A 139287-nucleotide genomic window follows, 5' to 3' on the forward strand; every position below is an offset into this window, starting at 1 on the left:
AGTGGGAAATATGGAAATAACCCCCGGCTGACCGCCCGGAGGAGGGCTCCTCAGCACGCGCGGACCGCCAGGAAGACAGCGTTCAGAATCCACAGCACAGAAAGCAATGTTCCGGCGAGACCAGCAAACGCAGGGCGGGGGCGGCTCCCGGGGCCGGCACGCCCCGCCCACCAGGCCCCGCCCCGCCCCTAGACCACGCCCCCAGCAGAGGCCCCCGCCCCGCAGGCCCCGCCTTCCCCGCGTCTCCGGCCGTCCCGCGGCTCCCGCGTGCGTTGAAGATGGCGGCTGCTGTGGCAAGGTTGCTCCGGGCCCCGGTGAGTGCTGCAGAGCGGGCCGGCGGGGGTACGCCGCGGTGGCTCCGGGAGCTGCTCCCCGCAGAGGATCGCGCGGCCCCGCGCCCGCGGGGTGTTCGCCAGCCCTGGGAGGAGTGGACAGGGGCTGACCCGCAGGCCGCCCCGGGGAGGCTCCGCGCGCCGGCGCAGGCCGCCCTTGCGCGGCGCCCCCAGCTCGGAGCGGCCGTCCGCGGTCCAGTGGCCACGGCGCTCGCGGCGGACGGCCTCGCGTCTGCGACCCGCCTTCCTCTCGGCCTGGATGGGCAGGCGCGGGAGCAGGGTGACGGCCGGCCTTCGTCCGTGGCGGGGTCCGCGCTCCCGGGGACCGGCCTGCTCGCCGCGGGCCCCGCAGGTGCTGCGGGGAGGCCTGCGCCCCGGCCCGGGCCTGCCCTCTGGTCTTAGTTGTTGAGGGGGGCAGAGGGACAGCTGTCCATGCCCTTAGAGTGTGGGGTGGGGTGGGGGTGGGCGCTGGCCTGGTTCAAGGTCGCTGGCCCTGGTCACCGTGCCTGGAACACTCACGCCCCGCGTTTCTCTGCAGCTCGCCCGGCACGTGGGCGCCATTCCTCGGGGCAGGCCTGCTGCTTCCGGAACAGCGTGCTTGCCGCACATCTTGCGGTCTGGAGCAAAACTCGCCTTCAGCACCAGTAAGTGCTGTGCCTTGCGTGGCCCCAGGCGGAGGCAGCCATACTCCTGGGCCCTGCCTCAGGCTCCCCGGGCAGCTCTGGACCACAGCACTGCCCCGGTCCCACCCGGGACAAGGGAAGGCAGTCTGGGGGTGACACCAGGCTGCAGTGGCTTTTAAAGGCTGGTTAGGTGATTGCCAGGCGCTGTCAGCGTAGAGAATCGGGGGGGGGTGGGGTGAACTGCCCTTGTTAATCCCGTGTTGAGTGGCATGGCGGGCACCCTTCTGGGCTTGCTGTGTGTGGCGGGAGTGAGACCTGGGGAAGCAGATGCCGGATGCGAGCTGAGCGACTCCGAGCTCTTCCTGGGATATGCAGGCACCCAGGCTGTGGCTTTGCCAAGGTCGGCCTCAGATAAAATTCCTGCCCTGGATTTGTCTCATTTATGATGCAATCAGGGGGGAGGTGGACTTCAGCAGTCTTCGTGAAAGGTTCCAAGAAGTTTCACAGTTTTACTAACTTCCATGTTTCTTACACTGTCGAGCACCCCTAATCCGAAAGTCAGAAGCTGTTTGGGTGAGAACATGACAGCACAGGGGAACATCTCACTCCGTGAAACTAGTTTGTTCATGCACGAAATTGTTAAGACTGTCATCTGGGGCCAGGCATGTAGTGACTGATCAAGCCACGGCTTGGATGCCCACGTTCCATGCTGGAGATCTGGGTTCGAGTCCCGGCTCTGCTCCCAAGTCCAGGTTCCTGTCATTGTGCATGCCTGGAGGCAGCAAGCAATGGCTCAAGTGACAAGACCTCCATCCACGTGGGAGCCCCACGCTGTTCCTGGCTCATGGCTGGAGCCCAGCCCAGTCCCAGATGTTGTGGGCATTTGGGGAGTGAACCAGCTGATGGGAGATAGCTCTTTCTCTTCTTGTGTCTCTGTCTCTTTCTCTCTGTGCCTTCTAGATAAATAAAAATGGAAAAAAAAAAATACAAAAACCCTATTGCATAACAGTAACTTCAGGCTAGTGTGTGTAAGATACATATGAAAAGTAAATGGATTGTGTGTTTGGACCTGGGTCCCACCCCCAACATGGCCTATTTTGTCTGTGCAGATATTTTGAGCCACAACCACTTCTTCCAAGCAGATGTAATAAAGGGTACTTGTCTGTACGGGCCACAGGACAGCGCTGTGGCAGAGAGGATAAAGCAGCCATCTCCAATGCCGGCATGTGTCCCCGCTGCCCCACTTGCAATCCAGCTCCCTGCTAATGGCCTGGGAAAGCAGTGGAAGATGGCCCAAGTGCTTGGGTCCCTGCCATACCCACGTGGGAGACCTGGAAGAAGCTCCTGGCTTTGGCCTGGCCCAGCCCTGGCCGCTGTGGCCATCTGGGGAGTGAGCCAGCAGATGAAAGTTCTCTCTCTCCCTCTCCATCTCTCTCTGTAACTCTTTCAAATAAATGAATAAAAGAAGAAAAGCGCTGACCACCCATGGGTCCTCCACGGGCCCTGAACCCCTGCCCTGACCCGCGCCATCGGTTTCTGTTCCTGGCCGTGCCACGCACCCTTCCTTCCTTTCTGTTCTCTCTGCCCCCCCCCCCCATACCGCTTCTCAGTGATAACGGAAATCACCTGGCAGCCTTGCCGCCCCCCTGTTCCTCCCTCCCTCCTCCCTCCCTCCCCGGTCTAATCTTCCTGGAAACAGCTGGCTGCTATCTCCTGCTCCTGCGTCAGACCCCCCCTCGGGGCCTTGTGATCTCAGCCTGGCCTTGGCCCAGCACGCCCGCCTCGTCTCCCCCCTTCGCCTTCCTGGCGGGCACCTTTCCTCTGTGCCATCTCACCCAGACTTGACAAGATCTGAAGCACAGTCAAGTTCTTCAAAGTTAATTATTTGAGGAGTTAGAGAGACGTGCCAAGAGAGCTCCAGTTCGCTGGTCACTCCGGATACCGGCAGCAGCTGGGACTGGGCCGGCTCAAGCTGGGAGCCAGGAACTCGGTGCCAGTCTTCGTGTGCTTGGTGGGAACTCAGCCACTTGAACCATCTCTGCTGCCTGGAGTCGGGACCAGGGAGGGTGGAATCCAGGCGTTCCCATGCGGGACACAAAGTGCAACAGAGTATCTTTTTTTTTTTTGAAGATTTATGTTATGTTATTTGAAAGGCACAGTTACAGGGAGAGAGAAGGCGCTCTTCCATCTGCTGGTTCACTTGCCAAATGGCTGCAACAGCCAGGGCTGGGCCAGGCCAAAACTGGGAGCCTGGAACTCTATCCAGGTCTCCAGTGTGGGTGGCAGGGGCCCAAGTACTTGGGCCACCTTCCACTGCTTTCCCAGGAGCATTGGCAGGGAGCAGGATTGGAAGTGGAGCAGTCAGGACTCGAACCAGTGTTCCTATAGGATGCCAGCCTCGCAGGCGGCAGTTTAACCCTCTGTGCCTCAACCTGGCTGAGGAACGAGAGTATCTGTAAGAGTTTGGTTTTTTGTTTGTTTGTTTTTTAAAAGATTTATTTATTTATTTGAAAGACTTAAACCTCCCATCTACTGCTTCACTCCCCAGATGGCTGCAATGACCAGCACTGGGCCAGGCTGAAGCCAGGAGCTTCTTCCAGGTCTCCCATGTGGGTGGCAGGGGCCCAAGCACTTGGGCCATCTTCGCTGCTTTCCCAGGCCATTAGCAGGGAGCTGGGTTGGAAGTGGAGCAGCCAGGACACAGACAGGCAACCATGTAGGATTCCGGTGTTACATGCAGCAACTTTACCCGCTGCGCCACAGCGCCAGCCCCTGCAAGAGCATCTTAGCAGCTAGGCCACACGTCTGCCCCTGGGGAACCAGAGCTGGATGGAATCTCCAGCCTCGTGTCTTAATTCCATCTTTATTATCTTTGTCCTCGTTTGAAAAAAAGATTTATTTTTATTTATTTGAAAGGTAGAGTTAGAGAGAGGAGGAGAAACAGAAATTTTCCATCTGCTGGTTCACTCCCCAAATGGCCACAAAGCCCCAAAGCCAGAAGCCGGGACCTCCATCCTGATCTCCCACATGGGTGGCAGGAACTTCCTGCTGCTCTCCCCGGGTGTGCATTGGTGGGCAGGTGCATTAGAAGCAGAGCCGAGACTCCCACTGGGCACTCTGAGCTGGGATGCCTATGTCCCAAGGGGCCTTCACTGCTGAGCCCAGCACCCACCCTGTACCTGAGTCCCTTTACTGATTTATGCTAGTAGACAGTTAATTATCAGGACAGGTTAAATGCAGTCACAAAGGTGCTTGGTGTAGCGAAGGATAACGTGCACGGGTGGGTCTCTGTCTTCCAGGTCCCGCGCACTGTGCTCCTGCAGTCACCCAGCCCGCGCCCTATTTCAAGGGCACAGCCGTCGTCAATGGCGAGTTCAAAGACCTAAGCCTCGATGACTTCAAGGGGAAGTACTTGGTGCTGTTCTTCTACCCCCTGGATTTGTGAGTGTCCTCTCACCTTGCTGCACGCGCAGCGCCGCTGCCCGCCTGGCTCCGTCACTCTGCCTGTCCAGGGAGGGGTTCCTGACTCTCACTGCTGGCGGCCTGCTTGCTCAGCTGCTGCCTGGGACATCTGCCTGCCATATCAGAGTACCTGTCCGTTTGAGTCCAGGCTACTCCACTTCTGATCCAGCTTCCTGTTAATGAGCCTGGGAAGGCAGCAGAAGATGGCCCAAGTGCTTGGGTTCCTGCCACCCATATGGAGGACCCGAATAGGGTTTCTGGCTCCTGGCTTAATCCTTGGCCAGCCTTGGCTATTGCAGCCATTTGGGGAATAAACCAGCAGACAGAAGGGCCTGTTTCTCTGTCTCTGTCTCTGTGTGTCCATCTCTCTGCCTTTCAAATCTTAAAAAAGAAAAAAAAGGATAATGAATTTTTTCCATAAAGCTGCTTTACTTTTCTACGTGTTTATCTAGAAGGCAGAGGGAAAACAGAACGAAATCTCCTATCTCTTGGTTCACTCCCCAAATGCCTGCAATGGGCTGGGTTGGTGCTGGGAGCTGGGAACTCAGTTCAGGTCTCCCATGTGGGTGACAGGGTCTCAACTACTTGAGCCATCACCAGCTGTCCCGTGGGGTCTGCACTTGGAGTGGAACGGGACTCGAACCCGGTGCTCTGATTCGGGGTGCAGGCATCTCCAGGTGGTGTCTTAACTGCTGTGCCACACCCACTCCGAGCTACTTTAGTTAAATAGAATGTGTTTTGTTCTTAGGATGCGTCCTAACTTTTGTTTTTTTTTTGACAGGCAGAGTGGATAGTGAGAGAGAGACAGAGAGAAAGGTCTTCCTTTGCCGTTGGTTCACCCTCCAATGGCCGCTGCGGCTGGCTCATCGCACCGATCTGAAGGCAGGAGCCAGGTGCTTCTCCTGGTCTCCCATGCAGGTGCAGGGCCCAAGGACTTGGGCCATCCTCCACTGCACTCCCGGGCCACAGCAGAGAGCTGGCCTGGAAGAGGGGCAACCGGGATAGAATCCGGCGCCCCGACCGGGACTAGAACCTGGTGTGCCGGCGCCGCAGGTGGAGGATCAGCCTGCTGAGCCACGGCACCGGCCGCGTCCTAATGTTTGATGCAGTTCCTTAGACAGGTGATAAGACAGTGGTGCGACTAGAGTGCAGTGAGGCCGGTAGCCACTGTGCCTTTCTCACTCCTGGCCTTAGACGACTTCTTGTTCACGTCTTACATCTGACTCTGAACCTCTGCTGAGAATTACTCTCCTCTCTCCCCAGCACCTTTGTGTGTCCTACAGAAATTGTCGCTTTTAGTGACAAAGCCAATGAGTTTCACGATGTGAACTGTGAAGTTGTCGCCGTCTCCGTGGATTCCCACTTTAGCCATCTCGCCTGGATCAACACACCACGGAAGGTATGGCGTCGCGCACGGGCCTTTGCCCTTGGGATCAGAGAAACAGGAGAGAGCACTGTTGGTTGAAAGGCAGAGAGACCTAGAGGGAGAGTCAGGGGTCTTCTATCCGCTGGTTCACTCCCCAGATAACTGTAACAGCCAGGGCTGGGCCAGGCGGAAGCCAGGGGCTCCATCTGGGCCTCGCACATGGGTGGCAGGAGCCCAAGCACTTAGGCTGTCCTCCACTGCCTCCCAGCAGCGTTAGCAGGGAGCTGGCTTCGAAGCACAGGCAGGACTATGAACCTCCTGTGTCCTGCCAACTACACTTGCACTTCCTACTGGACAACAGCAGTAGAGGCAGGCTCAGCAGGGCAGCGAGACGGCTGGGCCATCCCCTCTGCAGACCCTGGGTGGCTCAGAGGATCAAAGTGATTTCTTGTTATCGCTCTTCCACGTCTGTGTTTGAGAAATAAGCTCACTTTAGGAATTATATTAGCCGCTTTCATTCCTGCCTCTGCCCGTACTTGACCTTGGGGGGCCTCAGTTGCCTCATCTATAAATTGGGGGTGGTTATGTGGTCTACTTCAGGACGGCTGCAGGGAGGAAGTGAGCTAAACAGAGTGGAGAGCGGAGCCCGCCCGCTGTCCGTGCCCACATCCCGTCACTCGCCGCCCTGACCGTGGGCCTGGAGCACCCACCGTGTGGGAGTGTGACAGCCCCTGTTTGCATTTCTCTCAGAACGGCGGCTTGGGCCACATGAACATCGCGCTCTTGTCGGACTTAACCAAGCAGATAGCCCGGGACTACGGCGTGCTGTTGGAGGGCCCCGGGCTCGCTCTGAGGTGAGACCCCCTTCCCTGAGAGCTGCTCAGGTGCTTCCTGGAGACCCCAGAAAGTCCGTCTTCTGAGGCATTGTTGGTGAACTTGTAATACGCTCTTTATGGGGTCAGGGCAGCATTTGGGCGCAGTATTTGGGCACATGCACAGAGCCTCTCCTTCGCTCTCCTGTGTGCAGCCTACTGGCCCCTCTCTCCCAGGTCTTTACACACAGCATGCTAGGTTGTTGTGCGCTGTAGTTACCCCACTGTGCCGTGCAACACAGCAACGTGTGACTCCTGAGTGTTTGGTGCCTGTTACCCAGCCCCCGCCCGCCCCCCGGCCTCGTCCTCACTGTTCAGAGTCACCTGCTCTCCTCTTGGGTCCTACCTGGAGTTTCAGCACGAGGCGTGGAGCTTTTTGCCTGAGAGGGGATTGCCCTGCAGAGTTGGCGATGGTGGGGGAAGAGTCGCTGTTCGCCCCCGGGGTGCTCTTCTCTGCGGGTCCTGGCCGATCCTGCAGTGACACCCCTGCCAGTTGCAATATTGGGGCTAACACGGGAGAGAAACCGTGGTGGCTAACACTGGGCCTCTGGAAGCCAAGGAACTGTTCCGTCCCAGCTCTCCTCTGCCCTGCAGACTCCAGCTGGCTCCGCCCTCCAGGCCCAGGTGCCAGGACCAGTGAAGCCTCAGAGTCTAGCCCCACTTCCCCAGGTGCCAGGCCGGAGAGGGAGGTTTTCTCTAACTTGCCTTTTCCCTGAGTGATGAATGCCTGGAATTCTGCACTTTTAAATGGACTATTAAACCCTCTGGGTCCAACATCCTGCATGTATCATGGTAACACGGACACAATGACCTCTGACCCTGTGGCCCAGTGGGCCACTACCTTGCTAGGTGATGGGCTTGGCTTCCTGCTGCAGATCTTCCCATGGGATTTTTCCTCTTCGTTGCCCGAGAACTCACTCACTTGTGAAATATTTCTGGACCACAGGTAGTGCACCATCTCTGTCCCTTCGCCCTTGCTTGTGGCTTCTTGCCAGGATTTGACCCCGTAGCCCAAAGCGCGCATCCCACCACGGAGAGGCAGAGCAGCCTTGCCCCCTGCGGTTTTCGTAGACTTGACCATACTGTATGTTTCCCCGGTGACCCGGTCCAGTCCTGCCTTTGTTAAAGCGTCCGCCGGCAGTGAGACGCAGAGCCACCTCCTGTACAGACGAGGGAGTCCCGTGTTGAGCACTGGGGCGGCTTGATCTCCGCCCTGGTTCCGGTGCTGCCGGGGTTCTCACGGGTCCGTTCTGCTGCAGAGGCCTCTTCATAATTGACCCCAATGGGATCATCAAGCACCTGAGCGTCAACGACCTCCCAGTGGGCCGGAGCGTGGAGGAGACCCTGCGCCTGGTGAAGGCCTTCCAGTATGTGGAGACCCACGGGGAAGTCTGCCCAGCGAACTGGACACCAGATTCTCCTACGGTGAGGTTTCGCTCTTGTTTCCCAGAAGCAGCAGGACCCCGCAGAGGGCCCAGGTCCTCTGTGCCTTGGGGGCTGTTGGCCTGGGGTGTCTGCAGCAGGGGGCCTCCCTTAGCAGGAGGGTGCAGGCCAGGTGCAGGTGGGTGTAGCCATGGGGGTTGAGGGGTGTGGGGGGGCCACCAGGGACCAAGCAGGCTGTTAATGTAACTTTCATCCCTGTGTTTGAAAAGAAACAAAATCTTAGAAACTTGAAAGAACTTCAGGTTACAACTTGGGAGCTTTCAGCTTAACTTTTGAGACTACTTTATCCTAAAGTCATTGTTACCACGCAGCTAATGTCTTTTCATATTTTCAGATCAAGCCACATCCAACCGCATCCAAGGAGTACTTTGAGAAGGTCAATCAGTAGCTCCTCCCACGTGCACCTGCACCCTCTCAGCCCAGAAGACACCCACAGCCAGAGTCCACTTGTAGCATTTCAAAGGTGATTGTAGAAGGCAAAAGAACAGTTAGGCTTATTGTGATGAATAATTATCCTGAATGTTTTGCTTCTATAACGCTGGCTAAGGCAGGGGTGGTTAGCTGCTGACACAAGGAGCCGCACCGGAACCCTGGAGGGCCGGCCTGTGCCTGCAGAACCCTCATTTGCCTGCTTCTTAGCATCTTCCGTTAGGGAGAGCACTGTTCGTAGCCTGGCTCCTAGCTTCCTGTGCGTCAGAGCCCTGGGAGCTTCTGACCAAGGGTCCTGGAATTTTCTTCTTGAATTTCTTTGCAGTAAGCTGATTTTTTTTTTAAGATATCAAAGATTCTTTTCAGCAGCAAGAGTCTAATGAATCTTGCAATGCTGTGCTCCTGAAGGTGATGGAAACACGTGAATCATGTTAAAAGCCGTGGCAGCAGAGTGGCCTAACCGATCACGCGTGGTCCCCAGCCCTGAGACTTGTGGTTTATGGAGCTGTTTTACCGGCTTTGTTCTTTAGCTGACTTATTTACCTGCATTTCTAGATACTGATGAAGTGTAATTATAAAAAGATATTTATTGAATCCAGGGATGGCATTTTGAAATCATGGTAATTCTCTCGAAGTATTCAACATAAAATACATAATAAACATATTTTAAAATATTTGTGTTTTTAGTACCTTTAACTGTTGGGACAGCTTATTCTGAGGCTGTACTTCTCCTGGGATGATGGGTGCTTCCCACGGGAGCCACAAAGGCCCACACATGCTGGCTGCATACTCCAGGCACACAGACAGACGCGGGCACACGGTTCAGCTATTTCAGGAAGTCCCTGCGTGCCTGCCGAGTGCCGGGCCGGTGCTGTTTTGGAGGTCCTGTCTTACATGTGCACGTCTTGAGGGGACCACACCCTGCTAGCACAGTGTGGGTGGGGCACAGGGTAGTGAGGGTTCCAGGGACTTCTCCCCGGTCCATTTTCTCATCTTACTGGGGAGTGAACCAGCACGTGGAAGATACTTCTCCCTTGCTCTGCCTTTCAAATAAGTTAAACAACACTTGATTTCTGCCACCTTTCCTGTACATTTACAATCAATGAAGACACAAAGGGTTTTGATGAGGCTCATGAGAGAACAGGCAGAAAGGGAGGGAGATGGGAGTTTAAAAGACTTCAGGCAGAGGGCATGGCCAGTGCAAAGGTCCTGAGGCGAGAGTAAGCTTGAGGGGCTGGGGCTGTGCCATTGTAGGTTAAGCTGCTCCCTGCAGTGGCAGATCCCACATAGCACGGGTTTATGTCCCAGCTGCTCCTCTTCCAATCCAGCTCCCTGCTGGTGGCCTGGGAAAGCAGCAGAAGATGGCCCAAGTGCTTGGACCTCTACCACCCATGTGCGAGACCCAGAAGGAGCTCCTTGCTTTGACCTGGCTCAGCCCTGGCTGTTGTGGCCACCTGAGGAGTGAACCAGCAAATGGACCATGTCTCTGTAACTCTGAGTTTCAAATAAATAAACCTTAAAAAAAAAAAAAAAGAGCCCAAGGGTCCCAAGTGGGGAAGCAGAGAGGCCAGCTGAGCTGGATTTGAGACAAACTTGAGGGCAGAGGCAACAGAGCAAGCCAGTGTGCTAAATCCCAGAGTGAGGGGAACCCTGAGAAGGGGGTGGGTGACCCAGCTGTGGGGGAGGAGCTGAGCTCTGGAAGCCTGGAGAACGGTGAGAGCGAATGTAGGAGCAGGAGGTCAGTGGAGATGACCCTGAGCTGGCTGCAGGTTCCTGGAGGGGCCGGCTGTTGGTGTCCAGCACTGTCAGGCCCTCCCCCCACCACCACCATGTTCTGTCTGCTTTGATCCTCAGCAAGATCCCGGATGTGTGCAGCTACTGTCTGCATTTTACAGATGCGAAGACAGACCTGGAGATGTAGACTTGCCAGGGTCACATGCTAAGCGGTGCGCTAGTCCCCAGCCCAGGGCTCCAGAGGCCCCTGGGACACCCTAAGCACCCTTTGCCTTCGGTGAATTCAAATGCACACAGACATCCGTTCGGGGGAGGGGGCGAGGGGAGGAGGGAAGGCTCATTTTCCTCTACCACAGCCCTCACTTGGGGTCAGGCATTTAGCCTAGCCGTTAAGCTGCCATTGGATGCCCACCGGCCGTATCAGGTGGCCTGGGTTGGAGTTCTACCCGTGCTCAGGATTCCAGCTTCCTGCTAATGTCCACGGGAGGCACAGGTGATGGTTTTAGTAGTCAGGTCCCTGCCATCCATGTGGAGACCTAGGTCCCCAACAGCCTGGCCCAGCCACGCCAGGGACTAGAGCTCCCTCCGGGTCACCAGTCAGTCTTACCTGACCTGGTCCTCAACAAAGCACAGAGCTTGCTCCAACACCGGAGAAACCGTGGGGCTGAGGGACGGCACTGGCAGCCGGGCCCCACACGTGGTTTCATGTTCTGCCGCTGCGTTTTTAAAATTCTCAATAATTTTTATAAGCAGCACTTATAAAAATTTTTCACCGGGATGCGCCGCTAACGTAAGCAGCCCTGATTGTACCCAATACCGTGCACACTGAACTTGATGGGCAACCGAAGCTGTTTTCAGGGAAATTCTAAAGGCGTGGGCTCTCCCACCCGCGTGCAGGGGAGGGGAGCAGGGGGCGGGGCCCCACGTGCCCTATCCAGGATCCTGGCAGGGGTGGCAAGGCGAACCTTCTGGCAAGGCTCAGCAGGGTTGGGGGATCTCGCCCTGCGGGAGACGTGGGCTCGCCCGGCCCTTGGAACCCGGGGCGCGATCGCGCGGGGACGCGGAGCAGCGGGCGCGCGCGGGGCGGGGCGGGGCGCGCCGCCGGCTCCTCCTCCGCGCCCGGCCTAGCGGCGGCGGCCACCACAACCACCGCAGCCACCGCGCAGGTTCCCGGAAGAGGAGGAGGAAGTGCGGCGCCGCAGGCTGCATGGAGCCCAACGTGCGCTTCTGGATCGCCGAACACCAAGTACGGCCCGGGGCGTGCGGGCTGGGGCGGGCCCGGCGACCTTGGGCAGGCCACGGGGTCGCCCCGCGCGCGCTCCCCGGCGCAGAGCTGGCTTTGGGGCGCGCACCGCCCGGCCCCTGGAGGGGGCGAAGGGACTTGCAGCAGCTGCTCCGGGCGAGTCGCCGCAAGGTCACCCTGCTTGTGGCCCGGGCGGAGAGATCCAGGCCTCAGGTGTCGGCCCCAGCTGCGGGTCCCGCCTCGAGCCGCAGCCCCCGCCCTGGGGGCCGAGCAAGACGCCAGTCCTTGGGCAGCCGCCTGCGGAGCGGAAGTAGCCCCGGCCGCACCTGTCGGCCTGGGTGGTAACAGTGCGGGAGCCCAGCAGGCGGGAGCGTGAGAGCTTCAGCGTGCAATGGGGAGACGTTCCCGAGATCCTTCGCGTCCCTTTTTTTGGGTGCAGAGGCTCGGAAATGTTGGGTGCAGCTCAGTTCCGGCCCAGAACCCCGCCCTGGGCATTCCCTGACTGGCCTTTCTGCCCCTGGGTTTCTTCTGCAGTTGAGGACGGAGGGGAGCCCAGGGTGCCGGGTAGAGCCAGGGCTTCCAGCGTGGAACCAACCGTGCGCCTTAGAGTGAGCCCAGGTGCATTTTTAAAATTTGTTTTTGTTTATTTGAAAGGCAGAGTGATAGAGATCTTCCATCCCTGGTTTATTCCCCAGATGGCCACAGCAGCCAGGAGCTTGAACTCCATCCCCGTCTCCCACACGGCTGCAGCGGCCCCAGCCCTTGGGCCATCCTTTCCCAGGTGCACTAGCAGGGAGCTGGATCAGACGCTGAGCAGCCAGGACTCGAACCGGCACTCTGAGTGGGATGAGGGTGTCACATGCTGATACTTAACCCGCTGTGCCACGACACAGGTCCCAGCAGTTTTATCTTGGGCGGTGGAGAGCACACAGACTGCTCAGCCCCTGCTGTGTGGCCTGAGTCTGTACCTCAGCTTTCTCACCTGGGAAATGGGCGTGTCGTACGGGTTCCAGGAGGTGATTCTGGCAAAAGGCCAATCCTAAGACCGGGCATTAGCAGGTTCTCAAAGCATGGGGACTGTATTGTTACTGTGTGACTTTGTCTTCCTGCTGCCTTTAACCTCTCTGATGCTCTCCTCTGCAGTCTTTTGTTCGAAGATTTCTCCAGTGGACAGAAATATTAGACCCTACAAATCTGGTCATTTCCGTTGTGAGTATCGTCTTCTGAGATAACGAGCCTCACGTTTTATTTTATTTTTTTAAACAAATATTCTTTGTTTTCTTTTAAATATTTATTTTATTTACTTGAGAGGCAGTTAGAGAGAGAGAGAGGTCTTCCATCCGCTGGTTCACTCCCCAAATGGCTGCAACAGCTGAGCCAGGCCAGGCCAAAGCCAGGAGCCAGGAGCTGCTTCTAGGCCTTCCACACACGTGCAGGGGCCCAAGCACTTGAGCCCCCTTCCCCTGCTTTCCCAGGCCATCAGCAGGGAGCTGGATCAAAGAGGAGCAGCCAGGCCGGGAGTCGAATTGGTGCCCATGTGGGATGCTGGCGCCACAGGCAGATGCTTACCTACTATGCCACAGAGCTGGCCTGTCTCATTTATTTTGAAATTTGAAGAGTGTGGCCCTTTTGAAAGCTTTTGAAATTGCAGAATATGTGTTTGTTCCTTTCGAATGAGTGGGTTAGATTGGAAGGGTGACAAATGAATGGGTACATCTGTTTAACAGGTAATACCAAGCCCAGGCCAGGGCCCGGTGATTAACAGCGAATCTGCACAGATCTTCTGAACACTGGGAGATGCACTGGTCGCAAAGCTTGCTGGGGCGCTAAGGGGACTGGGGGGACTCTGGGTGGGGGCTGAGCCAGGAGGAGCAGGGCAGGCACATCAGGGAGACGGGACCACAAGCAGAGCACGGGGTGGGAGAGCTTGTGCCCCAGACAAGGGGCTTTGAATGCAGGGGGCCGAGGCGGATCCTGAAGGGCCTTGTCTGACCCTGGTATCTGTGGGGCAGCAGGCTTGTGCCACAGAGGGTCCCTCTGGTAGCCGCGTGGGGAGTGATCAGACCGTCATTCTTTCAACTGGCTGTGGCTCGGGGCTGGAGAGGAGCTGCCCCTTAGGGCAAAGCATTCTGGACTTGTTTCAATAAGTTTCTCATTGCCTTGTACCGTGGGGAAAAGCAAAGAACAACCCATCTGCCCATCTGTGGGGAACAGCGAACAGTACGTGGAAGATTCTTACGGTGGAATGCTCACCAGCTGTTCAAAGCGATGAACTAGCTATCAATGTAATATTCAACAGAAGCGTGTGATATTCACAATGTTAAATGGAAAAACAAGTCTGTGATATATAGTGGGAAAAGCACGATATATAAAGTATAGCACATGGCTGGCGCTGCGGCTCACTAGGCTAATCCTCCGCCTGCAGCGCTGGCACACCGGGTTCTAGTCCCGGTTGGGGTGCCGGATTCTGTCCCGGTTGCTCCTCTTCCAGTCCAGCTCTCTGCTGTGGCCCGGGAAGGCAGTGGAGGATGGCCCGGGTTCTTGGGCCCTGCACCCGCATGGGAGACCAGGAGAAGCACCTGGCTGCTGGCTTCGGATCAGCGCGGTGCGCCAGCCGCAGCGCACTGGCCGCAGCGGCCATTGGAGGGTGAACCAACGGTAAAAGGAAGACCTTTCTCTCTCTCTCTCTCTCACTGTCCACTCTGCCTGTCAAAAAAAAAAAAAAATGATAGCACCTATATAAATTATCACAAAACCACTTTGTTTATGGGTACGTGTGTTCAGGTATGAGGGTACTCTAAGCAGTTGGTGGAAAATGGAGTTAAAGGTATTGGGGGGGGTTTGGTACGACAGCTAAGATGCTGCCATATTGGAGTGTCTGCTTTGAGTCTGGGCTCTGCTTCCAGTTCTAGCTTCCTGCTGATGCACACCCTGGGAGCGTTGGGGTCCCTGCCTCTCACCTGGGAGACCTGGATGGAGTCCCTGGCTCCTGGGCGTTTGGAGAACGAGCCAGTAGATGAGAACTCATGTGCCCTCCGTGCCTCTCAAAATACAGAATTTTTTTTTTAAGTTTATTTTGATACCAAAAAACCCTTGTAATCCATACATAGATTTCTTTTCTTTTTTTAAAAAAGTTTATTTATTTGAAAGTCAGAGTTACACAGAGAAGGAGAGGCAGAAAGAGAGGTCTTCCATCCACTGGTTCAAGCCCCAGCTGGCCACAGTGGCTGAAGCTGGGCTGGTCTGAAGCCAGGAGCTTCCTCTGGGTCTCCCACGTGGGTGCAGGGGCCCAAGGACTTGGGCCATCTTCTACTGCTTTCCCAGGCCATAGCAGAGAGCTGGATCAGAAGTGGAGCAGCTGGGACTCGAACTGGCACCCATATGGGATGCCAGCGCTACAGGCGGCAGCTTTACCTGCTATACCACAGAGCCAGCTCCATAGATTTTCATAATACACCTTTTCCACAAACGTTTGGCAGTGTCCACACGTGTGTGTATATGGAGTGTGCAGACATGGACTGATACCTCATGGTGTTGGTGGCCACCTCTGAGGGCCGGGGAAGGGGTGAGACTAGGGTATGAGGGTCTGGGTGGGAGGATTAGGGTGTGTACTCATTCTTTGATTTTTTTTTTTCTTTGACTTTTTTTTAAAGATTTATTTATGGGGCCGGCACTGTGGCATAGCGGGTTAAACTTCCGCCTGTGGTGCCGACATCTCTTATGGTCACTGGTTCAAGTCCCAGCTACTCTACTTTTGACCCAGTTCCCTGCTGATGGCCTGGGAAAGCAGTAGAAGATGGCCCAAGCTTAGCCTACTATGCCACAGCACTGGCCCCAATTTTTTTTTTTTTTTTTTTTTTAGCTATTTTTTTTGTCAAGAGAAGAGAGAAAAGGGAATTGGTTGTGGTGCTGAGTAAGGGAGAAGGGATTACAGATTTGTGCTTTACACAACCGAGGGGTGGAGGTGCCTGCTGCTTCCGAGGCAGTGAGATCAGAGAGGGGGGAGAGGCAGCAGCAGAGGGGATCCTGCAGCAGCTGCTGAGGACGCTGGGAGCTCTGAGTCTCAGCAGTACGGGGACCCTGCTCCGGGGACCCCAGAGGAGGGAGCCCCAGGCTGGGGGTCGCCTTGATGTCTGGTGTGCAGCTCCAATACGGCGCATGCGGGTGAATGAGCTTGTGGATCTGTCTGAACTGTGGTAACATCGCTGCTTGATTTCTCCATTCTGTGATTGCAGGAAAAGATAGAGAAGTCAAGGCAGCTGCTGTTCACCAGTGACGATGCCTCCAGGCCTGATTCAGGAGACCACAGGGTACGTGTTGTGTGCCTGGTGCCCGGTCACGGCGGGGCGTGGCCGTCCCCAGAGTTCTGCCTGCCCCTGCCAAAGCCAGGTGGAGCTTGGCTGTTAATCTGGCTGTTGTCAACGTGGCCCAGGCGACAGCTTTTCAAACCGGGGTCAGATTTTACAGTGGAGTTAGAATTCTGTTCCATAGACCGGGTGCAGCAGGCGTCCTTCCCTGCGGTGGATGTTAGTGGGGCTTTTCCACAGCTGATTCCTGCAGCCCGTGGCAGACTCCAGAACTCAGGCAGGCCTCTGCAGTCGCAGCCTGTCCTGCACTCCAGGCAGTGTCGTGTGTGTGCCCAGCTGCTCACAGCAAGTACCAAGTACACTTGTCCCCTGAATGCCATGGGGGATTGGCTCCAGCTACCAACTCCCCCCGCCAAAACTCCCATGCAGATTTCAAAACCCACTGATGCTCATTCAAGTCCCTTATATAAGATGGCATAGTGGGGCCTGTGTTTGTGGTGCAGTGGGTTAACCTGCCACTTATGACGCTAGCATCCCGTATCAGAGGGCTGGTTCCAGTCCTGGCTGCTCTGCTCCTGATCCAGCTCCCTGCTGATGCACTTAGGAAGGCCGCAGAGGATGTCTCGAGTCCTTGGGTCCCTGCCACCCATGTGGGAGACCCAGATGAAGCTCCTGGCTTCTAGCTTTGGCCTGGCCAGGCCCTGGCTTTGTGTGGCCATCTGGGGAGTGAACCAGTGCATGGAAGATCTCCCTCTCCCCCTCTCCCTTCCTGTCTCTGTCTCTGCTTTTCAAATAAATAAATTTTGGGGGAGAAGGGGAGTCATAGTATTTCATATAACATGCACACACTCATTTCTGGGTTACTCACATACCTAACGCAGAGTAGATTCTGTGTAGATCGGTGTTGCGTTGTTTAGGGAATAATGACAAGGAAAGCAAGTCGGTGCACGCTCAGCACGCAGTGTGTTTTCAGATATCTTCCATCCGCCGTTGACAGACTTGGTGGGTGCAGAACCGGTGGACATGGAGGCGGCTTTCCCAGCTTGGTGGAGCTCACAAGCACCAGGCCCTCGGGGCAGCCTGGGGCAGGCTCGCAGGTTTCACTTGGTTTTTCTCAGAACTCACCTGGGCTTCCATGCCAACGACGTGGCTCTCTTGCAAGTGACGTGGCTCGTGGTGTCTTTGTCGGCACCCAGCCCTCTCTGAGCCAGGTGCAGGCTCCTCTGAGGGGCCTGCTAGGGGCTGGTCCTCTCCAGGGCTGCAGATGGCACTGTTGGATGTCCTGCTCAGTTTCTTTATGCGGAGCATCTGTTTGCTTATTGTTAGTTCATTAATTCATTTTATTGATCCACTTTTTGTAAAAGATTTTGTTTATTGGAACGGTAGAGCAGCCGAGAGAGGGGGAGACAGAGATCTTCCGTCTGTTGGTTCATTCCCCAGATGGCCCTAACAGCCAGGGCTGGGCCAGGTCTACACCAGGAGCCAGGAGCTCCATGCTGGTCTCCCACGTGGCTGGCAGGGACCCAAGGACTGAAGGCCATTTTTCACTTTCTTCCCAGGCGCATTAGCAGGAAACTGGGCTAGAAGCGGAGTAGCCATCGGGGCTGCACCACGGGCTACTGTTGTCGCCGTTGGCGGCTTAACCTGCTCCTCCGCGATGCCAGCCCTGCACGTTGGCTTGTAGTTGTTCCACCCACGTGGTAGGGAAGAGCTCCTGCCTTCCTGCTGTGGGAGGTGGAGCTGGGCTACCCGCAGGCGCTTCCTGCCCAGCCGCCTTTCAAAGCTGCTCTTCGGTTTTCCTCTCTGTAGGTACAAGAAGCGTGGAAGCGGAGTCTGGTAAGTCTCAACCTTCCTGCGTTTTAGCTTTCTCGAAAGCAGCAGAGCCGCACGGCCGCTGACCTTGCATCTGCCCTCTTGCAGTCAACAGTGCATCCCGACAGCAGCAAGCTGATCCCCGCGCTCTTCCGGCCTGCGGGTGAGTTGCCTCTGATTTTCAGAAGTGGGTAGGGAGGGTGTGGAAACCGCGAAGGAGAGGCAGAGAGAGAGAGAGAGAGAGAGAGAGGTCTTCCATCCACTGGTTCACTCCCCAATTGGCCACAGTGGGCGGACTTGCACCGACCCAGTGCCAGGAACCAGGAACTTCCTCCAGGTCTCCCATGCAGGTACAGGAGCCCAAGGACTTGGGCCATCTTCCACTGCTTTCCCTGGCCATAGCAGAGAGCTGGATCAGAAGTGGAGCAGCCAGGACTTGAAACAGTGCCCATGTGTGATGCCAGTGCTACAGGTGGCGGCTTTACCCACTATGTCGCAGCGCCGGCCCCCCCCCCCCACCCAGGGGGATTTCTGATGATGAATTAGGAAAAGCTCAGCTTAGAAAGTGGGTGTTTCGTGCAATGGTTATGACACCTTTTGAGTCACCAGCACCCCCTATCGAGTGCCTGGATTTAAGTCCCAGCTCTGCTCCTGAGATTTCAGCTTCTTGCTAATGTCCTGGGAGGCAGCAGGTGATAGCTCAGCTGGTTAGGTCCCTGCCAGCCACATGGGAGACCTGGGTTCAGTTCCCAGCTCCCAGCTTCTGTCTGGCCCAGCCAGAGAGTGAACCAGTGAGTGCAAGATCTCTGTCTGTCTCTGACTCTCTGCCTTTCAAATAAAATAAAATAAATAAATGAATAATTTAAAAAGATATACTGGCTAAGGGGAGTGGAGTTGACAGTGGAGAGCAGCATGGGAGCTCAGAGCCCAGTGCTGTGCTGCGGTAAGATCTGGGCTCTGCAAAGGAGGAGCCAGGCCCGGGGTGAGTCCCGCCCTGCTCCGTCAGGACCCCTGAACACAGCGATTACTTCCATGATGGGTGCTATGGAATTGGTGTTACCAGAAACAAGCAGAGCACAGAGTGGTGTATGGTGATCTCGCCTGTGCCATTAGGGCCATGTGTGTGTGAGAAAATCTGTGTGTATCCTGGTCGTGGGTTTGAAGGTTCTCCTGGAAGGGTGAGCAAGTGCGGGTTAACTGCGCCTACTTCCCAGGAGAGGCCTCGGGGGAGGTCTTTCTCACTGTGCTGCTTTAGCCTTGCCACGTGCATCAGACAATAAAGGGATGAGTAGAGTGTCCCTGGAGGCGCGTGCCCCCCGAGGCTGGGGTGGGGGCTGTGGCTGGGCAGTGCCCAGTGCTGTAGTAGCCACCGTCGCTGACGGCTCCTCTCTTCCCTGCCAGCTTTCCTGCCTTTCACGGCGCCCATGGTGAGTGAGCTGCCTGGCAGCTGCCCGTGTGCCCCTCCTGTGTCCTTGTCTGCTGCTCCTGTGTCCACCCTGCCCCCACCCCTCGGCCCTAGCCAGGTCACCAGGTCACCCTTTGTTTTGAAGGCCTACTACGTGCAAAGCACCATAGAGGGGGTCAGTGAGCTCAGAGGTGCTGCCGGCCTCAAGCCCACGTACTGTCCAATACCTGCTCTCCCCAAGTCCCCTCACCTGGGCCCTGGTGGGGCCCCTGGGTGGCCACAGGGCCCCGACAGCACTCACTCGGCCCCGGCTTCGCCACTGCTGCCCCCCGGGCCTTTCTCTCCTGGCCAGCGGCTCTCTCCCACCCCCCAAGCGTCTGTAACTCCTCCCCCTCTGTCTTCTTCAGGTGTTCTGGTCGATGATGCCAGCGAGGGGACTGAAGTCCCTGATTTTACCGCAGGTACGCAGTGGTACCCGGGTCGCGATTTCTGTTCTGTTGTGTGTGGCACCAGGATGTGACGCGTGTGCCTGTGTCTCTGCAGGTATCCTTGTACGCCTACACCTCAGCCTTCAACTTCATCAACGGAAACGCCAGTTACGTGCGTATCATCACGGCCAGAGTGGTGCTCTCTCGTTTTCTTCCTTTTCAAAATTTTCTTTTTACTTTTAAAATTTTTGAGATAACAAGTTTCCCATTGATGTTATTGTCAAAGGCTTGATGCTCTACTAAATAGAAGTTCAACAAATCAGGGCCAGCACTGTGGCGTAGTTGGTTAAGCCTCTGCCTGTGGTGCCGGCATCTTATATGGGCACTGGTTTGAGTCCCAGCTGCTCCTCTTCCAATCCAGCTCTCTGCTAAGGCCTGGGAAAACAGAGGAAGATGGCTCAAGTCCTTGGGCCCCTGCACCCACGTGGGAGACTTGGAGGAAGCTCCTGGCTCCTGGCTTTGGATTGGCCCAGCTTCAGCTGTTGTGGCCATTTGAGGAGTGAACCAGCAGATGGAAGACCTCTCTCTCTCTGCCTCTGCCTCTCTGTAACTGTGTCTTTCAAATAAATTAAAAAAAAAATTTTTTTTTTTTAATTTTTGACAGGCAGAGTGGACAGTGAGAGAGAGAGACAGGGAGAAAGGTCTTCCTTTGCCGTTGGTTCACCCTCCAATGGCTGCCGCGGCCGGCGCGCTGCGGCCGGCGCACCATGCTGATCCGAAGGCAGGAGCCAGGTGCTTCTCCTGGTCTCCCATGCGGGTGCAGGGCCCAAGGACTTGGGCCATCCTCCACTGCACTCCCGGGCCACAGCAGAGAGCTGGCCTGGAAGAGGGGCAACCGGGATAGAATCTGGCGCCCCGACCGGGACTAGAACCTGGTGTACCGGCGCCGCAAGGCGGAGGATTAGCCTGTTGAGCCACGGCGCTGGCCCTAAATAAATAAATAATTAAAAAGAGAAAAGGAGTTCAAGAAGTAGAAAGTAAAAGACCCTGGTGTGTAAGGGAGATAGACAAGGACTGTAAACAATGATCAAAGGATCTGACCATTCGATACAGAACTGTGTGAATCGTGTGCTGCTTGTTAGAAGTAACCATTACCTCATTACCTCAATTTATAATTGTTTTTCTGAATAAAAATTATTTAAGAAAATCTTTACTCAAATGGGAAATGTCTCATTCACATTTTGTATTTCTTTTGGAGTTTTTGTTGTTTTTTCTTTTTGCATTTTAAAAAAAAGTATTCTTGCTGGACAAAATTGTGGCCTATGCTAAATAGTTTTTTTTATTTATTTATTCATTTATTTGAAAGGCAGAGTTATAGAGAGAGGGGAAGAGAGAAAGAGGTCTTCCATCTGTTGGTTCACAACCCGATGGCCATAATGGCTGGAACTGGGCCATAATGAAGCCAGGAGCCAGGAATTCCTTCTGGGTCTCCCACATGGGTCCAGGGGCCTAAGGACTTGGACCATCTTCCTCTGCTTTCCCAGGTGCATTAGCAGGGAGCTGGATCAAAAGTGGAGCCGCTGGGACTTGAACCAGTGCCCATCTGGGCTGCCGGCACATGTGGCCACTTGACCTGCCACACCACAGCGCCAGCCCCGATGGTTACCTTTCTTCCTCCTTAGAGTCGCCATCCGGTGGAGAGCCTTTTCCTCGGGACGGGAGCCTTTGCTTCTTCAGCCTTCTTTGGGGTAGGTGTTTTAAGCTCTGATGGATCTTTTTAATTCCTCAGCATCAAAAAGCTGTATTCTGATTGCAAGTCTACCTTACGTCCTAGAATGTATGAATAGGAAGTACATGAAGATCACCTGTCACCGTGTCACCCCAGATAACCAGGTTAATACTCCAGGTTTCTAGGCGCATACAGCCAGTCTTCCATATCCACGGTTATGCCTCAGACTGTACCGAACAGGCACAGGCTTCTTTTCCTAATAATTTTCCCTTAAACCACACAATATAAAAGCTACTTGCATTGTAAAAGCATCACAACGTGTAAGGTATTATCAGTCATCCAGAGATGTTTTAAAGTAGATGGGGATGTATGCAGTTTCTATGCAAACACTATGCCATTCTTTAAAATTTATTGGGAAGGCACAGTTAGAAGGAGAGACAGAGATCTTCCACCAGCTGGTTCACTCTCCAAATGGCATTGCTGGGGCTGGGCCAGGCTGAAGCCAGGAGTCAGGAAATCCACTCTGGTCTCCCACATGGGTGCAGGGGCCCAAGTACTCAGGCCGTCTGCTGCTTCCCAGGCACATTAGCAGGGAGCTGGATCAGAAGCAGAGCAACCAGGACTCGAACCAGTGTGCATATGGGATGGGGGTGTGGCAGGCGGCAGCCTAGCTCACTGGGCCACAGTGCCAGCCTCCACTATGCCGTTTTGTCCAAGGGACTTGAACGTCCTGGGATCGAGGCATTCTCGGGTACCCAGTGACAACTGTATGCAGTACTGTTATCTGTGTAAAAGTTAGCTTATGCTACATGACGATGATATGCAGATTGTATGTGGCTTTGGACACAGGAAGCTGTAATGGCTAAAATGCAGGCCAGCCTGAGTCCGCATCGTGGCTCAAACCCATCCCCACTGTCACTCTGGGCGACTTTCACCACCGCACTGAGCCCCTGTTCCCCCCTCGGATGAACGGGGAGAGTGCCTCCTGTGGCAAGAATTGGGCATGACCGGAGAGCCCTGGCCCGTCCCAGGAGCCAGGTCGGGGTTGGCGCTGTGCTGTTGAGTGTGTTCAGCTGGACTTTTGTCCCAGGCATTAATGCTCGTTCTCTCTTGTTTTCTAGTTAATCCCTCATTTGGCCCAAATGAAGTACCCCCTGGATAACCTGTTCATCAGAAGAGCCTTGCCTATCATCTTTATCGGTGAGTGCAAGGGCTGGGGCTCACGCCCTGGGCTTGTCTTTGGGTTCTTGAGCTTCCCCCATCCTCAGGGACACTTGGGTCCTCTGGCCACCTTGTCACCAATGACAACCAACATTCGCAGCCTGCCAGGGCCTCCAGGCCCGGATTAGAGCTCTGGTTTGAGAGGTGACACTTTGTGTCCCCTTTGTCCAGGGGTCACCAGGCACCTGGAAATGCAAGTGACATTGAAAGATCCCCCGGCCCAGTCGTCCGCATACCTTGTCTCACTGAATCCTGCCAGCCGCTTACAGGCAGGGCGTGTTCTCAGTCCTTGTAGAAATGAGAAGACCGAGACACAGGCAAGGGAAGCCCCTGGCCCAGGGTCACATGGCAAGCACGTGGTGCTGTGGGGCTCCCAGCCTGGTGGCCAGACGCCACAGGAAGTGACGTAGGTATCTGCCGAGGATTCTGAGTGTGCTCCAGGCCTGGGTGTGGGAATCGTAGCCGTCTGAAGAGCGGGCTGAGGGACGTCAGTGGTGCAGCTGGGGAAGCTGGGGTGCGGGACGTGGGCACGGGAGCTTGCGCCAAGACGAGGTTGTATTTCAAGGGCTCTGGGGTTTCACTTGGAAGCCGTCGAGGAGCCAGGCTGGGCTTTGGGCCACAGTCAGAACCAAGGGCCAGCATTTCTAATCAGGAGGCAGCCTGTGGTGGGTGACCCTCAGATCAGGGGAAGGTGGCTACAAGTGACAGGCCCCTCAAAAGATGTCCCTTTGCTGGGCCCAAACGCATCCTGCTCATCTCTTTACGTCTGCAGCCCAAGTGAGTGGAATAAACGTGTTTGCATCCCGAAGTTTTGAGCCCGCTCGAGGGATTGAGGTCATGGACAAGGAAGGCAATGTCATAGGCCTGTCCCGAAGAGCCGGGAGAAAGGTAGGGGACTGGGCGGAGCTGCAGCTGCTGGCCCTGTGGGCCAAGGATGGCCTCTCCTGTTGGTGAGCTGGTGGCAGCCTTGTGTGTGCCCTTGACCCTTCCTCATTGTCCTCCCCCGTGTGGGAGGAGAGCCTGGGTCTTGCACCTGACATTTCAAAGATGGCGCTGGAGTCTGCGTTCCCCAGGGGAGCAGAGCGGCTGGGATGTAGGCGCACCCTTGCTCAGGGCTTTACCTTGAGGGTGGGCTCACTCCTTCTGGGCCCAGCCAGCTGGGAGTACTTAGGGCCGGGCGCTCTGGGAAACCTGCTATGTACTCCGGGGTGGGATCCGTGGCTCCTGGGGAGTCACCCCCAGCAACACGTAGACCAGTGTTTGATGAAAACACTGTGCACGTGCGCTAAGCTGCCCTATGAAACCATTATGGGAGGGAGTTGTTTTTTTGTTTTTTGTTTGTTTGTTTTTTAGGATTTTATTTATTGATTTGAAAGACAGAGTTACAGAGAGAGAGATCTTCCATCTGTTGGTTCACTTCCCAAAAGGCTACAGCAGCTAGGGCTGGGCCAGGCTGAAGCTGGGAGACCGGAATTCCATCCGGGTCTCCCACATGGATGCAGGGGCCCAAGCACTTGGGGCATCTTCTGCTGCTTACCCAGGTGCATTAGCAGGGAGCTGGATGGAAAGTGGAGCAGCTGGGACAGGAACCAGCATTCATATGGCATGTGGGCGGCACAGGCGCTGGCTTACCTGACCCCGCTCACCACAGCGCTGACCCGAGTGGGAGATCTTGTTCATCGGCTTCAGCCAGGTCTGTCCCCAGGTCTGTCCCCAGGTCCGTCCCCAGGTCCGTCCCTCTCGGTCACCCCCACTCCCAGCCTGCGCTGCAACCCCCCGCCCTCCCTTCCACCCAACAGCAAATTCTCTTAGACTCATCATTAGGGGCCAGTTTGTTACTGAGGATTGAGGACTCTACTCTTCTGCTTCTGTGTGCATTCAGCTGTAAGAAGCTGGTATAGACTGGTCGTTTCCTTTTGGGTGTAGACTTCAGTCATGTTTTCCGCAAGTGAGCTCTCTGCTCTCGCTGTAGCTGCAGAATTACGTGTGAGGCAGCCTGCTGCAAATGGCACGAAGCAGCGTGGCACAGCCCCACCGGGGCAGAGGGAGCCCGGCCTCCCCCAGGGTCGGCACACCGGGCAGAGGGAGCCCGGCTTCCCCCAGGGTCGGCACACCGGGCAGAGGGAGCCCGGCCTCCCCCGGGGTCGGCACACCGGGCAGAGGGAGCCCGGCCTCCCCCGGGGTCGGCACACCGGGCAGAGGGAGCCCGGCCTCCCCCGGGGTCGGCACACCGGGGCAGAGGGAGCCCGGCCTCCCCGGGGTCAGCACACCGGGGCAGAGGGAGCCCGGCCTCCCCCGGGGTCGGCACACCGGGGCAGAGGGAGCCCGGCCTCCCCCGGGGTCGGCACACCGGGCAGAGGGAGCCCGGCCTCCCCCGGGGTCGGCACACCGGGCAGAGGGAGCCCGGCCTCCCCCGGGGTCGGCACACCGGGCAGAGGGAGCCCGGCTTCCCCCGGGGTCGGCACACCGGGCAGAGGGAGCCCGGCTTCCCCCGGGGTCGGCACACCGGGCAGAGGGAGCCCGGCTTCCCCCGGGGTCGGCACACCGGGCAGAGGGAGCCCGGCTTCCCCCGGGGTCGGCACACCGGGCAGAGGTAGCCCAGCTTCCCCCAGGGTCGGCACACCGGGCAGAGGGAGCCAGGCCTCCCCAAGGGTCGGCACACCGGGGCAGAGGGAGCCCGGCCTCCCCCGGGGTCGGCACACCGGGGCAGAGGGAGCCCGGCCTCCCCCGGGGTCGGCACACCGGGGCAGAGGGAGCCCGGCCTCCCCCGGGGTCGGCACACCGGGCAGAGGGAGCCCGGCCTCCCCCGGGGTCGGCACACCGGGCAGAGGGAGCCCGGCCTCCCCCGGGGTCGGCACACCGGGCAGAGGGAGCCTGGCTTCCCCCAGGGTCAGCACACCGGGGCAGAGGGAGCCCGGCCTCCCCCGGGGTCAGCACACCGGGCAGAGGGAGCCCGGCTTCCCCTGGGGTCGGCACACCGGGCAATGTCCATAGCCACCTGGCGTCCTCCTGCGTGGCGTGTGGTGCAGGAGGAGGTCAGGAAAGACCTCATTTCTTTTCTTTTTTTTTTTTTTTAAAGATTTATTTTATTGATTTGAAAGGCAGAACTACAGAGAGAGGTAGAGCCAGAGAGAGAAAGAGGTCCTTCATCCACTGGTTCACTCCCCAAATGACTGCAATGGCCGGAGCTTAGCTGATCTGAAGCCAGGAGCCAGGAGCTTCTTCCAGGTCTCCCACGTGGGTGCAGGGGCCCGAGGACTTGGGCCATCTTCTACTGCTTTCCCAGGCCATAGCAGAGAGCTGGACAGGAAGTGGAGCAGCTGGGGCTTGAACTGGCGCCCATGTGGGATGCTGGCACTGCAGGCCGGGAGTTTAACCCGCTGCGCCACAGCACTGGCCCCAAGACCTCATTTCACCTGCTCACTCCATGCCTGTACACTCCTTATTCACCTCAGAATCTGGTAGACAGAGCCGAATGATGAACCATCGGTGCAGGCCGCGGTGTTTCTGCTGCACCATCTATAGTCGCATGGCTCCATTTTCTCAATTAATTACAACAGGGATGCAATAATTATAAGTGACAAGAGAGACATTGCACCAGAGAGAAAATATGTTTCAGTTTGAAATGATGGTTCTAGGCCTAAAGAATCACCCTAAAGAGACACATAATTTTAAAGTATTTATTACTTATTTTCATCTACTTGACAAGCAGAGAAAGAGAAAGAGAGATCTTGCACCTGCTGGTTCATTCCCCAAATGCCTGCAGCAGCTGGGGCTGGAAAGCCAGGAGCCCGGCACTGCCTCTGGCTCTCCCACCGGTGGTAGGGAGCCAGGTGCTTGGCCATCATCTGCTGCCTCTCCGGAGCATTAGCAGGAAGACGGGTCAGAAGCAGAGCAGTCGGAACTTAGACAGGCATTCTGATACAGGCTTACCCATACGCCACAAGAGAGACTGTTTTTCAAGTTTTATAGAGGTGTAATTCACATACTGTCAGATCCACCTACTGTAAGAGTACAGTTTGGTGAACTTTAGCCAAAATAAACTGTGCGGCCATCACCACAGTGCAATTTTAGGACGCTGTCATCCCCTAAACCTTCCCCTCTTCCTGTTCAGTCAGCCCCAGGGAGGCCTCAGTCTGCTGTGTCGCCCTAGTTTGGCCTTTTCTAGAAATTTCATCTGAGAGCATTGTGCAGTAGTTGTCTGGGGCCGGCAGCGCTCTCTGCGGCTCCCCGTCTTGTGCTGCCAGGCAGCCGTGTGTTCCTCTCACGGCCGAGTCACACCCCGTGGCGTGGACATGCTGCATTTTGCTTGTCCGTTCCCCAGGAGGTGGACACCTGCTCTGAGTGTGGACTGGCCACTCTCCAGGTGGACACTGTGTATGTGTGTGTGTTCGTGCGCATTTTGCATCATCTCCGTCTTGACCTCGGGCTGTGAGTATGGCCATGAACTTGCAGGAAGCCCAAGAGCAGAGAGTGCAGACGCTGGGTCCACATGGGCTCCCCAGCCCCACCAACCTGCCCGTCTGCTGGGCGCTGTGCTGGTCCCTGTGGGAATCCCTTCCCCCCCGGGTGCCTGGCGCTGGTGGGCCAATGGCTCTGGAGTCCGTCTCCCCCGCAGGAATATCCCAAGCAGGAGGCCCGGTTTAAAGAGTTGACAGTTGCCCTTAAAAAAAAAGAAAAAGGGGGCTGGCGCTGTGGCACAGTGGGTTAATGCCCTGGCCATCCCATATGGGCGCCAGTTCGAGACCCGGCTGCTCCACTTCCTGTCCAGTTCTCTGCTCTGGCCTGGGGTAGCATAGAAGATGGTCCAAGTCCTTGGGCCCCTACACCCATGTGGGAGACCTGGAAGAGGCTCCTGGCTCCTGGCTCTGGATCGGCGAAGCTCCGGACGTTGCGGTCATCTGGGGAGTGAACCATCAGATCAAAGACCTCTCTCTCTCTCTGCCTCTCCTCTCTCTGTGTAGCTCTTTCAAATAAATAAATAAATCTTTTTTTAAAAGCAAAAGTAAAAGCAAAGTTTATCTTTCTCTTCAGAATAAAGTGTCTCCAGCCGTGCACAAGCACACGCGTCCCTTTATCGTTTCCCTGTCATCGAAGCTTTATTTTTTTTGGCTAGAATTTCAGAAAGTGCGTTTAGCCAGCAATATCTGATTGTAACAGGGCACCTTTGACCTGGTTTCAAGAAGCCAGCTGATGTGGTTTTCCCACCGAGTTGCATGCTGGGATGCGTCTGACGGTGTCTCCTGCAGACGGATATCCCCTGGGGATGTCGCCCCTGCACATGGGACACAGCCTGGAGGAAACACGCCCGCTAGGCCGCTCTTTGCATTCCTGAAGCCGCCTGGGAAAACCGCGCTCCCTGGCTCCAGCTGTCTTTACGGGTGAAAGGCACCCACTGCCGAGGGAAGAGCACAGGGGTGGCGTCTGGCTCCAGTCTGCTGGCCATGCTGTGAGCAGAGCTGGGTACCGGGTGGTGGGCAGGCCGTGGCCAAGTCGCCAAGGCTGGCATGGAAGGACTGGAGCTTGGGGCAGGCCAGGGAGTGGTGCCTGTTGGCCGTGAGCAGAGCACTGTGCTGTGTGTGGAGCCGTGCCTTCCCCGGGGCTGGCTTCTGAGGTTAACACGGGAGCCCCTCGATAGCCACAATGGCCCTTACGTGGCCCTCAAGGGTGCACAGTTCTGTGCACGGGACTCCTACCGTGAGTTCCACGTCTGAATGCCTGGGGTCCCGGGGCGGGTGTGTGGCGTGGCGGGTAAGATGCCCACGTCCCACACTGGAGTACCCGAGTTCAGGTCCTGGCTCTGTTTCCAGTTCCGGCTTCCTGCTAACTGGCTGGGTCCCTGCCCCCATGCGGGACACCCAGATGGAGTTCCTGACCGCTGGCTGCAGCTCTGGTCGTCATGGGCGTTTGGAGAGTGAACCAGTGGATGGGAGTTCTCTCTCTCTGTCTGCCCATCTCTGCCTCTCAGAGTTAAAGCAGTGTTTAGAGTTTAATGTTTACATATGGATTCACGCACAGCAGAGGTGCTGTAAGTACAGATGGGTACAAACAGCATTTGGTGGCACTTCAGTTTCATTACCCCTGTGAAGGTTAGGACAGACAGGTAGACCCTCGTGGGCCAGACGCCCCACCAGGGTGCTCAGGGCTGGGCTCCACTAGGCTGGGGATTGCTGGGGAGCCATTCTGCATAGGAGGCCGGTGGCAGAGCCCTGGGCTGAGAGAAAATGACCCAGGGGTGCCACCAGTGTGTCTGCCAAGGAGACCACCGTGTGGTTCTGCACCGGGATTCGTGGGGAGACTGCCTTGGCTTGTGCTTTGTGGGTACACGGGGAGCTTATTTGGGGTGCTTGGCGGCCTGGTGGAGCCTGCTGCAGGGTGAGGTGGGGGTACCTCCTCCCCTACCGCTCTCGCAGGTTGTACGCTGGGAAGGCTGTGTGTGATTCCCCTGCAGGAGGAGGGTGAGCTGGTGTGTGTGTCTCGGGTGTGAGCTGCCGGATCCTTGGACGTTGGCTCACTGAACCTCTTCGTTTGTTTCCACTAGGCCGTTAGAGAAACAGCGCTATCCAGGGCAGTGCTGTTTGGGACGTCGGCGCTTATTCCTGAAGTCTTCACGTACTTTTTCAAGCGGTAAGAGGTACACGCAGCTCCCTGGGGAAGGGTTCAGTGTTTGCTAGATTCTGAGCCCGGCAGGCGGCACGGAAGAGCTCACCGCAGTAAGCTTGGTGGTTACTCCTCCAAGGGAGGGGACAGACAAGGACGCCAGATGTGCACAGCCCAGTGGCCCCGGGCTCCGGCACCGCTGGAGCGTGCGTGATAACGATGCAGACCTCATAAGGCTTGGGGACCCACTGGACAGATGTGTGTGAAGTGCTCAGCGCCGTGCCTGACCCACCTTGAGCAAAACTCGGCCTGCGCAGCTCTCTTCTGCCTGGCTGGGGGTTGAGTGGGAGCCGAGGCTCAGGCCTGCACGTGCGTGCGAGTGGGATTGGGTACCGCTGGCGCCAAAGGCCAGCCAGGGACGGTCCAGAGATGTTCATCCTCATCCATTGTGAGCTCTACCTTGTCTCTTACAGGACCCAGTTCTTCCTGAAACACCCGTCGTCGCTGTGGTCCTTGAAGCTGTCTTGTACCATCCTGACCATGGGGCTGATGGTGCCGGTTTCTTTCAGCATGTTTCCCCAGGTCGGCCGGGTATGTGCCCCCATCAGGGCGTGACAGAAAAGTCTGACAGATATTTTATTGGAGAAATTTTAGATGTCCCATGAAGTTCTGTAGCAGCACCCTATCTGGTGGAAATTCCTGCAGTGAGGCGAACATTCTCTGTGCTGACCAGATGTCTGCTAGCTACATGTGGCTTCCGAGCCCTTGAAATGCAGCTAGTGGGACTGGGGAACTGAATTTTCAACTAACTGCAATTTAAGGACACGCGTGGGGCTGGTAGCTGCGAGCCTGGACAGCACTGCACTGCGGGTAATTGATATGATTTACGATGAGTCAGACAGCCGGGGTTCCCGCTCAGCACGGCTCATGTGCTGTTTCCTTATCAGACAGCTGAAGCCAGCGGTGGTCCTGCTGCCTGGAGGTACCAGGGCCAGGACGGCGCTGATGCTGCCGTATTAGCCATCTCGGGCACTTCTTCGCTGAAAATTCCAGTGCCTTTTTTTCTCACTACTGTTAGAAGTAGGAATGCCCTCAGAAGCGTTTACACCAATGGAATGATCTTGTTCAGAACGTAAATTCTGGAGGCTTAGGTTTGTAGAATCATTAATTCGGGTGACTTTGCCAGCATATAGTGTAGAAGCCTTGGATTATTTTAGACAATCGTTGTCCGTGCCGTGGGGGTGGCAGGGTGGGGCTGCATCTCCTTGAGATTTTAGAACAAGACCTCAAGCCTGCTCTTTGAGCATGGCTTGTTGCAATGAAAGTGCAACACGAATCCGTCTTCCCATAAAACACTGTGAATGCATCAGCACCCCGCTGTGTGAGGCGAGGCTAGCCCTTTCACAAGAAGGCTTCAAAGCTTGGGCGATGCCCAGCTGCTGGGATCCAGTCTCCTCTCTTTTTTAAAACATTTAAGACACTCAAGAAAACACCTGGTTCCTCTGTGGGAGGCGCTTGCTGAAAGATCGGCAGGTTGTTCATGGTCACGGCAGCCGTGAACACATGGGGCTTTGTTGTTTCTGCTCTGCCTCTGTTTGCATTTGAAGTTTTCCACTGGAAGTCAGATGAGAGTTTGGCGCTGTGGCGTGGCAGGTAAAGCCGTTTGTGATGCTGGCATCCCCGGCTAGAGCACCAGTTCCAGTCCTGGCTGCTCTGCTTCCGATCGAGCTCCCTGGAAGCACCTAGGAAGGCGACCGCAGATGGCCCAAGTACTTGGGTGCCTACCACCCACATGGGAGACCAGATGGAGTTCCAGGCTCCTGGCTTCTGCCTGGCCCAGATCAGCTGTTTGGGGAGTGAACCAGCAGATGGAAGATTTCTCTGTGTGTGTTTCCTCTGTCACTGTGCCTTTCAAATAAGTAAATAAACTTTTTAAAAAATTTGTTTATTTGAAAGAATTAGAGAGAGAGGTAGAGAGAGAGAGAGAGAGAACAAGAGCGGTCTTCCAACTGCTGGTTCATCCCAAATGGCTGCAACAGCTGGAGCTGAGCTGATCCAAAGCCAGGAGCCAGGAGCTTCCTCCAGGTCTCCCACATGGATGCAGGGGCCCAAGCTCCTAGGCCATCTTCTGCTGCCCTCCCAGGCCATTAGCAAGGAGCTGGATTGAAAATGGAACAGCCAGGACTCGAACCAGTGCCCATATGGGATACTGGCACTGCAGGCTGGGGTAACCCACTACACCACAGTGCCGGCCCCTAAATAAATACATTTTTTTTAAAGGTGATCTGTTTGTCATAGTTTAGACATCCTTGAGAAAGACTGTGAGGTGGTTGCTCTCAGGAGGGGAGTTTATTCCTGTGACTCTGAGGACTCTGATTGGGTTTCAGATCCAGAGCGCCAAGCTGGAGGAGGACATCCGGTCGTCAACTGAAGAAACGGAAGTCTTCTATCACAGGGGCGTGTAGGGGCGCTGGGCCTTGCTCGTCCAGCTGCCAGCAGACTCCCGGAGACCCCACAGGTGCCCGTGACAGGTGCTCGACCATGCCACGCTGAGACAGCAGCCTGGCCGGCTGTGTCTGGGGTTTTGAGGCTGCCGGAAGAGTGACAGGCAGGTGGCCTGACACCCTCCAGGGACGAAGGAAGAATTGGCCTGGGAAAAGATACTATGAAATTCCTAATAAACTTCTGCAAGTTGAGAATTGGAAAAACCAAGCGAAGGGCCCAGCGTGCGCAGGACACACGCGTTAAATTGATCGCTCATCCCCAGAGGGACATGGTGAACCCCAGCGGGCACCTCCAGCCCACACGCTCCTACTTGCCCACTCAGCTACTTGATTCTGGACAGCTCCAAAAATCTTGTGCCACCTGCCCCCAGCTCCTCCTCTCTCCTCACTGACAGATAACCCTGGTTCCTCCCACCGTGAAAGCCAAGGCAAACGAGCAGTAGTGTCCTTGTACCCCATCGGCAAACCCCCTGCACCCACAGCCAGCCCGTCCCCTGCAAGGTCAGCGCTCCCCCAGGCTCTGGGCCTTCTCTCCTCAGGGCCTTGCTCTGCTCTGCCCTCCTGTCTGGTCCCAGCCTCCTTCTGCCTCCTTCCCAGTGTCATATAAACCGCTACAATTTTTTAAATTAAAAAAAAAAAAAAAAAGGTGCACACTGGGAGGCAGCAAGTCACGGCTCCAGTTCTCGGGTCCCCGCACCCACATTGGAGACTTGGTGAATTCCTGGCTCCTGTGTTTGGCCTGGCTCAGCCCATGCTGTTGAGGGCACTTGGGGAATGACCCAGCAGGTGAAAGATCTTGCTCTGTCTCTGCCTTTCAAGTAAAAATAATAATAAAAAATATTAAATAAATTGCTGTCGTCACCTGCCCTATCGAAGGAGCCCAGAGTAAGTACTTAGCCTGGTGGTTACGGTGCCCGCGTCCCATACCTGAGTGTTTGGGGTCAGACCCCGGGGAGGGGGGGGGGCCAGCAGTGGTGAGTGGTGATCAGGCCGCTGCCACCCACGCTGGCGTCCTGAATGCATTCCTGGCCCTGGCTGTTGACGTTGGGGAACGAACCAGCACATGGGAGCTGTCTGCCTCTCAAGTCAGTCAGAAAAAACCCCCCTCGCAGCCAGACTAGAGCTGTCTGTCGCTGGCTGTTTTGGCCCATCTCCCATTCTGCTGGCCTGCTGTTACCCCTGACCATGGTGTTACACTGCCACCCTCAGCCTGCTCCCTGGGCTTTTGCTGTGGCATCCACAATACCTCCAGCTGCACGCAGCCAAGGTGATCAGCTCTCCCCCACCTCCGGAGAGCACCACTAGCCAGGTGCGTCAGGATCCTTGGCCTCACCTGAACCCATCCCTCCCCCACGCTCTAGCTCAGGCCTGATGTAGTCAAGTCGGGGAATTCACTCCGGGTGGCCGCTGCGGCCATGTGGCTCAGTGCAACAGCACCCCCTGCTGGTATGACTCCCTCCTGTCGTGTGTGGGTCCCTCAGTCCGCACCAACCTGCTCTTCCAAGGCACACCTGCTAGAGGCCTTCAGTGGCGTTCCTTGTCAGGAGTGAGGCCAGATCCCTCCCCCGGCAGACCAGGGCCTTGGCCTCTGCCACTGCTCTCCTCACCCTGGGTCTGTACCCAGTTCCTCACAGGGGCTGTGGTTTCTCTGGGCCTTCATACAAGCTGTTCGGCTTACCTTCAGGTTCTCCTTGGACGCGGACTGCTGCCTCCAGGAGGCCTTCCAAGATTCACGGTACTGAATGAGGGGTTCCTGCTATGTGCTCTCACCCTATTTCCCATACTGGGTCTAGTCCTGACCACACTATTGCAAAAGCCTGCCAGCCAAGCCTCCACAGCAGGGCCTGGTGCTGCCCATCACGACTGCCCTTGGATGTTACGCACCCAAACGTCAAGTACTGAGGAATGTTTTCAAAGTACCCTAGTCCCAGTCACCAACACCCGCACCCGTGCCTTTCCCTTGTCCCTGGCCAGAATGATGGCTGTTCCCAGACTGGGTCAAAGGAGTTGCAGAGCCATCTAAAGAGACAAAATCGGTAAGGAGGAGCTGCCAGGTGGCTTGGTGCAGCCACAGGCTCGGACCAAACAAAACGCAGAGAGCCAGATGGAGGTGACAGAGTCCGGCTTCCAGGCGCTCTTCCAGGGAGTTCCAGGGAGCGAAGGCTCAAAGCCGCAGAGGCAGCTCTGGGAGGGCGGAGCAGGGGAGAGAAGGGGCGAAGTCGAGTGGCCACAGGGGCGGCCAAAAGTCTGTGCACTTGGTAAAAAGATTTTTCCTTTTGATTGGGGTCAGATTTGGAGGAAATGGGCACAATTCTTCACCTAAGACTAAAATTTAGTGAAGTATCAAAATATTTTCCATTTTATTTCTACAACATGAATTTATAATTTTAACAACTTTGTTCGCTAATGTGTCAAAAAATGAGGGTGAAAATGTTAGTATTCGTTTCCATAAAGTGCAGGTTCAATATCCCACTGTCGGCCTCAGTCAGCGTCTCACTTCAGGTCCTCCCCTGTTCCCACCCAAAGAGGGATGGAGAAAAGGCTATTATTTTTTTTAACCAATGCCCAACACTCTCAATTAAAGTGACAGATCCAATAAAGACATTTTTGCACGCGTGTTTCCCGGTAAGATTTCGAAGGACACAGTCCTGAGTGAAAGTCACCTTTCCTCATTAACGACACAGGGACGGAAATGACGCGTGGGGAATCACACCTCTGCTCCCTTGGCAAGTTTAAGGTCTCCGACTATGAGAAGGAACCCGACAGAACAGGAGCGGTTAGCTTGCTATGTGGTGGCTTCGAGACATTCTCTGGTGTGGCCTGAAAATGTGGATCCTCCCACTCTCTACCGATGGCAGGAAAACACTGCTCACTGCTGCTTCTGCTACCATGGAGGACCCCAGTCTTCAGAGAATACAGGGTTAGAGCAGTAACACCTTACGCTGTCAGAGGCTTCCGTGGCCATGAAAATACGGATTACGGAAGTTGGCTACCCGAGAATAAACCCGATGCAAAACCCTCACAAGCTGAAGTGTTCAGAGGCCAAGAACAGGAAGGTGCACCTGCAGGGGGCTCCGCTGACCTTCGCTCGCAACAGTGCTGGTAGCGGGGCTCACGCGACAGCAGAGGCTTCCGCCCGCGTCTGCGGCACGGGGCCGCTTTTGGATGTCAGGTGTAGTAGTTACGGCACCTCGTCCGCCTCTGACAGCAGGCAGGGAGCGGATCGGCGGGGAACAATCACAAACACATTCATGAGTTTCAGTGTTTTCAGGTCAAATCTCAAACTTGCAAGTAAATCATTAAAAATAGATCATTTGCTCTGTTATTTCCCATAGTTCCTGGTGATGAGAGTGGACGCGGGCAGTGGTCCGGCCGCAGGGACGCTGTCTGCGTCAGGTTTGCAGCATCCGTTCGGCCGCTGCCAGGTGGTACAGAAAGTTCTCTGTGGCCGGCGGGAACCGCTTCTGCTTCAGCGCCTCGACGCGGAGGACCAGCTTCCCTCCGGCACCCGAAACCTCGGAGAGCGGGGCCAGGCTGCTCAAGACTTCTTTTGTCTTTAGGGCGATATCCTTTAATAGAACAAGAAAACACGCATCACGTTCCTATCCTCAAACCGGACCCAGTTCTCTAGAATTATTTCTGCTATTTTTTTTTAAACTCTGGTGGCCTATTTTTTTTTTTTTTAAGATTTTATTTATTTATTTGAGAGGTAGAGGTCCAGACAGTGAGAGGAAGAGACAGAGAGAAAGGTCTTCCTTCCGCTGGTTTGCTCCCCAAATGGCCGCAGCCAAGCCGATCCAAAGCCAGGAGTCAGGAGCTCCCTCCAGGTCTCCCAAGCAGGTGCAGGGGCCAAGCACCTGGGCCATCCTCCACTGCCCTCCCAGGCCATAGCAGAGAGGTGGATCGGAAGCAGCTGGACCTCGAACCAGCACCCACATGAGATGCCAGCACTGCAGGTGGAGGATTAACCCTGTACCATAGTGCCGCCCATCTATTTTTCATTTTATCAGACTAATTTGATAAATTAGGAGGCTAACTTAAAAATAACAGAAAAATCAGTGTCACGGACTTTTTTAACACTTTAGCCTTTCCAAGTACATCATCCAACATCATTAAATACAGGCACGTTATGCAGCCATCATTTCCAGAAGCTTTTTACCATCCCAAACAGGAACTCTGGAACAAGTGCCTCCTGGGACAGGCGGTTGGCCTGGCAGTCGGGATGCCCGGCAGCACCGCCTGCAGTGCCACGTCAGACTGCTGGGATGTGGTCCCGGCTCCAGCTCCAATCCCAGCCTCTAGCTCATGTGGGCCCTGGGAGGCAGCAGTCATGGCAAGTATTGGGCTCCTGCCACCTGCAGATCTGGACTGTGTTCCCACGTCTGGGGTTGGCCCAGGCTAGCCCTAGCTGTCGTGGACATCTGAGGAATGGGCCCAGCAGATAACAGCTCTCTGTGCCTCAACCAAATAAATAGATCATGTCTTTAAACACACCCACCCCACCTCCCCCAAAAAAACCTAAAACGCAAATAACCCCCCATATTCCCTCTCAGCCCCTGGGACCTTCTACATGCACCCACGTGAGGCCCCTCACGTTAGCGGAACCCGGAAAACCTGCCCTTCGGCATCTGGCTGAAGTCAGCAGCCTGTGTTGGGGGGCATCTTGTCATGTTCCACGGTGCAGACACCACATTGTGTTTACCCATTCACCCGTCCGGAAGGGCACCTGGGCTGCTCCTGCTTTTCGACTATGTGACTAATGCTCCCGACATCACCTGTTCATTCGGACATTTCTGAACCCCTACACCTTGCTGGGCGCCGTCACTCTCCTCCCCAGGTCTCAGACATTACACTGAGTTATCTATGCATCACCTGCAGTCCATGCGCAACACAAGCACTCCCATGTTTCATCTACACTGTGAAGAGGACGTGCCTTCATGCTGGTGACGCGAGGATGGGGGCAGTGATGACTCCCGTCTCAGACAAGACCTCGCCCCTCTTCCTGGCCACGATGCACAGGCCATACAGCCAAGCCCTGCAGAACGCCCTCCACCCTCACTCAGAGCTTTCTTATCCCCGCCCCGATCATCCCTTCCTCCACCCCTAGTTTCTGTCATGGCTCCCAAGTATCTTGTCATTTCTTATTTTCCATTCATCCACTGCACTCACACCCATGACTGATGGGCCACGGTAATACCATGCTTGCTCAGCCATCACCGCTGTGGCCGCCCTGCAAACCGTCCTCGGAGCACCTGCCCTTCACCGTGCGCATGTGCACGGCAGCAGCTCTGCCAGCACTGACCACCCCACCCCCCCCAGCCCTCCCCCGGGCCCCTGCAGGACTCTGGCTAAGTGGGAGGACTGGGGCCGTACCTGTATAACCTGACTGTCGGACTTCTCTGGATCTTCTGCAGACTGGACAATTAGCTGACCAATTTCTTTGTGCAGTTTTCCCATTGCCATGGCCTCTGGTGAGATCAAGAGATTATGGGACTATGTAGAAGTCTACTAACAAAAAGAATCATTCCATCTACCTGAAAACACGGCTGATGACCCCCCCTTTCCATTTTACTACTGAACACAAACATGATCCCTTGGCAAAGAGGGAAGGCATGGTCACAATTTATATACTTCTTGGCCCGAAGGAAAACGTATCCATCCCAAACCAAACCTCCCCCTCACGCCCACCTGACAAGCAATTTTACTTTTCTTTTCAAACAAAACCTAGGGAAAAATTGATGAGTGAGTTGTGACTTCAAGTCAAGAGCCCGACTTCTTGCCAGGTCTTCAGGTAAGAATGTAAATGCGTGCAGCAATGCTGTGGCGGCAGCACTTCCTGTCAGTTTTGCAGAAGCCGGCTGAGCAGTCACGGCCTTAGGGCCCTCGGAAATGAGCCGAGGAAACAGCTGCTTCGTGCTAGTTACAGACAGGCCACTGTCTGCAGGAGATGAACAGGAACTGTCGTTTGTGACCGCAACGCCTGTTTGTGACCACAACGGACAAACTGCAATGGGATGGTGCTGACTGTGGGGAGTCCGTGGTACAGACCCAGAGCGAGAGGAGGCGGCAGGCACTGGCCACCTTTCCAGTCCTTTGAAGGAGCAAGGCAAGTGACAACACAAAGCTATTATCAGCCATCCCATCTAAAACCAGTACCGAATCTGAGGAGTGCCCCGGGTGCAGCAGCCGTTAACCCCATCCTTGCCGCTCTATCACTGATTTAGACAACTGAAACCTGTCTGTGGTACAGAAGACGTGTTCTTGATCTTTAGCTCCAAGAACACTTCCATTCCACCTTGCTGTCTGCGACATCCTTCAGAGATTCCCCCCAGGAGTCACACGCAACACCATATCGTAGTGGATGTCCCCACAGTCCTGCCGCACCTCCCTGCAGGAGGGGAAGGGGCCTCCTCCCCCTCCTCTCCAGTGTGCACTGACGCCCCTCCTTCCTGACAAGCCACTTATGCAGGAGGTAACTGACTTCCCAGGCCAGGTCTTGAGAGGCACTGTGGCCTCCTGCCCCCTCTCTCGGGGAAGCAGCTGTCATGTCATCACACCATTCAAGATGCCCTAGGGAGGGGCCCATACAGCAGGGAACCGAAGGCGGCTGCTGCCAACAGCCACGCACACTGGCCTGGACACAGATCCTCCAGCCTCAGCGGAGCCTTCGGACAACCCCAGCCCTGGTGATATTGCGACCGAAACCTTGTGTGCCGGTCACTCAGCCGTCGCTCCTGATTCACCAGCCCTGTGAGGACATACATGCTGGCTGTTTGAAGACCACTGCGGTCTAAGGGGACGTGTTATGCAGCCATCGATGATACATGCAGTTTCAACACAAAGGTGGAGGAACAAGATGAACAGACCGCGGAGCCCGCTGCGGCGCAGCCAACATGTCCACATCGCTAAGTTCCAGACACTGAAGAGGCCCAGCTTTGCAGGCCCCCAAACCCCGGGTTTGGAGGATCAGCCTGGAGAACATCCCCACTGGCCTGTACCTCGATGGCAGGACAGAGAACTGACCTTTCGCGGGCGGGGCAATGGTGATCTCACTCTCGGCCAGATTCACAAACACGTCGTAGAGGCCCACTCTGTGGCTCACCTCCACGTCCACAAACCCAGCCACGTAGCCTGCATTACAAACACAGCCAACGTCACCGCAGCAATGAAGAATGGAGTCTGGAGGTTCAGCTGCTTTTCTGCTCTTTGCAGTTTTATTTCCTCACACAACACTAACTGTACCTCGCGGCATTTATTATTACATTAATGGGGCCGGCGCTATGGCACAGCAGGTTAAAGCCCCGGCCTGCAGCACTGGCATCCCATATGGGTGCTGGTTCAAGTCCTGGCTGCTCTACTCCCAATCCAGCTTCCTGCTAATGTGCCTAGGGAAGCATTGAAGGATGGCCCAAGTCCTTGGGTCCCTGCATCCCTGTGGGAGGCTCGGAGGCTTCTGGCTCTGGATAGGCTCAGCTCCAGCTGTTGCGGCCATTTGGGGATTGAACCAGAGGATGGACGACCTCTCTCTCTTTTCTCTGTCTCTACCTCTCTCTGTAATCTGTATTTCAAATAAATAAAAAGTCAATGAATGAAAAGATGTTTATCAAAAAAATACATTAGTGTCAGTTGCCTGAAGAAATTCACACAATTAAAATTTTCCAAAATTAGACCCCAGCACCAAGGAACAAGGCTGAAATAAACCATTTACTTTTCAGTCATTCCAATCTGTGTCAAGAACACCAGACAAGGCAGAAGGTGGCAAGGCTCACAAACATAGCCAGTGCTCCTCCTTCAGGTCTCTACCCCACGAGCCACTGCATGCCTGGGCTCTCAGAGAAATCACGGGGAAATGGCAGACTCTTTCCCTCCTTTCAGATCTGACTGGTACTACAGATGCTAACGAATACAGGGTCACTCAGGAATTCGTAGGTTTCTGCAACTGATCTTAAGACAATGAATGGTTGCCAGTCATTTTTTATTTCGTAGAGCAATATATTACAATTTTTAAAAAAGATTTATTTTAAAGGCAGAGTTATAGAGAGAGGTAAGACAGAGAGAGAGAGAAGTCTTCCACCTGCGGTTCGCTCCCCAAATGTCCCCAAAGGCCAGAGTTGAGCCAATCTGAAGCCAGGAGCCAAGAGCTTCTTCCGGGTCTCCCACATGGGTGCAGGGGCCCAAGCTCTTGAGCCACCCTTCAGTGCTTTCCCAGGAGCCTTAGCAGGGAGCTGGATTGGATGTGGAGCTGCTGTGACTCAAACCAGCACCATATGGGATGCCAGCGCTGCAGGCAAGGGCTTTAACTGGCTGCGCCACAGCACCAGCCCCATATTACAATTTTTTTAAACACTAATTTGACAAAGAGAGACAGAGAGAATAAGAGACAGAGAGAGCTCCCATCCACTGATTTACTCCCAAATACAAGTAGTGGTCCGGGGCTGAGCCACACCAATGCGTGGCCATCTGGGGAGTGAACCAGCAGGAGGAGGCCTCTGTGTGTGTGTGTGTGTGTGTGTTTTTCTCTCTATATAACTCTACCTTTCAAAGAAATAAATAAAATCTTGGATAAAAATTAAAAGATACCATGAAAACAATGAACACCACCAACAACAAAAAACCTAGAAACTTGCAAATCTTTGAGGAACATATGACCAACAATGGAGTCATATCATGAATATATAATGAACTTCTATGAATCAATAGAAAAAAAATGGAAAAATAAATTTTAAAAAAGCAGTCATTTTACAGAAGAGGAAATACAAATGGCAGAAACATAGAAATATACTCATTAGGAATAAGAGAAATACAAATTAAAACCACAATGAAATACCAGGATACATCCACCAAGCTGGAAAACTATTTACTTTTCATTTTAAATATTTTAAAAGACTTATTTACTTACTTGAAAGGCAGAATTGCAGAGAGAGAGAGAGAAAGAGAAAGATCTTCCATCTGCTGGGTCACTTCCCAAATGGATATAACAGAGAAATGAAGAGGTGGATAGACTCTGGGCAGGGAAAAAGGCAGGATGCGATGGGCAGGCACAGCATGTACCTCAATACTCCACTTTCCATCTGTCTTTGGATCCGTGAGGATTTATTATTTTTTAAAGGCTTATTTATCTGAGAAGCAGAGGGACAGAGAAAGAGAGAGAAGGGAGAGAGTAAGCTCCCACCCACTGGTTCACTCCTCAAATGCCTGCAACGGGGGCTGGTGCTGTGGCTTGGAGGGCTAAGCCTCTGCCTGCAGCACCGGCATCCCGTTTGGGCCAGTTTGTGTCCCAGATGCTCCTTTTCCAATACAGCTCTCTGTGTATGGCCCAGGGAAAGTAGTGCAAGATGGCCCAAGTGCTTGGGCCCCTGCACCCGCATGGGAGACCCAGAGGAAGCTCCTGGCTTCTGGCTTTGGACAGGCTCAGCTCCAGCTGTTGTGGCCATTTTGGGGAGTGAATCAGCAGATGGAAGACCTTTCTCTCTGTCTCTCCCTCTGTCTGTAGCTACCTCTCAAATAAATAAAAATCTTTAACAACAACTATGAATTGGGGCCCACAATGTGGCATGAAAGCCCTATAGGCCGTAGTTCACATCCTGGCTGCTCCACTTCCAATCCAGCTCTCTGCTAATGACCTGGGAAAAGCAGAGGAGGATGGCCCAAATGCCTGGGCCCCTTCCACCCACGTGGGAAACCGGATGAAGCTCCTGACTTTGGTCCGGCTCTGCCCTCTCCATTGTGACCAACTGGGGAGTGAAACCAGCTGATGGAAGATCTCTCTCTCCCTCTGTCTCTCTCTCTCTCTGCAACTAACTTTCAAAATAAATAAATCTTTTGAAAAAAAATATTTTGGGAATATTGAAAAAAAATATTTTGGATTAAAAAAAATTTCCACACCAAAATAACATCTTTTAACTTCATTTCTGTGAAATTTATGAAGTTCTCTTGTATAATAGTACCTAAAAATAACTGTAGCTTTTCTTTGAGAAAAATATGTGGGAAGACTCACAATGAAGACTAACTATTCAAAATCAAATCACTGAAATCACTGATAGGGACACTTGTGAGGTCGGAACGTTACAGGTTAAAAATAGGCTGCATGGGCTGGCGCCGTGGCTCAGTTGGTTAATCCTCCGCCTGCGGTGCTGGCATCCCATATGGGCACTGGGTTCTAGTCCCGATTGCTCCTCTTCCAGTCCAGCTCTCTGCTGTGGCCTGGGAGGGCAGTGGAGGATGGCCCGAGAGCTTGGACCCCTGCACCTGCACAGGAGACCAGGAAGAAGCACCTGGTTCCTGGCTTCAGACTGGTGCAGCGACGGCCGTAGCAGCCATTTGGGGAGTGAACCAACGGAAGGAAGACCTTTCTGTATCTCTATCTCACTGTCTATAACTCTTTCAAATAAATTAAAAAAAAAAAAAAAAGAATAGGCTGCATTTTGGTGATGGCTGCATAACAAAGTGTGTACTTAACACCACTGAACTGTATACTTAAGATGGCTAAGATGGGGCAGGGGCTGGCGCTGTGCTGCAGCAGGTAAGCTTCCACCTGCAGTGCTGGTAGCTGTTCCAGTTCTGATCCAGCTCCCTGCTGATGTCCCTGGAAAGGCACCAGAAGATGCCCAAGTTCTTGGCCCCTGCATCCATATGAGAGATGATGAGGAAGCTCCTGGCTCCTTGGCTCCTGACCCGCTCAGCTATGGCTATTGTAGCCATTTGAGGAGTGAAATAGCAGACAGAGTTTTCTCTCTCTCTCTCTCTCTCTCTGTAACTCTTTCAAATAACTAAATAAATCTTAAAAAAAAAAAAAAGATGGGGCAGCGGGTAGACATTTGGTGCAGCAATTAGGGCACCGTTTGGGACCCTTGTCCACACCCCACAGTGGAGGTCCATCAGTGCATGCCCGGGGGGCAGCAGGTTTGCCTCGAATGGGACCCCCGTCCACGCCCCACAGTGGAGTGTCCATCAGTGCATGCCCGGGGGGCAGCAGGTTTGCCTCCAGTACTTGGATCCCTGCCACCCACATGGGAGACCTAGGTTGAGTCCACAGCTCCAGGCTTCAGCCTTGCCCAACACCAGCTGTTGTAGGTATTTGAGCTATGAACCAGCAGACAGAAGATCTCACTCCATCTTTTGCTCTCTCTGCCTTTCAAATAAATAAAACAATCTAAAAATTTATTTATGAACAGCATTTTTTAAAGAAATAATAAATGATCAGTAGTTCCCTTAGGAATGCATAAAAACAATGAAGCAACAACAACAAAAATAACCCTCCTTAAATCAGATTACTTCCTCCCCTGGGCTCCTCTGGTCTACCTGTGCATGTCTGCAAGGCGTCCAGTTCATCGGCATTGAGGTGTACGTAGGAATGGAGGATGGACCAGTCCTGGCGATGCCACACCAGGGCAGGCAGAGTCCTGGGAAATCAAAGCAAGAACTCAAATGGCCGCTGGCCCACACCTGGGATACTCAGCCTTCTTCTCCTCTTCTCCAGGAGGTAGAGACCTTGACCGCACCCCAGAAATGCTGACAAGCACCTCCCAGAGGCAAGTCAAAGTAATGTCATGCTTCAGATCCCACTTTTCGTGTCAGATTAGCTACAAAGGGTTCGAGGTGAACTTCCCAGAGCTCTGCACAGAGGCAAGCAGTGACACAAAGCTTCCCTGCAAACATCCCACTCTGCGGGCTGCCGCGGCCAGTGGATGTGCGGGTGAAGTCCAAAGCGGCCTCCCGGAGCACAAACCTCTCAGGAAGTCTCTCATCTATATTTAAAACTCCAGGCAAACTTGCAAAACGTGTTGTGTCTGTCTTCATACAACATAAGTTTCCTAACTAAAAACACTCGTGGTAAAACAACTGCTTCCAGATGTGCCAAATTCACCTGGGCTTTGTGTCACCCACCTCAGATTAATAAGCATAAACCCTTGGGAAAGGCTGATGGGGCTCGGAGCCAGAGAGAGCCGGGAGAACGTTCTGGCACTCTGAGGATCTGAAGCAGTCATGAGCATCACAACGATTCCTAAAGTGTGCAGTACCGGCAGGCATGGCCTAGGCGCTGTTTCCCATCTTGTGCCCTCCCAGGATTTTCTTCTTTCAGTACCTTAGCACCTAGCTTCCTCAAACCTATCTTCTCATTCCTAAAACAGAGTAATAGTACCGCCTTGTAGGGTTCTTGTCATGAGTAAATCTGATAATTTAGATGTCTTATGTAATGCCTTGTACACGGTATACCCAGCACAAATGCCAACTCCTCCCTTCCTTTTTTTTTAAACATCCAAAACAAGTTAGGCTTAGTAAATCAAGCCTGATGTATATATAGTCTTTGGTAAAAGTGAACAGAAGGAATAACACCTCAAACAAGGGACAGCGAGCGATGGCCTGTGGGCCAGCTGCCTGTCTTTATAAATAAAGTTTTACTGAACAAGCCATACCCATTAATTTACACGTGGATTGTCTATGGTTGCTTTTGTGCTACCCAGGCAGTTGAGTGGCTGGGACAGGGATCAAATGGCTGACAGGCCTAACATATTTATTCTCTGACAAGGAAAAGTTTGCTAACCCCTTACCCTCAAATAGTCACATTTCTAAAGTTCAAATTCAGTGACCTTGAACTACTAGATCTTAACTGAAACATTAGACCAAAATGGTTACACATGCTATTTATACCTAATTTACAGCAGAACAGTGACATCTCCTGCCCCAAACTGCCAACAAAGCTCCCACTCCCGAGTGACAGAGACAGCACCTGGTGAACTCCTGGACAGCTTCTACTTTGGGATGATAGGCGACGATTCTCTTCTTGAGCATCAGCGCAGTGTGTAAGATTATAGTTTCCATTCCAAACTGAGATACAATGTCTTTAAAAAAAAAAAAAGTTAATATATGAAATAGTATGTATGAACATAAACATCTAAACATTTTTAAATTTAATTTGTATTTATTTGAAAGGGAGAAAGAGACAGAGACAGAAGGACAGACAGATGTTTTCCATCCATTGGTTTACTCCCCAAATGACTGCAACAGCTGAAGCTGGACCAGGCTGAAACCAGCAGCTGGAACTCAATTCAGGTTTCCCGTGTGGGTGGCAGGGACCCCAGGACTTGGGCATCACCTGCTGTCTCCCAGGGTATGTACTGCAGGAAGCTGGAATTGGAAGTGGAGCCAGGACTCCAACCCAGGCCCTCTGGTATGAGATGCGGGCCTCCCAAATGGAATCTTAACTGCTGTAGCAGTCCAGGACATAAACTTTCTATCAGAAAGAATTCATAAGTGAAAAATTCTTTATCAAATGTATTTTTATCACTTGAGAGACAGAGTTCACACATCTACTGTTCACTCCCCAAATGCCCTCAGTGATGGGGGTTGAGCCAAGCTGAAGCCAGGGGTCAGATAACTCAAACCAGATTTTCTATGTGGTGGCAGGAACTGAGTGCCCTGAGCCACCATCACTGCTCCCCAGGGCTGGCATTAGCAGGAAGCCACAGTTAGGTATTGAACCCAGGTATTCTAATGAGGGGTGGGTGCAGATGTCCTAACTGGTATCAACTAGGCCAAAAATCCCCCCACCCAAAATTATTTCTTACAGAGATTTATGTATGTATGTAAGTATTTGAAAGACAGAGTGAGAGAAAGAGAGAGGGAGAGACAGAGATCTCCCATCCATTGGTTCAATGCCCAGATGGTCACAATGGCCAGGGCAGGTACAGCCCAAAGCCAACTCCATCCATGTCTCCCATGTGAGTGGTAGCAGCCCAAGTACTCAGGCCATCTTCCACTGTTTCCCCAGGCACATTAGCAGGAAGTTAGATTGGAAGCAGAGCAGCCAGGACTTGAACTGCCATTCCAATACAGGATATTGCTGCAGCAAACAGTGGTTTATCCTGCTGTGCCACAATGTCAGCCCCTACAAATTATTTTTAATACAGAGAATAAGTTTAGGCCAATGCCATAAGCACAGCTGCTCCTTATTTGGTGGATGGATCTGGCTAGCTGCTTACCAGGATGGGTTACGGCTGCCTCTGGGGGACCAGCATCTTTCTGTTTCATAAAAACTTCTGATTTAAAAAAGATTCCAGGAATGGGCATTTCACCTAGTGGTTAAGATGCCTGTTTCCCATTTGGATCACCTCAGTTACATTCCTGCTCCACTTCCTGACTCCAACTCCTTACCAACGTGAACCCTGGGAGGAAGTGGTGATGGCTCAAGCAGTTGGGTTTCTGCCACCCATTTGGGAAACACAAATTGAGCTCCTAGCTTTGGCCCTACCCCAGCCCCAGTCATTGCAAGCATTTGGGAAGTGAATCAACAGGTGGGAGCCCTTTCTCTCTCTCTGCTTCTCAAAAACATAAAGTTTTTAAAAACAGGGTGCACACGGTGGTGCAGTGGGTTAAGCTACCACTTGGAATGCCTGCATCCCATACTGTGGTGCTGGTTCCAGTCCGTTATTCTGCTTCTGATCCAGCTTCCTGCTAATAAATCCTGGGAGACAGCAGGTGATGGCTCAAGTGCTCGGGCCTCTGCCACCCATACAGAAAGACCCAGATGGACATCTGTACAGTGGCAGGCATGGGGACAATGGTTAAGAAGTCACTCGGGATACCCACATCTAATACTGGAGTGCCTGGGTCAGTCCCAGCCCCCCTCTTGACTCGTTTCCTATTAATGCAGACAGTGAGAGGCAGCAGGTGATGGCTCAAGTCCTGGTCCCTCCACCCTAGAGGGAGACCTGGATGCAGTTCTAGGCTCCTGGTGTAGGCCTGGCCCAGCTCTAGCTATAGTGGGCATTTGCAGAGTGAACCAGTGGATGGGAAATCCTTCCCTTCCTGTCTTTGCAATAAATAAATACTCTTTTTTTTTTTTTTTTTTTTAAAGAACATTTCTACAACAACAGAATAATGTGGGTAGGAACACCACAAAAATCTGTTTTCCTCTGAGAATTCTGACTGAGTGAGGAGAACCAGAGTTGAAGTTCTCTGTGTGGGAAATAAGTGTTACAGAGGTGAGAGCAATGGATGGAAAAATGGTGCAATTGAGCCAAAGGAGAGGTTAATCTTGGCTCAGGGATTCTGGTGTTGCTATGGGTTTTTCTTTTTTTCTTCTTTTTTTACCTTTGATGGAGCCTGCAAGGTAGGCCTTTCGGGCATCAAAGTCCTTACTGAGGAAGGAGCCGTTTTCCTCACTCTGGCACACCCCCTTTGTGAGAACTGCGATGTAGCTCTCCATCATCTTCACTGGGCTCCCATGCTTCAGGTACATTCTGCAAGAAAGGACACAAAGCAACCGCGCGTCGGTTTGAGAGGAGTCACGTGGAGAAACGCCCCAGGGCCGGGCACGGGTCACTTGTAAAGACTCTAAAGCCCACTTGCTGCTGTACTTCCGAATGCCTGGGTCTTTTCGTGACACAAGAGTACATTTGACTGCCCTAATTCGGTTAGAAAAAGTCTGAGTAAAAACCATTTGCCAGCTCTCCATTCTTTGAAGTCAGCTCTCTCCTTTACCGGGGAAGGCCTGCTGTGGTGCCCTGAGGCAGGAGGGTGGACCGGGCGCTGGGGGCCCCACTCCTCTCAAGAATGTTGCAGACTCATCCCCTTTCATGTCTAATGCTCACAACCGGCGTTCTTAGACACCCAACTGTGTTTTATTGCCGGGATTCCCACTGACAAGAAAGCAGTTTTATGCATTGTTCACAGAGAAAGCAGTAATTAGCTGTAGAACTCATACTTATTATCAGAGTTCCCAGAGGTAGCTATTTTTAGATAATTGAGAAATAAAAACTCTTAAGTTTCCAGCGATAAATGTGCTACTAGAGACATTTGCCATCAAGTCAAAACTTCCAGAAACTGCTGACAGGAAACTGTCTGGGCTTATAGCTCACATGTGGAGCCAGCCTCTTCCCCTTGAAATCCCTTCCCATGAGCAACTAAAAATAAATTCTGCTTGAGAAACACGACTGGGTCTACTGGGTCTTTCATCAGCTCATGGGACAGAAAATCAGGACGAAAACAAAACTGATGTTTAAAAAAGATCATCTGAAAATTATGTATCTAGATGAAGTTAAAAAAACAAGTGTTTTAACTGCTTCATAAATCCTGGCAATCATGAGGGCTTGGATTTTTGTTCTTTGTTTTTTCCATTTTAATCTAAATACTGAGAAACAGGTAGAGGGTAATGAATATTGTAAGCTCTCCTGTATAGAAAATACATTCAAACCCAAGAACTCATACACATGGGTAGGGAGAAAAAAGTCTCTGGTAGGCTACAGAGAGGTCACAGGGGTTATGTGATGGTGAGCTGTGGGTCAGTGTGCCATATTGGGTAAAGCCCCTGCCTGAGACACCAGCATCCCACATGGGCGCCAGTTCGAGTCCCGGCTGCTCCACTTCCAATCCAGCTCTCTGCTGATGGCCTGGGAAAGCAGTGAAGGAAGACCCAAGTGCTTGTACCCCTGCACCCATGTGGGAGACCAAGAAGAAGTTCCTGGCTCCTGGCCCCAGCCTGGCCCAGCCCTTGCAGTTGCAGCCATCTGGGGAGTGAACCAGCAGATGGAAGCTTGCTCACTTGCTTTCTCTCTTTCTTTCTGTAACTCTTTCAAATAAATTAAAAAAAAAAAAAAGGTGAGCTGAAGGGTGTAGAGGGTGAAGGGGGGAACTTCCCACATAGCTTCCACTGCCACTGTGAGCACACTGGCCAGCTCCTCTCACCAGAACTGGAAGGGAGCAAGTCCACATGAACCTCACCAGCATGAACACTGTCTATCTAGGAGTGTGTACGTGGGCATGCAGTCACGTGTGGGTGGGACGTGTGCATCTGCAGCAGCACGCGGGTGTACATGCACACAAGGATGAGCCTCAGGTGTCTAAGGGGCCGGAGGCTGAGGAGGTGCCTTGCAGTAGCCTTCAGCCCTCACTTCTCTTGGAGAGCAGGCTCAGAATGCAATGATGCTGTGGCTGGGGTAACTCTGCCTTCTGCATTCCAAGCTATTTCCCCACGAGTTCAGCTCAGTATCCTAACCCTGACTCAGTCAAACGAAACGCGAGTCCAGAGGTCCAAAAACACCTCTGCAGTGTTTTGAATTCATGGCTTCTGGACAGCGTCTCCTCTGGTGACAGTAATCTCCCTCTGTGTCAGGGCCACATTAACTGGACGTTGTTTACATTCCACAGTGGGCCACAGACTTGGAGTTTATCTCACCACAGCAAGTTTTTATCAAAGCTGGCTGTAAAAACAGTAAAACCTCATTTAGTCACAATGCATTTTTAACTGAAACCCTTAAGCAACAAGAAGATAGTCCTACAAGTTTTGTTTGTTTGTTTTGTTTTGTTGGTGTTGGTGTGTGTGCCTGCACATGCATAAAAATGGCAAATTTATAACCATGTACTTTACTTATTGTGAGAAAAACACAAACAATTGCTTTCACTCCCTAAGCTACTTACTGGGCAAGCGCCGGAAAGCTGACAGTAATACATAACATCCAGAATTGCAATTCTAACTAGTGACACACACACAAACATCCCCAAAAACTAAAACTTTGCAAAGCCTTTCAGAATGCCCCAATGTTCTAACCCAAAAGCATGATTTCATTAGGTCCACAAATGTATATACCAAGGCAGGAGAGCGGACTGGTGCATTTTAGATAAATATTTTCAACATGTGGGATAAAACTAAAGTGACCCACTTGAATCACAATTAATCAATTAACTAGACTTTCTCAGACCTGCAGCAGGCCAGTAGGAAATGGTTTCCTGTGCTTCAGCATAATTAAAAATATCCACTAACTTTCTCCAGAATGACTCCAGAACACACAGGCCTCGACGTGTATGAGCCATGGTAAGGCATTTAACTTATCCATCCTGCTAGGCAAAGTTCCAGATTAGAAGTGAGCAGAAATGAAAGACCAAACTAACAAGTGACCCAGATAACCAGGAACTGCAAGAGCTCTGCAAACTTCTTTCCCTCTTCACTGAGACAGTTTTCCCAAGTAAGAGGAGCAGGATGGGTAAGGCAGGAGAGGAAGTTCCTCCTCACAAAACAGTCCCGAGGGGCCGTCCGGCGCAGATTAGGCTGGGCAGACAGAGGACTGAAATGCGCCCTCAGCGTAGACATCTGCTGTGGCTGCTGGGTAAGGTCTTCATTTTGGTAAATCACATTTAATACAGTTTTCATACAGACCTACACAATATCCTAGTGAAGGCGGCATATTTCTCTGGGTTAAAATCTTTGGCGGTCAGAACAATAGAAAAATGAGTCACCTGTCCAAAAGAAACAAAAAAAAGTAAAGCCACTCAATATGATCAGTTCTTATTACTATATTCTAACAAACCTCTTGAACAAGACAAACCATCATTAAAAAGACAATTGTAAAAAAAAAAAGTCCTCACTTGCTTCTTTATAGTTTTTATGTTTGCAAATATATCTATGCATGTATTTATTTACATATATATTTAATTTCCTATGTAAGAAGGCAATACTCTTAAAAATTTTTTTCCAAAGAGGTCAGCGCTGTGATGTAGTGGATTAAGCTGCTGCCTGCAGTGCCAGCATCCCATATGTGCACTGGTTCAAGTCCTGGCTGCTTCACTTCTGATCCAGTCCCCTGTTAATGGCCTGGGAAAGTAGCAGAGAATGGCCCAAGTGCTTGGGCCCCTGCACCCACATGGGAGACCTGGACAAAGCTCCTGGCTTTGGCCTGGCCAGCCATTGCAGCCATTTGTAGAGTGAACCAGCAAATGGAAGATCTCTCTGTCTCTCCCTCTGTCTCTCTGTAAGTCTGATTTTCAAGTAAATAAATAACTTTTTTTTTTCAAAAACATGAAACTATTTCACTAAAATATAAAAAAAATGAGTTTCTATTTAATTCCCCCAATCTCATCAAAGCAGAACAAGGATTACTAAATCATACCCCTCAATTTAGCAACTGGTGGTCATTAATGGGAAAAAGCAAAATTCATCCTAGTGGCAATCACCCCGTTCCTGAAATAACCGGCTCTCTCAAGAGCTGCCACTCCACCAGTGTTCCTGTCATAACAAGTGTCCCCCGGATAAATGCCTCAACTATCACCACAGAAATGCCTCATCACACACATCATGTTCCCATCCACGAGACAAAATTCAGAACTTTAAAAAAAAAAAAAGCGCCAGCACCACGGCTCAGTAGGCTAATCCTCCACCTTGCGACGCCGGCACACCGGGTTCTAGTCCCAGTCGGGGTGCCGGATTCTGTCCCGATTGCCCCTCTTCCAGGCCAGCTCTCTGCTGTGGCCAGGGAGTGCAGTGGAGGATGGCCCAAGTGCTTGGGCCCTGCACCCCATGGGAGACCAGGAGAAGCACCTGGCTCCTGCCATCGGAATGGCACGGTGCAGCGGCCGCAGCGCGGCTACCGCGGCGGCCATTGGAGGGTGAACCAACGGCAAAAAGGAAGACCTTTCTCTCTGTCTCCCTCTACTGTCCACTCTGCCTGTCAAAAAAAAAAAGAAAAGAAAAAAAAAGAAAGAAACAAAAAAAAAAATTAAAAAAAAAAAAAAAGCAAAGCACTGAAGAAATATACTTTAGCAATCTGGAACACACAGGTGCGGCATCAGCACTGCTGAACCTGGCGATCTGGCACGCAGAGCCTGCGGCAAAGCCAAGGCAGCAGCGAGGCCTCTCCGCAAGAGCTCAACAGGAGCCCGACAGCAGCCAGAGATCGGACAGATTATCTGGATGCCTGTCTCCTCCAAATTTACAGCTCCTACCTACGACTCCCTGTTCTGTCTTAACCTTCCAACAGTCCCAAATTGTTACTTTAAATGTAATTCTCTATGCTCGATTAAATGTAATTCTTTATGCTCGATTGGTATTCTGCTCACGTTTCAGAGTTTCATTATTGGCTACAAAATTAACCGGGAAAAGGGAAAAGCAATCCGCACATCAGGCCCAGCCCCTCTATTCACTAGGCTTTTCTTTGAAAACCCTCCCGGCTGTCTGGAATTAGCAAAGTGACATCAACCAGGTACTGGTTTTCCATCCATCACATTGACCCCGATCCTATCAACACACCAAAAAACCCTGAGTCATACATGAATTTCCTTAGTCATCCTTTCCAAAATCTTTTTTTTTAATTCTTTATTTAATTGAAAGGCAGAGTGACAGAGAAAAAAGGAGACACAGATCTTCCATCCACTCTTCCCAAATGCCCACAACAGCCGGAGTTGGGCCAGACCAAAACCAAGACCAGGAACTCAACCTGGGTCTCCCACACGGGTGGCAGGAACCCAGGTTCTTAGCCATCACGTGCCAACTCCCAGCCACATGAGCGGGACCCAGAGCTGGGGAGCCAGGACTCACACTAGCACTTCGGATGAGGGCATCCTAAGCAGCAGCTTCATCTACTGCGCCACAATGCCCAACCTCTAATTTTTTCTTCCACAGAGAATTTTGATATTTTCTTTTGAAAATTTTGAAACACACTGAAAAGTTGAGAGAATGACAGAGACATCCTAAACTCCTTCACCTTAATCAACAATATAAATTCTTAATATACTCTTATCATATGCAAGCAGAGGAAAGATTTTCTTAACTGTGTCAAGGATAATTAAATCCTCTAAAATAGTTTTTAAGTACAGAAAAACACTTCTGCCCACTGCTAAGCAGTCACGGCTTTGAAGCCACTTTTATGTTTCTGTTCTGATTATCAGACACAAGTGGCCGTGTTGCTCAGCAAGTATCATTCTAGAACAAATGAACGTAAAGTGTGAAAGACAACACTCAGTGAAAATAACAATGAACCTTTGCCAACGCACTCAGAACAACCAGGAATAACTGGCCTAATCTTGCATCCCTTTTGGTTTGGGCAGGAGCGAAGGAACGCAGTCCTACCTTTTTCAGAACTGAGGAATCTGGAACTTCAACCGTCGTGATGTAAAACCAGGTCCTTCTGTACTGACCAAAGACAAAAGGGTGCAGAAGCGCGTTTTCCTGCGTAAGGCAGCATTTTCTGAGCAGCAGGCTCCTGAGGGCGGCTGTGGTGCGGGGGTAACACCACACCCAGAGGACTTCTCCATTTGTGTCCTTTTCTGCAATGGAAACACGCTCACTGTGAGAACGTCAAACGCAGCAAGGAAGTGAGCGGACCGGCTGCTCACAAGTCCTAGCGGAAGCAGCTCTGACACCCTATGACAGAGCTACGCAGAGCCCCTGAGACTCCAAGCTCCCACATACCCCTGCAGCTCAAAGCACCCAACCCTCAAGACCTTGAATTTTAGGCCACTTGAGTCAAAAGCTTTTGTAACACATCTTTTTTCATTTTTTTAAAATAAAAGGGCTTTGAAGATTACAGTGAGGGTTTTTTTTTCTTTTTTAAAAGATTTATTTATTTATTTGAAAGGCAGAGTTTCAGAGAGGTAGAGGCAGAGAGAGAGAGTCTTTCATCTGCTGGTTCACTCCCCAGATGGCCACAATGGCTGGAGTTGTGCCGATCCAAAGCCAGGAGCTTTTTCCAGGTCTCCCACGCCGGTGCAGGGGCTCAAGGACCTGAGCTACCTTCCACTGCTTTCCCAGGTCATAGCAGAGAGCTGGATGGGAAGTGGAGCAGCCGGGTCTAGAACCCACACCGGCCCCTGAACACATCTTCAGTGAAAACATTTAGCCCTAGAGGTGTGGTAGAGTTCCTCTCTGTCTCGTCCCATAGAATCGCTTCTACATTTATAATTGCCTTAAGTTTAAAATGTTAATGCGTATCAATATGGAAAAAAAAATTTTTTAACCTTCTGAATTGAATATATGATCCGAAGTCGTCTTTGTCTTCGCTGTTGCTAGATGGAGTTTAACTGAGCTGAATTCAGCACCTTCGGGGCGGTTTGGGTTTGGTTTGAGGCAGTTTTACTGTTTCAGGTACGGGGGGTTGACACCGTGGCTCAGTGGGTTAAAGTCCCAGGAGGCAGCACTGCTCTCCCCTAGGGGCGCCCCGGCTAAGTCCGCTCCGATTCCGGTCAGGCTCCCTGCTGTGGCCTGCGAAGGCAGTAGAAGATAACCCAAGTGCTTTGGCCCCTGCACCCACTGGGAGACCCAGAGGAAGCTCCTGGCTTCCCCCTGGCCCGCCCAGGTCGTTGGCCCCATTTGGGAAGAGAACCAGCGAAGGGAAGGCACTCCCCCGGTATCCGCCTTTCAAGTAAATCTTTAAAATGAGAGAGAAAATTCAGATAATCGCCGCCCTTTGAGGCCCGGTTTTGCTGTCTAGGAAGGTCCTGGTGCCTTGGGAACCAGGGTCGATGCGTGTGTAGAGACCGCAGGCAGGGGAAGACCTTGCAACCCACAGGCACCAACCCACAGAAGACCGGCTCCGGGGGACCCGCACACCTGAAACTGCGGGGCTCCCAGAGGTCCGCGACGGACCCCGGCCCGCCACGCGGAGGTCTCCGCCGGCCCCGAGGTCCCGGCCTGGCCCGGCCGCTTCCTGCCGAGACCCTGGGCCCGCGTCCCACGCTACCCACCAGCGGGGGCGGCCCAACCCCGCGCGCAGCCGCGGACTCGCACGCTCAGTCCCGCGCGCTTCCCACACCCAGGCGGCCGCGGCCCCGGGCTCTGCGGGCCCGGCCCCGCCCCGCGCCAGGCAGGCCGGCGGCGCAGGAGCGGCGCGGTCCCGGGCTCCCGGTGGCCGTGCGGGCTCCAGGAGGCGGCACCGGCCCCGCGCCCAGGAGGTCCGGCCCGCAGCCCCCAGACCAGGCCAAGCATGGAGGGGCCGCGCCCTCCTCAGCAGGGCGGCGCGAGGGGCCGCCCCAGGCCGAGGCGAGGCGGAGGCGGACCGAATGTGGGCCTGCGGGGCAGGGCGCCTGCGTCCTCACCGATCAGCCCCACTCCGAGCATCAGCTGAGTGTCGGCCGCTTCTGCCGTGGCCATCTTTGGACGCGGCCGCCCGGCTGCCGCCACAGGCCCCGCCCTCCGCAGGGCCCGCCCCGCCAGGCCCCGCCCCCCGCCACTTCCTCCTCGCAGCCCCGCCCTTCCTGGGTCCGCAGCCCTTCGTCCTTGGGAAGCTCCCCCGGCTTCCGCGACCTCAGTTTCTCTGACCCAGGTCTTCATCCGCTGCCTTTTTTTTTTTTTTTTGATATTTATTTATTTATTTGAAAGGCAGGGTTACAGAGAGGCAGAGAGAGAGAGTTTTCCATCCCCTGGTTCACTCCCCTACTGGCTGCAACACCGCAGCTGGGCTGATCAGAAGCCAGGAGCCCGGAGCTGCTTCTCCCACATGGGTGCAGGGACCCAAGGACTTCCACTGCCTTCCCAGGCCCTAGCAGAGAGCTGGATTGTAAATGGAGCAGCCAGGACTTGAGCTGGTGCTCATATGGGATGCCAGCGCTGCAGGCGTCGGGTGGCACCGGCTCCTCCTCCGACTTCGTAACTCAGGCCAATCTTCCTTTTTCATTCTACCTCCGCCTTCCAGTCGGGCTCAGAAGAAGGAAAAGAAATTTGAGACTCTGGGGATGGAAGAAGGGTCTCATTCATTCATTCTTTCATTTATACGGCATCCCCAAAGTAAATAAAAATTGAGAACCTAATGTACTGTTAAGAATATAGTTTGATGAAGACTGTTTCAGTGGAGAAGACAAGTCATGAGTAAACACTAGAACAGCCCTGGGCTGAGTGTTGGGCTCAGTGAATGAGAAGCCATCTGGGAGCCGGCACTGTGGCACAGTAGGCCAGGCCTCTGCCTGCAGTGCCGGCATCCCATTTGGGCACCAGTTCTAGTCCCCACTGGGCCACTTCCAATCCAGCTCTCTGTTTATGGCCTGGGAAAGCAGCAGAAGATGGCCCAAGTCCTAGGGCCCCTACACCGGCGTGGAGACCCAGAAGAAGCTCCTGGCTCCTGGCTTCTGGCTGGCCCAGCTCTGGCCATTGCGGCCATTTGGGAAGTGAACCAGCAGATGGAGGACCTCTCTGTCTCTCCCTCTCTCTGAAAGTGTGCCTCACAAGTAAATAAATAAAATCTTAAAAAAAAAAAAAAAAAAGATGCCATTTGGGACACCTGCATCCCATGTGGGAGCACCTGGGTTCAAGCCCCAGCTCTGCCTCTGGCTGCCTCTGCCTGTTTCAGGTGTAAAGGTGGCAGGGAGAGGTTCCCTGGGTTCTCACAGATGAGAATTCCCATGCAGAGAAGGCAGGGAGAAAAGCAAGATTTATTTAAGTCAGGAATCTCCCACCGAAGCAACTTGGAGGGGGCTCCAAGAGAGGCAAACCCCTAGAAGCTGGTGGTAGTGGGGTTTTTAAACACAATTTTGGGGCCGGCGCCGTGGCTTAACAGGCTAATCCTCCGCCTTTGGGGCTCCAGATTCTGTCCCGGTTGCCCCTCTTCCAGGCCAGCTCTCTGCTATGGCCCGGGAAGGCAGTGGAGGATGGCCCAAGTCCTTGGGCCCTGTACCCGCATGGGAGACCAGGAGAAGCACCTGGCTCCTGGCTTCCGATCAGCGAGATGTGCCGGCCGCAGAGCCATTGGAGGGTGAACCAATGGAAAAAGGAAGACCTTTCTCTCTGTCTCTCTCTCTCTCACTATCCACTCTGCCTGTCAAAAACAAAACAAAACAAAAACAAACAAAAAAAAACCACACAATTTTGGGGAAAAACTGACAGTTACAGGGCTGGGACAAAATCCATCAAAAGGACAAGTTTGTAATCTTGTTTGCCCTGGGAAAGGTGGGATAGGTAACTCCATTGCTATTCTCATGATTAAAGTGGAAACTCCCACGGAGTGGGATAGGCACTTTTTGTCTTGCTAAAGGCAGCTTTTGGGGAGAAACATGTAGTGGGATTTTGCACCTTGGGGGAAGCAAGCATTTTGCACCCTCTTAGGGGGACCCTCTTTTCTGCATTGTCCACCAGTATCAACCTAAAACTATAAGCTTATATATAAACCGTGTGACTCCTCACACTTCTAATTCCAGCTTCTTGTTAATGAGCGCCCTGGGCAGCCAGTGATGGCTCCAGTACTTGGGTCCCTAACACCTATGTGAGACACCCAGACTGAACGCCTGGCTCCAGGCTTCAGCCTGGCCCAGCCCTGGCTGTTGCAGGCGTTTGAGGAGTGAACATTGAATGGGAGATCCCTTGCCCCCTCTGTCTGTCTGTCTCTCTCTCTCTCTCTCTGCCTTCCAAATAAAATTCAAGTTTAAAGATTTATTGGGTGAGAGGGTGGGTATGGTGGGAAGGACAACTATATTCCTAAAGTTGTACATAGGAAATTTGTATTCCTTAAAAATAATTAATTAGGGGCCAGCACTGTGGCACAACGGGTTAAAGCCCCAGCCTGTAGCGCCAACATCCCATGTGGGCGCTGGTTCGAGTCCCGGCTGCTCCTCTTCTGACCTAGCTCTCTGCTATGGCCTGGGAAAGCAGTAGAAGATGGCCCAACTCCTTGGACCCCTGCACCCGCGTGGGAGACCGGGAAGAAGCTCCTGGCTCCTGGCTTCGGATCAGCTCAGCTCTGGCCCGGTCACTTGGGGAGTGAACCAGTGGAATGGAAGACCTCTCTTTCTCTCTCTCTCTCTGGTTCTACTTCTCTCTGTAACTCTTTCAAATAAATAAAATAATTATTTAAAAAATTAATTTAAAAAGATTTTGTTATTGATTTGAGAGGTGGAGTTACAGAGAGGGAGGGGCAGAGGCAGAGAGAAGTCTTCCATCTGTTGGTTCACTCTCCAAATGGCCAAAACGGCCAAGGCTGGGCCAGGCTAAAAGCAGAAGCCAGGTCTTTCACATGGGTACAAAGGACCAAGCACTTCTGTTGCTTTCCCAGGTGCAACAGTAGGGAGCTGGATCAGAAATGGAGCAGCTAGGAAGTGGCAGCTTAACCTATCACACCACAGTGTTGGCCCTGAAAATAAAGTTTAATAATAATAATTTAAAAACCCAGAGTGGGGCCGGCGCCATGGCACAGTAGATTAATCCTCCACCTGTGGTGCCAGCATATCATATGGGTGCCGGCTCTAGTCCCGGCTTCCCCTCTCCCAGTCCAGCTTTCTGCTCTGACCTGGAAAAGCAGTAGAAGATGCCCCAAGTCCTTGAGCCCCTGCACCTGCATGGGAGACCAGGAAAAAGTGCCTGGCTCCTGGCTTCGGATCGGCACAGCTCCGACTGTTGCAGCCATTTGGGGAATGAATCCACAGAAGGAAGGCCTCTCTCTCTGTATCTCCCTCTCACTGTCTGTAACTCTAACTCTCAAATAAAATAAAATAAAATCTTAAAAAAAGAAAAAAACAGATGGTGCTGCGGCTCATAAGGCTAATCCTCTGCCTGCGGCGCCAGCACCCCGGGTTCTAATTTTGGTTGGGGTGCCAGTCTGTCCTGGTTGCTCCTCTTCCAGTCCAGCTCTCTGCTATGGCCAGGGAAAGCAGTGGAGGATGGCCCAAGTGTTTGGGCGCCTGCATTTGCATGGGAGACCAGGAGGAAGCACGTGGCCTCTGACTTCCGATAGGCACAGCGCACCAGCCGTAGTGGCCATTTGAGGGGTGAACCAACGGAAAAAAAAAAAAAAACAGAGTGATTAATGTTCAGAAGGCAACAAGAATGCAATGTGTTAGTGAAAGGGGGTGTCAATGGGGGGGTGTTTTTGACCTAGCATTTAAGAGCTTGATCCTGAAGAACCAGGTCTGAAATGTTGTGTTGGCTTAAGTAAACTCCGAAATGCCTTGCTTCTGCTCAGGGTGGAGAGATTTGCAGGCATAGCCTGCTCTGGGCCACCAGGTGAATAAAGGACTCATTCCAAGTTCTCAGTGTGTGGCGCCTCTCCGTGACTCGCTTTGGGTATAACAGACCCATGTCAGAGTACCTGGGGGTCCCATCCCGCACTAATGCAGATCCTGGGATGGCTCAATGACTGGGTTCCTGCCACCCACGTGGGAGATCCTGATTAATTGACTTTGACCTGGCCCAGTCATTTGGGGAGTGAACCAACAGATGGAAGATCTCAGTCTATATCTATCCACATATGTATCTATCTATCTACATATCTATCCATCTATCCCTTTCAAATAAATAAAATAAATATGAAAATTAAAAAGCATCACTCGGCTGGCGCCGTGGCTTAACAGGCTAATCTCCACCTTGCGGCGCAGGCACACCGGGTTCTAGTCCCGGTCGGGGCGCCGGATTCTGTCCCAGTTGCCCCTCTTCCAGGCCAGCTCTCTGCTGTGGCCCAGGAGTGCAGTGGAGGATGGCCCAAGTGCTTGGGCCCTGCACCCGCATGGGAGACCAGGGGAAGCACCTGGCTCCTGGCTTCGGATCAGTGGCCATTGGAGGGTGAACCAACAGCAAAAAGGAAGACCTTTCTCTCTGTCTCTCTCTCTCTCTCACTATCCACTCTGCCTGTCAAAATAAATAAATAAATAAAAATTAAAAAGAAAAAAACAGCATCTCTCAGCAAGATGTTGTGCTCCTTATTTTGAAACTTCACTCTGAAAGTGGGAGTGAGTAGTTGTTCCTAGCCACTCGAGGTCTTTGGTGGCTGCCGAAGTATGAAGGTGCACTGGACACAGAGGGCACGGGAATATTGACGCAAACAGGGAGGAGAAGAAGAAAGAGCTGAGTTCGCCTGACAGAGCAGGTGGGAGGCTCAGTGAAGCATGGAGTCCAGTCTGCATTCCGGCTGGAGTTTTCTCTGGATTTGCATGTGGGCCCGGCTGAGTGGAGGGCTTCCTGGACCTGAGACCCCTAAATACCCCCCAGAACTTCATCATGGACCCACGTGGCCCCCTTGTGTTGGGTGCAGAAGAGTTACCTGAGCTGCCCCGGAGGGTGAAGACCTATATTTACCAGATTACTGAACAATGACGAGGCTCTGGGTATATAAATGCTGGCTTGCTCCTACAGTTCTTCCCTCACTTAACCACACGAAAGACCACCCAACAAGATTATTTAAGATGCGCACTACTTTAGATAATTCTGGTTTGTGTCTTCATTCTTCCTCATTCTACCACACAGAAATGCCCATTTTCCTTTGGCCCCTTGTACACATGTAGCTCGTATCTACCTGTAGGCAGCCTTTGGACAAATCAAAGCCAGTCTTGGCTTGTGGAGTTCTTGGGATAAGAAAGTCACATACTCCCATCCTGAAGGAGGATGATAATCAAGAACGTTCTGTTAAAGTTATCTGTGCCACCAGAGGCCCCGATAAGTTGCTTATGTATGTTGTTATCTTTTGTGCTTCTTTGTTCTGCAGCTGGTTATGTATAAATAGCACTGAGACATTGGAATAAACCAGCCTTGATCAGCCTTGTTGTCTTGGCTCCATTCTCTGCGATCGCTTGTCTCTCTTTTAGGTCCCTCTCCCTCCCTTAGGTTCCATCCGACTGGTGCGGCTGGCCTGCACATCTACCTAGCTAACTTAGCAACACCAGCACAAGAGCTGAGTGCCAGACCCTGCTGCAAGGGCTCCACTCAGGTGACTCTCTGACACCCTCACAATGTCCATTGCATAGATCCCATCATGACCACCAATTTACAGGTGCGAAAACTGCAAGGTGATGCCCCTTGCCAGGCTAACACCGCTTGCAGGTGGCAGTGCGAGGACATGGTCCCAATCAGAGGGGCTTCAGCCACACCCCTGCTCACTGTGTTATGCAGCCTCCTGTTTGGTAACATGGTTTGTCTTCATCCGCAATTTGCCCGTTTTGCTCAACTTTATGTTCTTCATTTTAAAAGTTTTTTTTTTTTTTTTTCCATTTTGGGGGCCAGTGTTGTGGTACAGAGGGTTAAGCTGCCATGCCTGCTATGCTGGCATCCTGTACGAGCGCTGGTTTGAGTCCCAGATGCTTCATTTCCAATCCAGCTCCTTGCTAATGTTCCTGGGAAAGCAGTGGAGGGAGACCAGGATGGAGCTCCTGGCTCCTGTCTTTGGCCTGGCCTAGCCCTGGCTATTGTAGCCATTTAGGGAGTGAACCAGCAGATGGTTCTGGATTTCTGTCTCTCTCCCCATCTCTCCCTGTAACTCTTTCAAATAAAACAGATAAAATCTTAAAAATAAATAAAAAGTGGAACTACCATCTAAATTTTTTTTTTCTGTTTTTATTTGAAAGATAGGGAGAGAGGCCGGCGCTGCGGCTCAATAGGCTAATCCTCCGCCTTGCGGCGCCAGCACACTGGGTTCTAGTCCCGGTCGGGGCGCCGCATTCTGTCCCGTTGCCCCTCTTCCAGGCCAGCTCTCTGCTATGGCCCGGGAGTGCACTGGAGGATGGCCCAAGTGCTTGGGCCCTGCACCCCATGGGAGACCAGGAGAAGCACGTGGCTCCTGCCTTCGGATCAGCGCGGTGCGCCGGCTGTAGCACACCGGCCGCAGCGGCCATTGGAGGGTGAACCAACAGCAAAGGAAGACCTTTCTCTCTGTCTCTCTCTCTCTCCCTGTCCACTCTGCCTGTCAAAAAAAAAAAAAAAAAAAAAAAAAAAAGAAAGAAAGAAAGATAGGGAGAGATATTGGGGCCAGCACTGTGGCACAGTGGGTTAATGCCCTGGCCTGAAGCGCTGGCATCCCATATGGGCACTGGCTCTAGTCCCGGCTGCTCCTCTTCTGATCCAGCTCTCTGCTATGGCCTGGGAAAGCAGTAGAGGATGGCCCAACTCCTTGGGTCCTTGCACCCACATGGGAGACCTGGAAGAAGCTCCTGGCTCCTGGCTTCGTATCGGTGCAGCTCCGGCCGCTGCGGCCAATTGGGGAGTGAACCATCAGATGGAAGATCTCTCTCTCTCTCTCTCTCTCTGCAACTCTGACTTTCAAATAAATAAATCTTTTTTAAAAAATAAAAGAGAGAGAGAAGAATTTTCCATCTACGGATTCACTCCCCCAAATGCCTGCAATAGTCAGGTCTGGGCCAGGCTGAAGCCAGAAGACTAAAACTCAGTCTGTGTCTCCTATATGGTAGGTAGCAAGGACCCAAGTACTTGAGCCATCAGTTGCTGCTTCCCAGAGTGCACATTAGCAAGGAGCTGGGATTGGAATCAGAGTTGGGAGGCAGGTGCTGTGCTGCAGTGAGTTAATGCCCTGGCCTGAAGCGCCAGCATCCCATATGAGTGCCAGTTCAAGACCTGGCTGCTCCACTTCCAATCCAGCTTTCTGCTATGGCCTGGGGAAGCAGTGGAGGATGGCCCAGGTCCTTGGGCCCCTGCACCTATGTGAGAGACTTGGAAGAAGCTCCTGGCTCCTGGCTTTGGATCGGCGCAGCTCCAGCCATTGCGGCCATCTGGGGAGTGAACCAGCAGATGGAAGGCCTCTCTGCTTTTCCTCTCTCTGTGTAACTCTGACTTTCAAATAAAAAAAATAAATAATAAATCTTTAAAAAAAAAAAAAAAGAAGAAGAAGAATCAGAGTTGGGACTTGAACCAAGGCACTCTGACATGAGATGCAGGCATTCAAGAGGCTTTTTTTTTTTTTTTTTTTAAGATTTATTCAGTTATTTGAAAGGCATATGAGAGAGAGAGAGAAAGAGAAAAAAAGAGAGAGATTAATTGATTTAATCTGCTGGTTTACTCCCCACATGGCCACAGTGGCCAGGGCTGGGCCAGGCCACAGCCAGGAACCTGAAATTCCAACTGTATTTCCCACATGGGTGGCAGGGACCAAAGCACTTAGGCCATCTTCCACTGCTCTCCCAGGTGCATTAGCAGAGAGCTGGACAGGAAGTGGAGCAGCTGGGACATAAACTGGGATGCCAGTGCTGCAGGCATTAGCTTTACCAGCTATGCACTTTTTAAAAACAATTTTTAATGATTTATTAATTTATTTGAAAGAGAGAAGTAGAGACAGAGAGAGAGAGAGAGAGAGAGAGAGAGAGAGAGGTTTTCCATCCACTGGTTCACTCCCCAAATGGCTACAACCATCAGAGCTGAGCCGATCCGAAGCCAGGAGCCAGGAGCCAGGAGCCAGGAGCCAGGAGCCAGGAGCTTCTTCCGGGTCTCCCATGTGGGTACAGGGGCCCAAGGACTTAGGCCATCTTCTGCTGCTTTCCCAGGCCATAGCAGAGAGCTGGATCCAAAGCAGAGTAGTCAGGACTAGAACTGGCGCCCATATGGGATGCTGGTGCTGCAGACCAGGGCTTTAACCTGCTACACCACAGCACTGGCACCTCTGGTGTGATTTTACTGGTTAAAATCTTTACAAAGAAAATGTGTTCATGTGTGGATTCCCATTGATAACCTTGGTAATACCTCAATCTGCACCTCCAATGTCTGTTTTTGGAGAAGGGCATTGCCGTCCCATCAGCCAGGAGAAGAGTATTAAAGTCTTAATGTATCTTGGCTACTGTTGTAAAAGATCTTAAAGTATCTCAGCTATGGTTACCAGCTGGATTGTGAGTTGAAAATTTGTACATTGGGCAGATGTTGAGGCTTAGTAGACTAAGCTGCTGCTTGCAATGCCAGCATCCCATAGGGGTGTTGGTTCGGGTCTCAGCTGCTCCACTTCCTATCCAGCTCCCTGCTAAAGTACCTGGGAAAACATCAGAAGATGGCCCAAGTGCTTGGGCCCCTGCCACCCATGTGAGAGACCTGGTCGGGTTTCCAGGCTCCTGATTTGGCCTAGACCAGCACAGCCTTGGCTGTTGTGGCCATCTAGGGAGTGAACCAGCAGATGGAAGATCTCTCCTTCTCTCTCTCTCTCTCTCTCTCTACATATATATATATACATATATATATGTAACTCTGCCTTTCAAATTATAAAATAAATCTTTTAAAAAGTTTTTTGGGGGCCAGCACTGTGGCCGAGTAGATTAATCCTCTGCCTGCAGCACCGGCATCCCATATGGGTGCTAGATTGAGTCCTGGCTGCTCCTCTTCCAATCCAGCTCTCCACTATGGCCTGGAAAAGCAGTAGAAGATGGATCAAATGCTTGGGCCTCTGTACCCACATGGGAGACTGGGAAGAAGCACCTGGCTCCTGGCTTCGGATCAGCGCAGCTCCAGCGGTTGTGGCCATCTAGGGAGTGAAACAACAGAAGGAAGACCTTTCTGTCTCTCCTTCTCACTGTCTGTAAGTTTACCTCTCAAATAAATAAATAAATAAATAAATATATATCGAGAGAGAGAGAGAGAGAGAGAGAGAGAGAGAGAGAGAGAGAAAGAGAGAAAGGTAGACCTGAGAAACTGTGATGGTCCATCTTTTAAAAAAAATTGTTTTTGGATGTTGAAGTCCTAACCCTCAGTACCTCAGAAAGTGACTATATTTGAGACAGGGCATTTAAAGAGGTGGTTAAGTTACAATGAGACCATTACCATGGGTCCTAATGCAGTCTAATAGGGGTCCTTACAAGAAGAGAAGGGGTGGATGTGGGGAGATAGAGATTGTATGCACACAGGAAAGACCAGGTAGTGAGGCAGCCAGAAGATAGCCATGTGCAAGCCAAGAGAAATCAAACCTGCTAAGACACTTTGGTTTTGGGTTTCTGACCTCCAGAACTATAAACAGAAAGATCTTCTATTGTTGAAACCATCAAGCCTGTGCTACTCTGCTATGACCTCTAGCAAATTAACGTGGCTACTTGCAGGCAACTTGATGTACACGTGCTGCCCAGCCAGAGGTTATATTTCTCCCATCCAAGTACTAAACTGGCCCAACCCTGCTTAGTTTCCAAGCTCAGATGAGATCGGGTGCATTCAGGGTGGTATGACCTGAGACCAGAGGTTGTATTTCTATGGGGCTCCCCCATTCTTCTCTTGCAAAAGATGTGAGAAAATTACCTTTGGATCGCTGCCTGCAATTCCTCTTCTCTCTGCGGTAGAGGTGAAGGTCCCTTGAGTTCTCTTCTTTTTCCTAGGACAAGCAATTCCTCCCTGGTCTGGGATTAAGGTGTACAGTCACATTCATGTTTGGAGAGGTTAAGGGGAAATGCAGCAGCCACCCCCAGGGACCCCAATACCTTCAAGGAGAGCAGGGGCATGGGATCTGTGTGTGTGGTGTGGTGGGTGTTGGAACCAGCTCTAACTGGATGCAGCTGCATCCCCTAAATGGGCTGGGCACTGGAGCTGGAGCCAGAGACACAGTTTTGGAGCTTATTAGTGAGTCCAGGACGTTTTCCCCCACCGCCATGAACCAGCACAGGGCTCTATGCCCTGAGCAGTGTCCCAGCGGTCCAGTATGGTAGTCCGACAGTGCAGACTCCGTCCTCTGCAGTTGTGTGAGGCTGTGAGAACACAGGCAGAATGCAGTGGCTCCGAACCATTTTGTAATGTTCTGAGAGTTGCTTTCTGGCCCAAGAGCAATCCTCTGCAGTTCTGGAATGCCATTGTCCCCTGGGATGCTACAATAACATGTTGTAAGCTGGGCAGTTCATAAGCAACAGAAACGTGTTCTCACTCTAAGGTCACGTGGCAGAAGGGTGGGGAGCTCTCCAGCCTATTAATGAGCCCATTCACGAGGGGTCTACGCTCCTGACCTCGTCACTTCCCATAGCTCCCACCTCCTAATTGCTAACACCTTGGTACCGTGAATTTAGCAATAAGAATTTTGTGGGGGAGAACACAGCATGCAACAATTGGAAATAAACCCTTAAGAACTACTGATTTCACTGATAATAAGGTAGGTGGGTGGTCTAGAATTTGACATAATAAAAGCAATGTGATCACAATTGCTTATTGAATTCGTTGCAGTTCATACCGGTTTCACTGGGCAATACCCTTTCATTCGGTTTGGGTTTTACAGACAAGATGCTAATGGGATGAAACTCTTTTGGAAGACAGTTTGGCAGTGTCTGTCAACACGGAAAAGTGCACACCCAGCAACTGATTTTCTAGGAAATGCACAGTGCACGGCTATGCCTGTTCAAGGATGCTAATGCAGTGCTGCTGGAGGCAGTAAAACCTCCCTGAATGTCCATCAACGGAAAAGTCTTTAAAACATGATGCTTTCCATCCTCTAGAACGCTACAAATTTATTAAGAAGAGGGAGGGAGACATACGCGGACCCACTCACTATGATCCCATGTATGTGTAAAAACCTCAAGCTGATACATTTGTGTACAGGATGGAAGGGAGGCACACCCTACTGGGGCACAGCTACCCCAAAGGAAATGGAATGGGGGAATGGTATGAGGACGGTTTGGGGCTGTGTAACTCGCAGTTCTTCAATCTTTTCCAATGAAAGCATATTCATGTAGAACTGTATAAAATGTAAATATAAGCATTTATGAATGCATCTATTTGAAGATATTATAATGCAGTAGGCATTGTGGCATAGCAGGTAAACTGCTGCTTGCAATGCCCACATTCCACATTGGGGCGCTGGTTCAAGTCCTGGCTACTTGGCTTCTAGTCCAGCTTCCTGCTAAAGCCCTTGGGAAGCAGCAGTACCTGATACCCACGAGGGAGAACTTGATGGAATTCCTGGCTCTTGGCTTCAGATTGGCCCAGCACCAGTGATTGCAGCCATTTGGGGAGTGAACCAGCAGGTAGAAGATCTCTCTCTGTCTCTGTCACTCTGCCTTTCAGATAAATAAACAAATCTTTAAACATATTGTAAATGTGTATTTGACACATAAGTGTATTAATGTACTATATATAATGTTTGTACCCATAAAAACAGCACAAGAAGGATTGAACAAATTTTCAAATGTTAATAACTAGTTTTCCTGAGGAGGGTAAATCTTTAGCAGTTTTTCCTCCTTTTACTTTTATTTCATAATTTTGAAAAATGTGTTATTTATTTGAGAAGCAGAAAGAGAGAGAGAACATTCTCCAAACACCTGCAACAGGCAGGACTGGGCTGGGCTGAAGCTGAGAGGTGGGAACTCAGTCCAAGTCTCCCCCGGAGGTGGCAGGGACCAGTCACTTGAGCCATGCTCTGCTGCCTCCCAGGATGGGCATTGGTGCACAGCTGGAGCCAAGAAGCAGACACAGAACACGGGCATCTTAACCACCAGGTTCAACTCTCAATCCCTATTTCACAAGTGTTAAACAAAATGATTCTCATTTTATCAGAGAGGAGGAGATAAAGAGGGGGGAGGGGTATCTTCCAGCTACTGGTTCACTTCCTAATGCTCCCAGCAGCTCTGCGCCTGAGTCAGCCCAGAGCCAGGAGCCTAGAAGTCAATCTGGGTTTCCTGCCTGGCTTGCAGGGACCCAAGTACTTGAGCTTCCCAGTGTGCACATTGTCAGGGAGCTGGCAGTGGAAGCAGAGCTGAGACTCAAACCGATGCCCAAGTCCCGTCTCAACCGCTGTGCCAAACACCCACCCCAGTTCACAATTTCTAAAATGCGTTATTTCATTGCTTCCTGTAGTTTAAGAACTCTGAAACAGAAATGCACTTTACAGTTATAAATAGTTTTTTTCCATTTCTGGTACATAACATGATGTTTTATCATTGATGGCATTTCTAGATTTGAGGAAATATGATAAAAAGAAAAGGTGAGAAAATATATTAAATCTTTTTTTAAGACTTATTTATTTATTTGAAAGTCAGAGTTACACACAGAGAGAAAGAGAGGCAGAGAGAGGTCCTCCATCCGCTGGTTCACTCCCCAAATGGCTGCAATGGCCAGAGCTGTGCCGATCCAAAGCCAGGAGCCAGGAGCTTCTTCTGGGTCCCCCATGTGAGTGCAGGGGCTCAAGGACTTGGGCCATCTTCTACTGCTTTCCCAGGCTACAGCAGAGAGCTGGATCAGAAGTGGAGCAGCTGGGACTCAAACTGGTGCCTGGGATGCCAGCACTACAGGTGGCGGCCTTACCCACCACGCCACTGTGCCAGACCCAAAATATGTTAAATCTGTAGGCCCCACATCTGCTCTTCCCACCTTACCATGGGCACCGACTTGAGTCTTAGGAACACGTTTAGTCCCAACTATACGATTTTGAGTGGTATCTGGACTTGGGGGATCAAATCATCAGCAAGAACACAGGATCAGTAAAAATTGATTTCCCTTGCACAGCGTGCAAACGTTCGTAAGATAGACTGTGATGTGGGCCAATCACAGGAGAGTTCTCACCTGCGACCATCTCATAATCAGAGAGGAAAAGACTAAGGGGGAGGAGGAAGGCCTGAGCAGATTTATTGCTGCTGGGAGTTCAGGCCCAGAGATGCAAACCCCAGGACAGAGAAGAGGACAAGCAATCACAGAGGTGGCCCAGGAGGAAGCCTCCAGGGTTAGTGCCTCTCCTGTCCCTGACTCAGGTGGACAGGTGTGCTGGAATGAGAAGGCCGTGCCAAGAAGGCTGCTGGCAAGCGAGCGTCAGTCACTCAGGAATGGCTTCGGAACCCACCTGGCAAAGGAGCCTGCCTAGCAACAGTCCGGCAGAAGCTTTCCTCAAGGGACAGTTTGGGAGCTGCCCCACGTGGCCAAGTCCCACGAGTGGGTCTTGGTCTCTGGCAGAGGAAGCCCTCAGAAAACACATGAGGATGAAGATGAGGAACAGATAATAAAACAAAGCATTTGGCCGGCGCCGCGGCTCACTAGGCTAATCCTCCACCTGTGGTGCCGGCACACTGGGTTCTAGTCCCGGTCGGGGCACCGGATTCTGTCCCGGTTGCCCCTCTTCCAGGCCAGCTCTCTGCTGTGGCCCAGGGAAGGCAGTGGAGGATGGCCCAAGTCCTTGGGCCCTGCACCCACATGGGAGACCAGGAGAAGCACCTGGCTCCTGGCTTCGGATCAGTGCGATGCACCGGCCGCAGCGGCCATTGGAGGGTGAACCAGTGGAAAAAGGAAGACCTTTTTCTCTGTCTCTCTCTCTCTCACTGTCCACTCTGCCTGTCAAAAAAAAAAAAAAAAAAAAAAAAGCATTTGAGGACACTGTTGTGGCATATCAGGTAAAGCCGCTGCCTGTGACTCCAGCATCCCATATGGGTAATGGTTCAAGTCCCAGTTGCTCCATTTCTGATCCAGCTTCCTGCTAACGTACCTGGGAAAGCAGCAGAGGATGGCCCAAGTGTTTGGGCTCCTGCACCCACATGGGAGACTTGGATGAAGCTCCTGGCTCCTGGTTTTGGCCTCGCCCAGCCCCAGCCATTGCAGCCATTTGGGGAGTGAACCAGCAGATGAGGATCTCTCTCTGTCTCTCTTGTGACTCTTTCAAATAAATATATAAATAAATCTTAAAAAATAAAAGATTTAAAACGGGTGTATGCTAGTGTGGGGGGAGTAAGGGTAATGGAGACTGTGTCCAGACGCTCAGAGGCTGGGTCACTGGGCCAGAGGTGGAGAAGGTATTTATGGGAAGGCGGGAGGATGCCAGAAGTGACGCCTCCCTCCCTCCCATTTCACAGCTTTGTGCAGTCAGACCTGCCAGACAGGTTCACAGAAGGAGGAGGGGTGGAGAAACGGGGCGGGGCGCGGGGGGGGGGGCACAACCTTTGGCCTTAAGACTGCTGTGTGCACTCACGGACTGGAGCAGGCTGAGGCGTGGAGATGAGCTCTGTCTCTGGTCAAGGAACCCCAGTCCTGTTGCTTTACTCTCCCTGGGCTGGCTTTCTCAGTGAGCAGGAGGAGCTGGCCACACTTTCCTCTAGCCTTTCCCAGTGAAGGTTTGAATGAGGAAAACTCTTCATGCTAACTTCATAGATGGGACAGCCCTCTATGGGGGTGGTCCCCCAGACCACTGCAGGATTCAACGCAGAACTGCACTCATGGCTGTGACTCATCGCAGTCAGCGGTGCACAGCATCTTCTACGGAGGGGAAAGGCACGTGGACGATGCCCAGAGGAGACCAGGCCCGAGCTTCCAAGAGTCCTCTCCCCGGACTCACTCACCGCTCAAGGCTTTTACCGGGGGCTGTCACCTAAGCACACTTTCCCTTGTGCCTACCAAAATTCCAAGCGCCCGGCATCAGCCACATTGCTTGGACTAATAGTTAGGTGCCGTTGGTCACACATCAGTTCGGGAATGGTGAGAACATTGCCGAAATCCAAGTTCCCAGGCACCAGCCAAGGGCCTCCCTTGCCAGCCGCCTAAGTCAAACTTCCTATCTCAGGCCTGCAATCCCTGCTGGCTCCTTGTTCCCCAGGAAAAGAATGAGGTATTGTAGTCCTGATGGGTACTTGAGAAATGCCCAAACCATGTGGACATGGAACCCCAATATCTTCCCGCTGATGTTCCAGTTCCCAGGTCCCTGTGAGAAATGGGGCATGTGTCAGCCAAGGGAGCCATAGGGTAGCATCTCTCTTAATTGAAGTAATTCAGACTCACTTGGGCACTAAAAGGGGTTCACCTGACTCCCCTGACATTCTTTTTTTTTTTAATTAACTTATTTGAAAGGCAGAGTTACAGAGAGGCAGAGGCAGAGAGAGAGAGAGAGGTCTTCTATCTGCTGGCTCACTCCCCAAATGGCTGCAACAGCCTGAGCTGCACTGATACGAAGTCAGGAGCCAGGAGCCTCCTCCGGGTCTCCCACGTGGGTGCAGGGGCCCCAGGACTTGGGCCATCTTCTATTGCTTTCCCAGGCCATAGCAGAGAGCTGGATTGGAAGTGGAGCAGCCAGGACTCAATCTGGCGCCCATATGGGGTGCCGGCACCACAGGTGATAGCTTTACTCACTATGCCACAGCACCGGCCCCTGACGTTTTCTCTTGGCAGTTAACTGGATTCCAGCATATGTGAAGCTTCCAGAACCTTCCCAACAGTGATTGTCCTTCTTGTGTCCCCCAAAGTTTCAGGACACTGATATTGGAGCCGGGGTGGATCCCAGGCCGCCAAAATCCCAGCTTTTGAGCTGCATTGCATTAGAAGAAAAAATTTAGCAGGAAAAGTGTTGTCAAAACAATTCTGAATCTTAATTGTATTTTCAAAGAACACTGAAGAGGATACAATCTTATTACTGTGGTGATATGTTTCAAAATCCCCTTCTTTATTTTTTAAAATATGTATTTATTTATTTGAAAAGTGGAGTTACAGAGATGGAGAGGCAGAGGCAGAGAGACGCCTTCCATCTGCTGGTTCACTCTCCAAATGGCCGCAATGGCCAGGGCTGGTCCAGACCAAAGCCAGGAGCCAGGAGCTTTGTCCAGGTCTCCCACATGGGTACAGGAGCCCAGGGACTTGGGCCATCTTCTGCTGGTTTCCCAGGCACATTGGCAGGGAACTGGATAGGAAGTGGAACAGCCAGGACTGGAACTGGTGCCCATATGGGATGTGGGCACTGCTGACAGTGGCTTAACCCCCTACACCTCAGAGCTGGCCCTATCCCCTTTATTTTTAAAATAAATATTTTGGGGGCTGGAATTGTGGTATGACAGTGCTAGTTCAAATCCAAGCTAGTTATCTGATGCAGTTTCCTGCTAATGCACCTGGAAAGGTAGCAGTTAATGACCCATGTGCTTGGGGCCTTGCCATCCATGTGGGAGACCCAGAGGGAGTTCCTGGCTCCTGGGTTTGGCCTGGGTCAGATCTGGCTGAGGCATCCCTCTGGGGGTGTGAACAAGCAGATGGAAGATCTCTTTTTCTCTGTCTCTTCCTGTGTCACTCTACCTTCCAAATAAGTATAATCTTAAAAAAATAAAATAGGGGCCAGCGCTGTGGTGTAGTGGGTGGGGCTGCCGCCTGCAGTGCTGGCATCGCATATGGGCGCGGGTTCGAGTCTTGGCTGCCCTACTTCCTGTCTAGCTCTCTGCTGTGGCCTGGGGAAGCAGTAGAAGATGGCCCAAGCCCTGGGGCCCCTGCACCCACATGGGAGACCCTGATGAGGCTCCTAGCTCCTGGCTTCGGATCGGTGCAGCTCCGGCTGTTGTGGCCAATTGGGAGTGAACAAGTGGATGGAAGACCTCTCTCTCTGTGTAATTCTGACTTTCAAGTAAAATAAATAAATCTTTAAAATAAAATAAAAAAGATGAAATAAAGGGCTGTGTGAATGCTGAGGCCCACTCTGATCCTGTCCCTTTCTTTTCTTTTATTTTTTTTAATTTTTGACAGGCAGAGTGGACAGTGAGAGAGAAAGGTCTTCCTTTGCCATTGGTTCACCCTCCAATGGCCGCCACGGCTGGCGCGCTGCAGCTGGCGCACCGCGCTGATCCCAAGGCAGGAGCCAGGTGCTTATCCTGGTCTCCCATGGGGTGCAGGGCCCAAGCACTTGGGCCATCCTCCACTGCACTCCCGGGCCATAGCAGAGAGCTGGCCTGGAAGAGGGGCAACCAGGACAGAATCCGGCACCCCGACCAGGACTAGAACCCGGTGTGCTGGCGCCACTAGGCGGAGGATTAGCCTGTTGAGCCACGGCACCGGCCCCTGTCCCTTTCTTAATGTCAGCTGTGAAGTATCCCCTAACCACGAAGGATGTCCCATGTATCTACAGCCCCAGGATCCTGCAGGGCATATTCACTAGGGAATGGGAATCCTGGGGACAGCTTAGAATTCTTCCTCTGTCCCCAACCCCTTATTTATTCATAGATCTCACATATTTAGGGAGTGCTGGTTCTATGCTGGGCATTGTCCCAGAGCGGGAGATACAGTGGTAAACAAGACACGTTTGGCCTCTTAGAGCTTACCCTCGCGTGGAAGCGTCGGTAGCCAATGAAATGAAGAAAACCGTTCATGAGGAGGGCTCTGCAGAACTGAAGGAGGCTGGTCTCAGCTTGAGACTGGGTGCTCAGGAAAGGGCTGAGGCAGCGCCGTGAGAAGAGAATACAATGCGAGGCCCGTGGGAGATTATCTAACACCCATGTCCTCCACAAGAAAGTCCACACCCTGTGGTTCCAGGTTGCCTTCTAATCATGTTGAACATATTTAACAGAGAAGCTTGTTTTCAAACCACACCCCAAACCACCATGCACAGTGTTTTACTCACTCTGCTTTCTTGGTCAGGTGGTTTGTGTAGCTTTGGGCATCACCTCCTGACTCTCCAAGCAGGAGCTGGGCTTCACGCATGCCCACATGTGTGTTTGAGGACCAATTTGCACAGACACGCTCCTTTTCTTCCCCCTCAGTCTTCTCCCAGAGTCCAGCAGGGCATTAAAGGGCAAAGACAGCTGGGTATGAAGTGCATTTCTCTCAATAACTAGCAAGTACTGCCAGGACATGTTTCTGTTAAAAATACTCAACTAAGGGGCCAGCACTGTAGCCAGGTTAAGTGGGTTAAGCTGCAGCTTGTGACCCTGGTATCCCGTATCAGAGCACCAGTTTGGGTCCTGGCTGCACTGTTTCAAATCCAGCTTCCTGTTAATGCAGCTGGGAAAGCAGTGAGGAAGGCCCATGCGGGAAACCCGGATGCAGTTCCAAGCTCTTGGCTTTGGCCTCGTCCAGCTCTGGCCATTGTAGTCATTCTCTCTCTCTCTCTCTCTCTCTCTCTCTCTGTAATTATTTCAAATAAATAAGTATATCTTAGGAAAAAAAAAAGAATGCAAGGCCGTAAGCCTGTGGGCCTTGTTGGCATCATCCAGTTGCAGCCATCAAGGTGCTCTGAAACAGACACTGGGTGTTGACCACGTGCCAGGCGCTGCCTACGCCGTCTCAGTCCCTGCTTCCAAGGGCTTTCAGTCCCACAAAGTCCAAATGGGAAACAGCAATAGGGGACATTTGCTTAATCATTTAGTCTGTCATTGATTCCACAAACAGTTATTGAGTGTTTACTATGTCATAGGAACTGTTAGAAGTGCTAGACATACAGCAGTGGGCAAAACAGACACAAATCTTTGCTCTCACCAAGCTTGTGACATCTAGAGGGCTGGACAATAAGGGACTAAATTCATGGAGAGAAGAGAAGGGTGCTGGGGAACACGGAAGGTAGGGAGGATCTTGCTGAAAAGCTGATGACACTGGGTCAGGTGTTGTCACAGAGCAGGCCAGCAAGCTACCTGGGATGCTGGCATCTCTTATCGCTGCTGCCATTTCCAGTCCTGGCTGCTCCTCTTCTGATCCAGCTTCCTGCTAATGCACTTGGAAGGCAGCAGATGATGGCCCAAGTACTGGGGTTCCCACCACCCATGTGGGAGACCTGGATTGAATTCTGGGCTCCCGGCTTTGGCCTGGTCACATCTGGCTGTTCTGGACATTTGGGGATTGGAACATTGGATGTTCTCTCTATCTCTCCTTTTCTGTCACTCTGCCTTTCAAACAAACACACACATAAATAAATAAAGCTTTTTTAAAAAAGATGACATTGGTGGTGGTAGTAGTGAAGTGATAAGGAAAAGAGGGATTGTGTAGGCCCTTGCAGGCCATTGTAAGGGGTTTGATTTTCACTGAATGAGGGAGAGAGAGAGAAACAAGATACAGAGATAGACATCTTTCATCTGTTTGTTCACCCCTCAAATGGCTGCAATAGCTAGGGCTGGGTCAGGCTGAAGCCAGTAGCTTGGAACTCCATCTGGGTGTCCCACAGGGGCACAGGGGCCCAAGCACTTGTTCCATCTTCTGCTGTGTTTTCAGAAACATTAGCAGAAAGTTGGAGCTGAAGTGGAGCAGCCAGGATTTGAACTGGTTCCCATATGGGATGCTGGCGCTGCAGGCTGTGCCACAATGCTGGCTCCCTCACTTTAAATTTTTTTTTTTTAATCCTCTGCCTTGCGGCGCCGGCACATCAGGTTCTAATCCCGGTTGGGGCACCGGATTCTGTCCCGGTTGCCCCTCTTCCAGGCCAGCTCTCTGCTGTGGCCAGGGAGTGCAGTGGAGGATGGCCCAAGTGCTTGGGCCCTGCACCCGCATGGGAGACCAGGATAAGCACCTGGCTCCTGCCTTGGGATCAGCGTGGTGTGCCGGCCGCAGCGCGCCGGCTGCGGCGGCCATTGGAGGGTGAACCAACAGCAAAGGAAGACCTTTCTCTCTGTCTCTCTCTCACTGTCCACTCTGCCTGTCAAAAATTAAAAAAAAAAAGATTTTTTTTTGACAGAGTTAGATAGTGAGAGAGAGGGAGAGACAGAGAGAAAGGTCTTCCTTTTCCATTGGTTCACCCTCCAAGTGGCCGCTATGGCCAGTGTGCTGCACCGATCTGAAGCCAGGAGCCAGGTGCTTCCTCCTGGTCTCCCATGCAGGTGCAGGGCCCAAGGACTTGGGCCATCCTCCACTGCCTTCCCGGGCCACAGCAGAGAGCTGGACTGGAAGAGGAGCAACCGGGACAGAATCCGGCGCCCCAACCGGGACTAGAACCCAAGGAGCCAGTGCCACAGGTGGAGGATTAGCCAAGTGAGCCACGGTGCCAGCCCCTCACTTTAATTTTAAATGGATCCCTCTGCTCCATATGTGCAGGGTAAAGAGAAAGGAGCCAACATGAAAAAAGAAGACAAGTTAGTAAGTTGGGATGTCTTCCAAATGAGAAATGGTGGTGTCCTGGACCAAGAGTTAGCCTGGCAATGACAGACACAGGATTTGTCTATGGATTGACTAGATATGGGAAGGTGACAGGAAAAACAGGAGTCAAGAATGTTTCTAGGGGCCAGCACTGTGGCATAGTGGGAAAAGCCTCCGCCTGCAGTGCCAACATCCTGTGTAGGCACTGGTTCGAGTCCTGGCTACTCCACTTCTGATCCAGCTCTCTGCTATGGCCTGGGAAAGCAGGAGAAGATGGCCCAAGTCCCTGGGCTCCTGCACCCGCGTGGGAGACCTGGAAGAAGATCCTGGCTCCTGGCTTTGGATTGGTGCAGCTCCGGCTGCTATGGCCATTTGGGGAGTAAACCAGTGGATGGAAGACCTCTCTCTCTCTCTGCCTCTGCCCCTCTGTAACTCCACTTTTCAAATAAATAAATAAATAAATCTTAAAACAAGCAAGCAAACAAACAAACCACAAAGAAAGAGCCAGATCAACCTTCCATCTGCTGGTTCACTCCCCAAATGGCCACATTGGCCGTGGCTGGGCCAGGCTGAAGCCAGAAGCTTCAACCTGGAATTCCACATGGGTGCAGGGGTCCAAGGACTTGAGTCATCTTCTGCTATATTTGCAGGTGCATTAGCAGGGAGGGATCCCCATCAGAAATGGAGCAGCTGGGACACAAACTGGAACCAACATGGGAAGCCGGCATCGGAGGCAATGAAGCAGGTGATGGCTGAAGTACTTGGGCCACTGCCACTCACGTAGGACACCTGGATGGAGTTCCTGGCTTCTGGCTTCAGCTTGGCCCAGTCCTGGTTGTCGCAGCAGACATTTGGGGTGTGAATCAGTGAATGGAAGATCTCTCTCTCCCTCCCCCTCCTTCTCTATCACTCTGCCTTTCAAAAATAAAAAAGGAAAGTGACACATTTAAACTGAGACTTTGAGAGCTTTATTGGTAAGTGCCAAGTTCTAGCATAGGGGTCAGTAAACAATGCTTTCTGGGCCAAATCCAGCCTGCTGCCTACAGTTTTCCTCCTCCTCCCCCTCCAACTCCTCCTCCTCTTTCTTTTTCCCATAAAAAGCTTTATTTCCATTTGGTCCAAGCCTTGGGATAGGGCTCCTGTTTTTTTTTTTTTTAATATTTTTTATTTATTTATTTGAGAGGTAGAGTTACAGACAGTGAGAGGGAGAGACAGAGAGAAAGGTCTTCCATCAGTTGGTTCACTCCCCAAATGGCTGCAACGGCCGGAGCTGCGCCAATCTGAAGCCAAGAGCCAGGAGCTTCTTCCAGGTCTCCCACATGGGTGTAAGGGGCCTAAGGACTTGGGCCATCTTCTGCTTTCCCAGGCCATAGCAGAGAGTTGGGTGGGAAGAGGAGCAGCCAGGACTGGAACCAGCACCCATATGGGATGCCAGCGCTGCAAGTGGAGGATTAACCTACTGCGCCACAGCGCTGGCCCCTCTTGGGTTGTTAAAAAGCTGACTAGTAGCTGGAGAAAAAGGCTCAGGCAGAAGCCCTGTTACCAGGAAATACAGAAGGGCCCTCAAAGGCTGCTGGGCCCTAGAGGCTCCTGGTCATGTCTGAGAGTGAGCCTTTCAAGGAGACACTCACCCACCCCAGCCTGGGGAGGTTGGTGACACAGTTGCCCATTTCTTGGTGCATTTTATCTCCTCATCTAGGAAGTAGTTCTTCAAGAAGTCAGGGAGTTGAGGGTCTGTGTGGGCAGAACCCAGGGCATGAAGGTGCAACAAGGCCTGGTTCAGGTTCTTCTCTAGGGCCAAGGTGGCTTCCATGGCTTCTAGCGTTTCGTCTCACTCTTGAGATGGCTTCTGCATGTCCTGGAAGGCGCTGTGGTTGCTGTACTGGATTTGCACCTTCAAGAGATCCTTGGCACCCCTGTGCTTCTCCTTGGCCACCTCAAGGAAGAAGGGCCCACACTTTCCAGAGCTGTATCGTGTAGTGAAAATAGAAGCCCAGAGAGAGGTAGGGGCAGGAGGCCTGCGATGCAGATTGACCAGGTGGTTGATGGAGGCCTTCCCCTAGGTGGAACAATTCTGATGTACGTGGGAGGCCATGGTTGGTCGACAATAAGGAGATAACCCCCCCAAATTGGTGTTGGCTGGTCCCAGAAGCAGTAGATGGTTGAGAAGTGATCCTGGAGGTTGCAATAGGAGAGGAGACCAGAGGGTGGTCCGAGGCTGGAAGACTCACTGAACCTATTCTGCCCAAACACTGTTGAAGCAAGAGAGAGATTTGTGGGTCTCCAGGTACGCTCCTACCTGCTGCCTGTTTTTGTACAGCCTTGAGTTTAGAATGATCCTTTTTTATTTCTTTTTTTGACAGATATAGTTAGACAGTGGAAAGAGAGACAGAGAGGAAGGTCTTCCTTCCGTTGGTTGACCCCCCAAATGGCCGCTACGGCCGGCACTGTGCCAATCCGAAGCCAGGGGCCAGGAGCCAGGTGCTTCTCCTGGTCTCCCATGTGGGTGCAGGCGCCCAAGCACTTGGGCCAACCTCCAATGCCTTCCCAGGCCACAGCAGAGAGCTGGACTGGAAGAGGAGCAACTGGGACTAGAACCTGGCGCCCATATGGGATGCTGGTGCCGCAGGCAGAGGATTAACCAAGTGAGCCACGGTGCCGGCCCCAGAATCATCTTTACATCTATGAAATAAGCTAACAACAAACAACACAAAACCATGGTTCTTTCAGCAAGAACAGTTGCTTCAGAAGATATAACTCCCAGCCCTCAAAGCCTAAAATACACACTATTTGGCACCACATAAAACGCTCGCTGCCTCCTGGCTTAGATTCAAAGGTATGAGCATGCAAGAGGTAAGAAAGGTAGGCCATCAACATCAGCAATGAAATCACCAGTAGTGTGAAGACGGTGCCAAGGAGCTAGAACTAAGCATCAAAGAATGAGGGACATGGCCTGGGGTCTGTAGAAGAGAACTAGCAGGAGGTCTAGACTGACAGTGGGAGCTTCAATGCTTGGAGAGAAGAATGCTCTGGCTGCTGATCCCAACCCCAGCACCAGTGATTTTCTTTTTAAAATGTTTATTGGTGTAGCATAACGAGTGAGGGAGGCAGGAAGGGAGAGAGAGAGAGAGAGAGAGAGAGAGATATCTTCCATCCACTTCCAGGAGGACCTTTCAGCTCTCCCACATAGGTGCATGGGCCCAAGTACTTGGGCCATCTTTGCTGCTTTCCCAGGCTCATTAGCAGGGAGCTGAATTGGCAGTGGAACAGTTAGGACTTGAACTGGCACCCAAATGGGATATTGGCACTGCAGGCAGAGGCTTGGCCTTCTGTGCCACAGTGCTGGTCCCTGGACTTTTCAACTTTGTTCTTACTTCTCCACAGATGCAGTGATGTGAAAGGGATGTAAAAGTTGTCAAAATCAAAATGGTGTTGCTTGTGTCAGCCCTAACAAAACAATAAAGCTGGGAGGTCAGGAAGAAAAAGTTCTTCCCCATGACTTCCTGACAGTAACTATCAGATTTCCAGAATCATAAACTTAAACAGAGGCTACCACAACCTTCTGTGAAAAGTGCTTCTAGGGGCTAGAGCTGTGACGTAGCAGGTGAAGCTGCCACCTGTAGTGTTGGCATCCCATGTGGGCACAGATTCGAGTCCTGACTGCTCTACTTCAGATCTAGCTTTCTGCTATGGCCTGGGAAGGAAGTGGAAGATGGCCCCTGCACCTGTGTAGAAGACCAGGAGGAAGCTCCTGGCTCCTGGCTTCTGGCTTCAGATCAGTGCAGCTCCAGCCATTGCAGCCATGTAGGGAGTGAACCGGCAGATGGAAGACCTCTCTCTCTCTCTCTCTGCCTTTGTCTCTCTGTAACTCTGCCATTCAAATAAATAAATCCTTAAAAAAATTACTTCTACAGTGGAGCCGGTGTTGTCCAAGCAGGTTGTCACCTGTAACACTGGCACCTTACCAGAACGCTATCGAGTCCCTGCTGCTCTACTTCCAGTTCAGTTCTGTGCTCTGTGATAATGCTCCTGGGAAAAAATGGAAATGGCCCAAGTGCTTGGGCTCCTGCCACCAAAGTGGGAAACCTGGATGGAGTTCTAGGCTCATGGCTTCAGACTGGCCCGCTCCTGGACATTGCTACCATTTGGGGAGTGAACTAGCCAATAGATCTCTCCTGTCTCTCTCTAACTGCTTTTCAAATAAATAAAATAAAGCTTAAAAAAAAAAAAAAAAAAGAGGACTTCTACATGGCCATCTGCCCAGCTGCTGTTGAACCTTAAGCTGACATCACCGTGGTTGTTAATCACTGTGGCCAAAGCCGCGGCTCAATAGGCTAATCCTCCGCCTTGCGGCGCCGGCACACAGGGTTCTAGTCCCGGTCGGGGTGCTGGATTCTGTCCTGGTTGCCCCTCTTCCAGGCCAGCTCTCTGCTGTGGCCAGGGAGTGCAGTGGAGGATGGCCCAAATGCTTGGGCCCTGCACCCCATGGGAGACCAGGATAAGCACCTGGCTCCTGCCATCAGATCAGCACAGTGCGCCGGCCGCAGCGCGCCGGCTGCGGCGGCCATTGGAGGGTGAACCAACGGCAAAGGAAGACCTTTCTCTCTGTCTCTCTCTCTCACTGTCCACTCTGCCTGTCAAAAAAAAAAAAAATCTGATGTAATTTTTATTTTTGTCTCTAGAAACTGCCCCGTGCTTGCACCTCTTTGAATATGCCCAGTTTACTATTTCATGCATAGTCCCATGGCAGTGTTCTGCCATTCCTGAATAAACAATCAGTCTTTGGAAAATCTCTAACTTTGAATTTTTGTTTTACAGTGGGATGCTTTCTTCTATAAATCTGCATACGGCGACACATCAGCCTTTTCGGAGAGCGGCCTATCTGCCCACTGCTCTGCCAGGCCTCAGGGATGCAACAGTGAACAACACATGTGATTCTTCCCAGCTCTGAGTTTACAGCGGGCAAGGAATTACACTGAAGAGTGGACTGGTGCTCCGATAGGATGTTGTGGGTACTTACTGCCTTGGCCTCTAACCTGGGGGCCAGGGAAGAACTCTGAAGGAAGTGATATTCAAGGGGAACTTGAAGGTTGTTCCCAGAGCAAGGAATAGGAAGAGGCGAAGGCTGTTCCAAGTGAAGGGACAGCATGCATCAAGTTGTGGAGGGGGGAGGCTGCCTAGGGTGCTGAGAGGCATTGAGTGCTAAGAGATGGTGAGGGAGGAAGAACACATTTCAGGTGCAGAGATCACTTTTCTCCCAACACTGCTGGCATCTTGACATAAACCCTTTCCTCTCCCCAACTCGTCTCTGCTGAATTGGTTGTCCAGTGGTGAGCACCAAGGGCTTGAATATCTTGTCAGAATGGGAAGCAGACACCAGAGAGGGAAACTATGGGTATCTTCAAGTTGGCCTGCTAAGCCAGGAAGATCTCAGAATAAATGCAAATGATGAGATACAAGTATATTAATTTTTATGTGAATTTGCGGAAATATAGAAGATGTTCACAATAGCCACAAACAACCAAATTCCTTGGAACACACTTAACCAAGAACATCAAAGACCCTATGATGAGAATTACAAAATCTTAAAAAAATAGAAGAGGATACCAAAAAATGGAGAAATCTTCCATGCTCATGGATTGGAAGAATCAATATCATCAAAATGTCCATTCTCCCAAAAGCAATTTGTAGATTCAATATGATGCCAATCAAAATACCAAAGACATTCTTCTCAGATCTGGAAAAAATGTTGAAATTCATATGGAGATACAGGAGACCTCAAATAGCTAAAGCAATCTTGTACAACAAAAATAAAGCCAGAGGCATCACAATACCAGATTTCAGGGCATACTACAGAGAAGTTGTTTTCAAAACAGCATGGTACTGGTACAGAAACAGATGGATAGACCAGTGGAACAGAATAGAAACACCAGAAATCAATCCAAACATCTACAGCCAACTTATATTTGATCAAGGATCCAAAACCAATCCCTGGAGTAAGGACAGTCTATTCAACAAATGGTGCTGGGAAAACTGGATCTCCACGTGCAGAAGCATGAAGCGAGACCCCTACCTTACACCTTACATAAAAATCCACTCAACATAGATTCAAGATCTAAGCCTATGACCCAACACCAAATTATTATAGAACATCAGAGAAACCCTACAAGATAGAGGCACAGGCAATGACTTCTTGGAAAAGACCCCAGAGGCACAGACAAAGCCAGAATTAACAATTGTGATTTCATCAAATTGAAGTTTCTGTACTGCAAAAGAAACAGGAAAGTGAAGAGGCAACTGGCAGAATGAGAGATATTTTTAAATTATGCAACTGATAATGGATTAATAACCAGAATCTACAAAGAGATCAAGTAACTCCACAAAAAAACAACCCACTTAAGAGATGGGCCAAGGACCTAAATAGATATCTTTAAAAAAAAATCAAATGGCCAACTGCGGCCGGCGCATCTTGCTGATTGGAAGCCAGGAGCCAGGTGCTTTTCCTGGTCTCCCATGCGGGTGCAGGGCCCAGGGACTTGGGCCATCCTCCACTGCCATCCCGGGCCATAGCAGAGAGCTGGCCTGGAAGAGGGGCAACCGGGATAGAATCCGGCGCCCCCACCGGGACTAGATCTCGGTGTGCCAGCGCCGCATGGCGGAGGATTAGCTTGTTAAGCCAATGATACTTATTTTTAAAGCCAGATGATACTTTGTCACAAATATGTATCATGCAGTACCTCTGTTGTGCCCCTTGCAATTTTTTTGGAAGGAATCTTGCTTATCCCACAAATATTGCATTACAGGAATCATTCATCAATGTAGCCCAAAAGTAACTGGATTAGGAGCAAATTTCATCAGTCTGATTACTCATCTCCTCTTCTCGTTTCTTAAAGTGATTTCTATCATGGTCAGGTTGCCTGTTTCCTACTAAGGAAACATTAATCAAGTGTTATGTAATTATGATTTTCTCTCAACCCAGATAAGATCCTAGCTGATTTCTTAATGTGTGTTCATTTATTTTCACCAGTGAGTCATTAACTCCTTGAAAGCAGACATCTTGCATCCCTTTATTGCCAGCATCCAACATTATGGCTGTTAGTTGGTACTGAATGTCTGTCAAACTTAATAGGGAACCTGGTCCTGGAATTTGACACTACACTTATTCACAGAAATGGCAGTAGACTCTAAACAAACCTATTTAATGCATTTAAGTGGTTATTGCCTATTACTTTACCAAACACTTCACACACTTTAATCTGAAAGGAAAAGGATCAATGTGTACATATTGGATCTCATTTTATCTTCCAGCTTTCTAGTTTGTCTTAGTCTACCAAATAATTAGTAATCCATGAACCTATTTTACTTTTTTTTTTTTTTGACAGGCAGAGTGGATAGTGAGAGAGAGAGAGAGACAGAGAGAAAGGTCTTCCTTTTTGCCGCAGGTTCACCCTCCAATGGCCGCTGCGGCCGGTGCATCTCGCTGATCCGAAGCCAGGAGCCAAGTTCTTCTCCTGGTCTCCCATGCGGGTGCAGGGCCCAAGGACTTGAGCCATCCTCCACTGCCTTCCTGGGCCATAGCAGAGAGCTGGCCTGGAAGAGGGGCAACTGGGATAGAATCCGGCACCTCGACCGGGACTAGAACCCGGTGTGCCAGCGCCGCAAGGCAGAGGATTAGCCTGTTAAGCCACGGCGCCTGCCTATTTTACCATTTTTAAAATATTTATTTAATATATTTGAATGGCAGGGTTACATATAGAGAGCGATCTTCCATCTGCTGGTTCACTCCTCAAATGGCTGCAACGGCCGGGGCCGGGGTAGGCTGAAGCCAGGAACCAGGAGCTTCTTCTGGGTGTCTCATGTGAATCCAGGGACCCAAGCACTTGGGCCATCCTCTGATGCTTTCCCAGGTGTATTGGCAGGGAGCTGGATAGAAGTGGAGCAGTTGCGACACGAACAGGTGCCCATATGAGATGCCAGTGCTGCAGGCAGTGGCTTAACCTGTTACGCCACAGTGCCGTGCCCCCCGTTTTACTATTTTTTAAAAAATATTTTATTTATTTGAAAAAGACATACATGCATTGCGTGTGTGCATGTGTGTGTGTGCACATGCTGGTTCACTCCCCAAATGTTTGCAATGGCCAGGGCTGGGCCTGGCCAAAGCCAGGAGCCTGGAACTCCACCTGTCTCCCACGAGAATGACAGGGGCCCCAACACTTGAGCCAAAATCTGCTGCTTTCCCAGGTACATTAGTAGGGATTTGGATTGGAAGTGGAGCAGTTGTACTCCAACCTTGCTGGCTACACAAGCAGGGGCCCAACTCCCCGAGGCTACAATGTTGATATCCATTTTACTATTTTGAGATATGATAATAAAAAGTTAGGAATCTTAGGAGGCTTTTGCTGACATTTAGGCCAAGTTTCCTTTTATTCTCTTTGAATCTTTTAGTTTGGGTCTATTAAATAGTTTTCTATCCACAGCACATACTTATTTTGTTCTCATGTTGAGCTCTTCAATTTTTTTTTTTAAAGACTTATTTACTTATTTGAAAGGCAAAAATACAGAGAGAGAAGAGGGATCTTCCATCTGCTGGTTTCCTCTCCAAATGGAGGCAACTGCAAGGACTGGGCCAGGCTGAAGCCAGGAGCTTCATCCGGGTCTCACACATGGGTGCCGGGGCTCAAGTATTTGGGCCATCTTCTGCTGCGTTCCCAGGCACACCAGCAGGAGCCGGATCGGAAGTGGGGCAGCTGTCCCTGTGGGACGTCTGCCCCGAAGCGTCGTCGCTTTCCCCACCTGATTTCTTACCCGACCAGGTCCCTTGATCCTGCCCCACAGCTTCCTAGTAACTGGAGCTTTTACATCCACTTGCTGGCTTCTAGTTTTGTGGGAGTCAGCTCAGCCATACGGAATAGTTTAAGCATTTCAGAGGAAGAACTGTCTGCAATTAAAAAAGCTTTTTTGAAATTTGTGATTATTTTGGTCCACATTTGCATACTTTAAATTTTCTTTCCTTATATCGATGGATTTAAACAGAAAAACCTGGGAGTGGGTGTCTGGCCTAGTAGTGTAGACAACACGTCTATCCTGGTGCCTGGGTCCAGTCCCTGCGGGCCAGCCAGCGCTCACTGGGTCAAGTACCGGCTCCGACCTGCGCGGGGGAGACCTGGGTGGGCTCCTCCAGCTTCGGCCAGGGACTGGCCTATGGGAGTCTCTCCGTGTCGCCTTCTCTCTCTGCCTCCCAAACAGATTTAAGAGAAACTCCTCTGCGGGGCAGAATGAGCCGTTTTCCCGGCAGGTGCCGTGGGTCACGTGGTACTCCGACATGCGCTCGCACAGCTCATCCCGCAGCGCAACACCGTGCGACGGACACACTGCACTGCGCTAAGCTCGAGGCCTGAGGGCTGGAACGTGTTTAAGCGGCCTGCCGGCTCCAGGACAACGCGGCATCCTTCCCCAAGGGACGCCGGCCATGCCGCCTCCTGACGGGACCTCCCGGCGCACCCCAGCGTCACTCCGCGCATCTCGTGCTCAACAGGAGTAAGGGCGGACACTTCCCTCCGCCGGCAAAACTCGGACCCCAGGTCGCGCCCGCAGACCGAGGCGCCCTAAATCGTCTCCCTCACGCCGCCCTGCGACGCCCGCAGCCGCCCCCAGGGAACGCGCCAGCGCCCCTCCCTCACGCGCGCCGGGAGGACGCCGAGCGCCGCCACGTCAGCCGGCGCGGGCGACGCCGGCGCGCCTGCGCGTGCGTAGGGGCGGGGCGCGAGCGGAGGCCCGCCCCTACATCCGGGGCCTGGGCGGCGGCCGTGCCGCCGCGCGGGGGTCACGTGGCTCCTTCCTTTCCGTCTCTGGCCGGCTGGGCGCGGGCGACTGCTGGCGAGGCGCGTGGGCTCTCGCGCTGGTCCCCCTTCGTCCCCTCTCCCGGCCCGGGCCATTAGGGAGTTCGCTGACGCTGGGTGAGCTGAGCCTGCCGCCAAGATGCCGGCCTATTTTCAGAGGCCGGAAAATGCTCTGAAACGCGCCAACGGTGAGTAGGGGGGTCGGGGCGCGCCGGGCCGGGCGGCCGAGGCCTCGGAGGCCGAGACCCGGCCCTGCTTGCCGCTGCTCCGCCACCCGGCTGCGGCCGCGGAGGACGCCGAGCGGCCCGCCCGCCGCCGCTCGGGTCCCTGCTCGTCCTCGGTTTCCCTTCCCACTCGTGGCGGGTGGGGGTGGGAGGCGCGGAGCCGGGAACCGTCGCCCCGGGGGCCCTTCCTCCTCCCTCCGCCCCCTGCGCCGCCCCGGAGCCGGGCGGGCCCGGGCCGCGGCCCCCAGCTGGCCCGCCACGCCGCGGGGCTGCCGCGGGGCCGCCATCTGGGAGTGCCGGGGAGGAGGAAACATGGCTCCCTCCCGGGGACAATGCACGCGAGCTGCTCGGCTCCACCTCCCGCCGGGCCGGCCCCCGGCCGCGCGCCCGGCCGAGCCGGGTCAGGGTCCGCTCGGCCTTCGCCTGGCCCCCGGCTCCACTTCGGGGCCTCTGACCCCTTTCGCCGGCTTCCTGTTTTCTCCTGGCATTGACGAGGGGCAGCCCCGAAGGCGATGCCGAAGCGCAGGAAGTTGGACCGGAGTGGCTGTTAGGAAGGGACTTCGGGTTCTCTCTCGCAGCGAGGACGAAACTGGGGCCCGGGGAGAGGGAGAGATGGTTTCCCAAGGTCACTCCGGGAGCGAGTTGTTGCGCCAGGGGACTAAAACCAAGGTCTCCTGACGTCCAGATCGCTGTGTTCGGCGTGGCGCCCCGCCTGCTCTCCCCACGAGTGCACGCACAGCGCGGACGCGCAGCAGCGAGCCGGCCGCCCGGGCTCTGCAGCAGGCACTTATTACGTTGCATTATGAGGGTGCACATGTTTTATGCAGGTGCCTGGGCTTTGAAAGCGTTCTTGTTAAAGTGTTTTTTTTTTTTTTTTAAACAATGTTTAAGGCATTCATATCTTATTTTCACCTCTCTCTGGCCAGACCTGTTTGGGGTCTTAGCCACGTTGTAGGTGGATGTGGGAGTCTGACAGTTCACATGTATTCGTAGCTTGCTTGAAATTTCCCTTTGTGAGAAGCTCAGTTTGAGTCATTACACAGAAATGACCCCACTGATAAACTGTCAGTAGCAAAGATGTGTTGATCACATCGTTTTTTAAGCTAAAAGTAACACTTCTGGGGATAGGATAAATCCAAGTTCTGTGGATGATAGTGACTGTTACAAACCTATTAAAACTATAACCTAAATCTGATAAGTAGTTCTAACCAGCGTTGGAATGGTAAGAACAGACTGTTGAGGGACTTTCAGTAGTGTGTGGGTAAGAAAATAGAAACTCATTTCAACAAATTGTACAAAGTTAAGATTTGTTTGATGTTTGGAATAGGCTTACGGTGTACAGAGTGGCTTGCAGGAAATTACAGCCGTGCACACCTTCCGTACTTGTGTCTTGCCCTTATTTGCGTGCTTTGCCAACGAGCATTTATTCTTCCATGCTAGGAGGCTGAAGTCCTATAAGTTTCGCCGGCCTAAATATTACACATTGGCTGTGTTTAGGGCTTATTCCCTTCCTCACTTCTCCCTTTAGAATCTTGATATGAGTTTAACATTTCTGGAACTGTTGAAACTTAGGATATATCATCTGAGTCAAAACCTTGTTCCGTTTCTAAGCTGCAGTAGACTTGATTCACGAAGGGCAACTTGGGAAGCGTCTCGGGATTGAAGTAGGCTGCATGAGGAGAGGGTGCTGGGGCACGGACTGGGATTCTGTTTGTATGGTTCTGAGAAGGCCTGTATTGATTCTTGCTGGAGGATGGGGGTTTCTGCCTTGCACATGCTTCCCTTCCAAGTGGTAACTTCTGTACCTGTGATTTTAGGAGGGAAGGATCCCTTCTCAAAGTGTCAAGGTGAGCAGACCGGGAATGGCATGTGATTCCAGATATTAATAGGACAATGAAAGGGCATTTCACTCATTGTATCTAAATGTTTCATCTGTAGCATTTGTAACCCCAAACATATTTAGATCTTATCTGTTACATTATCTTAATAAAATGTAAGTACATTTGAGTACAAGTTCTTCAGTCCTCCCTGTCTATATTAGTAATATTTTTGGAAAAAATTGGCAGTTATTCAGGGTGAGAAGTTGGCCCAGCATTTTCTCAGAAAGATTCGTATCTTGCAATCATTTGGACGAGGTTCATTGTCCTTAGTACTTTGGTGCCGAAATAGCTAACTCTGACCCTGTAATTAAGCTTTTAATTTAAATTTTACAACTAGTGCCTTAAAAAATAAAGTTGTTACTAAAGGCACAAGTTGAGTAACATTATAGCTTACCTGTTTAATCTATTGTACAAATAAACTTTTAAAAATGAAGGGCTGACCTAAACTTTTCCTTTATAGGTAGATACATAGTTTCAGTCAGTTGTCTGAAAGGTAAACTTGGAATACTACTCACCTTCCTAAGAATAGGAATACTCCCAATTTTATTTTTAATATCTAAAGTATTAATGTAGACATCAACATTTCCTTATTAGAATAGAACCTTTAGTGTATGCTAGGTCTTTCTAGCTTAAAAATCTTCCCCTCTCCCTTTAGATAAATAGGAGGAATTAACTCGTCCTTGTATATAAGGTAGTATAGACAGGAAGACTCGCTATCATAGGTTAATATGAAAAATCTCTTCCCAGTCCAGTTTTTTATAAACTTCTTTTTATGCTCCCCAGTTTTTTTTTGGTGGAGGTCAGGATGTTTGTCCTACAACATTCTTTTTTTTTCATGTGTTTGGTTTGGTTTGTTTGAGACAGTTGTTTCGGAGTCACAAGGTATGGAATTTGGGGCAAGTGTTTGGCACAGCAGTTAAGCACATCTTGGTTGTGAGTACCTCAGTTCTCAGTGCTGGCTGCACTTCCTGCCTGCCTGCCTGCCTCCCTCCCTCCCTCCCTCCCTTCCTTCCTTTCTTCATTTATTTGACAGACTTAGAGAGAGAGAGAGAGAGGAAGGTCTTTATTCTGTTGGTTCACCCTCCAAATGGCTGCTACGGTTGGCGTGCTGCACTGATCCGAAGCCAGGAGCCAGGTGCTCCTCCTGGTCTCCCATGCAGGTGCAGGGCCCAGGGACTTGGGCCATCCTCCACTGCCTTCCCGGGCCACAGCAGAGAGCTGGCCTGGAAGAGGAGCAACCAGGACTAGAACCTGGTGCCCACATTGGATGCTGCTCCTCAGGCGGAGGATGAACCAAGTGCTGGCTCCGCTTCTGATTCTAGCTCCCTGCTGATGTGTCCTGAAAGTGTGCTTAACATGTGGCTGGAGTAGTTGGGTTGTATGTAAAGAATTGAATTAATTGATTAAAGGCGGGTACTCTTAAGTTTTTGGCTGATAGAGACTTTTTGAAATAGTTTTGATAAATACCTACTGTGTGCTGTATGTGCTCTAGCTAGGAAGAAGATGGACGGGGTTCCCCCCACCTTAAAACAGCAAAGGCTTATTGTTCCAACAAAGTATCTGGTTGTACATCTTTGTAAGTTTTTTTTATTCATAGTGACTCAGTGGCCATGTTGAAGATGGACTTTCCTCTGTAATGGTTTTGTATTTATTTATTTTGAATTTATGTACATGTGAGGAATAGAGTTTGATAAATTATAAGGGTTGACATAAGGTATCAGGACACCACACAAAGTTCTGGAAGGGGCAGCCATTGTGCACAGCTGTTTGAGCTACCACTTGGGAGCATCCTGTATCTGAGTGCCTGGTCGAGGTTGCCCCTTGCTTCTGATCTAGCTTCTTGGGTGGTGCACTGGGAGACGGCAGATGATGGTCCAAGTGCTTGGGTTTCTGCCTCCCAAGTGGGAGACCCTGATGAAATGCTTGGCCTCTGGCTTTGGCATGGACCAGCCATGGCTGTTGGTGGCCATTTGGGAAGTGAACCAGGAGGTGGTAGATCTCTATCCCCCTCTCCCTCTGCCTTTCAAATAAATAAAAAAGTTCATGGAAAATGGAATTAAAAGATAAAGTGGTGCCAACATTTTTTTTGGAATTATACAGATCAGAGATCTTCAAAACATTTGTGGAAAATGTATATTATGGGAGCCGGCTCTGTGGCATAGTGGGTAAAACCGCCGCCTGCAGTGCCGGCATCCCATATGGGTGCTGGTTGGAGTCCCAGATGTTCCACTTCCAATCCAGCTCTCTGCTATGGCCTGGGAAAGCAGTTTTAGAAGATGGCCCAAGTCCTTGGGCCCCTGTACTCAACGTGAGAGACCTGAAAGAAGCTCCTGGCTTCAGATTGGTGCAGCTCCAGCTGTTGTGGCCAATTAGGGAGTGAACCAGCAGATGGAAGGCCTCTGCCTCTCCTTCTCTAACTCTTGACTTTCAAATAAATAAATAAATCTTAGAAAGAAATAAAATGTATATTATGGAAAAAAGTTTGTACCAAAGTTTATCTTTTAATTCCATTTTCCGTGCACTTTTGAAGTACCGTTGGGATTGGGAGGGCTGAAACACTAGTTTACACTGTAAACACATCTTAAAATACATCTCCATTGGTAAATCATCATTTTCCTCCTGAGAACAAAATTCTTAGACAAAGAATTCTTATTAACTGATCTACTGTGTGATTCTATGCTAGTCAAACAAGAGGCAACAGAATTCCTTATTGGCTTTACCAGATCCGATCTGCAGGTTTAGTAATTTCTCTACCATTTCTTACTCTCACATCTTTCTGGAATGGCGCATCCCAACATTCCTTCCTCCAGCCAAACCACAATTAATATTCCAGCTCTCCAACATATTTTAAAGTTTGCAGCTGGGTAAATCAGAAAAGACGTCGAGATATAGGAACAGTTGAGGACGTTTGTGGAATCTATTTCTCATATGTCTGGAGGCTGGCGAGTCCGAGTTGCCGGTAGGTTTGGTGTCCAGGGAGGGCAGGCACTCTGCTTCGGAGGTGGTGCCTTGTTACTGCTTTCTTTGGAGGGGACAGTTTCTAAACCCTTTGTGACCTTAAGATGGGAGCACCTCCTAAAGGCCCTACCTTTAATACTGTCGTACTGAACATTAGGTTTCAGTGTGGATTTGGTGAGATGTAAACATTCAAACCATAGCGTTCTGTCCCCTGCCCTCCCCGAATTTGTGTCCTTTATATTCATTCTATTCCAGGAACCCCCAAAATCTTAACTTGCGCAACATTGAAGTCTTAAGTCTCATCTAAATATCTAAATAAGATAATGTACTAGGATTCATCCTAAGTCAGATTTCCCTTCTAGCACATCATATACTTCCTAAATACGTGGTAGGATGTGCAGAGGATAACATTCTTAGCCCAAAAGAGAGAAATAGCTAAGAAGAGAGACACAGTAGATCCCCAGAAAGCTCAAAAACCCAACAAGGTAAACAAGCTAAATCTTAAAGGTTGAATAATCTTTGACTCTGTGTCTTGCCTTCCGGATGCACTGAGGTTGGGGCCTTGGGCCCTTCAGGCTCCCAGCAGCCCCAGCCCCATTGTTTTGGCAGACATTTCCCCAAGTGAGGACTCTGCATGACCTGAGCTTTCTTCAAGGCATCTTAAATGTAGGTGGAGGGACCAGCACTGTCGCGTGGCGGGTTATGCTGTTGCCTTCAGTGCTGGCATCCCATATGGGTGCCGCTTTGAGTCCTGGCATGTCCTGGCCTCTTGACTTTCTTAACAGCTCCTTGCTAATGCGCATTGGATGATGGCCCAAGTGCTTGGGCCCCTGCACACATGTGGGAGACTCAGAAGTTCCTGGCTTCGGATTGTCCCAGCTCTGGCAGGTGTGGCCATTTGGGGAGTGAACCAATGGATGGAAGATCTCTCTCTCATCCTCCTCTCTAACTCTGCCTTTCAAGTAAAATAATTTTTTTTAAAAAAGAAATGTAGGTGGAGGTAGTTAGCCTGACTGTGATGAGAATGGTGCCTCTAAGAGTCTCTGAAATGACTTCATTTAAAGGCACTTAGTTAAAGGTGCCTTTAAACTATTTATTTGAATGATAGAGTGATGGAGAGAGAAAACTTGCATCCTGTAGTTCCTCCCCAAATAGTTACCTACAGCCAGAGTTGGGCTGGACTGAAGACAGGAACTAGGAACTCCATCTGGGTCTCCCATGTGAGTGGCAGGAACTCAAACACTTGAGCCATCTGGTCTGCTGTTTCCAGGTGCATTAGCAGGGAGCTGGATTGGAAGTAGAGTAGTTGGGATACTCTGAAATGGAAGGAGGACTTCCTAAGCAGTGGCCTAACATGCTGCACCAATAGTGCCAGCCCATTTTACTTGATAAATAGTTCCTTAAATACATAACGGCATCTCATGACCACACCTTGGCATTCTCTCTGCGAATTTCAAACCATAGCATCCTTCAATTGGGACTTTTCTTAACATTTTTCTCATTGGTGGTAAATAAGTAGAGAGTATATTCACGGGTTGGAAAATTAAATATTGTTATTTCTTCCAGACTTCATATATGGATTGAACACAATTCCAATCAGATCCTACACACTGATTGAAACTTACATGGAAATAGCCAATACATTACCAAAAAACTAAATTGGAATGCTCAATACCTGATTGCATGAATTTTCCATAGGGTACAATAATCAGTATAGTGTGGTATTGGCAACAAAGACTAGATTGATGAATAGAATGTGCACAGTATAGAAAGCACAGAAATGGACCCACTTAAATATAGTCAGTTGATCCCTTTTTTTTTTTTTTTTTAAGATCTATTTATTTATTTATTTGAAAGAGTTACACAGAGAGAGGTCTTCCATCCGATGGGATGCCAGTGCTTTAGGCCAGGGCATTAAACCACTGCACCAGCCCCAGTCAGTTGCTCTTAAAATAGCAATCTAATGTTTTCCTGCCTTAATTGTTGGAATGACTATCAAATGTCATCAGCCGGATAGGAGTGGCTGTGAAGTTAATTGGATTTGCTAAGTTTGCTGGGGGCTTCAATTTCTAGAACTTTTTAATTTAAGATTTAGTTATTTATTTGAAAGAGTTACATAGAAGAGAGGCAGAGAGAGAGCGCGCGAGGTCTTCCATCAGCTGGTTCACTCTGGTGCACCATTTGGCTGCAAGGGCCGGAGCTGCGCCGATCCGAAGCCAGGAGCCAGGAGCTTCCTTGGAGTCTCCCACCGAGGTGCAGGGCCCAAGAACTTGGGCCATCTTCTACTGCTTTCCCAGGCCATAGCAGAGAGCTGAATCAGAAGTAGAGCAGGAGGGACTAGAACCAGCCCATATGGGATGCGGGCGCTTTAGGCTAAGGCGTTAACCCACTATGCCACAGTGCCGGCCTCTGGCACTTTTAAATCACAATGGAATTAAATTCAGTTTTACCTGTAGGCTGTATTTTGAGATAGTATGGATCTTCAATTGCTTTGTCTTGGATAAAAATAAATGTGACCTACAAAAAGTTTATAATGAGTAAGAAATTAAAGTAGCCAGTTGAAGCAAGGTTTAGACTTTAATATATGTAACTGATTTAATTCTCCTGAATTGTTGTTTCAGAATTTCTTGAGGTTGGCAAAAAGCAACCTGCTTTGGACGTTCTTTATGATGTTATGAAAAGTAAGAAACACAGAACATGGCAAAAGATACACGAGCCAATTATGTTGAAATACTTGGAACTTTGCGTGGACCTTCGCAAGAGCCACTTGGCTAAGGAAGGATTATACCAGTATAAGAATATTTGTCAACAGGTACAAAAGAACCAGTTTTACATTTTGAAGGAATGCTTTTAGTAATTTGTAGAAGAGTTTGTCTTTCAAAGTTAATATATTCTGTATCAAAATCTGTTTTTTAAACATTGTATAGTTCATTGGAAAAGTAGTTTACAGTTTGATTGTTGTTGTAGGTAAACATTAAATCTCTAGAAGATGTTGTCAGGGCATATTTGAAACTGGCAGAGGAAAAGACTGAAGCTGCTAAAGAAGAATCTCAGCAGATGGTGCTGGACATAGAAGATCTGGATAATATCCAGACTCCTGAGAGGTATATGGGTTAAATGCTAGTAAGATGTTCTGACAGCCATCTCATGCATTTCTTTACATGGGTCTCCATTGTCCATCTTATTTGAAGAAAATGTTTATCAGAAAGAATGCTTGTCTTTGAAATTTTATGTATAGTACTGTCCAAAATAATGTGATACTCAATTGATAAAAGTGGAAGATGATAGCTCTAAGAGAAAAGAGCATATGATAATTTAAACAATTGAAATACAGATTGAGAATTCATGTAGTAGAGAGACAACCTTACAGTGTATACAAAGTGTGGGAACAGTGTACTCTGTTTTAGGATGCTCATTGTTGGTTTTGAATCACATGGCACAGTAGGAAATCATGTCTTAATTTGTATCAACGTTTTTTCCTGTCTTTGTAGTGTTCTTCTGAGTGCCGTAAGTGGTGAAGACACTCAGGATCGGACTGACAGATTACTTTTAACTCCTTGGGTTAAATTCCTGTGGGAATCATACAGACAGTGCTTGGACCTTCTTCGCAACAATTCCAGAGTTGAGCGCCTCTACCATGATATTGCTCAACAAGGTAAAGCCCACGTGTAAATTGAATAAGCCGAATTGAAGTGCTCATCTATTCTGATGTTGCAGACTGACCTCCTTTTCTTCGTTAGTGCTTAGAAAATGAACTAGGTTGGATCTTTATTGGAATAAGGTTGACATTCATTTTTAGTATTACATAAAGTTAAGATAGTTCCATGTGAATGTATTACATTGATGCCCAAAAGACCTTTTAACATGCTCCAGGTGACCATTGCTGTCTGGTACGTTCAATTTCTACTTTTGACTCCGTTACTACAAATTCTTGGTAGGCTGCTTAACTGTGTCTTGGATTTCAAAGGTCTCGTTAAGCTCTGCATTTAAAGAAGTCCATGAAAAATAAGGGTTTTTTTTTCTTGATACAGTAGTATTGAACATAAAATGGAGTCTTATGACACTTGCTACTCTGCACATGCTTTGAGTCTCTGAAGGGCTGTTTGGAAAGTATCCTTCCTGTGGAGAATGCAGCCTCGTGATTATGTGACTGCCGAAGAACGTTGTGTTGTCAGTCTTAACAAGGACGCTTGGCATGTTTTTAATTTACTATTGAGTGACTCTGATTAAGAATGCTTTACTGGTGGTTGTTAGAACCTGTGGTTTTGTTTACATGACTAGTATATCTGAATTTTCCCTCAACACAGGTAAACTTGGGCTTTTTGATGACTGTTGATGTAAATGTTAACTTTTAGATCTGTTGAAATAATACTTTTTAAAGATTTATTTATTTATTTGAAAGAATTACAGAAAGAAGTAGAGACAGCTCTCTCTCTCTCTTCCATCCACTGGTTCACTTCCTAAATAGCCACAATGGCTGGAGCTGAGCCTATCCAAAGCCAAGAACCTGGAGCTTCCTCTGGGTCTCCCACAGTGGGTGCAGGGGCCAGGCACTTGGGCCATTCTTCGCTGCTTTCCCAGATGCATCAGCAGGGAGCTGGATCTGAATTGGAGTAGCTAGGACTCCAAAAGTGGCACCCATATGGGATGCTGGTGCTACAGGCTGGGGCTTTAATCCACTGTGCCACAGCACTGGCTCAAAATAATGTTTTTTGTAAGAGCATAGAAAAATAACATAGTATTACATGTATGTCCACAGAAAATTACTGTACTTTAATGATGGTTAAGTAATTTCATATACATATTTATATATACAGTTGGAGTTAAGTCACTGTCAGTCTAATAATGTATTATGTCATTTTAATTAGTACAAGAGCATGTTGCTTTCTGTGTCACTGTAGTTCACATTAGAAGTTTGTATAGGATTTGAGGTGATAGATCTTGGAAAGTTTACAAGTATTTCCCATTTGTAAACTCCTGGAACTGGTTTGGTCCTAGTACGGGACTGATGACTTTATCTTTGGTTTTGTAAGAATTCATTTAAAAAGTGAGGACATAAAATGAATTGTGTGGCTTCATCATGTCACCTTCAAAGACTGATGATGACTTTGGTAAACCTTGTTAAAGTTCCTTATCTTAATATGTGAAATAAAACATATTCAAGTGTTTAAGTTGATGGTGGACATTGCCTAATTTTTTTTTACATTTATGCTTACAGCTTTCAAGTTCTGCCTCCAGTATACTCGTAAGGCTGAATTCCGCAAGCTGTGTGACAACCTGAGAATGCACTTATCGCAGATTCAGCGCCACCACAACCAGAGCACAGCCATCAATCTTAACAATCCAGAGAGCCAGTCCATGCACTTGGAAACCAGGCTTGTTCAGTTGGACAGTGCTATCAGCATGGAATTGTGGCAAGTATGTTGTGGACTGATACTTTTCTTTTAACTAATAATTCTTTATTCTTATTACTGTTTTCCCCTTATTGTGTTGGTATGCATTGGTTAATTTCAGTAGATAAAGTTAGGAACTTAAGGTTGTCTGAGGGTTAGTGTTCTAGACAGGAAGTCTCAGAAATGTTTGTTCTATGGGATCTGAGCCAAGTCATGTAATCTCTTCAGATCGTTTCTGTGCATGTGAAATAGAGTATCATCAGTGCTGCTCATAGTGTGGTACAGCGGCTGGTGCCAGCGTGTGAGCTGTTTAGTCTTGTGATAAGTTATCTAGAGGAGAAAAGCATACACACAATTGTTTCTTGGGGAGATTTGGGGTGGGCCTTCAATTTTTTGTATTTTTTTTTTTAATTTTTGCTTATTTGAGGGGCAGAGAAACAGTTCCTATTGCAACTGTCTATCAGCAAATGTCCACAATAGCCAGGGCTGGGCCAGGCTGGAGCCAGGAGCTAGGAACTCAGTCTAGGTCTCATGGGTGGCAGGGATCCACCACCTGGGCCATTGCTTGCTGCTTCCTGAGGTGGTGCACATTAGCAGGAAGCTGGATGTTAATGGAGCCAGGACTTAACCCAAGGATTCCGATATGGAAATGTGGGCTTCTCAAACAGCATCTTAACTACTCTGCAAACACCTACCCCTACAAAGTTTTTAAGTGTCAGTTTCTTAATAATCTTGTGTTAAATCTGATAATAAAATTGAGCTTGTCTTTCCTACTTCACTATATAGTATTTTTTTTTTTAAAGATTTATTTATTTATTTGAAAGAGTTATACAGAGAGAGGAGGGGCAGAGAAGAGAGGTCTTCCATCCGATGGTTCACTCCCCAATTGGCCACAATGGCCGGAGCTGCACTGATCCGAAGCCAGGAGCTAGGAGCCTCATCTGGGTCTCCCACCTGGGTGCAGGGGCTCAAGTGCTTGGACCATCTTCTACTGCTTTCCCAGGCTACAGCAGAGAGCTGGATTGGAAGTGGAGCAGCCGGGTCTTGAACCAGGGCTCATATGGGATGCTGGCGCTTCAGGCGAGGGCGTTAACCTGCTGTGCCACAGTGCCGACCCCTATAGTAAAAAGATTTATTTGGAAGGTAGAGTTAGTTATAGGGAGAGAGAGAGAAAGAGAAAGAAGGAAGGAAGATCTTCCATCCACTGGTTTGTTCCTTAAATGGCCACAATGGCTGCAGCTGGGCTGATCTGAAGCCAGGAGCCAGGAACCTTCTCTCAGTCTCTCATGTTCTGAACTCAAGAACTTGGACCATCTTCTGCTGCTTTCCCAGGTGCATTAGGGAGCTGGATAGAGTGAAGCAGCCAGGACTCAAACCAGTGACTGACTATACAGGATGCCAGCACTGCAGGTGGTGGCTTTACCTGCTTTGCCACAGCACCAGCCCCTAGATTTTTTCTTTATATTGCCCCAATTGGTATGATAATATGCAAATATTTTCTTTCTAGTTTGCTCTCTTGTATTTCTCAAAAAATTTTGAAGTTTAAAGTGCTAATGTTTTTGTAGTTATGGCAGTTTTCTCTAATATGTCAGATACTAAACTTAGATGTATAAAAAATTCATAGAGGGGAATTATATTTGCTACTTTTATGTGTCTGTATTTTGGATTTTCATAGAGGTTTGAATTAGATTTGCTTTAGAATGAAATAACTATAATCTGTACTGCCCATTTCAGGAAGCATTCAAAGCTGTGGAAGATATTCATGGGCTGTTCTCTTTGTCCAAAAAACCACCTAAACCTCAGTTGATGGCAAATTACTATAACAAAGTCTCAACTGTGTTTTGGAAATCTGGAAATGCTCTTTTTCATGCGTCTACACTCCATCGTCTTTATCATCTGTCTAGAGAAATGAGGAAGAATCTTACACAAGATGAGATGCAAAGGTAAGAGTGTCAGGTAGTTGGATAGTGGTGTGAATGATGAAACCAGGATCTCGGCCAGATGACAGTGCAGTGTGTTCTGTGTCAGGATTTCTCACTCTGTGCTACTGATTTTGGGTTGGATAATTTTTTTCTTTTTTGACAGGCAGAATTAGAGAGAGAGAGCGAGCGAGAAAGGTCTTCCTTCCGTTGCTTCACCCCCCCCAAATGGCCACTATGGCTGACGTGCTGCACCGATCCCAAGCCAGGAGCCAGGTGCTTCCTCCTGGTCTCCCATGCAGGTGCAGGGCCCAAGCACTTGGGCCACAGCAGAGAGCTGGACTGGAAGAGGAGCAACCGGGACAGAATCCGGTGCCCCAGCTGGGACTAGAACCCCGGGTGCTGGAGCCGCAGGCAGAGGATTAGCCTAGTGAGCCGTGGCGCCGGCCTCAGCAGTACTTCTAAGTAAATAATTTTTTTTTTTTTAAGGAATGTTTCAATGTATAAGCCTTTTATCCATGTACCTATATAGAGTCTAATCTTAGAAGAAACTAGGCTGTAAGTATTTCATTGAGTAATTTTTCCCCTTCGATTATAAAATATAGAATACAGACACTCTTCGACTTCTGAGGGAGTTACAGCCTGGAAAATCTATCCTAAGTTGGAAATACCATGAGTCAGAAATGCATTTAATATACCTAACCTGCTAGGCATCCTTGCTTAACAACACAGCATGCTGTGGACTATCAGTTTTTGACCTTCATTAGCGTGGCTGCCTGGGGTCTGTGCTGAGCTGTTGCTTCCGCCCAGCATTGTAAGCATTAAAGCCCAGATAACCAGGTCAGAGGAAGATCAAAATTCAGAATGTGGTTTCTACTGAGTGTGTGTTGTTGGCCTACCATCATAAAGTAAAGAAACTTTAGTAAGTCAGATGTAGTCCAGTTTCCACATGGCTGGGGTGGCAGATTACTTAAATTATTGAGCCATCACCACTGCCTCCCAGGTTCTGCTTTAGGCGAAAGCTGGAGTCAGGAGCCAGAGCTGGGAATTGGATTCAGGCACTCTGACAATGGGATGCAGGATTCTTAACCACCAGGCTAAACACCTGCTCCCTCATTCAGTTTTTTTTTTTTTTTTTTAAAGATTTATTTATTTATGTGAGAGTTACACAGAGAAGAAGAGGCATAGAGAGAGGAGAGAGGGGTCCCCTATCCCCTGGTTCACTCCCCAAATGGCCGCAACGCAGAGGCTGTGCCGATCTGAAGCCAGGAGCTTCCTCTGGGGTTCCCACTTGGGTGCAAGGGCCCTAGGAGCTGGGCCATTCTCCACTGCTCTCCCAGGCCGCAGCAGAGAGCTGGATCAGAAGTGGAGCAGTTGGGATTCAAACTGGCGCCCACATGAGATGCTGGCACTGCAGGCGGCAGCTTTACCCGCTACGCCAAAGCAGCGGCCTGGTCATTCAGTTTTACAGCAACATGTGGAACTGCCTGAGTTCTAGTAATTTTTTTTTTTCTTTTTTAATCTCGAGGTCAATGTCCATTATGTAATTCATTGTCTTCTGTTTTCCTTCAGGATGCTTAGACCCTCCCTTTAGTAACAGTGAGCTTTTGACTATTTATGTATACTTTTTGCTTTAATTTTCACAATGGCCTAATGACTCGGAAAACTAAGATTATACAGTCTTAGAAATGGTGAAGCTGAGATCCAGCTCTTAACTTGTGGGCTCATCTGTTCACAATCCTTTGCGTCACCCAGTGCTCTGGATTCAACTGAAGTGAAAATTTCACTTTGGGCCTTTCCACTTTTCCTATCATAATTGTGTCTGTGGTTTTTCTGTTCTTTACCCCTTCTTTTCCAATTGCCAGTTATTTTTCTTGGTTGTTAGAGCCACCTTAATTATTTACTTTTTTTGAAAGGCAGAACTACAGAGAGACAAAGGAAGAGAGAGAGAGGTCTCCCACCTGCTGGTTCACTCTCCAAATGGTTACAATAGCCAGAACTGGGCCTATTTGAAGCCAGGAGCTTCTTCCAGGTCTCCCACTCATGTGCAGGGGCCTAATGACCTGGGCCATCTTTTCCTGCTTTTCTAGGCCATAGCAGAGAGCTGGTTTGGAAATGGAGCAGCCGGGACACGAACTGCACCCATATGGGATGCTTGCACTGCAGGTGGCGGCTTTACCTGCTGTGCCACAGCGCCAGCCCCAGATGGGATAATATTTTAAATACAGTGCACTATGTAATGTACATGCGTGTCGCATCTCCTCAGACGATTGAAGAGAAGTGATTTACTGCTTACTGACAAACTTAACAGATTGCACATTGCTCCCCACAGAATGTCTACCAGAGTCCTTCTGGCCACGCTTTCCATCCCCATCACCCCTGAGCGCACGGATATTGCTCGACTTCTGGATATGGATGGCATCATAGTTGAAAAACAGCGTCGTCTCGCAACACTACTGGGTCTTCAAGCCCCACCGACACGGATTGGCCTTATTAATGATATGGTTAGTCTGAGTATTTTTTTAATTTTGGACAGGAAACTGTTGTCAGTTTTAATAGTTCATGATTGGCCGGCTCCGTGGCTTAACAGGCTAATCCTCCGCCTTGCGGCGCCGGCACACTGGGTTCTAGTCCTGGTTGGGGCGCCAGATTCTATCCCGGTTGCCCCTCTTCCAGGCCAGCTCTCTGCTATGGCCTGGGAAGGCAGTGGAGGATGGCCCAACTCCTTTTTGGGCCCTGCACCCGCATGGGAGACCAGGAGAAGCACCTGGCTCCTGCCTTCGGATCAGCACAATGCGCCGGCCGCAGCGGCCATTGGAGGGTGACCCAACGGCAAAAAGGAAGACCTTTCTCTTTGTGTCTCTCTCTCACTATCCACTCTGCCTGTCCAAAAAAAAAAAAAAGAAAAAGAAAAAGAAAAAAAAATAGTTAATGATTAAATTCTGGAAGTTTTAATTTATTGCCAGGCCATTTTGATGCATGAGTAGGAGCTGTAAGTCAGCTTTATTTTTAGTTGAAATGAGTGAGCGAGCTGGGGTTCAACTGGTGTGCCCTTTGATGAAACAGAACTTGGACTGGCTCTGAAGGGTATCATGGACCACTCAGTCCAAAAGGTTATGGCTGTTTCAGGGGGCCATGGGAAGACTGACAGGCACTCGCAGAAGGTGGTGATGAGGCCAGGAGAGATAACAAAGAGGCAAATTTAGGCTGAATCTGGTCACCAGTGGTTCTTAATAAGGTTTAGGCAGTGAAATTGGTTGTCTCTTGGTACCCGTGTAGGATTGCTTCTAGGACTCCCCAACCGCTACCCACGGATACCAAAGCCTCCAGTTGCTTGAGTCCTTACGTAAGATTGTGTTGTTCACATACCGTCTACTCATCCTCTTGCATACTTTGTGGCTAATGCAAAGTCAATATTAGTTGTATTGTTTATGGATTAATCTCAGGGTAGAAGGTCTACATGATGAGTACAACATAATTTTTCTGTTTTCCAAATATATTCTGTCTGTATTTTGTTAGCCAGCTGTCCTTTTAAAATGCAGATTTCCAAGCTTTACCCATCAGATGCACTCCATCAGCTTTGGAGTGTGGAGTCTGGCTTGTGCATCTTTGCGTGCTTTGCCCTGTTGGATCTGAGTCAGTGGAAGTTTATGGAGTGTCTGTTATATGCCTGGTGACCTGTATTCCTGAAGATTTCAGGTTCCAGGGGTTCTCAGGCTCCATAGGCTGACATAATTGCTGTTACAGTAGTCACCTCCAGCACGGTTCTTTGAGCTAAGGGGGAGAGAGGCACAAGTACTAGAGAAAAGTATAAAGGGAAATTAATTTAGCTATAAGTTTACAAAACTGGAGTTTAAACATTAAATGTCCCTGCTTTGTGAATGGAACACTTAAAAGAAATGCCATAAAGGGAACAGCAAGTGCAGCTCTGCTATTGTGTCAGTGGTTTCTAAGGAAGCAGATCTAGTCCGGTCACTGCTGAAAGGCCTTAATGTTCTGGAAGAATTCATCAATTTAGGTAACTACTAACAAGCTTTCTAGATAGCAGTATTTTTCTCTTGTAACATTATCTCTTGTAATTCGGCTTCTCTGTGTAGTCAACTTTGGAAAAAACTTAAAAAAAGAATTTCCCTACTTTGCAAGTTTCTGTGATGTACCTTGCTATCTTAGTCTGCGAAGTAGTGTTTTGGTCAAGATTTTAATGGGATGATATAGGATTAAATGTCATAAAGCGACAGCGGAGGTTTTATTGGCAGATAAGTTTTTAAAATTTGTGTGTGCTTTTAAAGGCTGAAGATGTTCCAGACTGGAGTATGTTCTAGACTGCCGGTCTTTTGAGCCCAGGTCTCTGCACATCACTTCTATACTTTCCATGGGCAGCAACTAGGACATGAATATTTGGATCCTTACTATGCCCATGGAGAGTATAGAAGTTTCAAAGAAGCAGTGGTTGGTCTGGTGGATAGGTTAATTGCTAAGGAGGTATTTGTCAATTTTAGTGATTTCTTCATACATGCCAGGTCAAGACCTGAACTTTGGGCTCATACAGCTGAATTTGTGAGAGCAAGAGAGTAAGTAATTCCATGATCTCAGGAAAAGACTCAGTAAAATTCCTAAGCGTGATTGTTAAATCAGAAAGTCAGTTGTTAATTTTAGTTGGAAATGTAGCTGCAGTGACCCCCTATCATTCCCTATGAGTTAATGGAAAGAATCTAAATTTCCTGATAGGAGTGAGATTAGAGATGGGGTGTTTCATTGGAATGTGTGTGCCATGCTAACTGATGGCAATGCTAAGGTGCTTCTGAGGGAGAAGCAGTGAGGTGTTAGATCAGTCATGCACCTGTTTTACATTGGTGCTGAAGCCAGCCGCGAGTGCCTGAGTGTGTGGACGCCCTCCTCCGCTAGCATCTGTCTCAATCTCTCGACATGGTCTGCACTTGAAGTCTTGCTCTGTCCTAGCAGTTACTCTGTCCTTGTGTTAGCAGTTCCTAACATGGGGCATATTCTAGGGAGAAACAGGGAAGGTGGGATTTGTTGTGGTAGGCACGTGTTTTGTGAAATTATAGTGTTCTTGTTTGTGTTACTTTGTAAGAAAGGTTGTATGATTACCATTGTTTATTGTGCAGGGAAATTCATTTCTGTTCAAGCACTCATTTATAAAAGCATGAACTATAAATGCAGTTGAGTGAATTCTCACAAGGTTTTCCCCAAGTACACCACTCTCTCATACTCCTGGGAATAGCCACTGTCCTGATTAAAAACCACAGCTTGGTCTTGTTTGTGTAGTTTATATGAAATTGTTTTCTCTCACCATTACGTTAGTGAGATTTATTGATGTGTTTTATGAATGCTTTCTTTTTGACCATTCATTGCAGTCATGCCTTGGTACCCACAGGGATTTCAGGGACTCTGCCTTAATAAAAAATCCACTGATAGTGCAGCCTTCACATGAACTGGCATAATATGTGTGTATTAACCATGCACATTCTTCTGTGTGCTCTGGATCATTTGTAGATTACTTAAAATACTTAATATGATACGTAAGATTTATTATTTACGGAGTAAGTGACAAGAAATAAATTCTATGTATGTTCAGTACAGTTTTCATAAATTTCCAGATGTTTTCAATCTGAGGTTGGCTGAGCCTGTGGCTTCAGAGGGCTGTTATGAGCACCGCTTTACTATTGGTGGGCGTTTGATCCTGTTCTACTTTGGGGTTAATGGAAATAGTGCTGCCATGATAATGTTTGTGTGATATTTTCGTAAGGTAATATCTAAACTGGTACATTACCTGCTATAGGAAATGGTCTGTGTTACAGTAGTTGTCTTTGTAAATATCCTACTGTGATAATGTTTTAGATGTTTGATTTCCTGGGGCTTTTCACTCTAGGTTTATGAATAGTGTGGAGCAGCAGAGATGCGGGTTGTTTCTCTTGTAAATTTAGAGCGGGCAGGGACTAGCAGTCTCTCCAGAGTTCCAGTTTTCATACTTTATACTCGGTATAGAATCTTACTTGGAAACTTTCCTTCAGCACTTGTCCCCTTTGTTTCCTGTAGGTGAGATTCAATGTTCTACAATATGTTGTTCCAGAAGTGAAAGATCTTTACAATTGGCTGGAAGTGGAATTTAACCCACTAAAACTCTGCGAGAGAGTCACAAAGGTAAGCTGTCGTGTTGAAGTTTTGGTTATGCTGCCGTGTAGCCAGCATTATTGGAGGTCTAGGTTGTGTTTATGTTTGCTAAGAGAAGCAGGGTCATATGTTTGAATTCAGTGCACATTTCATTCTTTTTTCTTGATGTCAAGAGAAAAGATATTTCTGATGTGCTAAACAAACATTGGGAGGAAAATTAGCAGCATGGCTAACTTAGCCATTGCTGTCAGTCACCTTCGGACAAGTATCCATAGCTTTGTGATGTTTTTTGTTTTTGTTTTTTGGGATTATGTGATTACATGAAAGGAATTGAAATGGGGCAGGATTTGTGGTGAGAAGGTAAAGCTGCTGTTTGGGACACCCAACATGGAGTCTTGCATCTGCTTCTGCTACAGCTTCCTTCTGCTCATGTTTACCCTGGCAAGGCAGCAGGTGCTATAGCTCAAGTACTTGGGTCCCTGCCATCCACGTGGGGGACCCAGATGGAATTTGGGCTTCTGGCTTTGGCCTGGCCCAGCCCCAGCAGTTGCATGCATTTGGGGAATGAAACCAGCAGATGGAAAATTTCTGTCTGTTTCTCTCTTGCTCTGTCTTTTCACTAAGCAAAAAATAAACTTAAAAATCTTTAAGAATTTCAGATATTGGAGTATCTGTTATGCAGCCAGCATAAACCTTTGTCAATTTGATGGGCTTTCCAGGTTCTGAATTGGGTGCGGGAGCAGCCTGAGAAGGAGCCAGAGCTGCAGCAGTACGTGCCGCAGCTGCAGAGCAACACGATCCTCCGCCTCCTGCAGCAGGTGAGCGAGCGGGGCCGGTGCAGGCGCATGTGCCCGCCGGATTGGTCTGTTAGAAAGAATTATTACGTATTTGTAACTGTTTTCCTCCTTTTTTTAAGTGTGGAGTTAATCTTACTCCTTTTTTCCATAGGCTGATGGTACCGTGGCTAAGTTATTCAGACTTTCAATAAAAACCTGCCTTTCTGGGCCTTTCTGGTTTGCTTCCCGTTAGAACATGTTGTGGCCTTGAGCATCTTCACGTACCTCTGTCACTTTCTGTAGCGTAAAGGTGGAATTAGTCCTAGGATTGACAACAGGAAAGCTTCAGAGACTTGACTCAGAAGACTTAACAGTCACTGCCACTCATAGTGAGTGAGATGGCCTTTCCCCTGTGCTAACAGTGGGCGGTATTTAACATACTTTGTCTAGTTTCTTGAGTAGGTTTGAATATTATGATTTATAATGGCTTAAATGTTCCTGTTTAGGTTTCCATGTGTTTCATTTAGGGGGGTGGCTGTTATATAGGCACTTCATTCTCTGCACATTTCATTGGCCTGCTTTCTTTGTATGTGTGAGCAGTGTTATTTCTTATGTGCTACACAAATAGTTGAAGGTTAATTAGCAGTATAACTATTAAGTAGTAATGCTGCCAGTCTCCTTCAGACACAAATTTTATAAAATATGTTTTGAATGTATTAGGTAAGTAGCAGGTCTTTTACTAATAGCTTTAGGATTATTTAAACTTTTTTTTTGCTTGTGAAACTAGGATTTGAAAAGAGGAATAGTTGAGTGTGATGATAACAAAGCATATGGTTTGCAGTTGATGGCCTGAGACTGGGCCTCCAGTTCTCGCAGTGTACCGTTAACTTGCTCTGAGTTTTAGCTGTTTTTCTCTGCAGAATACACAGTGCATGATTTTTATTTCCCACGGCTGTAAAATGATTGCACATAAAAGTGTTGAAGAAATGGTAGCTGTTACCCTGTGTTTTCATGCAGGTGGCGCAGATTTATCAGAGCATTGAGTTCTCTCGTTTGACTTCTCTGGTTCCTTTTGTTGATGCTTTCCAACTGGAACGGGCCATAGTAGATGCAGCGAGGCATTGTGACCTGCAGGTATGTGCCGGGGTGGGGGGACTAGAAAGACGACATACTGCAGTCTCAGGTTTTGGTACATTGGTAACTAACCATTGTAAAGTGCCATGGGGCAAATCCTTACGATTTGGAATGTAACCTTCGTTTGTTGATAGTTTCCTCAGATTCATTTCAGGTTTTTATGGAAAGCCCTTCACGTGGAGAATGACTTCACGTTTCTCGTTAATTTTTGAAGGTTCGTATTGACCACACTTCTCGCACTCTGAGCTTTGGATCTGATTTGAATTATGCTACTCGAGAAGATGCTCCAATCGGGCCTCATCTGCAAAGCATGCCTTCAGAGCAGATAAGAAACCAGCTGACAGCCATGTCATCAGTGCTGGCCAAGGCGCTTGAAGTCATCAAACCAGCTCATATACTGGTACGCATTTCTATTTTAAAGATTTGTGTATTTGAAAGACAGAGTGACAGGGAAGCAGAGACAGGAAAGAGAAAGATCTTCATCTGTTGGTTCACTCCCCCAATGTCTGCAGTAGCCAGGGCTGTGTCAGGCCAGACCAGGAGCCAGGAACTCCAGGTAGCTGTCCCACTTGGGTATGGGGACCCAAATGCTTGGACTGTCATCCACTGCCATTGGATTGGATTGCAAATTGGATTACAAGTGGAGTAGCTGAGTCTCAAACTGACACTGATGCAGCATGGGGGCATCCCAAGTGGCTCTTTAACCCACAGAGCCACAGTGCCTGTCTGGTATACGTTTTCACAGGGAGAGTGGATTACAGAATTTTTGAGGGACATTTAAGCTGTATCTCTCAAAAAAGGGCTTGAGATGATGCCTGAGAGGAGTTCCTTGTTTTCTTATACTTGGTAGTTTATTTCATTAGATAGTGTTGTAAGATACACATGCCTTCCGTGTACTACACTGTACTACACAGGCAGTGTGGGAATATGGGTTTGTTTACAGAAGACAACAGATTGCACATATCATGACCCCTAAAGTAGCAGAGCACAGTGATTTGGTTTTTCTTATGTAGTTTCTTATTCATGAGCCATGTTAGTATTCCTCTTTGGCTTGCACCCTTAAGGTAGAGTTGTGCAGAGAAAAACAGCTTCTACAGGTAAAGGCTCTTCAGCTCCGTCATTGCCATTCAGAGTCTGCCTAGGCACAGCACCACAGCATTGGGTCCTGGAGATGAATAGCTTAGACAAATGCAGACAGGTGGGCAGTGTCCCAGGGTTATCATGATTTTCTGAATGCCTCATAACCATGGTTTGATACTTCCTCGTCATTTTAAAACTTGTGTTTGTTTTTGAAGCAAGAGAAAGAGGAGCAGCATCAGCTGGCTGTTACCGCATATCTTAAAAACTCACGAAAAGAGCACCAGCGCATCCTGGCTCGCCGGCAGACGATTGAGGAGAGGAAAGAGCGCCTTGAGAGTCTGAATATTCAGCGGGAGAAGGAAGAATTGGAGCAGAGGGAAGCTGAACTCCAAAAAGTCCGGAAAGCCGAAGAAGAAAGGCTGCGCCAGGAGGCAAAGGAGAGAGAGAAGGAGCGAATCTTACAGGAGCATGAACAAATCAAAAAGAAAACTGTCCGTGAGCGTTTGGAGCAGATCAAGAAGACAGAGCTCGGCGCCAAAGCGTTCAAAGATATTGACATTGAAGTGTGTAGCGTGTTTCCCGTTTTTATTTCCTAAGTTGAAACCATTAAGCCGTGAGCTGTGTAGATGTTGGCATTTTCCATTCTTGTTTATAATTTATGGTGTATTTGTATTGCTGTTTAGGATCTGGAAGAACTGGATCCAGATTTCATCATGGCTAAACAGGTTGAACAGCTGGAGAAGGAAAAGAAGGAACTTCAAGAACGCCTAAAGAATCAGGAAAAGAAGGTAAATGAAAAGACTGGTGAAATTCATTGTAAGTTAAAAGAGGTTTTTATCTTAAAAAGTTAAATTTGTGTTCATGTCATTCAGATCGACTACTTTGAAAGAGCTAAACGTTTGGAAGAGATTCCGCTGATCAAGAGTGCTTACGAGGAACAGAGGATTAAAGATATGGATCTGTGGGAACAACAGGAAGAAGAAAGGGTAGGGTTTTCATTAATTGTGATACTTTAGGATTGTAAGCTTTGATTAAATCCTCTGCCAAAAGTTTCATGATCAATTTATTTTGCATTCTTTTGCTAGAAACAGGATGCTTTTTTTTCTTTTTATTTATTTTTTATTTTTTGCCAGGCAGAGTTAGAGACAGAGAGAGAGTTATAGACAGTGAGAGAGAGACAGAAAGAGATCTCCTTCCATTGGTTCACTCCCCTAATGGCCGCTACGGCTGGCACTGTACCGATCCGAAGGTGGGAGCCGGGTGCTTCCTCCTGGTCTCCCGTGCAGGTGCAGGGACCCAAGCACTTGGGCCATCCTCCACTGCACTCCCAGGCCACAGCAGAGAGCTGGACTGGAAGAGGAGCAGCCGGGACCAGAACCCGGTGCCCCAACTGAGACTAGAACGTGGGGTGCCGGTGCCGCAGGCGGAGGATTAGCCTAGTGAGCCACAGCGCTGGCCTCTTTTTTTTTTTTTTTTAAGAGATTTATTTAGAGAGAGCTCAATCGCTCTTCCATTCACTAGTTTACTCCTGAAATGGCTACAATGGCCAAGGCTGGGCCAGGTGAATCCAGGAGCCTGAAATTCCATCTTGGTTTCCCATATGGGTGGCAGGGATGTAAGCACTTGGGCCATCTTCCACTGCTTTCCTGGGCACATTTTCAGGAAGCTGGTTTGGAAATGGAGCAGCTGGGGCTCGAACTGAAGCTCATGGCACAGCGTCAGCTCCTAGAAATGGTGCATTAATGGTTGTCTGCTAATAAGCAGATAAAAAATGAAACTTGCAAAACACAGTGTGATGTGCATATAATTCATGGTTTATAGGATTCTGTGAATCTAATCTAGTTTTAGAATATAACCTCCCAAAAAGTCATAACCAAAAGTCACTCCCCATTTTCTTCCCACTGTCCAGCTCTTGGCAACCGCTGAGCTCTATCTGTCTCTAAATTTGCATATTGTGGACATTCCGTATAAATGGAATCACACTGTGTTGTCTTCTGTTACGGAGGTGCTCATTTCGTGGTTATTTAACCTATATTTCCCTGATATACAAAAACAAGAGTTTGTAGATGCTTGTAAGGACCAAATATATAATAAAAATGAGTAAACTGATGTGGTTACAAAGGGTGACCCAGCTCAGGAGGACATGTATTGGTGGGGACCAAGAATAGAGCATACGGCCTCATGATGTTCTGATTGTTGCCATCTGGAAATCACGGGCCTAGCGCTGCTGGTTCTTCCAATTTTTAGAGGGAAAGACGGATTTTTTTTTTTTTTTTTTTTTTTGACAGCAGAGTTAGAGAGAGAAAGGTCTTCCTTCTGTTGGTTCACCCCCCAAATGGCCGCTATGGTGCTTCCTCCTGGTCTCCCATGCGAGTGCAGGGCCCAAGGACTTGGGCCATCCTGCACTGCATTCCTGGGCCACAGCAGAGAGCTGGACTGGAAGAGGAGCAACCAGGACAGAATCCGGCACCCCAACCAGGACTAGAACCCAGTGTGCTGGTGCTGCAAGGCAGAGGATTAGCCTAGTGAGCCGCGGCACCGGCCAGATGGAATTTTTGTGGTAGTTTCCTTAATGTACAAATATTGAAAACTTAAAAGGAATTTGCTGCAGACCAGACAAAATAATGGGAATGATGTGGAGTCTTGCATGTTCTAACTTCAGGCACAAAGGAAAAAGCTTTACCATCAAGTTGCTTTTTTTCTTTTTATAGATTTTATTTATTTATTTATTTGAAAGAGTTACACAGGGAGAGGAGAGGCAGAGAGAGAGAGAAAGACATCTTCCATCCTCTGGTTCACTCCACAATTGGCTGTAACAGCTGGAACTGTGCCGATCCGAAACCAGGAGCTAGGAGCTTCTTCCGGGTCTCCCATGCAGGTGCAGGGACCCAAGGACTTCGGCCATCTTCTGCTTCTTTCCCAGGCCATAACAGAGAGTTGGATTGGAAGAGGAGCAGCTGGGACTAGAACCGGCAGCCATATGGGATGCCGGTGCTTCAGGCCAGGGCGTTAACCTGCTGAGCCACAGCGCGGGCCCCAACATCAAGTTGTTTTTAAAGACAAATTCCTTTAAAAATTAAACCATAACGCTTGTGTGGTGTTGTGGTATTGTGTGTGCTATGTAGAATTGTATATTTTTTATCAGTACTATGGGTCTAAATAAACACTCTGGTAGACGTGTGGACTGCTGGATCTGGCTTCTGTCCCAGTTGCCTCTCTGGAGTCCTGGCAGCATGGTTGATGGCATGATGAAAGGGCGAAGGAGCTGCTTCTGTGTTTCCAAGAATATGACGGCTTAGTGATCAGTCATGAATGCGTTGAAGTTTTACTGTGTAATATGTACTTGCAGATTACAACTATGCAGCTGGAACGAGAAAAGGCTCTTGAACATAAGAATCGAATGTCACGAATGCTTGAAGACAGAGATCTGTTTGTAATGCGACTCAAAGCTGCCCGGCAGTCTGTTTATGAGGTGAACTTAATGGTTTTAAGGAATAATGTGTTCAAGAACTTTTTAGTTTTGCCTTGAGCATCTGTCTCTTTTATTTTTTATTTTAAGATTATTGATTTGAAAGGCAGAGTTAAAGAGGCAAAGGCAGAGGCAGAGAGAGTGAGCGAGAAATCTGCTGGTTCACTCCCCACATGGCCACAACAGCTGGAGCTGGGCCCATCTGAAGCCAGGAGCCAGGAGCCAGGAGCTTCTTCCGGGCCTCCCATGCAGGTGCAGGGGCCCAAGGACTTGGGCCATCTTCCACTGCTTTCCCAGGCCATAGCAGAGAGCTGGGTCAGAAGTGGAGCAGCTGGGACTAGAACCAGCATATGGGATGCCAGCACTGCAGGTCATGGGTTTATCCACTACGCCTCAGCACCGGCCCCTTTAAGCATCTCTTTTAACACAGTAGCATATTCTGTCTTGAGTTAATGTGAATAATGGTCATTTAAATGATACTTTAGCAGAAGTTTTATTTTCAAAGATTAATTAAATGATTGATTTGAAAGGCAGAATTACAAAAAGATCTTTCATCTGCTGGTGCACCCCTCCCTCCCCCTCCAATGGCTGCAGTGACTGGGGCAGGCCTGGGCTGGGCTGAAGCCAAGGAGCCAGGAACTGCTTCTTTGTCTCCTGGGTGGTTGCAGGGGCCCATGCACTGTGGCCTCCTCCACTGCTTTCCTAGGTGCATTAGCAGGGAGATGGGTCAGAAGTGGGGCAGCCAGGACTTGAACTGCTGCCAAATGGGATGCTGGTGCTTCAGTCTCCTGCTCTAACCTTCTGGAACACAGCACTGGCCTCCTTTAGTAGAAATTTGGTGAGAATAAATTTATAAGCTGAACAGTTTGTAAAGCTACAAGTGAGTTGACAGCAGACTTCTTCCTTACAAAGTTAGTTTAATGGCTTGATTTGGAAGTAAAAATAATTAGATCAAGCTTTGGTAGTTATTTGTTTCATTATGCAGATAGGCCTGCTTACTGTAGCTGATGTTAACATTTTACATTTTGAAAAGTTTGGCATACCAGTACAGTGTTAGTCTTTCGGAATTCTGATTTTTGTATTTTGAGTTGTTTCTATGCTATCAAGGAATTTGACTTTTTTGTAAGCCTTAAAGCTTACTGTTAGTTTGTAGCTGTTGGAATACATTTCATCTCTCGATTTTTGGTATTGCAGGAAAAACTTAAACAGTTTGAAGAGAGGTTAGCAGAAGAAAGGCACAATCGCCTGGAGGAACGAAAAAGGCAGCGCAAAGAGGAACGCAGAATAACTTACTACAGAGAAAAAGAAGAGGAGGAGCAGAGGAGGGCAGAGGAACAAATGCTGAAAGGTAACCAGGTGGCCCTGCATCCGGGCGTGGTCACGCAAGGTTGCAGTTAGATCTGATTTTTAGCAGTTTTATTTAGAAATACAGGAAGTAAGATAATTGGCCTCTTAGAACTTAGCTAGCTGGTTCTCAGAAAGATAGAGATGTTACATTCCATACTGATTTGTTTCTGCATATTTGGTGTTCTTGTAAAAATCAAATCAGTATTATCTTTGTTTTTATTATTGCTTTCTATACATTAACGTTTCAGAGGGAATCATGCCATGGGAAGGCCATCAGTGATCAGGAATTCCAGATGTGCAGTAACGGAGGGGATTCTAGGACCCTAAGTCACTACAAAAGTGTTAATTTTTTTTTAAGATTTATTTATTTGAAAGAGTTACACAGAGAGGAGAGGCAGAGAGAGAGAGAGAGATCTTCCATCTGATGGTTCACTCCCCAATTGGCTTCAATGGCTGGAGCTGCGCTGATCTGAAGCCAGGAGCCAGGAGCTTCTTCCAGGTCTCCCACGCAGGTGCAGGGGCCCAAGCACTTGAGCCATCTTCTACTGCTTTTCCAGGCCACAGCAGAAAGCTGGATTGGAAGTGGAGCATCTGGGTCTCGAACTGGGGCCCATATGGGATGCCAGTGCTTTAGGCCTGGGCATTAACGGGCTGCGCCATAGCTCTGGCCCCTAAAACTGTTAATGTTGATTGGCATGATAGTAGACCCTCCCTCTAGGAGAAAGCTGTGGGTAGAAGGCACACCTAGTAACTAACCTTATACATTGTATAGAGCGTGAAGAGAGAGAACGCGCTGAACGAGCGAAACGAGAGGAAGAACTACGAGAATATCAGGAGCGCGTGAAGAAATTAGAAGAAGTGGAAAGGAAAAAACGCCAGAGGGAATTGGAAATTGAAGAAAGAGAGCGTCGTCGAGAGGAAGAGAGGCGGCTTGGTGAGGACCCGCTGTCTAGGAGGGTGAGTATGGTGTCAGTTCTGTCTCCTTAATGAGGTGGCCATTTACCTTGTGTGGTCATCTCAGTATTTGAGCTGGGTGTTTAAATCAGTTATTTTTTCAGGTCTCTTTTAAATTCCCAAAGACAATGTTTCTAAGAGAAAATAGATTAGATGTGTCTTAGCAGTGGTGGGAGTTTATAGGCTTTGGCATTCTTGTTCCAAATACTTACCAGCAAGAAGGAATCTCGTGCCTTGATGTGTTTTGTCAGTTGTACTCAGTGCTGCAGAAGAGGGCTGTGGATTTGGAGGATGACAGGAGTTGTCCTAGAGATGGGTTTGAGGGATCAGCAGTGTCGGGGGCCCCATGCTCTTCTTAGAAATGCAGACTCTTGGGCCTGACCCCGAACCCTCAAATCAGAATTTGCTGATTCTTAGCTGATTCAAATGCAGGACTTGTTTGTGTATTTATTTAGGTGTGTTTTTTTTTTTTGTTTGTTTGTTTGTTTTGAGATTTATTGTAAATCTTTGAAAGAGTTAATGGCCAGGGGAGAGAAAGAGCGCACACGCATGCTTCCATCCACTGGTTCATTCCCCATATGGCCACAATGGCCAGAGCTGGGCTGTTCTGAAGCCAGGAACCAGGAGCTGCTTCCAGGTCTCCCACGTGGGTGCAGGGGCCCAAGCACTTGGACTATCCTCTGCTGCTTCCCCAGGCGTATCAGCAGGAAGCTGGATTGGAAGTGGAGCAGCTGGAACTGGCACCCACATGTGATGCTGTCACTGCAGGTGGTGGCTTTACCCACTACACCACAGCATCAGCTCCTCATGTATTTATTTGGAAGGTACTAGAGAGACAGAGGGGAGAGACAACAGAAATCAATCTTCCACCAACCAGTTCACTGCGCGTTTAACTTTAATAGCAGGAATAGGCCAGGCTGAAACCAGGAGCCAGGAACTCCATCCAGGTCTCCCATGTGGGTGGCTGGGATCCAACTACTTGGGCCATCATCTGCTTCCCAGCTTATTAGCAGGGAGCGGGTTGGGAGGTACGGAGTAGCTGGTGCTTAGGTTGACATTCGGATGTGAGGTACAGGTCCCCTAGCAGTGGTTTAATCAGCTGTGCCACATACCAGCTAAAGGCCTTTCATGTTTACTCCCTGTTTTCAAAAATAATCAGTTTTCTTTTTTTTTTTTTTAAAGATTTATTTATTTTATTAGAAAGATTTAGAGAAACAAAGAGAGGCAGAGAGAGGGAGGGAAGGGTCTTCCATCCACTGGTTTGCTCCCCAATTAGCCACAATGGCCGGTGCTGCACCAATTCAAAGCCAGGAGCCAGGAGCTTCTTTAGGGTCTTCGATGGGGGTGCAGGGGCCCAAGGATTTTGGACCATCTTCTACTGCTTTCCCAAGCCATAGCAGGGAGCTGGATTGGAAGTGGAGCAGCTGGGTCTCGAACTGGTACCCATATGGGATGCCGGCACTGCAGGCGGCGGCTTTACCCACTATGCCACAGCGCCAGCCCCTGAAAATATCAGTTTCATCTCTCATCATGTACATGTCTTGGTCACCTATGCTTTTCCCATTCTGAGCTATTTTTTTGCCTTACATTTTTTTGTTCGAGATGTGGCCACTTTGTCCCTTCAATAAAATGTGGCTTAATTTTTAAAAGAAACTCAAGGATTTCTTAGATGTCTTTATCTGTGCCTCTCCTGTACCAAATGCTTAATCTTTATGGGAGAACTTGATTCTCGTTACTACATATGGATTATCTTAAATTTGTTTCACAATGTATGTGGGTGTTTTTGTTCTTGTTGCACATTTTGAGTCTTAATCATCCTTCATTGTGGATGATTTCTAGTTTTTAAGAATTTGGTCAGATTTTAAGAGTGCTCTTTTTCTGTTGGCCAGGAAGTTCTGTATTTGAGAGCAGAGCTTTTGTGTGCTTCAGTCTGCTGCCTTCTGTTATTTTCTAAGACTTAGGAGGAGAATCACTGCTCTGCTTACAGAAACCTAATTCTTGTTCTTGCAAATCTGTCTGGCCTTCTGTTCATTTCACATCTTTTGTTTCTGTTCTGCGGCTTTGTACACCACTCTCCCTCCCACTGGGAAGTTTGTAGTTTGATCTGTTTATGTTACAGTAGTAACTGCTTTACATAATTTAATATTACTCTTTCCTTACAAGGTTTCAACAACTTTGTAGTTGTCCTTGTTCAGCTTGGGCACACACCAAGTCTAGCATCATGGGAGTGTTTTTTGTTTTGAAGTGGCTTTTTTTTTTTTAAAGATTTATTTATTCATTTGAAAGTCAGAGTTAGAGAGAGGAGAGACAGAGCGAGAGAGAGAAAGACGTCTTCCATCTGCTGGTTCACTCATCAATTGACTGCAACGGCTGGAGCTGTGTCGATCCGAAGCCAGGAGCCAAGAGCTTCTTCCAGGTCTCCCACGCAGGTGCAGGGGCCCAAGGATTTGGGACATCTTCTCTTGCTTTCCCAGACCCTAGCAGAGAGCTGGACCGGAAGAGGAGCAGCCGGGATTAGTACCGGCACCCAAGTGGGATGCTGGCGCTTCAGGCCAGGGCGTTAACCAGCTGCAGCACAGCGCTGGCCCCTTGAAGTGGATTTTTTTTTTTTTTTTAACTTTTATTCAATGAATATAAATTTCCAGTGTACAGCTTATGGATTACAATGGCTTCCCCCTCCCATAACTTCCCTCCCACCCGCAACCCTCCCCTCTCCCGCTCCCTCCTTGAAGTGGATTTTTAACAAACAAATGCCAGGATGCTACACAAAACATCCTCAGGAACTTTTTTCATTTTTTAAAAATTGTTCACAAATATTTTCTTTTTTTTTTTTTAAGTTTTATTTAGCAAGAGTATATGCATATTTATAAATATAATAGGTTTATTTTAGGTTTATATAATAGGTTTATATTAGATAATAGATTTATAGTATACAACTGTTGAATTAGTGAAAATAATGAGAATTTATTCAGCATTAGCCCCTTCCAAAACTGTCATTTTGGTAACTAACACTGCCAGTCAGGCTTCTGGTGTACACTTACACCATTGTTCAACTTTGATATACTGCTCCCTTATCTCCTATCTTGGCTCTTCTATTTTTTTTTTTTTCAATAGCACAACTTATATTTGCAACTGGACAGAAAATTGTCATTTACAGTATCTTAAGGTAAATTGGTAAACTGCCTTTGAATAGGAGATTCCTTTCTCGTACCTGGAGATCTACAAGATATAGCTAGAAAATTTACTGTGGAACATGCAAGACTGCTTAAATCAAATGGGTGATGGAGGGCTCATGGTTAATTGCTGACACTGGCCTTCAGGTGGCATTTCCGTAGGTTCAAACCATCTTAGAAATTGAGGCGCTCTTGCTTCTTCTTTTTTTTTTTTTAAATTTATTTGAAAGAGTTACACAGAGAAGGAGAGGCAGAGAGAGGTCTTCCATCCACTGGTTCACTCCCCAGTTGGCCGCAATGGCTGAGGCTGCGCTGATCGAAGCCAGGAGCCATGAGTTTTTTCCGGGTCTCCCATGAGGGTAAAGGGGCCCAAGCACTTGGGCCATCTTCCACTGTTTTCCCAGGCCATAGCAGAGAACTGGATCAGAAGTGGAGCAGCAGGGACTTAAACCAGTGCCCAGATGGGATGCTGGCACTACAGGTGGTGGCTTTGCCTGCTGTGCCACAGCACCAGCCCCTGGCTACTTACTGACACACTGTGGGACAGCGGGGAGGGTTCCTGATAATGGTCTTGCTTGGTCTTGTTGCTTCTGTAGTAATATGTTTTCCCTGGAAACTTTTCTGTCCTTCCACTAAAGGGAGTTAAATAGTTTCACTAGGCTGTGTTTAGGTGCATGTGGACATGTGGCCTGTTGCTGTTTTGATCAGAGGATTCAATCTTCTTAGGGAGGAAAAATTTCTTCAACTTAAGAAAATTATTCTGCTTTTACTCTATTCTTGTTTTCAAAGTTGCCATTCTTTCACTCCCCACTTTTGAGAGCCAAAGCTGGGCCAGGCTCTGGATCTCCCTTGTGGATGGCAGGGACCCAAGTATTTGAGCCATCACCTGCTGTTTCCCCGGGTGCACATTAGGAAGAAGCTGGCTGCAGGAGTAGGGGCAGGACTCATCCCTAAGCACTGCGATCCAGGATGTGGGGATCCCAAAGCAACACTTAACTACTCTGCCCAAAGCCCGTCCCATCCAATTCTATATTTCCGTTTTATTTCTTGGTTCTTTCTTCACCTTTGTTCTTTTGTAGATTTTCTGAGTCCTGTTTAGTTTATACATTCATTAACAGGGCCCGTTCTTCTGTGTCCACTGTCTATAAATGTTAGCAATCATGTTAATTTTTGAATTTTTTTTTTGGTTCAGTGTCTTTGTAAAGGTTCTAATGCTTATGCTGTCTCCTCTCATAACTGGAATTCTTTGTTGAGTATAATTTGCAAGATGCATGTGAGGGCCAGGAGATACTCGTCTCAGGGGTGTGCATGCCGTGTGTCTTCCCGCCCTGGTTTACTGACCACACATGCTGCGGACAGATGTGTATTTTCCCTCCCAGTGCCCACTTGGGAAAGTCCACCCCGCGCACGACCCCAGAGTGAGCAGCTGTGGTGGGCACAAAGCTAACTTCACTGTATCTCACTTGGGAGAGATTTGTGGTCAAGACACTGGGAACCAGGTCCTCTTACTCACAAACGGGTGGTAGGTGGTCCTCAGCTTTTGTTTTAGTTTTCTCACCCCCACCTCTAGTTCTTGTTTTAAAGGAACTCCCAGAGTTCTGTGTTTGCTCATTGCTTTAGGTCACACGTGTCAGCGCAGCCAAGCAGAGGTGGGGGGTTGATTACTGTCTTGTGCATTTTTGCGGAAAAGAGGTGGGGGCGTGCTAAGGGTCTCCTGACATCCTTCCTGAGATTTTTTTTTTAAATGACAACACAGTACTCAGAGAAATACTGTTATTTTAGCCATTGCCTAGTTCATGAACTCCTTCCTTGTTTTGGTTTTGTTTAGTGGGCCCTGATATTCATTTTGGGGGCACTTCTCCTCCACACACACAATCTGAAAAGGAAATTTCTGGGTCCACTGTAGACATTGTAATGGTGCCATGTGGGTGTTCCACGTTGCTTTCCACTGGTGGTTCATCCATTTGTACGGCCATCCACAGTCTATGGAATTACCAGGCTTATGATTCTGTCATTATGATATTGGTCACAAGAGAGGTGGAATGTCTTAAGGGTTGGAGATGTGTGAGAGTGAATGGTAACACTAGTAGTTCTGATAATAAACTTGTCCTGGTGATGGCTTCTGTTGGCTTTGTTGACGCAGGACTCCCGCTGGGGGGACCGAGATTCGGAAGGCACCTGGAGGAAAGGGCCTGAAGCGGACTCGGAGTGGAGAAGAGGCCCCCCTGAGAAGTGAGTGCGGGGAAGAGGCCTGCCTTGTCCTGGGTCCTGTTCCAATTGGGATTGTTTTGTAGGGATGGGGAAAGGAGAGCGTGAGCCATGAGGAATATTGGACGTAACTGGCACTAAGAGGTTTTTTTCTTGTTTTTTTTTTTTTTTTTTTTTTGTCTTTTTTTAAAAAAATATTTATTTATTTGAAAAGCAGGGAGAGCCAGAGATAGGTATCTTACATCTGCTGGCTTACTGCCGAAACGGTTGCCATGGCAAGGGCTGGGCCAGGCCAGACCCAGGAGCCAGAACTCCACGCTGTTATCCTATGTGGGTGGCAGGAGCCAAGTACTTGGGCCATAATTTGCTGCTCTCTCAGGTGCATTAGCAGTAAACTTTCAGAAGTGGAGTAACTGGGACTTGAACCAGTGTTCTGTTCGATGCTTCACCTGTACCACATCAGTGTCCCCTGCGTAGAGTTTTCTGTGTTTACGTCAGTGTTCCTCTATTTACCGATCTTGAAACACCTTAAAACATAGGTGCTTTAGATTTTTTTATTCTCTAAAAGATGGATGCTTGCTTTAAAATAAACTGCTAGTGATAGACAAGAATATTGGCTTTAATTTCCTTTACAAAAATTAAGTTTAGAAAGCACAAAATTGACGGAGCAGTTGCTAGAGTGCTCCATGTAAAGTGTAGGTAACCTTTTTAGGCAGGTGTCTGCTTATTGGTCTACGTGTTGATGTAAGAGATTGTGTTGTATGTTTGTCTGTGTTTTAATTGGGAGAACATAATTTTTAAGGACAAAGATTAATGAGTGTAGATTGTGGAGTGGTTTCTTTTTGGTGAATAAAAGATAATTCCCCAAGAGATTCTGTGCTTCTAAGAAGCTTACCTTTACAACATGGCTGTTGCTCTGCAGGGAGTGGCGACGAGGAGAAGGGCGGGATGAGGAGCGGTCTCACCGAAGAGATGAAGAGCGGCCGAGGCGTCTGGGGGACGATGAAGACAGAGAATCTTCTCTTAGGCCAGATGATGACCGGCCTCTCCGGCGTGGCATGGAGGACGACAGAGGCCCCCGGCGTGGTCCCGATGAAGAGAGGTTCTCTCGCCGTGGGCTGGAGGATGAGCGGCCTTCCTGGCGCAGTGCAGACGATGATAGGCCTCCCAGGCGGATTGGCGAGGAAGACAGGGGAAGCTGGCGCCATGCAGAGGATGACAGGCCACTTCGACGAGGACTGGATGACGACAGAGGAAGCTGGCGGACAGCCGATGAGGACAGAGGCCCAAGACGAATGATGGATGAGGACCGGGGGCCAAGGCGAGGGGGTGCTGATGATGAGCGGCCTTCCTGGCGGAGTGCTGACGATGACCGGGGTCCCAGGCGGGGCATTGATGATGACCGGGGTCCCAGGCGAGGGCTAGATGATGATCGAGGACCTTGGAGGAATGTCGACGATGACAGACTTCCCAGACGGGGGGCTGACGATGACAGGGGTCCTTGGAGAAACATGGATGACGACCGGATGTCAAGACGAGCTGATGATGACCGGATTTCCAGGCGGGGTGAGGACTCCAGGCCTGGTCCTTGGAGACCGTTTGTTAAGCCAGGTAAGGCTCTGGTATTCAGAAAACTAGATGGAGTGCTTGGAGCCTGCTTGATGTGTTTCCATGTACAAAGTGAAACTTCATAAGTGACAAAGAGGGCTGTTACCTGTTCTGTGTGAACTGGTATTTTATCTTTCTTAGAGTATCGGTGAAATGGTGTTTACCAGAAGTTTGCCAAACAAAACACAACACATGAAGTCACCAGCCCTTCTGTATGGTGATGCTTTGCTTGTTTTCTGTCTCCTGGCTTCTCTGGAGGCTCTCCCGGGCCTGACCTATTGGTGTGTTCTTAAAGACAATTAGAACCAGAAAGTACTGTCTGAATATTTGTGCACACGCCTGCCAGATGTGAGATTGCATGGAAAGAGCTTATTTTCTCAGTCCTGTGCCTGCTCATCCTCTACATTTGCTGCCCTGGAGGAGTTGCGTGCATGCTTGATGTCTGCCGTCGTCTGTACGTGACTTCTGCCTGTAGCGTGTTATTGCAGTCTGTTGACTTTCAGACTCCGCCCTTTCCACTACTGTCTAACACCCCCCCACACACACCCCCACACACCCCATTTCCTTCAGGGGCACCACTGTCCATCTACTTTGATAAGCTAAAAATCTGGGAGTTCACTTATTCTGTTTCATCCTTTTGTTAAAGCTTTAATTTAGTTCAGTTCTGCCATTTCGATGTTCCTCAAATCTGCCCATTTCTCTCTTTTCCCTGCTTATACTTGGTCTGGGTCTTTGGAATCTCCTCTTGCCTCTTAAACAAGTGTCTGCCGGCTCTCCCCCTCCCAGTTTCTTTTTGGAATGTATGTTTAATTTACTTGAAAGACAGAGCAACAAAGAGGTATCTTCCATCTGCTGGTTCATTTCTCAGATGTCTACAACAGCTGTGGCTGAGCCAGACTATAATAACCAGGAGCCTAGAACTTCATCTGGGTCTCCTCCTGGGGTAGCAGAGCAGGGACCCAGCATTTAAGCCGTCGTCCGCTGACAGCCAGGATGCATTAAGAGGAAGCTGAGTGAGGCAGCTTGATGTGCTGTGCCACAACACTGGCCCCCTCTAGTCCTCCTCCCTTTGTTTCTAGTCTTGAGAGTGAGACCAAGACCGTGCTTCTTGTCCGCCGTTTTGCTCCCCAAACGCCTGTAATGTTTGGGAGTGGGCCAGGCTTAAGCTGGGAGGCAGGAACCTAACTGAGCCATCACCACCGCCTCTGAGGCCCTCATTATCAGGAAGCTGCAGGTCAGAGCCGGGCAGTGCAGTCACTAGAGCAGTGTGTTCTGCGTTCAGATCGAAGGGAGCAGCCTGCTTGCTTTTACTCTTAGAGCTCTCTGCTGCGTTCTTCTTGTCTCACAGTGGAGCTGTGGTCCTGGGCAAGCCACTTAATTTTTCTGTGCCTAATGTAAGTAGAGTTAACGGTATAGTGGATTTCTTTCTTTTAAGATTTACTTGAAAGAGTTAGAGGAAGAGAGGTCTTCCATCTGCTAGTTCACTCCCCAAGTGGCTGCAGTGGCCGAAGCTGAGCTGTTCCAAAGCCAGGAGCCAGGAGCCAGGAACTTCCTCTGTATATGGGTTCAGGGACCCAGGACTTAGGCCATCCTCCTCTGCTTTCCTAACCACATTAGCAGGGAGCTGGATTGGAAATGGAGCAGCCAGGACTTGAACCAGTGCTCATGGGATGCTGGCCCTACAGGCTGGGACTTTAACCTGCTGTGCTGGCCTGACAGTAAATCCTTTTGAATGGTGGTTGTTGTGTTTTGTAAAGTAGCTTTGAATACTGAGGAAGTACAAGGTTAGGTTCCTGTGAGCCTGAGAGGTTACAGCTTTTTGAGAGCCATGTTTTATGTCTTTTTTTTTTTTTTTCCCCAACTTAGATTTATTTATTTTTTTAAAAGGCAAAGATGCAGAGGTAGAAAGGGAGAGATATCTTTCATCCAGTGGTTCACTCCCCAGATAGGCTGGGGCTGGGCCATGCCAAAGCCAGGAGCCTCCTCTAGGTCTTCCACATGGGTGCAAGGGTCCAAGCACTTGGGCCGTCTTCTGCTCCTTTCCCAGGCACATTACAGTAGCAGGGAGCTGGACTTGAACCGGCACCCATATGGGATGCCGGTTTTACAAAGGGGGCAGCTTGATCTCCTTCACCACACCACAGTACAGCAGAGCCCATCTTTGTGTTTTAAGATACTTTATTTAATATATAGCAATATTGATTCATTAACATTGAACTCATGACCAAAGAAAGTTGCCTAATACACATATTTTTTCCTTAAGGCACATCACAGCCTTCCTGTACTTGGGAAACTATGACAGTACTATGCTTGGGGACCATTTTAACCTATGAAATCAACAACAAAATTATAAATACACTGTTCTGAGTACAGCCTTCAAAAAGGATACTTGTTTCTAGGTTGACAGTTGAAACAAGGAGGCAGAAGATAGCCAACTTCATCTAGCATGGTGTTTGTGTCAAATGACTCCAGATTTTTCTACTCTTTGAGTGCCTATAGAAGTGCTCTAAGGGGGACCTGGTGCTGTGGCATAGTGGATAAAGCTGCCTCCTATGGCACTGGCAGATGGGATCATAAGGGCAATGGTTCAAGTCCGGCTGCTCTACTTCAGATCTAGCTCTCTGGGAAAGCCGTGGAAGGTGGCCCAAGTGCTTGGGCCCCTGCACCCATGTGGGAGATCCTGAGGAAGCTCCTGGCTTTGGCCTGGCCCAGCCCCTGCCCATTTAGGGAGTGAACCAGTGAATGGAAGATTTTTCTTTCTAACTCTGCCTTTCAAATTAATAAATATACCTTAGGAAAAAAAGGCATACCACGGGACTGGTATTTAGCCTGGAGGGTAAGGTGCCCACTCTCCGTCTCGGGGTTCTTAGACTTGATTCCTGGTTCTGGCTCCTGGCTTCCAGCTTCCTGATGATGCAGACCCTGGGAGGCAGCGGTGGTGCTGAGGGCTTGGGTTCCTGCTCACATGTAGGAGACTTGGACTAAGCACCCAGCTCCTAGTCTGACCTAGTCCCTGCTCACGTGGGCATTTGGGAAATGAGCCAGTTATTGGGAAGCTGCTCACTGTCTCCTGGCAAGTCCCACAATTGTTCATTTTGAGGTTACAGTTTTTAAGTAGACAGATTCTCTGATCCTCGAGAGATCACTCTTAACCTTTCTACTTAAACGAGCAATCTGTTTACATCAAAACAGGTTTTGTACTCAATCCGCATGTACAGATTTGAGTGGTTTTTTTCCTTGTGAAGTTTTAAAATGGCATTTCTAGAGTTAGCACTTTAGGATGGTGAAGGAATTAATGCCAGCGTTAAGCTCTATATGCATGATTGCCAGTTGGTTTTTTTGAGTGAAAAAAGTAACTTTGCTGTTTTAAAAATATAGGTGGATGGAGAGAGAAAGAAAAAGCCAGAGAGGAGAGTTGGGGCCCTCCCCGAGAATCAAGACCACCCGAAGAACGTGAATGGGAGAGAGAAAGAGACAGGGACAACCCAGACCGCGAGGAGAACGACAAGGACCCTGAAAGAGAGAGAGACAGGGAGAGGGACGGGGACCGAGAGGAGCGCTTCAGAAGACCCAGGTGGGGAGTTCTCCCCATGCTGCGGGGGGTTACGGTTCCGCTTCCCTTCAGCTCTTTCCTGGGTATTCCAAGCTGTTTTGAGAAACGGTGTTCCTCAGCCACTCCTGCCATCACCCTGTTCCACCCATCTGTTTCTTAGAATCAGTATGGAATACAGAAACTTTTAGAGATGATCTAGTTGAATCTTCCCCGTTTGAATGGTAAGATGGAGGCTTGGACTGGTGATGAGACCAGTCCACATGTCTTTACCACTCACTATTTGCCCTGTGGTGTAGAAAAGTCAGTTTGTTGCCCTTAAGTTTTCAAAAGCCTCTTTACTTACATTTGGTTCTAGGATGTTCCATCTGCCCAAGTGGTGTTGCACTGATCAATGCAGAAGAGCCCTGTGCAGTGCAGTCTCTGCAGGGAGAACGTGCAGGGTGTCTGGGCTGTCCTGTGGCAGCCAGCAGTCACGTGGGGCTGTTGAGTGCTAGGAATGTGCTTAGTGTTGCTGAGGCAGTGTCTGGATTTTATTTAACCATTAAGAAGCCAAAAGTGAGTAGTGGCTGCTGTGGGGGCGCCCCAGCCCCGGGTGTTGTCAGTTGTTCTCCCTGCCTGAAGAATTCAGATGGAAGTCCAGTGATGAGTTTAAGTTTGGTCTCCACTTTCATGAATTTTGAGCCCCAGTGTGGATGTGATGTTGTCACCAGGTAGTGCAAATAGCAGCAAAGAACAGAACCTAACTTGTCCTTTGGCTTTTACACGGCTGCAGGGACGAAGGTGGCTGGAGGCGAGGACCAGCTGAGGAAGCCTCAAGCTGGAGAGATTCCAGTCGCCGAGATGATAGGGATAGGGACGACCGGCGCCGTGAAAGAGATGACCGGCGGGACCTGAGAGACAGACGGGATCTGAGGGATGATCGGGACCGGAGAGGACCTCCCCTGAGGTCAGAGCGTGATGAAGGTAAGGTGGTTACGTCAGCTGCCGACGGGGTGCGATGTATATTACATTTAGGATCTGAGGACCCCTACTCAGCCGTCCAGCTGTGAGAGGGAGCTGGTCACTAACTTCTTAGTAAGCACAGTGGTAGACTGATGGATTGTATGGGGTAGCAAGCGGAGAGGCAGAGCTTAGTGCAAGCGAAGAAACTGATTATCCACGTAGTTACTTTTAGCAAACACTCTGAGTATGGTTAAAGCATTTATTGCCCTCAGGTACTTGTCTGGGAAACTTAATATTTTGTCTGCACAGTAAATCTTCTGTTTTGTCCATAATTTAAAACTAACAAAATTTCATGGCTGATTTGGTGGTAAAATTTTTTAATAAGCAGCAAAAATCCTCCCATTTTAAAATTTTTCATTCTGCCTTAAAGATTTACTCCAGTTAAGACATTGCTCAGGCCAATAATCATTTTATTGATTGATTGATTGATTGATTGATTGATTGAAAGGCAGAGTGGACAGTGAGAGAGACAGAGAGAAAGGTCTTCCTTTGCCGTTGGTTCACTCTCCAGTGGCCACCGTGGTAGGCGCGCTGCGGCCGGCGCACCGCGCTGATCCGATGGCAGGAGCCAGGTGCTTCTCCTGGTCTCCCATGGGGTGCAGGGCCCAAGCACCTGGGCCATCCTCCACTGCACTCCCTGGCCACAGCAGAGAGCTGGCCTGGAAGAGGGGCAACCGGGACAGAATCTGGCGCCCCGACCAGGACTAGAACCTGGTGTGCCGGCGCCGCAAGGTGGAGGATTAGCCTGTTGAGCCACGGCACCGGCTGCCAATAATTCTTATTTTCAAATTGTGAGTTATAACTGTGAGTCAGACAATCTTGTCAAATTATATTAAAGTGATTGAAATAGTAAGGTAGCTCTTACTAGCTTTTGATTGTGATCCTGTATTATTAATCCTTAGTTGAGGATTTCTGAATGATTTGAAGCAAGCCGCCCTTTGCTTTTGCTTTGTTTTGTTTAGTTTGAGCCAGTGGAATACTTGTATACTACAAACTTAATTCTTTATTTTTTTAATTCAACATTTTAGTAAGTTCTTGGAGGCGTGCTGATGACAGGAAAGATGACCGCGCAGAGGAGCGGGATCCTCCTCGTCGAGTTCCTCCCCCAGCTCTTTCTAGAGATCGAGACAGAGACCGGGACCGGGACCGAGACCGAGAAAGAGAAAGAGAAGGTGAAAAAGAGAAGACCTCCTGGAGAGCTGAGAAAGACAGGGAATCTCTCCGTCGTACTAAAAATGAGACTGATGAAGATGGATGGACCACGGTACGACGCTAAGTCCCCAGATAACGGATCAAACTCCTGTCTTACCTAGGTTTGATCCCATTCAGGATTATTACACTTGTGCTTCAACCAATCTAAATTGGATTCTTTAATATTGTTTCACCATAACACAAAAGCATGAACTTGTATTAATCCTATATAATAGATTGATCATGCACCGTATCCACCGGAGTTGGAAAACCATGCCATTTTCTGGAATTTAAGGTGTTGCATTATTTCATCAATCATTTGTTTACAAAAAAGGAAAACTAAAAAAATAAATTTAAAATGTGAACCCTTCAGGTATTGAGTAACACCTGTATCTTGGTATAGAACTGATCTTTTTCTTTTGATTTTGAAATATATTAATTTGGAATGAGAATTTGGAATAAGGTTCTGTGAAAGAAAATGTATCTGAAGACCCTTTAATGCAATGGATCTGAAACAGTTTTCACATCACTTAGTGGTTGAAACATACCTCTTTTAGATATTTTGAGGTATTTACTGCTAACTAAATTTGGAAGATTTTAGATTCACTTTAGTGCGGTAAACATCACAAACATTGGCTACAGTGGGATTTCCTGTAGCTTTTACTTGAGAGAAGGTGAGTATAAGGCAATTTACAGTCACTGTAATAAGAATACTGCTCAAGTGTGAATCCCAAACAATACAGCTTTTAAATTTTAAAGCATTTGGTAAACTATCGCTGAGTTTTCTGTTGCCAATAGCAAACTGCTTTTCCCTTAATGGAGAATTTATGCCTTTCAAGCATTTTAAATATGACAATATTTATAAATGTGTGGTTTGGAGGAACTGTTTAAATTCTCTTTCCTAATTTTCTTTCTCTTCAGGATAGATTCTTTCAACAAGTAATTTGTAGTAATGACTGTGTTGACTTCAATTTTGGAGTGTAATAGCTATGTTAAAGATTTAACTATTTGGTCTTATTGAAGCCAACACAGAACTTGCTGCTGTGTTTTTTCTTCAGTGATAAATAAAATACTTACAGAATTTGTTTTAGTGTTGATTTCGTAGTTAGTGTTGTGTTTACAATGGTAAGTATGCATATTCAGCTGGGTTTATTCTACTTGAGCCATTGTGGTATTTAACAAAAATAGAAAATTAACCTAAATACAGCAGAAAGCAACCTTGGCTAAGGTGTTCCCCTGAAATGCCCTCTGTTAGTTCTCTTGTAGCGCTCTCTTCTGAGTCTGTGTGCATATTGTGTGTGTGAGTACTGTCTAATGCTTTCAGCTGAAATTAGAAAAATCCTAGTTTCTTTCAGAAACTACTAGTTGTGAATTTTCTGTGGCTGAACCGTTTCCCGCTGGGCAGTGAAGATTCCTCCCCGCAGCTGGGCAGCTCTCAGGCCGGAAGAGGGAGTCGCGGTGCAGTTTTACTTGAAGCGGCAGACTCAGCCTTCTGTGTGGACCTACTTATTAAGAACGCTTTTCTGTATAGTACTTCAAGCATCTGGACCTCTTAAAAGGCCTTGTGGGGGAAAGGACCTTCCTTTCATAGCAAGTGAAAGACTTGAACATTGATATTTCTTGAGGATAGCACCCCCAGCGGGGGTCAAGAGAGAACTGTCACGTGACATCACAGAAAGGCCCCACGTAGACTCACAGAGATGACAGCTGCATGAGTGATGGGGGTTCTGAGCTGGTCTGCAGACCCACCCACCCACCTTTTCTGCTCAGGCCATTTCCTGGGCGCAGCAATAGAGTTGCAGTGTTGTGATCCTGTGATTTCCTCTCCAGGCTTTAAAACTCTCTTGCTCCTTTGTAGTACATGCTAAGGGAGAGTGAAATAACCCACCTACTCACTGATATGCTAGGTGGCTAACAACCCACCTATTCACTGATAGGCTGGGTGGCCTGTCTCGGGCCCAGTGGCTTCTCTGCATGTTTGAATGAGAGGAACGTTGCTGTTAATATAGGTGGATCTGAGGGTGGAAACATCATTGTCCACCCAAAGACGGCATCCCATTAGTTATCCACAGCAGAAGGCTGGCATCCATTTGTGAGATGCTTTTATGTCAAGACAGCTGGTTTTTGTTTAATTTGCTGGCCCATTTCCCAAGTGCCTACAGTGGCCCCTGTTGGGACTGAGTCTAGATGTCACATGGGTGACAGGAACCTAATCACTCGAGCCATCACTGCTGTTCCTGCAGTCTGCATTTGTTGAACGCAGGCACAACGATGTGGGGCACAGCTATTTTACCACTGGTCTACACATCCATCCCTTCCAGAGTCATTCTATTACAGATGGGCGACTTTCAATTTTTAATAAGTGATTGAAAGGCACGGGCTTTAGGAAGGGAATGTTCCTCAGAGTGATTAAGAAACAGACTAGAATATTAGGACCAACACCTTCTCTTTCCCTGGAAGAGAGTGTGTGTGTGTGTGTGTGTATTTGTGGTATAATTTTAAAAGTTTTGTTAAAGCTACCAATGGAGCAACTTAAAAAAATTTAGGAAAATTAAACCAAAAAGTAAAAACGCCACTGGTGGTGTGAATGGGAAGGAGCAGGTGAAGCGGTGAGCCCCACTGCGAGTGCGGATCTTTGGAGGGCTTGGATTCAGCTTTGTTCCCAGCCGCCTGCAGTGGGTTCTCCAGTAGAAGGTATCTTTGTCACTAAATTTTGTAAACTGTTTACAATTTTATTTCGCATTGAATTTCAAGGGATGCTTTTAAAATGTGGCTAAGTATACTTGTTCCATAAGAGAACTGTAGAAAATTAGAGTGGCATTCCCTGTGCATGCAGTACCTCCCAGTCACACACTGTTGGCTGAAACACAGGCATATGTGGCAGGAGTGGGGGTGCTTTTTAAATGGGTTGAAATCATGGCTGTGTAGTGTGGGTGGGAGGGTCTTCAGAGACCACTTGCAGTGTATCCTGGGTAGTAACTGTTACAGACTAGCTCACTAGAGTTAAGCACATCCCATCTCAGGGACTCTATGTGTTGAGGATATACCAGTGCCACATGCCTGAGACTGTTCCAAGTCCAAAGTGTCTCCATTCATCTGCCTGCCTGAGCCTTCTGGCATGGAGAATATGTCCATCTCATTACAAGGACCGCTTGAAAAGAACAGTGGGAGAGTAACTTGTTGACCTGAAAAAAGCTACCCAAAAAGCCAAGCCAATTTTAACCAGTATATTTCCTAGCAAGAGAACAGAATAAGTAATTACATGGTTTTATTAGGCTGGGGCCCAACTAGAGTGCAGTTCTCTGGGGTTCAGACTGGCAGAGGCAAGATTTCCCCTCTTCCCCCGCTAAGGAACTGCCTGTTCGCCAAGCCTTTGGTTCTAATACGCTTGACCAGAAGGGCTTAACCCAGCCTTGATGACACTTAGAAATGAGTGTCCCAGATCCAGCCAATTTGCCGTGCAGGAAGTTAGCTGTTTAATGTCAGCAGTCGAGCTCCTAATACCCTGGCTAAATCTTCCTCCCGGACTCAATCTGTGGCTGCTACTTTCAGATAGCGATATGTCTGTGCGTTTCCAATGAGTTAGTCTTGTTTTTACCTCCTGTCTTGACTCTAGGGAGCTGGCTAATGCCAGTAGTTGTCTCCTAACACGGATTTTTAAAAAGTGGAAGGTGAGGTGTGGGTGGCCAGACAACAAGAACATAGGAGAGGTTTTGTTCTTTGCTGCCGGCCCCCAACAGTAGGTGCTTTAAGAGTGCCCCTGCTGGTGTAAGCAGAGGGAAGCCCTGGGATGGGCTTTCCTCCACTGTGGAGCGCCGAACCCGAGCAATTCAGGCTAATATTGCTCTCTTGATCTTAAACATTGTAGCTTCGAAATGGGGGTAGGTGCCAGGGTAGAACAGGGGTTGTGAGATTAATGAATTCATATACTATCACCGTATAAATACACCAGGTTTTTAAAAACAGCACCATTTCCAAGTGTACACACAATATGATTAGGACTTGGCACAAATTTTAAATGTGAAAAAGGCCATTTGCTAGTTGAGTAATAAAAGATCTGGCACAGAAAAAAACGAGCTGCATTCAATCTGCTACAGATGCGCGTCTTACACCTCCCGCCTGGGAGGAAGCGAGCCCCGCCCAAGCGAATGCTGGAAAGTTCCCTAAACCGGCATTTGCTCCACCTGGAGTTAGGGTAACTGATTAAGGACAACTCAATTGCATCAAAACAATAAGTCATTTTGCCGACACTCCATAAAACCAGCAGTTTTAAGCTCGGTTCAGAGGCCATTAAAAAATATTTTAGACCTAATAAAGTGCCTCCAAGACCTAGGACGAAACACCCCAAGATGGGAGCGAGATTCCATACTGATGGCGCACCTAAAACGGGTCCGAGTACACGGGAAACAGCGCGGCGAGGGTGCCGCTCAGCCAGAGGATACACACCCAGCCCTCGCAGTCCTGGACGTGGCGCCCACGAGAACCCAGCACCCGAGCGTCTGGGCCCCACCGCTCGGCAGGAAAGTCGTCCGCGCGGCCGGCCGCCTTGCCAAGCCGCCAAGACCACGTCCCGAGCGGGGCCCAGGGCGGCGCCGGCCAGGCGCTCAGCGCAGCTTCTTGCCGGCCAGGCTGTCCCGGGCGCTGCGAGGCGGCGCTTTGGACAGCGGGCAGTACTTGATGGTGTGCGCGTTGTCGCCGCTGGCGCCGCACAGGGGGCACGTGTAGCGGCGCAGCACGGGGCACAGCACGCGCCCGTCGGGGCCCTTCAGGATGTGCGTGGTGTAGAGCGCCACGGCCTCCTTGTTGTTCCGGCAGAACACGCACACCTGCAGCTCGGGCTTGAGCAGTCGGGCGGCCGCGGCCCCGGAGGCCGCGTGCAGCCGGGGCTCGGCCGCCCACGCCGCGGCGCGCTCCTCGCGCGGCGTCCCTTCGGCGGCGGACGCGCAGCCCAGCAGCACGGCGGCCGCGCGGCCGGCGAAGGGGCTCAGGTCGGCGAAGCGCTCCTCCAGCAGCCCGGCGTCGGCGGGGTCCGCGCACAGCTCCAGCGCGCGCAGCTCCAGCGCGCCCCCCAGGTAGCGGCCCCGGGAGCCCAGCTCGTCGCTGTCATCGTCGTCGTCGTCGTCCTCGTCGTAGTCGGGCAGCCCCAGGGCCGGCCCCAGCGTGCCAGGCCCGGCGGCCGCGTGCGGGGAGCAGGAAGGCGGAGAGCCGTCGTTGCCGCCGCCGTCTCCGCCGCGGGCGCAGCCGAAGCGCGGCTCGCCGTCCACCGCCTTGGTGATGAGGGTGGCGAGCCCCAGGTAGTCGTTCCACGAGCTGAAGGGCTGCGGGTTTGCCGGGCCCGGGGCGCTCACGTAGCGGGCACTGGGGACGAGCGCCATGGGCGCCGGGGCGCGGGCGCGGCGGGGCGAGCGGGGCGCCCAGGGGAAAGCCTCCATGGGCGGGCTGCGGGCCGCGCGCCGTCTCCCCGCCGCCGGCGCGGGCCGCACGGAAGGAACGCGCGGAGCCTGCGGCCGGCCTGCCGCGGGGTGGGGCCGCCCCGCAGCCTTTTATCGGGCCCGCTCCTCCCCGCCCCCTCCTCGCCGCCGCGGCCCTGCCCCCTGCGCTCCCCCGCCCCGGCTCCCGCACCGCGCCCAGGACGGAGGCGGAGCGCGGGCAGGCGCGCCGGGGACGGGTGGCGTGCGCGCTGCGCTCCGGCCCGCGCGGCTCCAGCGCCCAGTGCGCTCCACGGGCCTCGCCAGCTGCCGGAGGCTTTCGTTCTGGGAGGGGGCGGCGAGGCGCCGCCTCGGGCCGCCGCGCTCATTGGCTGAGGACCAGAGACCCCCCCCTCCCCGCGCCACGGGCGCCGCTCCGGTTGCTGATTGGTGGAGTCGGGGAGGGGGCGTGCACTGCCCGCGCCGCTGGGAGGTGAGGGGCGGTGGCTTCGGCCTGCTTTAGTCCGGCGCTGCGCCTCGAGTGGGGAACAGGTGACCTGCCTGGTGCTGAGGGGCCCAGGGCTCGCGCTCCCCGCCCCGGGCCTTGAGCGGCCCCCGGCCCACGGTCCGTGAAGCCCTCTGTCGCCTCCCCTCCTCTCTCCAACATCCTGGGTCGGGTCTCGAACGGAGGGTGTTGCGCGCGCGCCAGGGTCGCCCAGCTTGCAAGGCGCGCGGGGCGCGGTTCCCGGGCTCGGTCCCCTCAGGACGCTCAGGTTCACTGAGCTGCTTGTCCTAAGCGGCCGAGGCTGCCCAGCAGGTGTGCAGAGCCCGGGACATCGGCGACTGCGGGGCCTGCGCAGCTCCTCAGGCCCTCAGAACCTCGGTCGAAGTCTGCGGTGTGTGTGTGTGCGATTTGACAAGCAAAACATATTCTGTTATAATTTAATACTCTGAAGTGAATAAAAGTGTTTTTTTTTTTTTTGGTAAAAATAGATGTTTTTATTTTTTATTTAAAGAAACAGAATCTCAAGAGTTTGGAATTGCAACAGGCCAGTTCAGCCTGCAGTGTATTTATGAGCAGGCTGTGAACAGGTGTGCACAGCCTGGCTCCTGGCGGCGGCTGCAGGACCACCGGCTGTTCTCTGTGCCTTCTTCCGAGAGACGCTGGGAAGCAAAGTGGTCACCTTCCCTGCCTCCCGTGCAGCTAAGCACGGCCTTTCGGTACAGCATGTAGATGAAAACCCCTGGTGCTTCCCGCGCAGCAAGTATGAAAATGCTGCTGTTGGCTGGGCACGAAGTCCCACCTTTCTGTTTCGACAAGGCACTTTCCCACGTGATGTGTGTCTGAACTCGCCTGACAGATGCACACGTTAGCTGACAGACCCATCTGTGCCTGGACAGCCTGGGAGCTGTATCCTGGCGATATCGCACCGTCTCCTCTTTGGGTGTGACACAGAAGTGATGAGTCACCTCTTGGAGCTGCAAGTTACACAGCCTTGGGTTTGATGACCCGGGTCCTGGCATCGGCCACCGCTAGGGTGGAGCAGTGTAGGAAACAGATGGTGAGAAAGTCATCTCTTGCACAAATGCTTTATGCAAAAGAATGAAGTTAGCCTGCAACACCGCATACTGTGTGCAAAAACCGGCTCAAGGTGGTCTACAACCTCACTGTAGGAACCAGAGCCATACACGTGTTAGAAGAAAAACACAGGGGAAAGTTTTCATGCCCTGGGATTTGGCAATGAATTTCTTCTTCTTTTTTAATTAATTTATTTGAAAGGCAGAGACACTGAGAGGAGAGAAAGCAAGCTTCCATCTGCTCATTCACTCCCCAAGTGGCTATAACGGCCAGGGCTGGGCCAGGCTGAAGTCAGGAGCCAGGAGCTTCTTCCAGGTCTCCAATGTGGGTGCAGGGGTCCAAGCACTTGGGCCATCTTCTACTGCTTTCCCAGGCCATTAACAAGGAGCTGGATGGGAAGTGGAGCAGCTGGGACTTGAACTGGTGTCCACATGGGATGCCAGTGCTGCAGGTAGAGGGTTAACTTTCTATGCCACAGCATCAGCCCTGGCAATGGATTCTTATATGTCACATGGAAAACAAGAGCAACAAAAGAAAAAATAGCTGGATTAAAACTTTGGTGTGTCAAAGCAGCTGGAGAGGGTGGTCTTGCTCTTCCCAGGAAAGGGTCCACTCCCCCTCCCTGTCCACCCACTTTTAATTGAAAGTAGGAAAGGTTCTAGGTGCTGAGGGCTCCTCAAGGATGGGACCTTACAATTGGGGCCAGGAAAACTGTTCCCTTCCCCACTACAGATGCTGCCGTGGGCACGAGATCCAGAGCAGACCTGAGGAAGGTCCACAGCACAAGTGTCTTGTGACAGCAGGAACCAGGACTCAGGCCTCACCCCTCCCAGCAGGGGTCGGGGGAGCTGCCCGCTACACCATGTACGCAGCAGGTGTCCTAGTCCCAGCCTGGGCCTGCATCAGCCGTGATCAAGTGGGGAGGGGGAAGTGAGAAAAGCAATGTCCTCTGGCCTTGGCCCTACCCTCAGACGGCAACAACCCAGGCCCTGGGCTGGCAGGCACCAGGAAGGACTTGAGGCAGCAGAGTGATGCCTGTGCATGTGCAACTCCTGTCCCATTAGGGGTTGGGGACGCGATTTTGGTCTCCTCTTCACCAACTAGCTCCCAGCAGCCAGCGGAGTCCTGCCGCCAGGCAGTGACACTCGGCGCTTGCCAGCCCAGTTCCTTTGTCAAGTTTGTGTTGGCACTCCAGTTAGACGTCCTCTCTCTGCTGTGGCCCGGGAGGGCAGTGGAGGAGGACCCAAGTGCTTGGGCCCTGCACCCGCATGGGAGACCAGGAGGAAGCACCTGGCTCCTGGCTTCGGATTGGCACAGTGTGCCAGCTGTGGCAGCCATTTGGGGGGTGAACCAACAGAAGGAAGACCTTTCTCCCTGTCTCTCTCACTGTCTAACTCTGCCTGTCAAAAAAAAAAAAAAAAAAAGTCATTCTCTTATTACCCCCCCCCCCCAAAATAAATAAAGAGTCCTGAGAGCCGTGGGGCTCCTGCAGAAGCCGGGCAGCTTTGCTGACACAGAGCGCTGAGCTCCTACCATGAGAACGGCCCGGAGATCATTGTTCTATAAATGGAAAATTCCACTCTGTTCACGAGCCCTGCCGCCCGCATCCGCTCCAGGTATGCAGACTTCTGCAAGCGCGGGGGGGGGGGGGGGGGGAGCCCCTGCCAGCTCGCCAGAAAGCCGAGGCCGCCTCCCCTTCCCGACGTGGTTTTCGGCCCTTGTGGCTGTGCAAGGGGCATAGACACTTTGCAGGGAGCAGAAATGAGAACAAATGCCTGCTGGGAGATGCTGCCTGCGGGAGTGGGGGGCAGACAGCCTGAGCGTGTCCTGGGGTCTGGCCACATGCCGTCCACCCAGGCTCCTGCCCCCCCTGCCCGCTGTCGGCAGGCATGTGAACCGGAAGGGATGGCGAGGACGGAGGCACAGCCTGGGTCCCAGTAGAGCCGGAGGCTTTGCGGGCGAGTGCTGCCGGGCTCTAGGTTAAACCCAGAGTTACCCTGGTCCCCAGCACACTGGCTCTCTCTGTGCCGGTGGAACCGGCCTCGGAGGGGTTCCCGGAGCCTCAGATGAAGACTGACCGCCTCCTGCGGGCTCTCCAGCAGTCTGGAACGAGCCACTTGGCCCTGCCTGGGCGGAGAGTGAGCACTTCTTTACGGAGCACCTGCGGAGACCGCGGGAGGCAGCAGGACAGTGGGCTAGGGGCAGCTCTCCGCAGTTGAGGCTGGTGCTCCGTTTCTTCGAGAGCGGGGCCTGCCTGGCCGGGCTGCTTGGGCCCGGTTCCCACCTGTCCGCGTGGCCTCCCCCAGCCCCACCCCAGCCTGGGGGCCATCTCCTTTGCTGGCAAAGTCCTGGGGTGGCTGGAGGCTCTTCCGAAGCGTGAAGTCAGCCCTGAGGAACGCGGCAGCTTGGCCCGCGTCCAGGCAGCCACGGAGGCTGTGAGGCCCGCCGGGCTTCTCCGTGGGGCAGGAAGGGTCTGCCCCAGCATGGGCAGTCTGCAGGCCGGGCCCGTGTGCAGCAGCCTTGAGCTTGCCCCTCTCCTGTCTCCGGGGCCGAGGCGCCTGCCCGTTGGGGGCGCAGAGTCGGCCACGCGCTGAGAAGCCACGCGCTGCAGTGGGCGGCCCTGCGCGGCCCAGCCAAGGCGCTGCCCTCCCGAAGCCACTTCCGGCGCCGGGCTGACGTCATTCGCAGGTCCTGCCCGGGCCTGGCGCGGAGAGGCCTGGAGCCCCAGTCCCGGGCCCTGCTCCCTTACTTAAAAAGGGGAATGAGGGGATGAATGAAGGCAGAGCGGGCGCGCGCCTGCCTCGGCTCAGGCTCTGGGGCCGCGCGTGGCAGCCCCGGGTGAGGGCTTGCGGCCAAGCCGAGCGGCACGGTGGCCTCGCCGGTGCTGGCGTGGAGTCTCCCGTGAGGTAATTCGCCTCTTTATGGCTTCAGGCCCCTGGGGGAGGGCGCGTCGTGTGCTCGTTCTCACTGGAAAGCCATGGGAAAGCAGGTGCATCGAGCAGTTCTGTCCAAAGGGTGGGGAGGACACTGGCCAGGCCGCATCAGACTGCGCGTGACAAGGCTGGGAGAGGAGGTGGCGCCTCGCCTCCCCCCCCTCCGGGCTAAGGCCCCCACCCTCTCCCTCTCTCTCTCCCCCTCGCCCGGCTGCCCCAGCTGGCGGCAATAGCGCCTCGTGGCCTGGCCCCCCTGACCCCACCGCGCACGGGCCTCCGCGGAGCAGGCGCTCTGACGGCCGCGGGCTACGGCAGCAGCACGGTTGCACCTGTTGTTCGTCCGCCCCAGATCGGGCTGTGCCTCTTCAGATGCACCTGCTCGGTCATTCCGGCGCCTTCCAGGGCCTGGACTGGGGGGCGAGGGAGGGAGTGGCCAGCGACACAGACCCGTATGGGCGGGAGGGGACATTGCATTTTATGCTGGGAGTGTGCACAGAGAAAGCGGAGGAGCGGCGGGACCCTTGGTGGAGCGAGCAGTCCTTTCTCCCCGCGGCTGGGTGCCGCTGGGCTGCACGCGGTAACACCAATGGCTCCCAGGCAGGAGCTCGCGGCGTTTCCAAATCCTCGCAGATGCCCCATCGCAATCCGGACTTCATGACCAGGAAAATGGGGCGGGGTTTCTCCAAGGCCTGCTCTGTTAACTGTCACACTGGACTCGCATTCAAATTGACTGCTTCCTCTTCCTGTACTCCCCTAATGGGGCCGGAGAGGAGTGAATGCCTGGAGCCCCTGGGGGAGCAGGGGGGAGTTACACACAAAACGGTAAACTCTGAAGTTCTCTGGTGGGCCTGAGGCTCCAGGCAGAGGGAGGGGAGTGGGAAGTGAGGTCCCCACTACTAGGACAGCTGTGTATGGTTGTGTAGGTTGTGCACTGCACAAAGGCTTCCCATCTAAGGGGTCACCTGTTACTTTATAGACATGGAGATACGCAGGAGTGATATGTACAAGCGTTTTCTGTCTTCTGATAGAATCAGTACATTCCGACAGTTTTCTGACAGATGGAAAAGTTGTCTTGTGGAAGAAGTGCCTTTTCCTAATTTGCCCAAAGCTGTGGCTCCCGCTGAGGTGTGAAATGCTAAGCTTTAGAAAACTTTTATTTATTTAGCTTATTTGAAAGGCAGAGAGACGGAGACAGCTCTCTCATCTGCTGGTTCGCTCCCCAAATGCCTACAGTTCTGGGCGCCAGTGCCAGGAGCCACGTGGCTGGCAAGGATCCAAGTGCCCGAGTTCCCACCTGCTGTCTCCCAGGGTGCACCGTGGCAGGAAGCTGGGATCAGAAGCGGAGTGGGGTGCGGGTGTCTCGGCAGTGCGCCCCCAAATGCCCAGCGTCCTGCAGCAGCCCCAGCTTGGCATTTCCAGATGCCTCTAAGCTGTCATCACCCTAGCGCCTCCAAGCCTCTCCCTGGTGCTGTTTTTGGCACAGGGCTGCTCTGGTTGTTCCAGGGGCTCCGGGCGATTCCTCCTCCTGGCCTTGCTCGACTCGCGCTGACCTCTCCCGGTGCCTCTCCATGGCGGTGGCCTGTTGGACGCTGTGTCTGTCCCAGGGCCCCTGGCACGTGTGACCAGGAGGCAGAGCGGCGGCCTCCGAGGACTGCCCGCGAGAGTCTGACCTTTAAACGGAGTAGCCTCGCGCAGCCAGGTCCCTTGCGCGTCTCAGCTTTCTCTCATCTAAAATAATTGGATTGACCCACGGGTGTTGGATTTCCCAGCGCTCTTGAGCCCTGCAGTCCCCTTGCTCGCCGTGGAGGCCTGGGACTAAATGGCTGGTGAGGACACGCTTCTGCCATCACAGGGCCTCTCCTCCACCTGGGCACAGACAGTAAGGGGGAGGAGGCGTTGGTGGGCGCCTTGTGGTTTCTACTGCTGTTGTCACGAAGTGCCACCAGCAGAGTGGCTTCAAACAGTGCCAACTTTTTGTTATTTTACCATCCTGATAGACCGGAAGTCTGAAATGGGTCTCCCTGGGCCCACTCCCGGCCGCTGGCAGGGCCGTGCTCCTTTCTGGAGGCTGCCGGGGAGAACCTGTTTCCTGGTCTTCTCTGGCTTCTAGAACGTGCCATGTGCCTTTGGCTCGCGGCCCCTTCCTCCTCACAAGCCAGCGACGGCAGGTGGCCAGGTCCTTCTAGGTTGCCACCTCCCCGCTGCTTCTGCCTCCCTCTCTCGCTTCCCAGGCCCCTGTGCCTGGCCCACCCGGGTCACCTGGAACCGTCTGGCTGTTCTCCCATTGCTGAATTAGCAGCCGACTTCCACCGGGCACCTTACTGCCCTCGGCCTTGAGAGGCAGCACAGTCCTAGTTTGGGAGTTAGGATGCGGGTGTCCTTGCTCTGCCGATCACAGGAAGGGGCGGGGGTGGGTGGGTGGCAGGGGCTCCTTGGGTGTGTCACGGGGCGCAAGAACTTGGCATAGCCTGAATAAACTGAGATGAGAAATGTAGGCTTCATTTGCCAGTCGGGACCTAGCAGAACCCTGCACTGTGTGTGTGTGTGTCTCCGTCCGTCTGTCTGTCCGTCTTTCCCTCCCTCGGGAGGACACCAAGGGACTGCCTAGCAAGAGGAGTGAGTGCATAAGGAGACTACGGGGACTCTGCACACTTACTTAGTGGCCATGGTGATACTGTGTGATTTGTGGCTAAAGCAGAAGGACTAAAAAGCTGGGGCAGCGGATGCCCCTGGCAACAACAGCGTGTTTGTCGGGAGGGAGCAGGGAGATGTGAAACCCTTGGGTGGGTGGGCGGGCGAGCGGGTGGGCGGGAGCAGGGAGCAGACCTCCTCCACAGCTCTATTACAAAGCACAGATCTGAGCAGAATGAGTACTAACCTAGTTTCCCTTCAGTGCGTGGGTGGCAGCGGGCAAACACTGGAGCCGTCTTCTGCTCCCAGGGTGCCCTAGCAGGAAGCTGGGTGGGAAGTGGTGGCTTAGCTGACTGTGCACAATGCCTTTCCCCGTTTTCCATGGATGTTGGAAGCACTCCTGAGGCCGGCAGAGCTTGCTGGGTGGGACTTGTGTAAGAAATCCCTTCCTGCCTTCACATCCGGGAGTTTCCCTACACTGCCTTCTAGAGCCTAGAGTTTTGTCTTTCACAGCCAAGTCTTGAATCCACCTGAAGCTGATTCTTATCGCAGGTGGGATCAAGGGGTCCGGTTGCTTTCTTTTCTTCCTGTGGATTCTCAGTGACCCGAACACTGTGGTGAAGTTCGTCATAGATGAAGCTCCGGCACAGCTCAGGTTTCCTTACGTGTGGGGGTTGGGCTCCGGGCATCCGTGGCTATTTCATGGCCAGTGCACCATGGCTATGTCCATAGCCCATCACCTGGATTACTGATGCTGTATAATAATTCTTACTTTCGGCGAGGAAAGCCCCTCCTCCACTCCACTCACCCAGTCTTTTCTTAGAGGGCGTGTTGGCTTTCCAGGCCTTTGGTTTTTCCACATAAATTTTAGAGTTGGCTTGTCGAGTTTGACATGTGGCCATAAACATACAGAAGTTAGGGTTTTGATTTAAGCTTCCTTTGAATAAAGGAATGAATGAGTTTGGGGGAACGGACAGCCTTATAAAAGTGAGTTTTCTAATGCATAAACATCGTGTATCTCCTACGTAGTTTCCTTTCTGTTTTCCAGTGAAAGTCCAAGATTGTCTCCCTAAAGGTCTTCTGCAGATTTTATTAGATTCTTAGAATTGTTTACTCCTCGGCCAGAGCCTGCCTGTGACGTCGTCTGGATCTGCTGTTCCCTTCGCAAGGAGCTGTCTTACCGCCGCTGTCAATCGTGTCTGCACTGTGTTTTCTGTTTGTTGTTGGTGCGGCCAGACGCAGTTCACTTTGACACATCCGTTCTGCACCCAGCAGCCCCACTAAGGTCACCTCATCACTGTAACAGCTTATGTGGCCACTCGCATTTCCTACATCAGTAATGGCAGCTTTGTTGCTTCCTTCCTGAGCATTTTACTGTTCATCTCTTCTCTTGCCAAACCACACAGCTGGGACCTCTGCGGCCCCCAGGAGTCTTCTCTCATATAAAAGTGTATGTTATAGGTCACAGTTTTTCTACATAAAAAACTTTTTATTTTCATTTTATTTGAAAGGCAGACATACAGAGAATCTCCCATCTGCTGGTTCATTTCCCTGAATGCCTGCAACAGCTGAGGCAGGGCCAGGCTGAGACCAGGAGCCCACCACCCCATCCAGATCTCCCATGTGGGTGTCAGGGACCCAACTCTCCAGCCATTGCCTGCCTTCTCCCACAAGTGCATCAGGGGCAGACCTGGGACTTGGGCCCAGGCACTCAGGTAGAGGATGGGGCATCCTTACCAGTGTCTCATAGCTGGGCCCGATGCCTGCCCTAAAGTTGAATAGAGGTAGTCCATGTATTTGCTGGAGGATCTATAGACTTGCTTTACCAAGACTTTTTAACTTTGTATTGAATTTTATCAGATGTTTTTTCTGCTTCTACTGAGGTAATCATGTTTTTCTTTCAATGTGTTAATGTGTGGAGTTACAAGAATGGACTTCTAATGTTAAACCAGATTCCATTCCAGAGATAAATCTGTCTGAAACCTGATACATTTTATTTTTCCATCATTGGATTTGATTTGCTGATATTTTGATTTTTACATGTATATTCATGAGTGAGTTTGGCTGATAATTTTCTTTTATTATACTTTTTACTTTTTGTATCCACTTATACTAGCCTCATAAAATGAATTAGAAAATGCTTCCTCTTTTTCTAGACTCTAGAACACTTTGTATAAGATTGGAATCATTTGTTCCTTGAATAGTAGATTTCATAGTCAAAGTCATTTCAATCCAGTGTTTTCTTTGTGGGAAG

The 139287-nt window shown here is 50.3% G+C and overlaps 5 protein-coding genes and 2 non-coding genes across 8 annotated transcripts; 5 read left to right on the top strand and 2 right to left on the bottom strand.

Moving 5' to 3' along the window:
- Nucleotides 1-228: 228 nt before the first annotated feature.
- Nucleotides 229-9193, top strand: PRDX3 (peroxiredoxin 3). The gene is made up of 7 exons (XM_062214487.1): nucleotides 229-314; nucleotides 871-976; nucleotides 4255-4396; nucleotides 5681-5816; nucleotides 6534-6637; nucleotides 7915-8080; nucleotides 8433-9193. Exons 1-7 carry the CDS (start codon nucleotides 279-281, stop codon nucleotides 8484-8486), a joined length of 744 nt encoding a protein of 247 aa, XP_062070471.1. The 5' UTR covers nucleotides 229-278; the 3' UTR covers nucleotides 8487-9193.
- Nucleotides 9194-11378: 2185 nt separating this feature from the next.
- SFXN4 (sideroflexin 4) lies at nucleotides 11379-32341 on the top strand. Its single transcript, XM_062214751.1, has 14 exons — nucleotides 11379-11507; nucleotides 12648-12713; nucleotides 15740-15814; nucleotides 17621-17647; nucleotides 17732-17786; nucleotides 19025-19050; nucleotides 19436-19489; nucleotides 19572-19628; nucleotides 21139-21204; nucleotides 22307-22385; nucleotides 23179-23294; nucleotides 28948-29033; nucleotides 29480-29597; nucleotides 31394-32341. Exons 1-14 carry the CDS (start codon nucleotides 11469-11471, stop codon nucleotides 31469-31471), a joined length of 942 nt encoding a protein of 313 aa, XP_062070735.1. The 5' UTR covers nucleotides 11379-11468; the 3' UTR covers nucleotides 31472-32341.
- A 1512-nt stretch (nucleotides 32342-33853) lies between these two features.
- Nucleotides 33854-54397, bottom strand: DENND10 (DENN domain containing 10). 2 transcript variants are annotated; one of them, XM_062214620.1, is made up of 9 exons: nucleotides 54314-54397; nucleotides 52350-52546; nucleotides 49665-49744; nucleotides 46604-46752; nucleotides 44241-44352; nucleotides 42812-42912; nucleotides 38534-38641; nucleotides 36884-36978; nucleotides 33854-35079 (listed from the first exon to the last, which is right to left on the bottom strand). In XM_062214620.1, the coding sequence occupies exons 1-9, from the start codon at nucleotides 54366-54368 to the stop codon at nucleotides 34903-34905; spliced, it is 1074 nt and encodes a 357-aa protein (XP_062070604.1). In that variant the 5' UTR covers nucleotides 54369-54397; the 3' UTR covers nucleotides 33854-34902. The 2 variants fall into 2 exon arrangements, with proteins under 2 accessions (XP_062070604.1, XP_062070605.1); XM_062214621.1 differs by lacking the exons at nucleotides 49665-49744; nucleotides 54314-54397 and having other exon boundaries at nucleotides 52350-52434.
- A 30090-nt stretch (nucleotides 54398-84487) lies between these two features.
- On the top strand, nucleotides 84488-125567 carry EIF3A (eukaryotic translation initiation factor 3 subunit A). The gene is made up of 22 exons (XM_062214997.1): nucleotides 84488-84669; nucleotides 92165-92355; nucleotides 92511-92647; nucleotides 93035-93198; nucleotides 94762-94961; nucleotides 96671-96879; nucleotides 99188-99359; nucleotides 102913-103017; nucleotides 103707-103805; nucleotides 104781-104897; nucleotides 105112-105297; nucleotides 106193-106540; nucleotides 106661-106765; nucleotides 106850-106963; nucleotides 109327-109449; nucleotides 110641-110794; nucleotides 111566-111750; nucleotides 117064-117152; nucleotides 118051-118739; nucleotides 122115-122310; nucleotides 123062-123252; nucleotides 124320-125567. The coding sequence occupies exons 1-22, from the start codon at nucleotides 84621-84623 to the stop codon at nucleotides 124565-124567; spliced, it is 4071 nt and encodes a 1356-aa protein (XP_062070981.1). The 5' UTR covers nucleotides 84488-84620; the 3' UTR covers nucleotides 124568-125567.
- LOC133776437 (small nucleolar RNA SNORA19) lies at nucleotides 103128-103254 on the top strand. The gene has a single exon (XR_009868384.1). It is a non-coding gene; the product is annotated as a small nucleolar RNA SNORA19 (small nucleolar RNA).
- LOC133776435 (small nucleolar RNA SNORA19) lies at nucleotides 104322-104453 on the top strand. The gene has a single exon (XR_009868382.1). It is a non-coding gene; the product is annotated as a small nucleolar RNA SNORA19 (small nucleolar RNA).
- Nucleotides 125568-129086: 3519 nt separating the features above from the next.
- On the bottom strand, nucleotides 129087-129914 carry NANOS1 (nanos C2HC-type zinc finger 1). Its single transcript, XM_062215189.1, has one exon. It carries the CDS (start codon nucleotides 129912-129914, stop codon nucleotides 129087-129089), a length of 828 nt encoding a protein of 275 aa, XP_062071173.1.
- Between the last annotated feature and the right edge of the window lie 9373 nt (nucleotides 129915-139287).

Source organism: Lepus europaeus, chromosome 17, assembly GCF_033115175.1.
Source record: "Lepus europaeus isolate LE1 chromosome 17, mLepTim1.pri, whole genome shotgun sequence".
Lineage (NCBI taxonomy): Eukaryota > Metazoa > Chordata > Mammalia > Lagomorpha > Leporidae > Lepus > Lepus europaeus.

Bases quoted from the DNA above. Each gene is read 5' to 3' on its own strand.
- SFXN4 (XM_062214751.1), top strand. From the start codon at position 11,469: ATGGAGCCCAACGTGCGCTTCTGGATCGCCGAACACCAA. The intron at 22,386-23,178 runs GTGAGTGCAAGG...TTACGTCTGCAG, and splicing joins CTTGCCTATCATCTTTATCG to CCCAAGTGAGTGGAATAAAC. The intron at 23,295-28,947 runs GTAGGGGACTGG...TGTTTCCACTAG, and splicing joins CCCGAAGAGCCGGGAGAAAG to GCCGTTAGAGAAACAGCGCT.
- DENND10 (XM_062214620.1), bottom strand. From the start codon at position 54,368: ATGGCCACGGCAGAAGCGGCCGACACTCAGCTGATGCTCGGAGTGGGG. The intron at 52,547-54,313 runs GTGAGGACGCAG...TTTCCATTGCAG, and splicing joins GCTCGGAGTGGGGCTGATCG to AAAAGGACACAAATGGAGAA. The intron at 38,642-42,811 runs GTAGACCAGAGG...TTTGTAATGCAG, and splicing joins CGCCTTGCAGACATGCACAG to GCTACGTGGCTGGGTTTGTG.
- PRDX3 (XM_062214487.1), top strand. From the start codon at position 279: ATGGCGGCTGCTGTGGCAAGGTTGCTCCGGGCCCCG. The intron at 315-870 runs GTGAGTGCTGCA...GTTTCTCTGCAG, and splicing joins CAAGGTTGCTCCGGGCCCCG to CTCGCCCGGCACGTGGGCGC. The intron at 6,638-7,914 runs GTGAGACCCCCT...GTTCTGCTGCAG, and splicing joins GGCCCCGGGCTCGCTCTGAG to AGGCCTCTTCATAATTGACC.
- EIF3A (XM_062214997.1), top strand. From the start codon at position 84,621: ATGCCGGCCTATTTTCAGAGGCCGGAAAATGCTCTGAAACGCGCCAAC. The intron at 103,018-103,706 runs GTAAGCTGTCGT...TGGGCTTTCCAG, and splicing joins TCTGCGAGAGAGTCACAAAG to GTTCTGAATTGGGTGCGGGA. The intron at 105,298-106,192 runs GTACGCATTTCT...TTGTTTTTGAAG, and splicing joins TCAAACCAGCTCATATACTG to CAAGAGAAAGAGGAGCAGCA.
- NANOS1 (XM_062215189.1), bottom strand. From the start codon at position 129,914: ATGGAGGCTTTCCCCTGGGCGCCCCGCTCGCCCCGCCGCGCCCGCGCC.